Source organism: Anopheles moucheti, chromosome X (assembly GCF_943734755.1).
Source record: "Anopheles moucheti chromosome X, idAnoMoucSN_F20_07, whole genome shotgun sequence".
Taxonomy (NCBI): Eukaryota; Metazoa; Arthropoda; class Insecta; order Diptera; family Culicidae; genus Anopheles; species Anopheles moucheti.
Window position 1 is genome coordinate 11,164,020 of NC_069142.1, and position 144,179 is coordinate 11,308,198.

At 45.0% G+C, this 144,179-nt stretch overlaps 6 protein-coding genes across 6 annotated transcripts; 4 read left to right on the forward strand and 2 right to left on the reverse strand.

Moving 5' to 3' along the window:
- The first annotated feature begins 4,290 nt into the window (after window positions 1-4,290).
- LOC128306632 (protein singed) lies at window positions 4,291-22,937 on the forward strand. Its single transcript, XM_053044198.1, has 6 exons — window positions 4,291-4,422; window positions 18,300-18,639; window positions 19,577-19,833; window positions 19,970-20,133; window positions 20,204-20,910; window positions 20,999-22,937. Exons 2-6 carry the CDS (start codon window positions 18,438-18,440, stop codon window positions 21,202-21,204), a joined length of 1,536 nt encoding a protein of 511 aa, XP_052900158.1. The 5' UTR covers window positions 4,291-4,422; window positions 18,300-18,437; the 3' UTR covers window positions 21,205-22,937.
- Window positions 22,938-25,477: 2,540 nt separating this feature from the next.
- On the reverse strand, window positions 25,478-28,080 carry LOC128307084 (transcriptional regulator ovo-like). The gene is made up of 2 exons (XM_053044805.1): window positions 27,853-28,080; window positions 25,478-27,602 (listed from the first exon to the last, which is right to left on the reverse strand). Exons 1-2 carry the CDS (start codon window positions 27,876-27,878, stop codon window positions 25,895-25,897), a joined length of 1,734 nt encoding a protein of 577 aa, XP_052900765.1. The 5' UTR covers window positions 27,879-28,080; the 3' UTR covers window positions 25,478-25,894.
- A 1,378-nt stretch (window positions 28,081-29,458) lies between these two features.
- Window positions 29,459-30,521, forward strand: LOC128307183 (uncharacterized). The gene is made up of 3 exons (XM_053044920.1): window positions 29,459-29,633; window positions 29,691-30,176; window positions 30,258-30,521. The coding sequence occupies exons 1-3, from the start codon at window positions 29,622-29,624 to the stop codon at window positions 30,519-30,521; spliced, it is 762 nt and encodes a 253-aa protein (XP_052900880.1). The 5' UTR covers window positions 29,459-29,621.
- A 2,539-nt stretch (window positions 30,522-33,060) lies between these two features.
- Window positions 33,061-36,346, forward strand: LOC128307048 (protein tweety). Its single transcript, XM_053044765.1, has 6 exons — window positions 33,061-33,204; window positions 34,009-34,494; window positions 35,022-35,404; window positions 35,478-35,750; window positions 35,859-35,963; window positions 36,034-36,346. Exons 1-6 carry the CDS (start codon window positions 33,061-33,063, stop codon window positions 36,344-36,346), a joined length of 1,704 nt encoding a protein of 567 aa, XP_052900725.1.
- Window positions 36,347-42,207: 5,861 nt separating this feature from the next.
- Window positions 42,208-47,828, reverse strand: LOC128306520 (pyridoxal-dependent decarboxylase domain-containing protein 1). Its single transcript, XM_053044053.1, has 7 exons — window positions 47,659-47,828; window positions 46,711-47,589; window positions 46,357-46,638; window positions 46,209-46,277; window positions 44,998-45,620; window positions 44,614-44,928; window positions 42,208-44,474 (listed from the first exon to the last, which is right to left on the reverse strand). Exons 1-7 carry the CDS (start codon window positions 47,764-47,766, stop codon window positions 44,138-44,140), a joined length of 2,613 nt encoding a protein of 870 aa, XP_052900013.1. The 5' UTR covers window positions 47,767-47,828; the 3' UTR covers window positions 42,208-44,137.
- Window positions 47,829-48,914: 1,086 nt separating this feature from the next.
- Window positions 48,915-52,980, forward strand: LOC128306846 (neutral alpha-glucosidase AB). The gene is made up of 3 exons (XM_053044472.1): window positions 48,915-49,247; window positions 49,325-51,814; window positions 51,880-52,980. The coding sequence occupies exons 1-3, from the start codon at window positions 49,141-49,143 to the stop codon at window positions 52,094-52,096; spliced, it is 2,814 nt and encodes a 937-aa protein (XP_052900432.1). The 5' UTR covers window positions 48,915-49,140; the 3' UTR covers window positions 52,097-52,980.
- Window positions 52,981-144,179: the final 91,199 nt, after the last annotated feature.

Below are 144,179 nucleotides of genomic sequence, written 5' to 3' on the forward strand. Positions count from 1 at the left end.
AGTGGCCGTTTGCCGAGCCGAGAAAATTGCTAATTGATGCGAGAAGCGTGCGCGTCTGCTTGGTTGGGCCCCGGGCATTTGCAAGCTGTTGCTGTTGGGGGAAAGAAAATCGAGCAAAGAATACGAAACGCCCAGCACAAAACGAAAGGGCGACACACGGAGTCTAACGAGTGCGATTTATGTAAGTGACCTCGGTTAAATGGCCATTGCGCGGGGTAGGGACAGCTCGACACCTACGCATGGTAAGGCTCGTTTATGATCGCGTACGAAGAAATATAGCGCGGTTCAGAAATTGATTCGGATCGTTTCCGCCCCGGGAGTTGAATTACGGCTTCAGAATGTGTTTGCTGTGTAAACCTTCGGCAGATGCGTATCTGGAGATGTGAAATTGGAGAAGGACTGAGGCGGTCCTCCGTTCCGACATTGTACTACCCTCAACGGCCACGGTGATAACAATCATCAAAAGAAATAAATGATGAAAATCACCCAGAGCTTGCAAGAGCTGTTAATCAAACGCTTGTCAAAGCACACACGCTGTAAGTAATGGCTATAAAGGACATTTTAGCCAAACACACAGCTCAACTTTATAGCCTCAGCCTATCTTAACGGTTCAGAAGTGCTAATTAAACATTTCAATCTCCTCATTTCCCCACATCCACGTAGGAGGTGGTGTATTAGTATTATAAACATTTTATATGCAATTAAACGCTCATTAGGCGACGTTTCTTGCCTGATGTGTTTTTTAAATCCTTCAGAACTCTGTGCTGATATGATTGATGTGCTATTATTATGATAATTGCACTCGTGTGCATGTGTTCGGCAGTACGTCCCTGAGTGACGTGACCGATAGTAATTGTCATTTTGTCAGTTTTGCTATTTCCGACATAGAGGCAGATAAGAGGTTGAGGTAATATCATTTATGCTGCTTAATGAATCTTTTCATATAATCGTCATTTATATGAAGCTTTAGTGAGGAGTCATTCAAGTCAGGCGTATACTTTCAAAAGATTCATGAATTTTCAAAGATTATTTCTGAGAAATCCTTGGGGATTCAGGAATTTCTGCACTAGAGATTGAGGTTAATTCATTCTGGTGAAAGATTCATTCAGATTCATGAATCTGAATCAGAATTACTAGAAATATTCTCTCTTTTTCTCTCTCTCTCTCTCTCTCTCTTTCTCTTTTCGTTAATCTCTCTTTGTCTTTCTTTTTCAGGCTAAAGAAAAGATAGATAAATAAACACTATAGTGTGTAAAGGAAGTTCCACCATCATCAATGCACGCGCTGTAAACAAATGGAGAGAAAATTGAGTGAAAGATAGCCCCATTGCGGTTGGAAACCCAGAAATAAAGGAAAAATAGCAACAATAAGCTAAAAGATGTATCAACAACAACCATGCAAGTGCAAGTAACCGAGGAACAAAAGCACCACATACAACACCGGCAGACAAATCGTGCAAACAGACTGATTAGAGCCTAAATCAAATCGACACTACGGGCGCGTGCGAAACCGTGGCAATAATAGTGGCAATAAAAAAGAAACGAAGTAAAATTAGCAACTCACCACAAATGGGGACTCCGCGCGTTTGATCGGCTGGGGGGAGTTTTTTTTTTATTGTTCCTAAAGGTGTCTGTCAAACAATCAAAACAATGCACGATAGAGAAAGCAAACAGCTGCAAAAGTTCATAATAACGGCCGTCAGATGCTAATGGTGCGCTGTGCAGTTTTGAATGGGCAAAGCAGCAGATTGACGTTAACGGTAAAAGGATCTCACGCAGGCAAAAAAGGGCATCAGAGGTACGTATGCGTATCCGGGGTTAGGAAACCCCGTACCGGTGAACTTCCACATCTTCCACCCATCTCGCCTTCCCAGACCAGACAGATCCGCTCGCAATGTGTGCTTTTCATATTGCACCTGTTTTCTGTGGTAGTTTAATGGCGATTGATGGGTTTTTGCTGCTTCGCTTCCCTGTTCCGGCCGGATGTTGATCGCCGCCCCTCCTCCTCTTCCTTTTCCTTTTACCCCGCACAGCCAGTTGCAGCGGGCGGAATGATTTATCAAGGCGTTTCGTTGCGCTCCGGAAAACAATGGACCCCGGAATGTGTGGCCACGGACCGACACAAAGCCAATCTTGCCGCCGCAATGCTTGCCGGACGCTCAATGGACGAGTAGGTTTTATCACCCGCACGAGCACAGGTTGGCGTGCGGTTTGGCGGGTGATCGCGATTTGGACGCGTCTTGCTTCGCACCCTTCTGTACCAATCGGCGTGAAAGCGAGTTTTCTTCCCCATTACACCGGGTGCCATCTCATCTTAGCGACGGCCCGGTTCGGTTGATCGATACAGGCAAAACCGCAACCCTAAACTCGTGCCAAACGAAGCTAAACTTGCGTTTCTTCCCTCCCCCCCCCCGTAGGTTATGAATTTTTCTTGGAAAAAACGGCCTAATGATTTATCACCTGCCGAAGGTGTCCAGCAGCAATAGCCGGGTGAGGCTTTCCACAATTTCCACGTGTGGGTAAACTGTATTCGTTTTGCTCGAATACACTGATGGTGGAAGCGGAAAATGGAGACTGTGGAAAATAAAACGCGAGGTGCCATAAAATTTCATGAGCTTTCCAACCTTCCAAAACGTTAACCCTTTCACACCTCTCTTGCTCTGTCTCTCTCTCTCACTCTCTCACTCTTCCTGCAACCCACTGCTCACCAACCCTACCAGGTGGAAAGTATGATGCATGATGCATTTTAAAGCGAATCATACCATCTCCACTGCACGGATGAGAGAAGACAAATCGTGTTTGTTTCACGAATTTCCACCATGCAAAATCAAACGTTTATTGCTCTGTTTTCTGTTTCCGCTCTGAAGGGGATGCGGGAAAATCCTGTACCCGTATCGATCGATCCTGGCCCGGCAAACTTCCGACGGCACGGTTCTTCGGTTGAATATGAGCGGTGTAGGTGATTGTCATTTATATCACACCTTTTACGGGGTGAAGTGACTCGTACGCTCCCGGAAGTTCCGCAACTTCATACGAAAGCGATGAGCTCTATTTACACGATGGGATGAAGGCGAAATTCATATCAAGGGAAATGCGCAAGAGCGGATAATCTGTGCGTGTTATTTTTTTTTAACAGGGGTTTTAATTAGCCACAAACGTATGAACATTTTTAAGTTAACACCAATTAACACCTTAACATTTATCTTTTTAAAATAGTCTTTTAAAAAAAAAAGTTATTTTTTTTTAAATTAAGTTAAAATCAAGGGTCGTTATAATATGCAGTTACGAACCCTGCACTCTGCTTCGAACGGTGAGAGAGCATACGTAGCCATTCTCGCGCTTCGGCTGGAGCTTTGTTGCAGAAAAGCTTCCCCATCCTTCTTGCACCCACGGTGGACCCGCCAGCCTATCGCACTCTCTTGATACAGTTCTTTCTCTCTCCCAGCATTTGTCCAATAATAAACAAAAAAAAAATGTTGCGTTTCCCAATTCCAGCGATCGTTCCCTGGGTCAGATCTCCTTTTTCTTCCGGGGCTTTGGTCCCCCGGACAGCATCACACGCATCTACCGAGTGCCGGGTATTGCGTGAAATTTTCGAGAGAGCTGCACGCTCTCGCTCTCCGGCACGGCTCTCTTTCTTCCGTGCGGGTGGTGTTGTCATGGTGTGTGCGGCGCGATGATGGTGGTGGTTGTTGCGTGTCGGCCGATGCGCTCCGTTACTAATAACTGTGTAAGCGGCTCGCCGACCAACTTCATTTGTGCTCCGTCAGCCAAGTCGAACGCTCCGGTCAGCTCTAACCATTCCGTTTTTCGTAGTCGAACCCAAAACCTTCCCCTTGTGTACTCTGTTGGTCAGCCAGCGCCAGCGTCGAACAGGTCCTGCGGCACAGGATCCGGAATCAATCAAACCAAGATCAAACCACAACAAGCGGTTTTTGTACCCCGGGCCAAAGGTTGCCGTTCCCCTTTCAGACAGGAGCGTCGTCGTAGAACCAAAAGCTGGTGAAGAAACTCTCGAGTCTCGAGTAGCAAACAGTGTTTAACAGCACGCGTACACGCGCTTTCCGTTCCGTTCCGTGGTGGTGTGTCCGGTGTGTCCCTAAATTCAATCAAACCAGTCAAAATCTGTGTGCATCGATACAGCGTTGTGTCCTTATGCCAAAGATCGTGCTCTGTTCCGCGGTAAACATATAGGCAGAAGCAGCAGTAAAACGAAAGAAAACAAGCTAGAAGTGTGCGATTACGTGCGAGTTGTGTGAGAAAAGCGTTGTAATCAACCGACCCAGGAAACCGTCACTGCCACAGCCAGACTACTAGCAACTATCTGTACTACCTCTACCTGCTGATTATACCACTGCTACTCTACGTCCACAAACAACTACCGTATCCTGCCCAACAACACAAACGCATCGCATCCATCGCGGTAGGCATATATTAGATCCTAATTTTCTTTTCCTGTTTCATCTTCATCTCCAAATAACTTCCAACGCGCGCCGTAGAGTTTTTCGAAGTTACCGGCCGGTATCAGACCGGCAGGAGTCCTTTTTCTGTCTGTGCCTCTATCTCATCCTGGATGACTTCATTCTGTGCGCATGTGTGTTTTTTTTTGTAGGGAAATCCCTAAAGTAGGTGTGTTTGTTTGTACGTGTTAGTGTCACAAACCCCTCTGCTGAACTGCAGAGGGCGTCATTGTGTGGGTGTGTTATGCTTATTCCTTTTCAGTTCTCATCCCCTTTCTGACACTCGCGTCCTGTTTTGAGGGAAAATAAATATTTTTCACGTTGCATCTCCCTGCTCGCAAATGTTTAGTTATCACCCATTTTGAACCAATTTTAGTTATGTTTCGTTACCCCCGTTTGTATCTTATCGAAATGCAGACAGATCCTCAGAGGTCTTGCAGCTATAAAGACTCCACCCTGATATATGCTTGCTATAAATCCTTTTTATTGCTGCTACACCTAGAACTGCCACCTCTACAACCTCTCTAGAAAAAAAAGGAGTACGGATAAGGTCTTTGACTGCTTGGATGGTTGTTATGAAAGGTGCTTATGCGTCTCAGGTTCGTTTTTCTTTGTCCGCATCCACATCCACCATTGAGTAGCACCGGTGGTGATTCCGTGCTAGATTGTTATTTGATTAACCGAACAAAAAGGGAATTACCAGGAATAGTTTGCGAAAGGTTGTTTCACCCGATGGGCTAAAGAACACTCGGCAGCATTAGCTCTCCCAGACAGGGGCAAAGGGGTGTGGAGTACAATAGGGTTGCAAGGGAGCAAGGAATCGGAAAAGGCGATAAAAGAAGCAGAATGGAAGTGGGTATGGCACCGTGACTGCGCAAAGGGAAAACGCGTGCAACGAACCTTTTTGTGATACCCTCGTGGTCTCTGCGCATATCCGTGGCACAAAGCGTAACGAACGCTAAAGGAAACGTTCCCCGGTAGGAAGCATTGCACATGAAACACGAAGAATAAAAAAAAACTATCTAAATAGTAAACGCGAAGAAACCGACTGTACAATCAAGTTTGATGTAATAATTTGCACTTTGGATGTAGTTTTTTTTTTGGTTTATTTGTTTGCTATTTATAATAATGTAAAGGAAACACTAATAGGAGAACTCTTAGGTGGATCGTTCTTACCGGTACAATTAAGGAGCCCACGAACGGCACTGTTTTGTTTTCCCGTTGTGCTTCTTCTTGTGCGTATGTGGAGTGGTGGTGTGCATTAAAAAAAAAAACGACACACAAACAAACGCACAAAGAAGAAGAAGAAACCCAGTGTTCCCCTTTCGCTCTGTTTACCTGTGCCGTGTGAGAGAAACAAAGCATGAGTGCACCACGCACCACTTCACCGATCGGAACGGATCGCTCCGAAACTTTACGATCGCGAACGAATCATCATCCCGATGAGCGCTATCGTTTAATTTCTGCTGCGCGATGGAGATGATTTATGCGCCCAGGGCGTAGATTAACGAGACGAGACGAGACGAGAAACCCGATGACGTTTAGCTGTCATTGCACCTGTTTGTTTGTGCTGCTTCTCAACTGCAACTGCGCTCATCTTTCACCGCGGAACACCTTAGCAGATGCTGAAGGTGCCAGAATTGCAGTGTTTCTTGTAATCGTTCTGTTCTGCATTAGATGCTACGTTTCGTTCGCTAATTATTCTTCACCGTGCCTGGTTCTTCGCTTATTCGCAGCGGGTTTTTATCGTAAGCAAGGCCCGCTCACCTTTTTTGGAGAATCAGGTCTGGACGTACTGTTCGCGGGATGCTGGAATGTGGTGCATTCCAGCAACTTGCTATCAAGAGTATATAAAGTTTTACACAAGCAGTGTGTGATTTTCTGTCTACAAAAAATATTACGCAATTATGTGATTTTGACCACGTGCTAGAAGAACACGTGGCAAGTTTTAAGCTCCTATCGTCCTATCTACCGCTTCGGGGGATTTCTCTTGCAGATCCTGTTGATGGAAGTAAAAGGAAAACAACACACACGCTACCAAACATGCTTCTTCTCGTGTTTGTGTATATATATATGTGTGTTTTTTATGTTTCTTCAACTCTTTCCATTTCTCTTTTATGGTCTGCATCCACTCCAATTCCAGATTAAAAAAAGGCTGTTACACCGACTGGCGTACAAACGGGAGCAGAAAGTTGCCGCAGCAGCAAAATAATACGGCCTGGCGGGGGGGTGGAAAAAGGGCAAACAAATGCGCCAGGCCGATAAGCGAAACATGTTTTTCTATGTTTCGCAAAAGCGCGCCTGCGCCCGCTCATTAAGAAGGCGAAGATGTTGGCAGCGGTGGCCGGGGTATAATAAGGCGCTGCCGTAAAAGATTTTCTGCCAATTGTGAGAAGAAGCATTATTTGCATCGTACACAACAACAACAACCACCAACGGATCGAACCGGCGGTGCTGCTCACTAATTGGGTTTTTTGGTTCGAAAAAATGCGATGTGAAGAAGTGCAGAAAAAAAAAAAAAGTAACATAAAAACAAGCACCATAAAAGTGGACCGGACGAAGAACGAAGAACAAAACCAAAGTCGGGACGGCATGCGAAATGCCGGATGGATTTTCGGATGGCGGAAACATTTTCACGAACCATTAGCACATTGATCCGCGCATCACCACTGTCATGGGTGATAGCGTCCGGGCACTGTTGCGCACTTCGTCTGCATAGCCGCAAGATGACGCTAGCAATGGGGGTTAGCTTGGAACGGAGGGACATCCTGAGAAGCGGTGGAAAACGGATAGGTTGATTGATGTCAATTTCCTTCCAATAATGTTTTGCTAGAAAAGCATAATGTTTGATCGGGTTTGATTACCGCGAGTTCCGCTGAAATAATAGTTCCTGTCATCTGAGACGGCCAATCAGCGAGCATTGACAGGTGTGTTTATTGCTTCCTTGTCATGGTGCAACTTAAAAAGCTACAGTTTACAGTAAGAAGAGTTCAAAAGAGCCTCTAATGTCAGTTAGTGCATATTGACACGATCGCAAATGTTACGTTCATTACGTCAAATCTCAATTGTTAGTCAATTCTCAATCTGATTCAAATGCATGAAGTCATATGAAAGACTCTTGATTAAAATTGACAACAAATTCATGGAATTTCCAGAACATGTTTGAGTACGTTAAAAATGAAGATTCTTCAGATCTTGCCAGCGTTTTCTCTACATCTTCCGCCACCCTCAAGGTACCACGAGTCACCTTAATGGAGATACCTTCTGCAACTCTGTCCGAATTGCTAGAAGATGTTCCTCTTCTTCAGGCCATAAAAAAGGATAATTATGCATGGTGCTGGTATTTCCAATCCGCACCGGTATATCGGAAAGGCTTCCAGCCAACATCTCACCAAGCATGCGGCTGATGATGACGATCAGTGCCTTCCTTCGGCTACCCAATTATATAGCGCCGAAAAAAAAACCCAACGTTCTTTTCCACCATCCAATACCTGAGAGCTCGCAAGACACTTCGGAGGTTCGGTGTGCAATCGTGCAAAGAGAATGCGCTTTGGAGGTCTTGTGCTCATGGTCGGGAGTTGGCAGAGCACATGTTTTAGAATTTTCGCGTTATAATAGCCACAATCCGATGCAAGTTTTCAACGTTTCAAACCATTACTGTCATTGGGGTGCCAAAATATTCGGCGAGCGTGTCATAAACCCGAGTATCCTACGAGTTCTGTTGGGGTTTTTATCTGAAAGCACAATAAAAAACAGCATATTGTACCATTTGATATCTACCCCGTCCCAACGTCTGGGTTTTGAATTAGTTGACAGTTGTGGGACCTCACCACGGTGTCCACGATATTCAAGACTTTCGAAAAAAACACCCCATTCCAACCGTAGGGCTCGTTTTCTTATGTTGCTTTCATTTTGTGTGTGGTTTTTTGTTATAGCCTGCGTGTGCTCCGTCTCAATTTTTTTTATTATTTGACAGAGTGTGCCCGATGTCATCGACTTTGAGGTTGTTGTTGTTTTTTTTTTATTGTGTCAATTTGTATTTTCGGTATTCGATGTCTATTTCGCTTGTTTCGCTGTTTGTAACTCCGGTTGTTCCGGTTTTCTTGCGCTTTCTTGCAAGCATTTTCTGTTCAATCCATTCCTTTTTTCTTGTGGTTTCACCCCTTGCGGGGTGCAGATGTATGTGTGTATTTTTGGAGTTTATTTATACGCTGCTCGATCTGTTTCCTCTGTTCCGGGGGGGCATTTGTATCAACGGTTAGTTTTTTTTTGTGTGTGCACCGGCAAAGGTGCCGGTTTGTGGTTTTTGTTTGCCATGGATGCCATAAACATTGTCCATCGGGTTCTCTCCCCGCAATGCGTACCTTCACCACCGTCCGGCTGTCGCTGTGTTGCTCGCTGCCGTGAATTAATATGTATTTTCAATTCGAAGCAACAACCCCGGGATATCCGGTTTAGGTTGCGTACTGCGTGTTAAGCACCATCGCTCGATCGCTGGAAACTCGTCGATCGGTTACGGATCGTTAGGAATTACCGAGAAAAGGGAAAGATCCTTATAACGGCCCGGTTATTTTAAAATCTTGTCGCAAATGTTTCCATACAGTCACACCGGGGGTTTGATATTCGCAGGATGAGGCTGGCGCACAAGTCTCGTCTAATGGCACCCGTTGGCAGCGTGTCGCATGCATCACGCGATCCCACCTTTGACAGCTCGTGATGGATAAGAAATTCCAACCCAGGAATTCCAACGGCATCCAGAGCTGATCTGGTGAGTGCTCAGAATGTGTCGGACGAAACTCCCGGAGAGCCCGATGACACCAGATGGCGCCCTGGTTGGGGAGTTCGGCATTGATCTGCCGCCTGTCCCGTAATTAGCTGCTGCTGGTGTGGCGTAACGTAATCTAACCTCACTTATTTCGCTACTGGTTTCCATAGCCCCAACATCCCAATCGACTGCATCTCCTCTCTATCTCTCCTGGCTTTCTCTTCTTTACCTATGCGTAAACCGGAGCTTAGATGTGTAGAAGATTGGAAAGTTACCTGTTCCCCAGCTCCAGATCAGATGATGGATGGAATGATGATGGATTTTGAATGCGGTTAGATGGCGATGGAAGCGGGAGGGACTTGCTTTTGGATGAGATATTCACCTCGCCCCACCGTACAAGCAGGTGGGAGAGCTGGATGGGTGCTTTATTCATGTTTTTCTTTCAATTTTCTTTCCCCTTGTGCGCCACCACCGGTTTCGCCCACCTGCATCCTTTCCCTCTCATCGGTATATTTAGGGTCTTGATTAAGTAGCTTTGGAGCTGCTTAACTACCTGGTGGGTTGTCTCGCAGTCAGACCAATTTCATACCACCCCGCCCGCAGGGCTCTCTCCATTCATCACCTGGGTGATTATTAAAGGTATACACGCAATGCACATGGACCATGCACCAATGCACCCAGACGGCGGATGCGGTTTTGCTTTGGGATGGAGAAAGCACCTCCGCTCGCAGGTGAAGTATGCGGCGGTGTTGCGTTCGGCACACATGCCATGCTGCCTGCCAGAGGTCTTCCACCATTGTGCGCAAGGGAAGTTGGCTGTCCTATTGTGGAGCAAACACACACACAAACCCACCGAAGAATATCACATTGAGTGGATCTTGTTGTTTAAGGGGAAATGGTGAAGAAGCTAGCAATTTGGTCATGCATATATTGCAATTTTTAATCCTCCAATCTCATCTCGTTAGTGCACTGCGCTGCATTGTGTCAACTACTAGCGGGTGCTCGAGCGGGCACTCGTTAACACGAGGCACGTTTAGACGCTTGGGTTGAGTGCTCTCGCGATGATTCGCTTCGTTTCGGGCTGGTAAAAGTGTGCCTATCTCTCTCTTTCTCTTACCACCCTCTAAATCTTGTGTGCGTGTGATAATAATCAGCGTGTTTGAGCAGCATAACAATGGCTTTCCGAGAGAAACGCACATGCACAACACACGCATCGTGAGACAGACGCGTACTCTCTACCATGGTCATGGTCAATGCGGAAGACCCGCACGTTGAAGCTGAACCCCGTCTGCGGATCCGGGCAATGCACTGTGGCACCGAGCACGGAGAGAAACGGATAACCCCATCCTCCACGATCGTGCCCTGAAGCATAATCGCAGAAGCGTAACACAAACACAGCCTCAAGCAATTGCGCTCCGGAACAGTTATTCCCCCCTTTCCCTTCATTTGTTCTCAAGCAGTATGCGCGATTGCGTGTGCTTTTCCATCTCTTCTTCGCTCCAGCACTCATCACGAATGACGGTGCGAGATCCGTCATCTGCTGTGGGGGCCTCTTCGCTAACGTCACTTCAGAAACGGTACTTGTCTGGATGGTTTCGTCCATTTCCCAGCGCGCAGATCGCCTCATACGCCTCAAAGCACTCGGTATTGCGTTGCTTGAGCTAGATGCAAAATTTCAAACTTATATTTTAAATTGTTTACTAAAAGTATACTAATATGTCTACTACTGACAGTTCCCTCTCCCCGTGAGTATGGAGTACGAGCTCGGTACAATCCAGCGGGGGAAAGCATCGAAACAAACACCAAGGAGGGTTAAACGACCCCGGGGAAAACAAAATGAAGCGTTTAATCGATCGACCACTATCCGTAGGCAACTCCCCACATCTCGCCGTATCGGGAGATGTGTTCTCTGGGAGGATGTGGAGGTTATAACAAAAAGAAAACAAAACAACTCTTGCATCTCCACCGAATGCTGGATGCATCTTGTACGCGTGGGAGCAAGATGTGTAACGCCGTAAAAGGTTGAAAGGCTTCGAGCGCGCACCACCAGTGCGGAATACGGGAAGGTTTGCGGCTATTGAACTTTGCCCATCATTAAATATGCTTATTTTTAGAAACGTTCCCGAAATTCCCCGGCGAACAATCCGCCATCATCTGCGGTACGTATGCTCATCCGCTCCGCTTGCATATCACCGCCGGATGTGTTTTACCTTCGCAGCGCCAGCAATGGAAAGAAAAGGCGAAAAGAGATGTTGAGGTTGTTTCTTGTTGGCGTTCTGACAAACTTCTGGTCTTCTAAAGGCGACAAGGACAACGCCCCGTGTGGCGCTAGGGAAATCCCGCCCTTGGTGTGTCTAATTCGTATTCTAATATCCGCTTTATATTCTGGCCGCACCCTGAACCCTGGAACGCAAGGCAGTACAACATATTCACTTTGTTCTATTGCTGTTCTCTGCTCTAGCGCGTAAATCCGTCCACTGCGCAAACGTGTGTTGAAAACCATCCAGATGATGGTGAAAGAGAGTAAAAAGGAAGAACATGAGAGCAGGATTTCTCTATTGCCATGTCAACGCGTCCTGTACGTTGTCCGGTGTATCCTAGCAACCGGCAAAGGAACCGATCCTGCCAGGTAAACGATTCTGTCGTGTTAGAGACCGGGAACGCGATGTACGAAATCATCCTCCCCCTGGGAACGCAAAGCAGCAAGGGAAATTCCAAATTTTTGCAAGACTAAATAGAATTCTTTCTTTAAATGTGTGAAATCTTGAGTAGGTATAGCATAATTTATCAAAACATGAGAATGTTTCTCTCTGTTTAAATGTGTTTAATTTACATCTGGTTTTAAGGAAGAAAAAAACCCTCAGACTCTGTATTTTCCACTCAGGACTCCAGGACTCAGGAGATTGATACAACACTTGATGGACGGTCGGGAATATCCCTCCGGTGTACGAAAATAGAACAACAATGTGTGGTGCAGATGGTTTAGTGTTGTGCAGTGTGTGCATTCCGTTTTCAGGGTCGTCCCCTTCAGCGACTCTAATGGATGCACTCTGGAGCAGTCGGCGACATTTTGTCGGTTGATGTTTGAGAACGGCGTTGTGCGTGGACGTCCCTTTTGCTTTGATGGTGATTTGTTTTCCCCCTGCCATGTAAGCCATGTAAAATCCCATCGTGCCAGCGGTGAGTCATCAGTGCCCGGGTTTGACGCTTCACATTCATTGCAGTTATGTTTCCGTTTCACAGTACACCACAGTACGATGATTCATTCTATTTTAAGGTTTCGGAGCATGGTTCAGACCCATAAAACTCCAGCCGAATGAGCTGCATGCAATTTATCTTTCATTCATCGTTTCGCTACCGTAACGGGGAGGCAAAAAATAGCATGGATTTATATTTATAACATCCATAAGCGACGAGTGCGCTTTCTCCCTGTTTTGGCGTGGTGCAATTTCGTTTCGGAACGGGGAAATGTACCCTTTAAGTGCTACATTTGCTACGTTGCTGCTGTTTACAGCGAGAGATGACCATAAATATACCAGAAAATCTTAAGCTTAATCTGCAATTTTACAGATTTCGATCGAGAAATCTTTACCGCTTTTCTGGCGAGTACACAAAAAAAAATACCAAGCACGTTTGCTTGCTCCATTTTCCACTCCCGTTACTCGCACAAATTGGCCAATTGGACCCTTTCCACACACACACACACATACAGTCTCACTCGCCCATTCATCCCTCTCTCCCTTCGCAGGGTTAGGCAGAAAGGGTGGAAGATGCAGATGCCCTCCACTGTACCAATCGCGCAGGCAAATGCAGTGGAAAATTATAATAACCATAAAAATGTACCCCCCCCCCCACTTCACCCCACCCCTCCACTAGTCCACCCACCCCTAACCATCCTTGGACAGGAGTTATTTTTTTGTTGGAGTTTCGGAAGCGGAAGTGGTGCAGTTGGGAGGGCTATATTTTATTTATATTTTTTTGTGTAACTAAAAGCAATAGGTGTGTGATTGGGAAGGTGTAATGGTGCATGTGCGCGCGCGCCCCTCTGTGTGTGTGTGTGCTTGTGATTTGGAAGTACACAATTTCGGGGGGGTAGGGGTGTGTGTGGTACCGTTTCGCGAATGAAAAAAAAGAAGCAAAACGAAATATATATCCCGTTTTTTAACCGCGCAACTGTACACACACACACACTCCGGTTGGGGCCTATGGCGGCGAACCGGTGAAAAAGAGCCGAATTGGCAGGGATTTTCCAATGTTTTCTACTTTCGGTTCGGTCTTAGCCCGGACCGGCCGACCGAGGAGCGCACAGGTTATTCCGCGAGAAGTGTGTGTGTGTGCGTGCTTTTTTAACTTCTCTCCTGTCCATTCCTTCTTTATGCGGCTTGCCCCCGAAGCGAAAGCCTCCGTTACAGTTACATCTAATTAGGCAACGGCACCGGTGCCCCAAGCATATTGGTACCAGGCGAGTGGAAAATTAAGTGTAAATAAATAATCACACTGCCCGAAAAAAAAGGAAGAAGAAAGCGCGAGTACCGCGGTGGTGGACCAGGGTGGCGCAAGGTGCGAAGAGGAGGGGATAGAAAAAAAGAGGCCATTTGCGCGCCCGAATGGTCCTTTATAAGCGGCCGCTCTAATGATTGATGGCGAACGAGACACATCCCATTTGGTGGAAGGAAAGGGGGGTGGAGAGGGGGGGGGGAGAAGGAGTGGGAAGAAAAGAAAATGAGGAGGAACAAACACGCGACGGTAAGGTGGAAATCCTCCAACGTGTTTAAGTGTCTCAACGGCTGAGGTTTTGCTTCTTCCGATGCATCTATTCCGATCGGTACTGAAGTTGCTGTGAAGTACAATTGCGGTGGAATCAACCCAACACAATTTGCTTCCTTTCTTTTTTTGTATTATACAAAAAACTATGTCTAATTTTATTGTAAAATCCTATTTTTTGCTGTAAAACACGCAACAATTGCTTTTAAGCTAGTTAAGTTATGTGGTTTGCCTACATCTAGGCGGTTTAAAATAAGTAATCAATAGGAAGATTTGTTAGAACGATTTTTTAGAGACGAAAAAGATTGCTTAAAGGTGTTTTAAATATAAAACCATATAAAAACAAGCTATAAACAAATCTAACGTGTATTTTAAACTAAAACTGTAATATTGCCTACATTTAGGCGATTAATTAGGTTTAAATAATAATTGATAATTTTATTTTGAAGCAACATTAAAACAAATTTGAAACAAATTTTGAGATGTGAAAATTCCTCACCACACAAACACCAAAATGGTAGATTAGTAAGGGAAAAGACATCCCCCCCCCCCCATTTGGACAGTTAAAGAAAAATGAATTCCTTTACATGGTGGCATATCGCTCGTAGTGGTGAAACGGTAGTGGTACATTAACTTTGTAGTTTATTACACACTAAACCCTCTCCACTCTCCTCCCCCACTCCCTCCTTTCCTACCCATCTTCCGCAACCCCATTCGTACTTCTCGCCCGTGATCGTTTCGAGAGGTCGGAGATTAATTGAAACGCCTGTATGTATGCTACACCAGCGAAACCTTTCTACCGCTTGTTTTTCCTTTGTTTGGTCTTCGTGGTCCCCCGAACCCCGGGGCCAGATTTATGATCTATTGTTGCTGCACTGTATGGTTGTTGGTCCACAGTGGTCCCGGGATGTTGCGCTCGGTGTTAAGGCTATCTGTGCGGTGCAAATATTGATCGCAGATTTCGTGTACGCTGCGCGGCATTATTGAGGGCAAAAAACCCGTGCGATGAGGCGAAGAGACAGAGCCGCGCGTTGAGCATGTGTTGCTTCCATTTTGCGGGGTCTGCTTTTCTTGCTTTTCGTGCCAATCGCCTTCCTTACCAATTGTTTATCGCACTCGCGGGCACCGTAATGAGCTGTTCATTAGTTCACCGGCTAGGTGGAGTCAATTAGCTGCAAGTGTGCTGTACTCGATTGGCCGAATTTGTTTATGCATTTTATTTAGCCCTTTTCTTCCCGCCGTTGCAGCGTAATTGCTGAACGTCGCGTTTTCCACCGTGGCGTTGTTCAATTTTCCCTTTTGTGCCACAACGCACACATTTGGCAGAATCGGTTTGTTTTTTTGGGTGGATGTGTTTTTCCTGCTATAATATTTAATTTAATTTGCTGTTTTGTTTCCATCACCATTCGCGGTGGGGTAAAGGGAGAGGAGGTTGTTGGGGTGATGGATGATGAATGCATCAATGTGTGCCCGTGCTGGTTTTGTTTTGCCATAACCATCGCCGCCTGCATCTTGAGAAGCCACCCATAGCCTATCGTTTGAAAACGCAGGGAGAAGGGTGGGAGTTGGTAATGAGGAGGAGAGGGGAAAAGCATAAAAATAAAAATGTGCAACCGTCCGTTAGTATGTGGCAAAGGGGGAGAGGTAAATAAAACCATGGAAGAAAAAAAAACGCCAAGAAAACAAGAGGGTGAAAGGGAAAAAGAAAGTCGTTAAGAAGATCCGTAGATGGAGATGAAACAAAGAAAGCGAGATAGCAAGATGAGAAGGAAACAACAAGGGTTGGTAAAACGAAAACAACAAAAAGCAAACCCCTACCCCCCTCCCTCCGGGCAGCGGAACACATGTGCGTCGAGATCGCGAAAAATGATTCGCAGCGCAAAAGATGGGAATGATTGGGCGAAAGATTGCGATCGGTTTTCTTAACGCACTTGGAGAAGACCCGTGCTGTGCCGTTGGGGGGGTTGGTCGCGACGTTTTTCTTGCGATTTTCCAAGAGCATCAGGCAGAGGCTGCACTCCCGGGTCCGCTTTCACTGTGTGGGTCCGCGTCAGCCAAGACAAAGACCACTCCACCCCCCTTCCCCACTCCCCACCTCTCCACGTGAAGGGAGGGCGAAAGGGGGAGGTTTTGTGAGGTAGCGCGGTTCCGTTAGCTTTTCCACACGCAGCGCTCCACTCGCCCGCCAGACAGTAGAGTGCTCTTCTGCATTCTTTGCATTTCGTTTGTTCCGGTACTGCAGCAAAATAGAAAAAAAAGAAGGTTGCGTTTGTAAATTGGAACACAACACGCGTCTCGCACGAAACCATAGGAGGATTTGAAAAATAACACACAAAAAGCGAGAGAGAAAAACAAAAGGAAAACGCACATGATGTATGCACATGGGGGTGATAAGGGTTTCTTTTTGTATGTGTGTGTGTATAAATAAAAATATTCATCTGCTCTTGACCTTGAGAGTCGCTATGGTCTCTTTTTGTTGTCGGTTTTATTCCACTCCGTCCGCCCAGGGGTTTTTTGTGTCTTCTTCTGTGTGTTTGGTTTTCCTACGTTCGTTTTACTTTCAAAAAGTCATTCTTTATCTTTTTCACCCTCGCTTTGTCGCCATCCCGGTGCGGCGGGGTGCTCAACGGCCCGCATTGTCGCAGAATGACACGAGCCTCGGGAAGTCCTACCGGATGCGCATTCGACCGTTTGGTGAGGTTCGGGAGGTGACTCACGGATTGGGAAGCCGTTGGTAGCTACGACGCTGCATTAACATTCTGAAAACGGACCCCAAGACGACACTGGGAAGACACTCGCCCATGGTTGGCTGACATGCTGTTCGACTGTACGTGACACATCCTGTATCGATGCGGAATGTATCTCTGGCGGGGGTTACTGATTGCTCGGAAGTATGTCAAGAAGTTTTTTACTGGAACTCCGAAATGCAAAAACCATGGAACGTCTATAAATATAAGATTGCGTCTGAAGCGTACGCATCTTCCGTTTTGAGCAGCCCAGACAATCTTGTACCCAGTGCCCAGTATGCCTTATCAGTTCTGTTTCCTTAAGACGAAGCGATACAGCTGCAGGAATCAGGCCCATCGTTATCAGGCTGCGTCAATGTTGGTACAGTTGGTCATGGTTCGTTGGTGTCGACCTTGTCGAGAATCCTGCCAGTACGAAATATGCAAACGATAAGGTCATGTGGGGGACGAGGTGCCTGGAAGATATTCAACTCGCTAATCGCATCACCCCTCAACAGGGGTTAAGAATGAAGTTTGGTGCCTCTTGGGCAGCAAGCACCTTGGAGGTTGTGGATACACCACTCACCCGTGGTCCCGGGGTTCCGTATGACTCAGTGCTCGGTAAACGGTTTCCTCGGCCAGTGCGCGAATCGAAGCGCAACGAGCAGATTCCGGGTAGGTAGAAGTAAAGCAAAAAGAAATAGACGAAGGAAGGTGTGGGGGAGAAAGAGAGAGAGGGGGAGAGAGAAGGGAGGGGGGGGGAATAGTAGAGTGAGATGGACACTGTGAGTCAAGCTGTGTGTCTTGCTTGGAGAGCCTCAGGCATGTCTGACGGTTTGCACCGTCCACAGTCTGCAGGTGAAGTCCGCACGAGGCTGAAGTCGTTCGTACGTTACCTTTGGGTCGTTTGTGTGTAACCCGGTACAGCAGCAGTTTGCAAGAGGTGACTAGAAGGTGTGTTGTGCTGCTATAAGTTATTTCACATTCGGCAACTTCAACTCCAATCCAGCACCAATCAACTCACGGCTCAACTAGCGAAGTGCGGAGAGGCACCTTGTGTTGCATTGATGACATTTATATCCGGTTGATGATGGTTCGCCATCCTGCAATGTCCTGCACCGCCGCAGTCATTCGTGCAGTGGGAAGGCATTATGATGGAATTCATTATTCAAACTACTGCAGCTACTGAACCTGCAATCGCTGTTGTTGGCGTTTGGTTTATCATGTGATAGATTGGTGCTGGGGTGGTGTATCTGCTCAGCCAAGGCCCCCGGGTGAATAGTGTGAACGTGCAGTGAATTACGAATGATAATGCCGGTACACCTCCGGTGAACCCCTGGCCGAAAGAGATATTTCGAAAAAGGGCACGAAAGGCTATTGTTTCTGTACTCCAAGAACAGAGTGACAAGCTTGGACACGTCCCCATCGGAAGGAAGCGCAACCTTCATCCACCCAACGCCCCACACAGCAACAAACGAATAGCTAATGGATGTTTCGCTAATAAAGAACCTATCAATACACCGTGCATATGCGTGTGTTACTGATCCGTTTCCAATTTCTTTTCAATTTCCGACTCCATTTTCAGAACCTCGGACCACCTTAACGGTGACTGTGCGCCCTCTTTCCTGCTCCGTGCTCCTATCTGCGGATTCTTTGCGTGTGACGCAGGCTCTGTTGAGCATCGAAGGCAGCCACCCTGTATCTCCAACCGACCGTCGCCACCATGAATGGTTCCGGCTACGAGATAAATACAAACGGTGACATCCTGCTACAGAACCAGCAGAAGGGCTGGTGGACGATCGGGCTGATCAATGGCCAGTACAAATACATGACGGCCGAAACGTTCGGCTACAAGCTGAACGCGAACGGTGCGAGCCTCAAGAAGAAGCAGCTCTGGACGCTCGAACCGTCCACCACCGGCGATAGTAAGTATCGGGCTAACCGGGAAGGAAGTCTCAGTTTTCGCTTCGTCTGGCTTGCTAACACCCGCACCTTGGGGGAGGGAGTCCATAATTGTATCATAATTAATAACTCCAAACAGATATGTCGGGAGTTTGGCGAACGTTTTGATTGTTTCCCCACCCAGGAGTTGGAGTTTTGAAGCGTGTCAGCAGACGACGTGGTGGAGTAGTCTGCGAGCTTCTCCAAACCCGCTCGTTACCCCCCGTTAGCAGTTGTATACGATGGTCGATTGATTTTGTGTGCGTCCTCTAACCAGGTCTACCACCTTGCCTACCGAAGCCTCCAAATACGCACGAAGATACAGGCAAAAGATACAGATTTCATTTTCCCATAAATTACTGTCATTTCGATTCCGAAAGACCGTTGGCTGAGTACCACCTTTTGGGAGTTTTTTATGCGTGTACGCTCGTATATGTACGTGTGCATGAATTTTCTCCAATTAATGCGAGTGGAAGTGCGTAGTGGGTGAGTGGAGGCTTTAATTTTTATTTCACTGGCGTCTTTCCGCCACTTGTGTGGATGAATTTTTATATCGGTACGTCCTAGATCCGCGCCCCTTCTTGAGCATTTTGGACGAGATCGCGTGCACCGGTGCGTGCCTGGGCAGGGCGTTTTGCTTTCCTTTATTGGCACGCTTCTTTAGCACTGGACGCGCGCATTTTCTGTGTGTGTCTGCGCATCCATCCGCGATTCGGTTGGCTGCACTATCCGTGGCCGGATTGCTGCGTGGTGTCGGTGATCAGCTTCATGCTCCATGTGCCGAGAGCTTTCGCATGTTTTATTGGAGGGTAGAGACCCGGGGGTTGGGTGGTTTGTAAAATGGGAGCTTTCTTTTTCCTTCGTTTTGGGGCATCAGCTCACCTTCATCAAGCGACTCACTTCTCAACGCGTACCTTCCAGGTATCATCTATCTAAAGTCGCACCTGGGCCGCTACCTGTCGGTGGATACGTTCGGCAATGTGCTGTGCGAGTCGGAGGAGCGCGATGCGGGCAGCCGCTTCCAGATCAGCATCACCGATGACAACTCGGGCCGTTGGGCGCTGAAGAACGAGCAGCGCGGTTACTTCCTCGGTGGCACACCGGAAAAGCTAACCTGCACGGCGAAGGCACCGGGCAAGAGCGAGCTGTGGAGTGTCCATCTGGCTGCTAGGCCGCAGGTATGTGAAGGTGTATACTGCATAAAACTCCAGGAGTTCTGAAAATTCCGAGAATCCTGGAGATATTGAGAAATGTGGGAATTCTGAGAATTCTTGAACTCTGAGACGTACTGATTTGATTGTCATCTTCTCACAGGTTAACTTGCGCTCCGTTGGTCGGAAGCGGTTTGCCCATCTGTCCGACACGCAGGACGAAATCCACGTCGACGCGAACATTCCGTGGGGTGAGGATACGCTGTTCACGCTGGAGTTCCGCGCCGACGAGGACGGCCGTTACGCGCTGCACACGTGCAATAACAAGTGAGTTCAACGCGTTCAGAGAACTCTAACAAGCACCACATTAATCGCTGTTCTGTCTTCTTCTTGCTAGATATCTGAACTCCAACGGCAAGCTGGAGAACAAGTGCACCGACGACTGTCTGTTCTCGGCCGAGTACCACAGCGGACATCTGGCGTTGCGTGATCGGCATGGTCTCTACCTGTCGCCGATCGGCTCGAAGGCGGTGCTGAAGTCCCGCTCGCAGACAGTGACGCGCGACGAGCTGTTCTCGCTGGAGGACTCGCTGCCCCAGGCATCGTTCATTGCCGCGCTGAACAGCAAGTACGTGTCGGTGAAGCAGGGCGTGGACGTGACGGCAAACCAGGACGAGATCGGCGAGAACGAAACGTTCCAGCTCGAGTTCGATTGGTCCGCACACCGGTGGGCACTGCGCACCACGCAGGACCGCTACTGGTGTCTGTCGACCGGTGGTGGCATCCAGGCAACCGGCAACCGCCGCTCGGCTGACGCACTGTTCGAGCTCGAATGGCACGGCGATGGTTCCGTGTCGTTCCGCGCAAACAACGGCAAACTGCTGGCGACCAAACGGTCCGGCCATCTGTTTGCGACCGCGGAAGCGATTGAGGAGACGACCAAGTTCTACTTCTATCTGATCAACCGGCCGATTCTGGTGCTTAAGTGCGAGCAGGGTTTCGTGGGTTATCGTGCCCCGGGCAGCAACAAACTCGAATGCAACAAAGCCATCTACGAAACGATCCTGGTCGAGCGTGCTCAGAAGGGTATCGTCCACTTCAAGGGTAAGAAGAAAGTGTGTGCAACTCGAATGCGCAGTTTATTAACGGTTTTTTTCTTTCTCATCTCCACTTCATCTCCACGCTGATGCAGGTCAGAATGGCAAGTACTGGCGCGTGGATGGTGAGGGCATCGCGGCCGATTCCGATGTACCGTGTGATGGCTTTTTCATCGAACTGCGCGAACCAACACGCATCTGTCTGCGTTCGAGCGATGGCCGCTACCTGGGCGCTACCAAGAATGGCACGTTCAAGCTCGTCGACACCGGTTACGACACTGCCACCCAGTGGGAATACTAAGCACGAAAACGCAACTTAATAGTTTATAGCAGCAGGCAGGTGTAGCAGACCTCCCCAATACTGGTGCGAGAGTGGTTAGGGAGAAGCGTTCCGTTTCGTCCAATACCACTCCAGTCCGAGTAGGATATAGGCGAGCTGTCGGATTAACGGGCATCAACGTAACCGGCACGCTCTCGGTTTTTTTTTCTTTTGACGCTTTTTTTTCCATCCCCCATCTTCCCATAAACGACGAAGGATGTGTGTGCGGCTTTGATGACATGCAGGATCCGTTTTAGGACAAGCTGCCATTGGTCGGTCTTTAGTTTTTTTTCGGACAGAAACGCAAAAGCAAAATATTTACGATATTTATTCCGTCATGTGTATGGATGTGGGTATGTGTTTGCGAGTGTGTGTGCATCACGTCAAAATGCAATTCAATCTCTCTCTTAACGTTTCACACATGCAGCATGTACGCATTCCAACACATTTATACGCTATAGTTGGATGGGGAGGAGTATACACGGAGACACGCAGCATGCGAAAAATGATGCATCTTGCGAAATAATACACACTTACACTCATTTAGCCAGGTAGTATATTATACGTGTATGAGTTATGAATTGCAAACAGTCAGGGAAAAGAAGGTCGAATGGCACACATATGCGCAATCTATACAGCAAAAAAACGGGATTGTGAATCTTATTTGAATCCCCCATAGAACGGCTAAGGTAAACAGCTCGAAACCTAGTATTTCAACACGGACGCTTTACGTCCTGCGTTTTGTATCTGTATACAGCGGCAGCGTATGTGTGCATCTCCATTTATGTTTTTTTGTTTTTGAAAAAAGTTGCAATGCGAGAGAAAGTAAGCAAAACATTTGTATTTATTTGAGAAGCAAAACAAACAAACAAAAACACACACTCCCACATATTAGGAGGAAAAGATTATCCTCTGGTGGTAAGGACGAACACTTAGTTTTTTTATACCCCCCCTTTCTATTGCTATATATATATATTATATACTTACACACACACACACTCTATATATATTTAATAATTACCCCAAAACTGCAGCTGTCGTGGAAAGGAGGGTTATGAACGTGAGCGACAAGTAACAAAATATGAAAAGTAAAATGAAAACCCGCAAACGATCCCAAATGCTTCAATCAGGTGAAAATTGTGAAAAGCTAGCAGGCGAGCAAATAAGGGTGCAGTAGAATGAAGGAGGGGTTTAGAGGAACCCCACTAATGAACGGTGGGTTGGAAGTAAAGGGGTGTGATGTGCGAGAGGTGTGAGAAGTGATAAACTTTTTTTTTGCTAAACGTGTTTCTATGTACCAACCGCGATACCATCCGTCAACTTTATCATCTCACACAGATATAAGCGTACACGTACGCACACACATACGCGCGCGCGCACATACCACGTGGGCATATAGCACGTGCTGGAAGACGCAGCGGCAAATAGATAGGGAGCCTGGGCTTTGGAATTCTTTCAGCGATAGAGTGTTGGAAAGAATAAGACATCTTCGCTGCAAGAGAACCCGAGTCAAGGAAAAAGTATCCCTCACACACTGTCCACACACGCGTGCGCCTGCGTTGTTTGTATGTGCGCGTGTATGAGTACATTTTGGTGTGCGTGAGTGTATTTGTCGAGAGGAGAAAGGATTAACTAAAGTACGGTGAGCGATCAGTAACACAGAATAATTAAGACATCATCATTAATCAATAAAACAAGAAGAAAAAACAACAACTCAAGTCAAAACCAATAACCAACGCTCTATGCAGATGTGGATGTGAATAGCCGGTGAGCTTCCCGTTGTGCGATATCCGAAATGGTGGTGTCTTCTTCACTCAGAGTCATTCATATTGCGCTTTAGCGAGGAATCATTCAAATCCATGAATCGAATCTGAAAAGAATCATTCATGTTTTGAGCAGTGGCTGATCATGCTCCTTTGAAGGCCTGAAGAGGATTGGTAGCATAACAAGTTGGATTGGTGGAGACAGCGGCGGATCAAACGGTAGGCGGAGTAGGCGGTCGCCTAGGGCCTCGCCGTGTTGGGGGCCCCAAACAACTTGTGCCGATTGTGCGATTTTTGGAAATTTAGCAGCAGAGTTAATTTATAGCATAAAATCTAATTAAAAAGGTAGAAAATTGGTTATCCTTGGTTAGATATTTTTTTTTATTTGATTAGCTATATCGGCCCGGTTACACGGCTACGCAACAGAAGTATGCAGTGTATTCATACTCCTTCTTCTTCATCGGCACGACATCTTCAGGATGTTTAAGCCTACCATTTCTATTTTTTTTACTTTATTTACCCGTAGGATAGTCAGTGCTGCGTACGGAGGTTTGGTGGTCCAAATGAAATTTTTCCGTGGTCCTGTCTTGTGCAGACCGGCTGCGCTACCAATACACCATCTGGCCGCCCCGTGAACCCTTATATGCCCTTTTACTTCAACCATGTATTCCATTTCATGAACGGGATTTTTTCATCTGCTCGTAAATGATCCTACCGTTAGATGCTAGAATAGAAACCATGCTTGTTTTCACTACCGCAATATTCGCCAGCTATTGCCATTGCGATACTCGTGGTGTGGTATTGTTTTCTCTCCCCGATTGAACCGTGAAAATGTCCAGCCTACGTGTTTCGAAACAGTATTGTGGTGGAGTATTGTGTTTAGTATTTCGATTGTCACAATTTCTGCAAGTTTGCAAGCCGGTAATGATGTTATAATTGACACAATCTGTCATACCTTACGGCGCATTGCATTGCAAGTTGATTGCATACCTTCCGGCGTAGTACCAGGAGTTACCTCTTTCCTGGTACCTTACGTTTCCTGGTATCGAAAATCGGAAAACAGCTGGTTTTGTATGGAATTTCGTACCAACCGACGGAAAGTTTGAGCGAGATGAAGGATGCTTTCCGTTTTATTGATATTACTTATTAGCGATCGTTCTCACGTGTTTGATAGTATGCAATAGCAATTGTGATGGGCAAATTTGTCTCAAGCTGCAGATATCACCTCTGGGAAACCATGCTCTCCTGGTATCGGAAATCTGAAAACAATTGTGTGCGCGGCAACGGTATAGTGGTTTTCACAGTTGACCAGCTGATTTGGTCATTGGACAAATTTGTCAGTATTTTGTCAACTCGCGTGGCCCTGCACCTAATGGATCAAAGAATGCTATAAAATATGATCAATTGATGAAAAAGTTCAGTAAGTAGTAGCTCACCACAGAAGTCAACCGTTAATTTTTGTTCATGGCCTAAAACATCTACATGAGCGGAACAGGTTGCTAAGAAATTTCGCTGATTGTTACCGAAAAAGTAAACCGATTGGAAACTGTACCTTGGGCGAAAAAATCGTAGAAGGCGTTGGACTAATCAGGTATCATAAATGTACGTAAATCGTAGAAAATGTGATCCAAGTAGTGGCGTTATGGTTCTCCTTAGCGCATACAAACAATTATATATAGAATAGCTTACTAGGCTCGTTTACAGGGCTACGCAACAGAACTCTGAGATGTACGCAAGAGAGCTTTCTTTCCGAGACTTTGCTGGTGTTGTTAAATCATGTTTGAAGTACATCTCCCTAACACCGATAATGCCGTAGCAAAATTATGGGCCCCCCTTTAAAAATTCCGCCCTGGGCCTCCAAAAGGATTGATCCTCCACTGCCCGGAAGCACAGCGAGCGAACCAATTCGATGGCAAAGTGCTCCTTGAATGCTGTAGTTGTAAATTCCACCACGTTCAGCTTCTCGAAGTTGGCGCACGTATGATTGTAGCTCCATTTAGAAGAGTACAGATACAGTGGTAACTGGTGTTGGTGGTGATATAGCCGGTTCCGTTGTTGTATTCGAAGATGGTGATGGCCCTGGCGGACCATTTGAAGAAGATGATTAGGGGTGGCCCAGCGGCGAATAAGACGGTAGGCGGAGTAGGCCCTTTCTTACTGCGCTTTTCGCCTTGCCTTATTTCAAGTCCCCTCAATGTTCCCCGTCCCTCCTGCATCGATTTTAAAATTAGAGGCCCCTGACTATAATTCCGCCCTGGGCCTCCCAGGGGATTGATCCTCCACTGGGTGGAGAACATAATTCATGGAGGATAAGTCATGAATCTTTTAAATAGAGAACTCGATCGATTCAGTTTCACCCAACACTCGTACGGAGTGATACAAACTAACTTACATACACACACACACGCTTGTAAAACATTCGCCTAACACGGTCGAAATAGTTTTATTTAAGCTCTAAACTCCAACGCACAATATAATTTCATGGTGGCGCATTGTATGACAGGCAGAAGATATTACTTCTTGTTTTACCCCACCGCGTTCTATAACGTAATGGTTTTACAGGATGACAATGAGCGTGACTAGGGCAAAGAAAATAGATAACAAAAGCCGTTTTGCTGGTAACTTGATGAAAACCCGACACATCAGTACACTGGGTACGCTATACACGTCACTAACTGTCCGAAATGTTTGTCCAGGCTGGTGTCGCTTTCCACGAGGAGCGATGCGTTCGGAGTCGGATTTCCAGCAGACTAGATTAAAAATGGCTGACTAGATTCAAAACACAAAAAAAACACACACACACTGACGGGCTTGGTTACTCTGCCACTCAACGTCACACACGCACACAAGCAATCACCTTCCAACGCTTCCAAAATGTGATGTGCGGATGTGGAGGCGGAGAACTAACGTCAGAACTTGTCATCCGCGTGCAGTGTATCGAGACCGTCCTCCACGTTGATGTGTATGTTGATCGGTCGCTCTAGATCGAGCAGCTCCGATGGGGAGGCCCGTTGCGGGTCGTCCACGCAAGCGTTCGGTCCTGGTTGTCCGGTTGCAGACTCATCATCACCAGCACCGCCGGTATGGTCCGTGAGCGATGGGAACCCGGACAGTTCGTCCACCAGCACGCCAAGATGGTGATCGTGGTGTCCATGATGATGCGCATGGTGATGGTGGTGATGATGGTGATGGTGGTGATGTTGCTGCTGCTGCTGCTGGAGGGAATTCTTTTGAGCCGAATGTGAACCGCACAGCACCTGCTGTTGATGGTGATGATGCTGGTGTGGGTGTGATGGTAGTTGCTGATGGTGCGACTGTTGCTGTAGCAACGTGAGTGGTTGATCGGTGGACGGAGGCCCCGACGCACTGAGGAGGGTTTGATCGAGGTTGAACAGGGACTCGTGCTTAAAGCTTTCCATCGCACCGAAGTGGTCCACGTGCAGGAACTTCATCTCGTCGTCGTACACGGAGGCCGTATGCTGCTGTTGCTGATGGTGATGGTGTTGATGGTGCTGATGTGGATGATGATGTATCGCTTGCTGCTGCTGCTGGTTGGAACCATCGTTTGGATGCAGAGAGCAACAACCACCAGCACCGTCCTGATTGGAAGAACTAACCGTCCCGAGACCGTCGGTGGAGTTATTCACGGAGGTGGTGTAGGACGTACCCGAGGGAGTAAGCTTGGTCGAGGTGGAGGTCGTGCTGGTACCGGTGAAGCTGTTCCACTCAAACGTCAAACTACTGGACCGACTACCGTCCAGCGAGTTGAGATGGTCGAAGTTGAGGTTCAGGAACAGGTTGGGCGATAGACGACCGGGCGATGAGAGTGACCCAATCGTGAGACGTGGCAACTCCGCATCCACCACACTGTACGCGGAGCTGCTTACCGGCCCGGCGCCGGTTGGATCATCCGGCAATCCGAGCGTCATACTATGCAGCGAACCCCCGTCGAAAGAGAGTCCCGCTGTGTTGGAGCTGCCAGGCAGTACGACATCCACCGCATCCAACAGTGACGCCCTAGAACTCGGCCCTACATGTTGATGCTGGTGATGCTGTTGCAGGTGGTGATGTAGGTGGTGGTGATGGTGCCCAGACATCGGCTCACTCGACATCGCATCGTTCAGCCCTGCATTCTTACCCAACCCTCCCAAACCACCCACCGTCTGGGAATGATGCTGAGATTTTAGTGTGCTGCCCATGCCCTGCAGTACCTCGTCGGAAAGTCCCAACCCATCGTCGTCTTCGTCGTCGTCGAGCATTCGGCTGCCACTGGGTCCATCGCCCGCATCCACCAGTATGCTAACATCACCCAGCCCAGCCTCACCCGTACCGTCAGCGCGCGGGCAAAGTGTGACCGTACCGGTGGACGACGATGACGACGTGGAGAGTTGCTGTGGGTCTTGCTGGTCCTGTTGCGAGTCCGGCTCACCGGGACCGCCCACCGTGGTTTTTTCGCTCTTGCGCCACTTGGCGCGGCGGTTCTGGAACCAGACCTGGACGCGTGCTTCGGTGAGATCGATACGGACCGCGAGCTCCTCGCGAAAGAACACGTCCGGATAGTGCGTCCGCTGAAAGGCCCGTTCGAGTTCCTGCAGCTGCAGTGAGTTGAACGTCGTTCTGGAAGTGTGCGCGTTCGGAAATTGTGATTAGTGGTGACATCACTGGGAAGAGAGCACACTGGTTGTATAGCCAGGTGCCATGTGGAAAAAACGGTGACACGAATTCTACTCGGATCGAAAAATTCTGCACCAAACGACACTTTAGCAACATCGAAACACAACGTGCAGCGAATTCGCTGGGGAAGGAGGAGTTCTAGACGTACACCCTGAATGACTTCCTCCGCACCAAACTTCATACACTGGCGTACCTGTAGCGGCGCTGCTTTCGTTTCATCACTGCGGCCAGAAGAACCCCCGTTATCGATGGGATTCCTCATGCGTCCAGCTGGTCCGATGTCTAGTGACCGTTTCTGGCCCGTCCACTTGGTAGCATCCGATCGAACTAACGCTGCAACACTGTTCCACACGTCCTTCGCTTGCGCTGTGTACTGTGTACTCCACCGTAAGGGATTGCACACCGCCATCCGTCGCACTGTCCACTGTGTCTTCGCTCGGAATCGATCGATTCGATCACCGCGCTCGGATGTGTACGGTTCCAGGCGGCGAACGGTGTTGCGTGTGTGTATCCTCGAGATAGTGTCAGTCCGTCAGTTGAGACACTGCTAGGGCTTCCAACATTCTGCCAGGCAGCGATGGGCTTACCTGCGTACCGTCCGCTTCTCGTTTTTTTGTTTGTCCACCACCGGGCCGTCGTGGGTCGCGAGACATAAGCGCCTGGCAGTGTTGTGGGGAGTTGCCTGTGTTCCAGTTCCAACACCGTAAGCCGACGGTTGGAACGCAAATCGTGCCCTACCTCTGCACCAATCCGTCTTCGGTACCTAGGGTAGTTCCCCGACAGTGTTGCGATTATGACCGTACCCATGGCTTACGTGCGGTTGGATGCGGTTCCCCTTACAGCTGCTCTCGCCTCGGACGAACCTACGGCAGGAGTTCGTTTCAAAGGAATGTTTTGTTCGTTTGGTTTGTGACGAACTTCAGCAGTGGCTCGACGTTCCACGTTACGCGGTGAAAGGGAACGGGTATGCGGGGCACACAAGATTTAAGCACCATTTTCCTGTCGATGACTTAGGCCCCAAACCTGAAACACCCAACCCAGCAGGGAAACAAACCTGCATTGTTATTGCTTTTTCTAGGATTTTTTTCGTGTTCACCTTAAAAGTCTGAGTCGGGCATAGGAGTAGGCGAGTAGTATCCATTTCTCTTCCGCTTCTGGGCTTGCATCCACTTGCTTGTGTGGTAGGCGTATCTTTTGCAGGTTTTCCACACACATTGCTCAAGTTTTTCATTTGCGATAGATAGATAGAATATAATTATCCGTCATTTACGCGGGTCTTTAAGATTTTAAAGACATCGATGACCTTGATGATAGCGCCTGGGGGAATAGGAAGATACCGGGCCCTAAATATGGCTGCATCTTCATAGACAGAGAAGTCAACCACGACAAACAATACGTCCAATAGCGCACGTGCCCTTGTGTGGGCGCATCAGATTTCCGACGTCGTCCATTTTGATCACCGAACAGCGCCAAAAAGGCGGAATAGGTGGTCCACTTTCATCACAAGAAAATGTATCTATTGGAAAAACAAGAAACAATGCAGGCTCCTGGGCCTAGGTAATAGTCGGTACAGGAAATGGAAGCAAACCGTGTAGCGGTGAAGATGCATCCCGATGCCATCGACAGCGGTAATCTTATATCATGCGCCATTTTCGGTTGGCGTCCATTAGTAACTACGGGTAACGGTGCGAGCGTCATATTATAAAAGACCAGTCTGCGCTAGTGGACGCTGCTCAGTGTTACGCCAAACGTTGCCCGTACAACGTACATCTCACGCTCTTTTGCGTTTTACCGTTATCGTTTATCAGGCTGGGTCTTTGTGTGTGTGTGCGTAATTGAAAAGAAGTTATCCCAAAACGTGTGATGGTATGGTGAACGGTTGTTACCTGCGCTGTGTCGTGTAGGCTTCACCAGGCAGCCGAGTCGGAGGTGTAGCCATCTTGATTTTCTGCACAACAAAACATGAGACTTACGGTAGGGTACTTGGCACGTTGTGTGCATTGCTTTGACATCAACATTTGTCTTCCGCAGCTAGCTGTGTGTGGTTTTATTTTCGGTTTAATACTGGCACCAATCGATGGTCGGCTGAAATCCGGCAAGGAGTTTCCAAGCGATGCGTTTCAGAATATGCTCCAGTCGTCATCTGGCGATGCGTTGGAGGAGAACGATCCAGACATTCCGCTTGGCATGAAGGGAAGTCCTCTCTCCAGTGTGCGGGACAAAACCACCACGATAGGACATGGCCCGGATGGCAACGAGACGCCAACGCCTAAGTCATCACCGCTAAACTGCTTCCCACTTGCTGACCGACTGCACAAATATGATTGGGCCCGGTACTATCTGAGTCACATGGCGGCGGGCTCTGCAAGGCATAGCCATCCGGACGTAACAGATGGCGGAATGGCAGACGATTCCAGCCAGCCCGGGTACGTGGCACGTAAGCGTTCCGACTTTAACCGTGAGATATCCGCCGACCTGTACGCACAGTACCCATCGTCCTGTGCGTGTCAGACGAAGGTAAGCCATCAATCAGTCTGTCAATGTGAACTGGAATTCCACCAAAACTCGGGTGTATACTCTGCTATCAATGTATTCCAGTACGAGCTGCTCGATCTCGGCTACACGCACTTTCCGCGCTACATTGTGAACGCGATCTGTCAGAACCGGAGCGCCAACAGCCGCAAGTGTTGGCGCGGTTCCAGCTGCAAGGAGATCCCGTACAAGGTGCGCGTTCTGACCAAGCGGGGCGAAAATGAGTCGGGCGAGCAGGATCACCATTCAACGCTGCTGCCGGAACCGTTGCGGGAGTACTGGCGCTTCAAGACGGTTACCATTGCCGCCGCCTGTCAGTGTTCGATCTGACGGCCGCTAATGTACGGGCCGCCAGAACACGACCGGGACGTCCCGTGGCAATAGTGGGAAATAAATCGTATCGGTTACGAAGTTTAAAATACACGCATGCTTTCAGCTTCTGGTGGTTTGCTTTTACTGTGCTAAGAGATGTAGTCGTTGTTTTGTGATCTCTGTGCGGGGGGAACCAAGGGATGGGTTGGTTTGTACGAACTCTCGTTGGAAAGAAGTTGAACAATTGCTCATGAAAATCAAGGGATATAGAAAGAACCTCATCTGTCCTGTAGATCAGCTACGTCGAGGTTGGTTGTATAGTTCGCGGCGCGTCAAGAACCCTTTGCATAGTAAATGTCTACCAAACAGTCATGTTGGGAGTTGAGGTGTGGCTCGCGTAGATCGTATCCGCGTATTCGCTTACGATTCACAGCCGCACGGCCGAATAATCAGAGGCCTTGGTAGAGCAGCGAGGTTGAGAAACTCTGGCGCAGTGTCGAGTTTTCCCAAACAGCGCTCCGATCCAGAGAGCGCGGATGGAAAGTGCATGTGCTTTCCCGAGAATCAAGGTATTGGAGAGTGCTCAACACATCTGGCAGGAGAGATGATATCGTGACAGAGCATAAAAGGTCCTTACCCTACAGTTCCCTTTACCGAGCATACAGCAAACGGCACCCTATCATGTTATCATCGGTTTTATGTGACGCTTTTCTTCTTTGCTCTTTCACTGTTGCTGCCTGTCTCTTTCTCTCTCTCTCTCTCTTATTATTTAATTCTCTCTCGGTTTGTTACTTGGCCCTGTTTGTACGCAACACGCGACTCTCCGGCTCTCGAACAGTTATCCTGGCAAGGCAGGCAGGCAGCACCAACCAAAGACCAGACTTCCAGGCCCTAGCCAGCGTTCACCGACGGAGGATGACGAAAAAAGAAAACAAGGGTGTGACCGGAGCAAGCAAGCGAACCAACACGTTACGGTGAGCCGTTTTTTCGAAACCAGCCACCCGGGTTTTCCTAGCGTGCGGTGCTGGCGAGGATATTTCGATTGCCCTTTTTCGGCAAAGCGCAAGACTCCATAATGTGCTGCGTAGGTCCCATGTGCTAGCGAAGACAACGGTGTCAGTAACGGCAAAAGCAAGATACAAGCGAAAAAAAAACTAGGGCAACGGTGTGTATCGTGCAGTTTTGCGTAGGTGTGTGCCAGTGTTGGACGTTTGTAGGTCCGTTCTGACCATTCCCGGCTACTGAAGACTGTAAACTGCAAGTTAATGGGCAGTAAGGCCTACTGCTATCGTTCGTAAAATAGTACATATTAAAAGAAAACGTGAAAAGGAAAATACAAAACAGTACGAAAAGTGTTCACTCTACCCGTGAAAAAGGGAGTTGAGTTAAGGAACCAAAAAAAAAAGGACGCACTCTCACTTCTGTTCTCACAGACGCGCACGGGTGCGCACAACAAAGAGCCTGGGTGCGTGTGCGCGCGTACACATGTATGTGTGTGATTTTACGTGCGTGTGCAAGCAGAATTTGCCTCAGATTTAGTGTGTTTTTTTTCCTGCCTGTCCGTTGCTATCCCTTCACACGATGGTTGCCGCGGGACTGGGCTGATTCATCCGTCAATTGGTGAAGATGACGGGCAGTGGTTAGTGTATCCGGTGTTGGACCACGGTATTATTACACCGAGTGGCAGAACGATGCAGTCTACGGGTGTTGGTGACGTTGGGTGGCATTACACGGAATGCTAGTACCGAACCGAACGCGCACGCAAAAAACCATTTCCGCCTGCAGTGTCTGCAGTCTGGATGTGGATCGGTGGACTAGCGGACAGTACAGAAGAGCCTAAAGGACCTCCCACCGCGGAGGCAACTGGGGCGACGCGTTGGGTTACGGTTCAGTGCTTGAGAACCGCCCGACGGCAGGGACCATCATCTGTAGCGGTGTAGCCCAAAGAAGTGGAAATTGGTGAAGAATCTTGCACTGCTACGCAGCAGGAGTGCCACTTCTTATCGGCACCGAGTGTGTGTGTGGAAAAGGGACGAGTGGGTCGTAAATTGGTTGCCGAATAAGTGGTACTGCATTGCAAAAACTTCGACGAAACTGGAGGTGACGCATCAGCAGCACGGCAAACATTACTGAGCAGAGTTCTGGAGAGTTACTCGACCAGTGGTACCTACGAGGCCTCACTGTGCATGCTTGGTGATGCACTGAGGAAGTGTCTTTTTTCCCTGTGAGTCATGGTGCAGAACAATTCGTGTCATAGTAGCTGAGTAACTCGTGTAAAACAAAACAAAAAAAAAACATTTCTACAGTGTTCAGCTCTCAAGTGCGTAGAAGCTGTATCGTCCATCAGTAACACCCGCACCATTCAATCTCGTGAGCCAGCCGTGGACACGCTCTGTCCAAACTTCAAACGTCACGTTCAACCGGCACACGGGCGGCCATTGACGGGCGTATCCAAGCGTGACCAAGCGTTACCAAGAAGCAAGCTGCATTGAGCAGCTTCTTCATCTACCTTGCCGCAGCATCCTTATCGTCCGTATCGGGGACGACGGTTGCAACCATGGGCTACCCGGGGACAACCGAGGACGACGATCAATACCGGGTGCCGCTGATAGCGAAGTTGCTGCACGCCCTGCCACACTACAACATCACCTTCCATCGCATCAACAACACATTTCGCCCATCAAATGACGTCTATCTCGAGGTGATTAAACTTTCATTGAACTTATCTTTTCAAAATGGGACCTTAAGAGGAGCAAGAGCGCGAGATAAGGACTAAGAAAGCGAGAGAGAGAGAGAGAGCGAGAGCTAGTGTGTGTTGTTGAATGAGTATGCAACAATGGTTGAATATCTTGATGCTTTCCATGCAGTTTCTTTTTGTGTTCTGCTAGGGTGCCTCTCCTTTGCTTTGCTGATTTCTACAACTACACGAGCACCACAGCATGCCCATTGCCGCGGTATGGAATGGGAAGAAAGACGGAAAATCCGTCGATGGCATCATCGGTGTTTTTCGTTGCGTTTTATTTTTCTCCATTTGCGAACTGTGTAGAAAGGTGGAGTTGAGGGGACAACTATTCATAGCAAAATATATGGGTTACATGCCAGGTTTGCTTGCTGCTAATGATCTCATTTGGCACCGATGGGATAAAAGACCCATCCTTTCTGATCCGCACCCCGGGGGATTTGCATTTTGCAATTGGGCGTTGGTGCGACTCCGACAATGGATAGGCTTTTACGGCGATGACAAAATGCTTTGCCCTGTTCACTCATTGTGATTGATTGGTTTGTGTAGCCTACTGTTGGCCTACTTGACTTTCTGGAACACCTTGGTTCTTTGTGCAGAACATGCAGAAATGTTTTTATCTTTTCTTTTCAGTATATTGTATCTGTCTACAGCTACTGAGGCTCTAATGTATAGAAAAAAGTTGTTTGAGCTTAAATAAATCTCTTTTAGACATAGGGCTCCTAGTGTAAAGCTCTACATTTGTTTGATTGTTTATTCTAACAGAGTCTCGGTATCTTGGGTTCGATACCGGCCGCCCTGCTGATTGTGTCGTTGTTTGGTCTGCTGCTCTATCTACTGACGCGCTGCTGTGATAGAAAGCCACGACCCGCACACTCTATCACTAGCTTAAAGGTGACGCTCTCCATCGTAACCGTACTGTGCTGTGCCGCGATCGGTCTCGGACTGTACGGTAACGACGATCTGCACAATGGGCTGCTCGAGGTGCTGCAGGCCGGCCGGAAGGTGGACGGTGTCGTCACGTCCGTACGGAACCAAACGTTCATCCTGGAGAACACGCTCACGATGAAGATCCAGCAGCAGCTCACCGAGCTGGAGGACATTTTTGACCAGAAGACAAACAATCAGACCGCTCTGGCACAGCTGCAGCAGGCTCTCCTCACGGCCAAGGGTAATATCACGATTGCGAAGAATGCAGCGAACGATATACGGCGCCCTCTTGTCGGTTTGACCATAACCGACTTCCTGACGGTAAGTAGCGGTTTTTCGTTTGTCATATGAGGTAGTGTTGTGTCTAATCTTTTGGCAAGAATCTTCCAGAATTCCAGAAGGATGAGATTCCAGTAAAGAATCATTCATTTGAATTTCCAGCGAAGATTCAACCTAATGAATCGTCGGTGATAAGTCATGCAAATCATGAATCAAATGTGAAAATATTAATGAATCTTCACAGATTCATGGCATCATGTTACTAACTTTACTGTTTTTAGTTTCTGAAGTAAGAATTTCTGTACTGCTGAAATAGCCCAAGTACTAAGAGAGAGGGACTGGTCTCAATTTGTCTACGCAATCTAATGACATCAGCATTTGGGTTATTTCATCATTGCAGAAATTCTTACTTAGGATTTATAAATTTTCTGAGATTTATGCATCATTGAAGAGTCATGAATTATCAGAGTAGAGGTGAAGAATCATTCACTTAGATTCATGAGTGTGAATTAGATTAACCCAATTTGAACTGTAAATTTTACGTTTCGTCTGGTTTTGTTGCGTTGCAGAAAGGAGATCAGTGGGAGCTGATTCGCTGGCCGGGTACGGTCGCCATATTGGCACTGTTGCTCGTACTGTGTGCGGTACTGCTAGTTGGCGTGGCGCGTCACTCTCGGTGCGCTCTTATACTGTTCAGCGTGTGTGGTTTGCTGGCCGTGACCGGGTCGTGGCTGATGTCCGGTCTCTACCTTTCGACCTCAGTTGCCGTCGGCGACCTCTGCAACGATCCTGCAGATTTCCTGGTGCACCAAGCGCCGCATGAGCTGCCAGCCGACATACTGCTCTACTACACCCAATGTGACATCTCTCGCTCGAACCCATTCACACAGCGTCTGCGAGAGTCTCAAAATGCGATCAACAATGCCCGCAACGCGATGAGTATCGTATCGAAGTAAGTAGACAGGCTAGTCTATGTTGTGTGGCCTTGGTCTTTTTTGAAACTTCTTCTCACCATATCTTTCTAGAATTTCGCCGGTGCTCTTCAAGAACGCTGGCCTAGCTCCGAAGCTGGGGTCAGTTAACGCGGACATTAAGCTGTGCGAACGACTGCTGACCGGTTTGACGGCGCTGGTTGACTGTCGAGCGGTGCACTACAGCTATCTTGTAGCGACCCGTGGCCTGTGTGAGTGCGGATTGCTCGGATTGGTGCTGATGCTGGTCGCCAGCTTTATGGCGGCGATCTTGCTCACCATTATGGTTTGGGTCGACTCCCACACGTGGATCTACATTCGCAAGAGGTAGGTAAGGGAAGTGGGAGAGGGTTTTTTTTTGGCGGGAAGGGTAAATCGTTTGAAGTAAGGGATCATTGCAAAAACACACTCGCCGGTTTGTTGGGTTCATTGCAGGAATGATTATGCGCAGGTCGAGGAGCAGTCATACGTATCACACCAATTGCATCCACAGAGTCATCAAAACATGAACACTCGTACACTCCCACATCATCCCAAGGGGTAAGTCGTTGTGCAAACGGGCATCACCTCAATCTTCTACCATCTTTTCTTTTGTCGTTCGCATGTGCAGTCCCCCCGTAATCAGTGGGTCACACACGATTGCGCATCCGGGCCGCAACGCGAAGCACGATATGAGCCAGGTGCAGCAGGCCCAGCAGCAGATGCATCATCAGCAGGCACACGCGCAGGCACAGCAGGCCCAGGCCCAGGCTCAGGCGCACATGATGCATCACCATCAGGCGATGATGCGTGCCGGCGGTACTCATACGCTCGGTCGCCTACCGTCGCACAGCAGCCCGACGCACCTGCACGGTCCGAATAACGGCAAGTACGCCACCCTCAGTAAGCACTGCAAGACGCTCGACGCTAACGACTTCTACTGAAGTTACGCCGCCTGTAACGATAGAAAGTTCCATCCACCCGCCATACATCAGCAGCAACAACAACCGCACTATCACACCCACAGTCACCAGCAGCAGCAACAGCTGCAGATGCAGCAGTTGCAACAACAGCGCGCGATGTTAGATCCCGCAACGGCCGCTGCTGCCGCCGCCCATCATCTGCATCTTCACCAGCAGCAGCACGCCGGTGTAGGGCCCGGTCACGTCCATCCCGCCCAGACGATGACCATCAACCGTAAGCTACACGGTGCGGCCGGTGTACCGGGTGCCCATCCACTACCACCGGTGTACGGTGATGACAATCCACCGCCACTACCACCGTTGCGCAATCCGCAGAAGGCACTGCCACAGCCCGTGTCCACGGTAGCAGGGAGTGATACGGCCACAACCGATACAGCCGCCGCCGGTTCTGACAAGCAGATCTACATCTACTCGACTGCCAAGTATGGCAAGTATGATCCGAACGGTAAAGTGCATTTGCAGCAACAGCAGCAGCAGCAGCAGCAATCACATCCAGCAGCGGCCAAGCATGGTGAGGGAGTTCCGGATAAAGGGAATGCAGCCGGGAAGAATCCTAACACCACCACGTTCAGCTCGACACCCGGCTTCAACAGCAAACCACTGCCGTCGATCATAAACTGTCCACTGCCGGATATACCGAAGAGTGCAAGCAACGGCAGCACCACAAGCAAGGACGACATCTACGTCAAGCGGAAGCTGCTCACGGACCATCCGAATGGTAGCAAGTTTGCGACACTCAAACCGATACCGGTGCCGAAAATTGAACCGAACAATCTGAACGGCAAACAGCATCACCAACACCACCAACACCAGCAGCAGACTTTGAGCAACGGTGCTAATGGCGCTGGTACGGCAACACCGGTTGATCTGGCATCACAGTTGCCGCCACCACCACCTCCACCACCACCGGTAACGGGCAGCTCGTCCGGTTCGTCGGGCGGTTCCTCGTCCGGGTACGGTACGGCCGGACTGACCACCTCCCAGATCCAATCACTACCCCTGCCACCTCCACCGCTAGAGCTGCTACAACAGCAACAGAGCCACCCGGACGACCAGGGACTTCGGTTGCCACCGCCACCGACCAGTGAAGAACTACGCTCGTCAGCGATGGAAAGCAACGGCAATGGTATCGGGCAGCAGAACGGTGGTGGTGTGAGTGATAACGTACCGAACGGTGACACCGCTATGCCAGATAAAGCGGCCAGTGCTGCACACGGCCATGATGATAACAGCTTCTACGCAGTCACCGAACTGTAAAGGATTACGATCGAGCGGGATCGAAAATGAAAAACAAAAAACGTAATGGATGGAACAGTTTGAACACGAGGTTGTTCTATTCTCACTTGTCACGATTGTGCTTAAATGCGGGCAGGTGCAATTGTGGGGAATAAAACAACGAAACAAAACCGACACAACATATTGTTACAGGCAGATACGAAACGAAACGAACACAATAAGACAAGGAAGTAAGAAAGGACGCGGACATTAACGAATCTGACACTGCTAAACGTAAATATACAACTAGCGCTGTAGGAAAATTGTAAGGTTATTAGTGCGATAAGAAGAATGCTATGATTAAACCAATTCTTACAATTAGGTTCTACCTAGTGCAAAAAACGAAACAAAAACAAAAAACAAAATGCATTGAAAAATGTGCCGTTGCGGAACAAAACCAACTTGAGGAGGGCACAGGTTCCGATAAAAGCTTGCCACACACTACGATCCGCTTTTAGATCGTGGTTTCTTTGTACAGAGGAAATAAATGAAGTTAAATGCACAATCAGCCGAAAAATAGGCAGCCATGTTTGCAAACTCCGGAGAAGGAAGTATTTTTTTCAATTATTGTCTAGCTCTCTTCAGGAATAGGAATTAATTCCGTTAATGTTTTATTTGTTGCCAAAAGTTAGGTTAGCATTATGTGTTTTTATAATCATTTTATTTGACCTTAAAACACACGAAACAGCCAAAAAAATCATGGATCTCTGTTTTAAATGACAAAGTCATTAGGAAGTAAGGATTTCTTGCAAAATAGTATCACAGCTTGGTACAAATTACGCGTAGATGTATGCAACCAGCTTTGCAAAAGCAGTCTTTTTCAAGCTTTTTATACCATTTTTTGTTGGTAGTTTGTATATTAGTTGTAACATGGCTGCCGTTAGCGGGAGATAACTGAATATATTCTTCTCCACGTGACATGCAACAGAAACAAAACAACAAGCGAACGAGAGAAAGAGAGAGACAAAAAAAAATAGTCAAAATCATGTAGCAAAGCGCAAATCGTAACACTTATCGTAAATACCGTTAACTACTAGGCTATCTCACGCCCTCATTCAGGATTACAACATTTGGGAGAAGATAATGCACGCAAGCACACAAACATGGGATTTACCTTGTGTACTTGGATGTGGAAAACAGGAATTGTGTACGCAAAACTATGGAATTGTATGCCAAGTATGAATTGACACGGGAAACACTTGAGAAAAAAACAAACGAATGTTGCTGTGTGTGCGTCGAAATTACTGAAATCCATTACAATAGCACGCACAGAAGATGAAACATTCAGCCATATTACAGGTTCCATTTTGTGGGGATGAACTCTCCACCGAAGGTGGAACGTATAAACCGCGCAAGGTGTCACGAAGGTGTGGATAGTTTTATAGAGATATACAAGCATACTAGCAGTATAAAGGAAACAATATGGAAGTAGTGGCTTTTGTTTGGAGTTTTTAATCTCTGCTGTGTTACAAATGTGTTTTATTTTAATAACTAAAGATGTCTTGTGATCTGTGCCATTGTGTTTGTCTCGCTTTGCGCAAAAGTGATCGGGTTTGTTTGTTTAGCGTGCAGTTTGAAGTGAAAACGCGGGGAAGTTACCGGTGGGGCCGAAAGGATAGCGATAGGGCTCTAAGTTAACATACGTGTGCTTGCATTCGCAGACAGCTGAGAGCGTCGTCATGCGGTTGGGGAGGATAAGCGTGTATAGGTTTAGTGGATTTTTCGGTTTTTCCTGCATAACGCAACGGACCGCCTAAATGTAGGGTAAATACACAATTTTACAATCATCGGAACAAGATGGCAGCGAATGTGTCAGCAATGCTGTTACCAAAACAAGTATTTCACTTTTACACAAGCGCATTAGTGCTGGCAAATATGTGCCACTACTAATAGCACTACTACTACCAAACAAACACCTCGAACTCGAATACACGAAACAAAACAATCGTCGCACTTGTATACATGAACAAAACAAAAAAGGAAGAAAAACACTAATCAGGTGATGGTTACCTCGGGTTTTCGATGCAGAAAACAGTACACTAATTCACAGCATTTTTTGCACACTGGGCACGTACGACGAACGTTGTTGCGGCAGGTGTTCCAAGATGGCGAACGCAACACAAAAAAAAATGTTGTGTCTCCGTGTAAAAACCCGTACTTTATACCTCGTTCCGTTTTTTGGGTTTGTGTTGTGTTTACTCACCTACGGTAATATTGTTACTACGTACACTGGGCAAAACAATAACGATACCCCCCAAAACAACAAGGTATATCGGCGTCGATGTATCTCGACTAAAATGGTGGGCGGGATGAAGGAATACGACCAACCAAAAAGCTGGCCGAACAAAGCGAATAAACAATTAAACAAACATGTACTTTTAAACAAAATCGAAAATACCAATAGGCAAAACAAGGCTGATTAACGAACAAGTAATGGAAACTTTAATTGCTCAACATCGACCACTGCGCGTGCATAATTGGGGTAGAAGAAATGACGTTCAACCTGCGTGTGTATTAGCACGCGTGTAAAGCATCACACGTACACTCTAAAAAAACACATCATTACAGCGAAAATAGCATCTCGAAAATAACATCTTCATCACAAAACACAATGCAACTGGTGCATATTTTACAAACCCACACAACACACCGAACGCACGCATATACTTTCATCCACCACTGTAAAGCATGGAACTGACTCCAGAAGCGCCTGAACAGGTGCATGCTATATGGGAAGTGAAGTGGATAAGAGATGGCAGGGAAACACATTCAAACCACGGCGGTATCAGTTGAGACAGTGAACGGAAACAATAAACAATCGCTAATCACATTAAATGCGAACAGGTGACAGGAGTGGGCGGATTTTTAGACTTTCCTTTTGTGTCTTGTTCGTAGTATACTGCGTACTTGAAGGTATATTTGTGATGCTAGGCTACTGTTTCCTTTCCAACTCCGGTACACCTGGAGCAGGGGAAAATGGACGCCACTCTCCACGTGGATGAGAGACTCCATTGCACACCACCATTATCAGCCATGTTCGAAAGCCGATGTCCTGTACGCCAACTTCAGGCGTTTTGCTACTAGAAATTTCTAACCAACAAAAGCAAAACATTAACGTAAAGTAATAAGCAAAATTCAAAACAATGCGTAAGCAACAAACCTTATACACTTCTCTGTGCTGTATTACCATTCGTGTCTCGTTTTGCGGCAATATTTCTATAATGCGTTATCTCTGTTTGTCGTATGTACTGTACTTGTAGTGTGCGGAATGGAAAAGCAGAAACAAAACAAAAGTTTGTAAAATAAGAATTGAAGGCAAAGAAAAAAAGGCGTCGTGCCGGGCCATAGGAAGCGAAGGGATGGGTGTAGGCCCAATGCTATCGGGCGTAAATGGAATCGTTTGATCATTAATCTCATACACACAACAAAACAATAAAGACAAAAAAACATGGCGTATTTGAAGATGCGGTAAACCATTTTCCCATCCTTCTAAATGCTGGGACGAGGTATGTAGGAGAGACAGAGCGAGATAGCGAGAGAACGAGAGAGATAGAATGGGCAAAAAGGATTCGAGCAAAGAAAAAAGAAAATAAAAATCAGCATTTTTCATCCTTTAATATACATAGATATAAAATACCGTATATAAATATATACTATAAATATATAAATAAACACATCAAATGCTAGAAATGCAAGTGTACCCCCAGAACGGGAGAGAAACAAAGTCCTTGAGGCGTGATCGTGCACGTGACCATCGCTGCGGAATAGCATAAATTAACGTCAACACACCGTGAACGTGTGGGCGGGGAAACTATTAATCCTTCAAAACCAAACCACACGCATGTTAAAACGAATGACAGTAAAACCGTAATCTTTGTTTTTTTTTGGTAGGTGTTAAAACGACCAGTTAGTAATGCTGGTGAACATGTACTCTTCGCAAAAACCACAACAAAATAGGGGGAAGGAATAGAAAATGCATCGCCACTATGCGCGCCCCATACACGTAAACTCGAACTGAGAGGAAAGAATGAAAGTCCCTCAAAAAGAAAACAAAAAATCTCCCTTAGCTGCAGATGTAGAAAAACAATAGAACAAATCATTCGGTGGAAGAGCTACGGTGTCCAATTCAGGTGCAAGATGGAGGAGAAAAACGGAAAAAAGAATAAACAAACACAATAACAAAACATAAAATGGTAAATGGAAACCCTACATCGAGAATGGACATCAAATACCACACAAATTCTGCTCGGCAAGTCAATAAACGATGTTAATTATACGAACTACCGAACGTACGGCGCAGAAGGAACAATGCGTGGGCTGTGTGCGCAGCGAACTTTAAAAAAAACCACTCCAGACATCAAACAACAAATGTAAAACACGGTTAAAACAGTGGGATTTGCAACGGGGGGAACCGCGTAATGATTTCAATAAAAAATGGAAACTAAATCACGAAAACAAAACACCAAAGTTCCTGGAAAACGGGAAGGGGTTCGTCGCTTCTCGCCTGTGGGCATACGTTTAAGTCACCGGAACAAATGTGCGTTTGTATGTGTTTTATCACATTTTTGTTTTGTTTTATTCGCTTATTTACAAATACATGATAACAAACAACTGCGTTGCGGAACAAACAAACAAAAAAACACGAATTTGGACATGGGGTAAGGAGATAGAGAGAAAGTGTTTGTGTGTTTAGAGAAAGAGAGAGAGAGAGAGTAATAGTAGCGAATATTTGTCATGCACTAGATTTTCTATTATCTATTGTTTAGCTGAACCTAGTGTATCGTACGGGTGTGTGTGTTTTTTTTTTCTTATGTCAGGAAGGAAGGGAAACCACCCCGTCTAGAAAATAAGCAAGAGAGAAATAGATAGAGAGAACGAGATAACGTAGAAATCCGGCCTCGAAATCGATATCCGTAACAACTATTATCGTTTTGTATTGTTGTGTTCCTTTTAAAAAATGACTCTTCTAAAATGCATGCGTATATCTGTATGTAACTTTCTATATCTCCTTATATTGCTTTGCATGTTTGCTTGCTTTCCTTTAGCAACACATTCAGCTTTCCCGTGTGTCAGTGTGTGTTTTGTTTGTATTATTGCTACAAAATCGTATATTTGTATGTGCGTCGTCGCAGATAATTGTAATGCAATGTGCTAATTTTGATTGCTGCTATCATCGCGGCATAGCTAGCCCGTGCTTAAACATCCGCAAGTATTTAACTCGTTGTACCGTGGGATATAAAGTAGGTGTTTTTTTGATGTTGGAGAGGAATGTGTTAGAGGGGATGTTAAGAAAACAAACAGGGGTTAGGTACATCCTTGCGAATGTTCGGTGCGGTCCCATTAAGTGCCATGTATGTCTTACTTATTTACTTGTCTGGCGTTACAACCGCTTTGCTGGTTTTGACCTGCTGCCAGAGTTCTCTAAAACACTCACGGTCGTGCACCATATTATCGACGATCGACGGGCGCACGCAACAACGCAATCAGACCATCTCAATTTATGCTCTATTGTGGACCTAAAAGGGCTTTAGGAGCTGGGTCTTCCTGTGTCATTCTAATGACATGAACTCGTAGAGCATCCTGAGCATCTTTCTCTCGAATGCGTCTGAGAGGGTTTCGTCAGTACTAGACAAAGTCCATGTCTCAGAGGCGTATGTGAGTACTGGAACTATGTAAGTTCTATATAGCCCTAGTTTTGTTTGTCGCGACAGGTGTATTGTAGTACAGGCTCCGCAGTTTGTAGACCGTATGTCTCTAATAAACAACAAAACATATGAGCAGATCGTAGCGCCAAATGATAATTAAAAGAAACTTGCTTTTTAAAACGTGTTGTAAACGTGTGGCTGTCTCGTTTGTCCTATACACTATCCGGTGCTTGCCATTATTTCACGTGTGTTTTTGGTGTGGCCTATAAGGTGAGGTCTTTTTATGTTTTGTAAATTAAAACTAAGATAAACGAATATAACAACAATACTACGCGAACGCAAAGGTGCGTAACCAAACTTTACACATTTCTCACTATTCCGCAATGATTGCGCCTTCACACAAATGCCATTACTGTGCGGTGCTGGTTTTGAGCACAACAACTATTAATAATACTAGTAAGCACGGTTGAATGGTTTAAATATAACAAAACCCAAACATAAACAAACGGTACGCGTTGCACGGCACAGAGAAAAACACTTCTGTCGTCTGCTGCTTGGTCCGTCAACCAATGCCGTTGCTATCTGTTTTTTAATCTATAACCTATAATTGGAATGGTGTTCCACAAGTGGGACGGGAAAATGGGAAGAGCAGCATCCTTCCGGCAAAAAGAACGAAAAACGGGGAAGGTGTAAAACTTAAAACCTTTAACAAACGAAAAGCTTTGGTAAACGTGAACTCGATAGCTCCCGGGGTAGCGGTAAGATGGGTTTTTTTGTGTAGCTGTAGGACCGTTTCTCATCCGCATATATATTCCGCTGTTGGTGCGGATGTTTACGGTTCGTTTGTAGCACCATCGTTCGGTGTGGATGTGAGCTGTGGCTCAGAGACGGCCATGTTCCCGTTCGGCGGCGTTAATGGTTTCGTTGCTGGTGGAGGAGACGAGTGTGACTGCTGTGTGGGCGAGTGGGGTGTTTTCGCCAGCACAGGAATGGTGGTACGACCGGCCGACCCGGTACCAGACAGTTCGCTGCTCGAGCTGGCATTACGCGAATGTTGCACCGAACGTTCGTCCGGATCAGCATTGATTGCTTTCTGTACGAGCGGGGCCGGTGGGCCCTTATTGCCTGGTAGCTGATGGGACGTTTTCGGTGTCATCTGCATGTGATACCTGCGACAATGGTAGAGAGCATGTTTAATGTTCGAGTAGTATGGGATTTTTGATGTAGGAATAGACCTGATAAGCTGATCACGCCAAACAGATACAAAACATCTATCTACAAATAAAAAACAGCTTACTCGTAACTCACTTGTAAATGTTTTCCGTACTTTCGACGACACCTTGCGTAAGGTTAAGGCTGCGACCCTTCATGCCGGTTTCCTTCGCTGGGGGTGACCACCAATTCACGACCCGCCCAACAAGAGGCACCTGTCGCAGTATACCCTCCTGCCATAGCTTTTCCTCCGCCTCCCGTTGCAGATCGATTGTGGCCGCCTCGATGCCTTTCTTCAGTATTTCCGACATCGTGTCGAGGATTTTGGAATTTTCCTGTACCACGCGTGCCGTATGGACCACCAGCTCCAGCAGTTCCTCCACATCCGTTTCGCTCGTTACCATACCGAATCTGGAAGAAAGCAAAACGGGGTTTAAAACGCGTTTTCGTTGCCGGTTCTATCGATCATGCTACCCATACCTAACACAGATCAACCCATCGCTACTTTCGGCGTGGGAAAATGCACTATCGGTTGCCTGCAGCGCTTCGACCAGTGCCGTGTTGAGCTTGTTCAGCTCGCCCTTTGCCTGGTCGGTGAGCAACGTTTCCCAGCCTTCCGGCACGTAGTACACACCGCCGAGACCGGCCCAATCGTGCAGCTCGATCAGCCGCAGCACACCACTCTCAGCGACCAGCCGCTGGAACCTTGCCCGGTGCCGGATGGTCGAGTGCAGTATTTCGATCTGCGTTTCGATGCATCCGGCAAATGTGGCCAGCATGTCGGACGTTAGCCGGGACACCTGCTCACTGTACCCGGGCACAAACGGACAGTACCGGATGCAGATACCGTGCTGCTCGTGTTCGATCATCTCCAGGCTTAGCTGGCCACAGTCGCGCAACAGAATCTGCCCCAGCCAGCTGTTAAGGCGATCGTAGTACTGGGCGTTGGATGCAGTTTTCTCCACGTTGGGCGTGTCGGGTTTCGGTTCTGCATCTGTTTCTTTTGTTGCCGTCTGTTCCGATTCCGGTTCCGTTCGGTTGCGCCTATCTGTGTGACCATCAAACTGGAACAGTAGCACCGGTATGCTGTGATCAAACAGAATCTAAGAGAAGGTGATGAAAATGGTATGAATACTTGTTGCTGTACTTGTTTTAAAGCGTTAGTGTCCTGTCAATTGCATACTCAACATTGATGTGAATAGAGTTAAAACCAAAATTAGGTTCGTTTAGAGCATGATAGTACTGACACCTAGGAGTCAACCATATAAATGCACGTTGAAACATTTGTTGTCAGAGTCGTCAACACACCCTTACTTTTAAAATATTCAAGGAAATGTAATTAACTCATTGAGTATACTTACCTTAAAATCTCTTTTTAACGATCATATTTTGCATCTTTTCAATTCGACTTAACGGGCGCTTAACCTTATTAAATGCCCCTTTTCGGAGCTGTATAAGCTATTGCGGTCTAATTCGCCCATTAATTTGAGTATGTCAGTGTTGTTTGGCACACTTCCAAGATTCTTTTAACAATCCGAGCTGAGATGGAGGGGGAAATTCTTCACGATCTACTCTGCGTATACTTCCGACAATCCTATGTTTTTTTCTGACTCTTTTGAATTTGTTATCTCACTTGTTGCCTTCCGCTCTCGACTATTAACAAATAATTCTAAATAAATTGGTAGACTTACGTCATAATTAGCAGAACTTTCAAGATCATGACGATATTGTTCACTGGAGTCGTGAACCGCCACCTTGCTCTGTCGGTAAAAGAAAAAAAATAACCATGATGAATGTCCACATTATTGTAAAGAAAGTTCTAACTTTCGGCACACGTACCAGTACGTTGATGCCCTCAAATTGTAGCAATATCTTGCCAAGTGCCTGACAGGATTCGAAAGCGAAGAAGATGCGTTCTATCACAACGTCCGCGCCGAGCGCCTGCAGGACGGACCAAACACTCAAGCAGGACACACGGTTGGATAGGATCGGATCACTGTCGAAGACGGTACTCGGTTTGACGGTGGACGTACGTGCTTTGTGGACCAGCACGGACGGAACACCTGTCAGACCGAGCCAACTGTTTAGGCTGAGCGTCATCGAGTTGGGCAATCGTTTAGACTGAAATGAGACCAACGGAAAGGTGGAGTAGCGAATAGTTACATGCGGATGTCTGCTGTAATAAGGGTTTACCTTGTCTAGCCACGTAGCAGCGACTGCAAGCCCAGCCAACCCGAGACCTTGGCAGTGTAGCCATATGCGCTGTGAGGTACAGATTGAGCTGAGCGATTGCAAATCGTCTGACACGCCGGTGAGCGGATTACCGATAGTAGCGAGCAGCAGCAGTGGTTGCCGTCCTGCCGCCTCATCCATCGTGAGCATATTGTTTAGCTGTTGCAAATCCATACGCCCGCCACATCCATCCTGTGCGTCTTCAGCGCGCTGGCACGGTACGACGCGAATGCAGGATAGGGGCAGTCCGAGGTACCGGCATGCATGCTGCACCGTAAAGAGCTGGCTGAGCTCGGCCAGATAGATAGTGTGGGCGGACGGTGGTGGTCGCGCTTCGGCACGAGCTTCCCCCTGCTGGTGGACGAGCGCAAGCCGGATCGCTTGCAGCGTGCATTCGGCATCGTCCCGACAGTAGTTGGCGTGGCATTCGGTAAATTTGAATAACCCACCAAGCCATCTGACCGTGTCGGTCGCCAGTCGAGACACTACTCGTGCCAGCTGGTGTCGTTCGAGGGCACTTAGATAGGCGGCGGTCGAATGTTGCAGAATCGCAAGATGGGATGCTTCGTCCAACGGGGGCAACACAAACTCTTGCTGCTCCACACTACCATCCTCTTCGGCGAGCAACCCCGTCAATAGCTGTTCCAGCGACGCAAGCACCTCGGTATGTGGTTTCTTCGTTGGGTTTAGCCCGTACGACGCTGTCGGTGATTCGTCGGATGAATCCCTACTTGCTGGTTGCTGTTGCGGTTGCATTTGCTTTTGCCCACTCCGTACGTACTCGAGGTGATTCAACATAGCGGACGCTTGGGTTTCAATCTCCGCCAGGCTGGAACGTACCTACAAGACAGTCGAGAGGGTTACAAATGGGGGTCCATTTCACAGGCTATCACAGTGGATGACGCTTACGATCGAAGCCGCTATCTCCGTCTGCTGCGTTTGCACTTCCCGTGTTGCCATCGACATCTCCTGGGGCCTATCGATGGGGACACTCCCATCCGCATCCGGTTCCTTCATCTTTCACCTCGGTTATGCGTAGTTCTGGCTTCACACAAAGTGCAACTCGTACTTCTGGCAGGTGTTTTGCTGGCGCAAGTTCTTTGCGGTGACGGTGAATACGATGGGTTATTTATGTGGCAAAAACGTCATCCAACAAATACAGTAGAACTTCATTCCGAAAATGCAAAATGCCACGGATAATCGAACGAGTGTTTTTGACATATAAGTTTGTTAGCATGGAATTTGTTTATAAAGAACTGATCGCTGTTTTGCATGTAGATTTCCCCGTAATGAGCTGATAAAAAGACAGAATGACGTTTGTTTTCCATTTCAAAGATTACTTTACCAACAAAATTGCATCTTTGTACGATTGTTATCGATGCAAATATTAGTTGCAGAGAAGGGGTTACTCCATTTCAAATAAATTTTCCAATGTACAGTTATTGACAAACCAATCGTCAGACTAGTTTTTACTTTTACACTTTTAAAGAGTTTTCTATTGTTCCGTTAAATGAGCTTTATTTTTTCGTGTATGAGAGATCTTTTGTCAGTATGCATTACAGTATGCAAGAGGAAAAGAATATAAACACACGATTAACTTCATGATTAACTTCAGCTTGTTCAATTCGTCTTCGTGCGGTCTACCAATAAGGCCAGAATAAGCCGAAAATAAGGCAAAACATTATCAGGAGGGAGATAATAAAAACACATCGTTCATGGTTCATTATATCATGCAAAACATAAATGCAATAGAAAATTATGATTTATTGCAAATAGATTGATATTATGTGTTCGACACCCTTGCGTGTTTGACACTGTAGGCGAAAGCAGAAAACGTCAGCTGTTTAACGTCAAACGAGCAGGATCGGATGACGTGCGAGCGAGAGTGCAACACATCAGGATCCAATGTCGATTTGTGCGTCATGCGCACGTTTTGTGTGATCCTTTTCTTTTAAATCGAGACGATTCCATCATATTGGCATTACTTCATCGTAATATAAAATGTGTTGATAGTTATTGATAGTAAAAATTTAGTGGAAAACGATTCAAATGTTCGAAATATTTCTAAAGATAGGTGATGTAAACGTTGGTATAAAACAAAATCAAACTGTCATTTTGACAGGACCTCGACCAATCTGACGTGTATAGCGTATCGTTGGAATAATTCGAGTCGACATTGGGACAGCGTTTTTCCTCCTGAGAGCTATTGTAGGACCCCGGGTCCTCGGTTTGCGGAAACAAAGAAACACGGGAAGCAAGACAGATTCAGTTCTGCAGTGACGATAAACCAATACTCCATTTACTGGAGAAGCACCACGGTGCGAGGTGTTCGTGTGCGGTTCTTGTGAAGCGAATAGAATATCATAAAGCACACAAAAAGCCAGCGATAGAATGATCCGGATGGGTATGGTTCTGGTCGCGCTTTGCTACCTGATCGCTTTGGTGGCAAGCGTCGATCGGAACAACTTCAAAACCTGCGAACAGAGCAGCTTCTGTCGGTAAGCAAACGCCCCCTTTCACAGGACACCGGGTGTCTCAAAAGCCGAGTTTGAAAATGTTTTTTTTCTTTTTGCAGCCGGTTGCGTTCGCTGGAACCACAGACGAGTGAGTTTGAGGTGTTGCCGCAGACGCTGCAACAATTCAAGCAGTACGTTACATTGACCCTTGTCCACCAATACACCAAGCATGAGTATACGCTGAAGTTGGCATGTGTGAAGGGAGGTGGATCGTTCCACATGCAGGTGGATGAGAAGCAACCGCTGAGTGTCAGGTACCGTGTGCAGGATGCACTCGTACAAGAACCACAATATGGTCCTACCAAGGTGGAAAGTACGTCCGGCACGCTAATTATGGTGGCTTGCGGTGAGGGCAACGGTGTAAAGGCCGCCATCCAGGTCGCTCCGTTCAAGGTGGACTTTTTCCAGCAAGGCAAGCTGGTGGTGACGGCAAACGGTAAAGGTATGATGCGGTTCGAACATTTGCGTCACAAACCGGAACCGAAGGCGGAACAGAACGTGGTAGATGAGGCGGAACCGGCACAAAAGGAGGGTGAGCAGGCGGAGCAAGCGGATGAACCACCGGCAGATGATCCGGGTGCATGGGAGGAAAACTTTAAATCCCACCACGACTCGAAGCCGAAAGGACCGGAAGGGTTGGCGCTGGATTTTACCTTCCCGCAGGCGAAGGTCCTGTTTGGTATTCCGGAACATGCGGATACGTTCGCGCTGCGTCACACGGCCACGAAGGGAACCGATCCGTACCGGTTGTACAATCTGGATGTGTTTGAGTACGAGCTGAACAATGGTATGGCATTGTACGGTTCGGTACCGGTAGTGTACGGTCATGGGGAAACATCGACCAGTGCGGTGTTTTGGCTGAATGCGGCAGAAACGTGGGTCGATGTGTTTAGCACGAACCGTGACTCGGACGTTGTTTCGTCACTGGTCAATCTGGTATCGTGGAACAGCCAGACGGAACCACCGGCCGCCAACTTCATCTCGGAGAGTGGCATTATGGATGTGTTTGTGCTGCTCGGTCCAGGGCCGATCGATGCGTTCCGACAGTACACCGACCTGACCGGAAAGGGACCGTTGCCGCAGCTGTACGCGATCGCTTACCATCAGTGCCGTTGGAACTACAACGACGAACGGGACGTGGAGATGGTTTCGGCCAAGTTCGACGAGCATGACATACCGATGGACACGATGTGGCTGGATATAGAGTACACGGACGGTAAGCGCTACTTTACCTGGGATCACCACAAGTTCCCACATCCGGTCGAGATGATTCGCAACCTGACCGACCTAGGACGTCACCTCACAATCATTATCGATCCGCACATTAAGCGCGATGGAGGATATTTCTTCCACAACGAGTGCACCGACCGTGGACTTTATGTGAAGAACAAGGATGGTGGTGATTACGAAGGATGGTGCTGGCCAGGTGCGGCCAGTTACGTGGATTTCTTCAGCCCGGACGCACGGCGTCATTACGCAGACCAGTATCTGCTGGAAAAGTTCCGCGAACAGTCGGAAACGGTCGGCATCTGGAACGATATGAATGAACCGTCTGTGTTTAATGGACCGGAGGTGACCATGCTGAAGGATAATGTGCACCACGGTGGGTTAGAGCATCGCGACGTGCACAATCTGTACGGTCACATGCAGCTGATTGCCACATTCGATGGTTTGTTGCGGCGTGGCAACGGCCGCTTGCGTCCGTTCATTCTAACCCGGTCACACTTTGCGGGCAGCCAGCGCTATGCGGCTGTTTGGACGGGTGACAACATGGCGGACTGGGGACATTTGCAGGCATCGATCAAAATGTGCCTTTCGCTGTCGGTCGCCGGTATTAGCTTCTGCGGTGCGGATGTCGGTGGTTTCTTTGGCAATCCGGACGGTGAGCTGTTTTCGCGCTGGTATCAAACCGGTGCATTCCAACCGTTCTTCCGTTCGCACGCACACATCGATACGAAGCGGCGCGAACCGTGGTTGTTCCCGGAGGATGTAAAGCTCGTCATACGGGATGCTATCCGGAAGCGTTACCGGCTGTTGCCATTCTGGTACACGATGTTTTACGAGCATGAGCGCAGTGGGCTACCGATTATGCGCCCGCTACTCGCGCACTACCCAACGGATGTAAACGCATTCGCGATCGATCATCAGTATCTGCTCGGGGATCAACTGCTGGTGGCGCCGGTGCTGGACCAGAAGCAGCAGCGAAGTCGCGAGGTGTACTTCCCGGTGCGGGGTGATGGACAAGGAGACTGGTGGTACGATTGCGACACGTACCGCAAGCACACTGGCACCGGTGTAGAAGCGATCCCGGTCGATAACTACAAGGTGCCAGTGTTCCAGCGCGGTGGTACGATTCTGCCGACGAAGGAACGTATTCGCCGTGCATCGACGCTGATGCGACATGATCCGTACACATTGACGGTGGCCCTGGATCGGGATGGACGTGCAAAGGGTACGCTATATATAGACGACGAGCAAAGCTACGAATATCGGCGGGGTCACTACCTTTACTTGGAGTTTGAGTTCCGCGACGGTGTACTGAGCAGCCGGTAAGTGATGAATACGGCATGTGGTTGGGTCGTACTTTCTTAATTCGATTGGTCTATCGTTACAGGAAAATTGACACCACCGCCACCTACCAGACGGATACATGGCTCGAGCGGGTGGTTATCGTCGGGCTGGGAAAGGTCCCAACAGCGGCCACCCTCTATACCGATGCGTCCGGCGCTGCCACTGGTCGGTTGGAGCTGGAGCGTGCTGGAGATGTTGTGACCGTGCGCAAACCGGGCGTGTCCATGCTTGACGCTTGGTCGATTAAACTCGATTTCTAAGCTTTGTGCGGAGAGTGCACTGCAGATGTTTAGTCATAGTAAGATGTTCCCTTTGGCTGCAAGCGTGAGATTTAAGGGTGAACGAAATTGGTAGGAACTAATTTAGGCATGAACGACAATTATGATTGATCACACACTGTGATTTGTGTGTTTGGGTGTGTTGCACTCTTACGCGAACATGCAGTTCCGCTAGTCGTGCGAATTGTTTAAGGGGGAGGATATACATTCAGACACTTGGAAAAGGAGAAGGAAAACTGGCTCATATTTTGGATACAGGGCGTTTTAAAAAGCAGTATACACATTCGACAATACACAAAGAATTAATAAGTATAAAACCTCCCCTCATGAATGAATATATTGTTATGTACGTTTTTCGGTAAACACTCATGTAACGTAAAAAATTCATCTGAAATCTAAATTTCGAAAAACTCATGAAATTTTTCAAGAGCAATTTAAAGATAACAAGCCTTGTCAAGTACAAGCGAGTTGCATAAATGATCACACAATGAAAAGTCAATCGTTTTACAAGTTTTCAAGATATTCCAAGTTCGGTTTTTACACGCGGGGTATCTTCGCCCTTTGGACTACAACTTCGCTGCTTTCAAGAACATTGACTTAACATATTTAGTTCGCTAAACAATTGTTTTTGTATATGTGTTTATGGTTGTATATCTCTTCCCGTTAGGCAAATATCGCCTGTTAATGACAGCGGTACGTAGCTGTCGGTGAGAGTAGTGTGTACCAATGGGAGGACGAGGTAGTATGAAAGATAAACGAATGTAACTCACGTCGTATGGGAATTTAAAAGATAGAATTTTGAATAAAACCAATACTTTCCATAATGTAGCTAAATTTCGTTGTTTGCATTACTTTTGACTATTTTGAAATAATTAAATTTTCGGAAGAAGGCTTCCTCCATAATTATTTTATTGAACCTAATCAACTTGTAACTGTGTGAAAATAGTAAAGGATATTGGCGAAAACGAACGAAGTAGTCTCAGCCTTTCGTACATCCTTGCAGTTGATGCTTTTCGTTAGAATTTTATTCTTGGCATGGTAACTCCATTGATGTCATCTTGACATTAAGAAGAGGCCCTTAACCTTAAACGAAATTCGGTGATTGTTTGCTGGGGGTGGGAAGTTATCAACTGTGTGTGATAACCGTATCGCAACAATTAAGAGAAGACACCTCAGACAATTGTATCGATGGAGCTCTTATCAACTTACAAACAACAATAACGCTACAGTTAAGCAACACTGCTCAACCAACAGCTTATCAATACTTCTTTTGCTGAAGATAACAGATGAGGCTGTAAATAATGAACGACACTGAGTTGATTAGCATGGACATATGGTAACAGAAGTATGAAGATCTAACCAACCACTGATGGGCTTAAAATTAAATCACGTACCAACACCTTTATTGTTTTGGAAACCGGTTATCTTACGTTTGTGGTGACAGGACCGTAATAAATCAAGCGAGATAAAAATAAATTCCCACACACAAACACATAGCATTCGCAAAGCCTTCTTTTGCTGATAACATAGTTCAGCGACATCATCGATTGAACCGCTACCTAACCGCAAGCAATGGCGTTTTAATGTTTCGCTGGTGGCCCATATTTTATTTGGCAACGATTGGCCCATCGTTTGACAGGAAGGTTGGTTGGCTGAACGTTAGCAATTGTTCGCCGGATCGTTCAACAACTCGTCGGTGATTATTTGCGCATAAGTTCACGCTGTTGACAGTTGCACTGGGCAAACCCGAGTGGCACTGGTTCGAAATGGCAAGAGATCGAACCAGGAATGGGGGGAAGTGAGAAAGGGGCTAGAATTATTTAAATCCATCCCTTCCACTCCCCGAAAAAACCTAACCTCATTTCTGTCGCATCACCAAAAAAAAAAAACACCACCCGGCACCAAAGCACGATTGGTTAGTGTTTTGCCACCGGTTTGCATACAGTTAGGCGCGTTCGCGTTCGCCGATTCAGTTTTATCCATCAAAATCCGTCTGTTTTTATTATTAGCTCGTATTCCGTGCTTTGCCCGGTTCGCTTTTGATGGCGCTTTGTGATTGACAATAAATTTACTGCTCCCACCCCGCACTACGTCTCACGGCCATCCGAGTGAGGTTGGCTCCGGTAGGGTGCCTTTTGAGGGGGTTGGTTTGGGGCTTTTTTCTGTGTGTCGTTGCAAAAAAAAAACTTGATATCGCGGGTGCGCGAATGTCTCGTAACACAGTCTAGCCATAAATCAATTTTCCTCATTAATAACTCATTCGGGACCGATAAATCACTTCGTAATGATGCCTTTTTTTATTGCTCTGTGGGTAGCAGGGAATGGAATGGGGGAATGGTGGGTACGAGATGCGCTCGATGGAATATACCGGTACCGCAAGTGTTGACCTGTAGCATCTCGAACAAAAATCAAATGTATGGCACTGAAGTAGCACAGTGTAAGGCTTTTTTTTGTTAGAGTAAGTGGTGGTGATGTGCACAATGATTCCGAATGAATGAATGCTTTAAATCTTTCTAGCGAGTGAGTGAATTAAAATCTCCAACCCATCTTAACCATTCAAAATAATGGCAAATGGAATGGTTAGTGGACGAGAACTTGCAAAAACTCTCTAGGTCGATAGTTGATATAGGGTAAACAATTCGAAAAAAAAGCATACATTTAGGCGTTTAACTCTCAAAATGCTAAATATGATTTAATACTTCTATGTCGTTCTAATTTGCATTGGAAATTAACTTTTCAGTTGATAATCGATTTATTTAAAAAAAACAAAACGCAAACTTATCTTGCTAGAATATAACTCCTGCTGGATCGTTTTACGGCACACAGCGCCCAGTTAACGGCGAACAGTATGTTCAAATAGCAAAATGGTTTCGATCAATATCAAACAAGAAAAAAAACAACAATATCTCACAAAACCAAATCAAAACAGGTTATAGATAATAGTACATAAAACAAATCCACCCATTGCATCTCGTCCAAACCGAGCCCGGTTCGCGTTTTGCAATGGCGAAGTGCGGTAGGTGCTGTAAAATGTTTATTGCTCAAGTTGTTGATGCCCGCTTGTAAAACAATCTTCTGACAGTCGGGCTGGTGAAATCGAGCGTTGAGTAATTTATTGCCAATATGGGTTTAGTGTTTAGGGTGCTGAGCAAGGGAGAAGGACGTAACGGAGCTAGTTTTGATCGTAGCTATTCCGGCGTTGTGGTGTCTTTTTCGGTGGTGTAGTGTTGCTTTTTTTGTTCAACTATAATCAATGTTATTCTTATACGATTCAAATCGCGATAAAACGATCAAGATTATATGGTAGGTGCGTATGTAAATAACAAGTAAATTTTTATTTAATGTATTTTTGAAGAACTGAGTAGCTTTTCGGTAAGTTTATTTGAAATATTGGGCAACTTAGATAATACTCTCCCATCCATCCATTCCATTCCATCTCTGCTATTAACTTTTAGCCATCTTTCTGGCAGCCTGATGGTGTATTAGGCAGCAGTGCCGGTTTCAAACGGCAGAATTGATACAAAATCCAATTCCGATCGTTCCTTCGTAGCAAGGACTGCATATCCGGCTATATTCTATAATAAGTCTGGTAAGGCCAGATATGACAGGTATGATCTGGCAGGTCGTTTATGTAAAGCAGCTATGCTGGAAAAATTCCCAAATTTTTGTTGTTGAAAAATTCTCTTATATTTTAAAGCAATAAAAGAATCAAACCGTTTGTTTATTCATATGATCAACCGGACTATGATATGTTTAAAGAATACAAAAATATTGTTAGATAATAGATAATATTTAACATTTTTATGTTGTTGTTGTCTGTTATTTTTTTATAGAAACTTTTGAGAACTGGGTAATTTTTGTTTGATCCAGTTTTAAATTGTGAGATGCAAAGGAAAAGACGTAATTTTGTTATTATAATTACATTTTCTTGTATTTTTTTTAAATTTCCAAGTGAACTGGTAAATAGATCATTTATTTACCTGGAATCACATTGTGCATACCTTTAGGGGCATTAGAATGAATGATCGTGTGCGATGAATATGATTAGCCTTCCTGGTTGCATACCTTTAGGCGGTTTTTAAACTCTACGCAACGGATAGCATAGTTTGCACAACAGAAAATCATGTGCACAAGATGTCTTAAGCACCTTGCGGTGTGCATCTCGCTGCACACCAGAAAAGTAAAGGTTAAAAGGGTAAACACTTTATAGAGAGTAATGCAAAATAAACAGAGTGTAATGGGATGTTTTTTAAAGTATGATAAATATATATATGTTCAACCATCATCATAAAGGTAATGCATCCGCATTAATATGAAACGTAAAAGGTACTTTCATGATCAGTAAGCTGGTGCTGCTGCTGCTGCTGCTGCTTCTTTGGAAGACCCAGTACATATGTTCGACCCATCCGTATACTTCCTACCATCCGCCACTAGGTGATGCAAAATCTAAGCACTTAAATTTGCGACCAAAAGAAGAAAAAAAATCAACTTCAAAACGAGCTCCGTACACATGTTTGGCTGTTGAATGTTTCCGGTTCCGGCTGAACGGTGGGAGATACTTACCGCAAATAAAAGATCCGTAACCGCCCGACAGAACGCTGCAAGGAAAGCGATGTCATTTCGGTGGTCCAGTGAATGAGGGGGGGGAAAAAATATACAAGTAGCAAAATGAACTCGTTGGTAGCATTGCTATCTCACCCAAAGCTAACGAGCCAGCTAACAACCGACACCGGAAAGTCAAGCCAAAGAATGAAACAAGCGGGAAGGAAATAAAAAGAAGCTCCCCGAAGCTTTTGAAAATGGTGAAAGCTGTGCTTGAATAGTGTTGCAGAGTGAAGCAACCGAGCCGGGGGCATGGGGCGGGAGGGTACAAACAAACCAAAAAAAAAAAAGCTTAACTGCGAGCAGAAAAATAGAAGAACAAAATCGGAAAACCCCAAGCAGGCAAAAACTGTCGTAATTCCATGATCATAAATTATACGCTTTCTGCACTTTACTGAAATCGCAACCATGGCCGAAAACCCGAAACATTCGTTCCCTCCCCCCTCCTCCACTCCCTTCACTCCATTGTGAAAATTTCCCCTTTCAGCCTCCTGGTACCTAGGTCGAGGATGGGAAAGTGAACATTTGCCGGTACATTCGTGTGGATGGTGCCGGATATGTTTTTTTTTGGTTTGTTATACGACAACCATGAAGGACGAGGGTGGCCTCATCCCCGGGACGGCCCGGGTTTGGTGAAAAGTAAAAAAGAAACACGGACGGTCACGGTGGCACTTTCTTCTTTGAAGATAGGTATGTCCCACAGGCGCACTGTTGCGCTGTGCTGCCCGTGTCACACACTATTTCCGGCGAAGATGGATCATTTTCAATTTCTTCTTGCGCTGGGAAATGGTTCACGAAATGGGTGTCTGATATAGCTGGCGCGGATGCTGAAAGGCGAATTTGGTTTTTATTTGTCTCTTCTTTTCTGTCCTGACTGTAAGTAGAAAGCAATCGCACAGCGGACTGAGTGAAGACGGCTATGCAGTCAACTGATAAATTTTGCTTCGACGACTCGGCACATTCCTTCCGGTGACATTTCGAGTGTTTGGCAAAAAAAAGATAGCGATGTAGCATTGTAGAAAGATCACGATCAGAAGTGCGGTGGGGGAAGGGTGTGGTGTAGCGGGTTAAGAGGTTTCAGGAAAGAACCAAAAATCATCGACCTAATTCTTGTACAGCGTGGGAATTGTGGGCCCGAAATGTTTCAACATCTGCAGTGGTAACAAGCGGCTGAAATTTTGTTTCTTGCTCCTTTTTTCGTGACATATCAGAAAGTATTTTTTTTCACTATAAAATGTATTCTATACTCATATTTGGCCAACAAAACAAAATTTCAAGCATCGCGTTATAATACGTATTTGTTTTCTTACAACAAGAAAAGTCGCCTAAATGTATGCTATAAATTATTTATGATGCTTTTAATGCTGTTTTTTATCATGATTAGGCATCAAACTTAATAGAATACAGGTTATAGTCATACCATTAATAAAACTGTAGAAAGCATCCACCTAGTCGACCATCCTTGGTGTTGTTTACAGATTTTTGCATAAATCTAGGCGTTTTATGTGATCGTGATACTTGCATAGATATAGACATGGTTGTACTAACCCTGTACAGGTCGTATTGTTGTTAGAGTTTGGATTGTAAAAAAATGCAAGAAAATCACTTTTCTGAATGTAATTAACTTTATATATGTGAATAGATGCTACTAAATATTAATAAAATGCTACTAAATATTAAATAAATAATTTAATTTAATTATTGTATACTGTGAATAATAAAAACATATTATTAACATTCAATTAATATTCTAATCATCCAATAGTTGTACTATTTTGTTAAATTAATTTAATATAAATTTATTTAATTAAAGACGGTCGGTTAGTGTTGCGGTTCAAACAGTGATTTGATCCTTGCACACTTTGTACGCCTACATATATGCAACCAATTATTTCACCATTTCATCATATAGGCCATGGGTCGAAACATAAAAATATAGCTAACAAATGTGGAAAATATTATGCGAAAAATGCAGTAAACATTAATTAGTCACAAAAACTATGGTATTTAAAAATGCATCACGAGCGGAACAATAAAAAATGTAAACCCATAAACAAACAATAAAAAAGGGAGTAGTAGTCACCAAGATAAAACAATGGTTAAAAATTAAGCTGAATGGCACAGTTTATTCATACAGTAATATCCATACACACGTATCGTTTCCATTCTTTTTTCCTGCACTGCACTGCTGCTCCTTCTGTACACACCATCGCGAAGCAGGGGTTTGCGAGCATGAAATAAAATTTAATTTGAGAGATTTTCATGAAATTCAAATTTTAAAACGTCATATAATCCTCGACAGGGCAGTTGCAGTAATAATCGCGTTTCGGCGATTGGAATGGTTTGGCGGAACCGCAGTAAAAACCCCGGGAAGAAAATGGACAGCAGAGCGTGGTGGCAGTGTTATGTTTCCTCCTCCCTTCTTCCTCCCGTCTGTCCCACTCCCAGCCTTATGTTGGTGGTGAGGTTTATTTTATCTTTTTTTCTCCTCGATGGAGCACAATTCGTTCGTACTGCCGACCGGGATGCAAATATTTAGCCCCATTAGCCGGGTGGCGTACCGTTACAAAAATGGCGTGAGGCATGAAGCGGTTAGTGTTATGGTGTATATTTTTTTATTTTCTGTAAATTTATCCAATGTACGGGAGGGGAGCTGCAACACCCCGACACGGTGCGAAGGTGGCACAAATGGTGGTTTGGGGTAAGAAAAAAAAAAGATACTACGTGCAAAATGCCCATCAACGGGGCTTACTCTCAGGTTCGGTAGCAGAAGGATGCTTAACGATCGTGATGCGTGCGGTGTGAACCAAACGGACGGAAAGAATCAAATATCTAATGATATTAATGTGATCATAATGAGCATTGGCGATGGTGGCATTAATAAATTATCTCCGCGCGTTTCGTTATGGTGTAAGGTGGAAAAAGGGGTTGGGGAGCGAGAAAGTGGAAGGGGCGTGGTGGCTTTCAATTTGCGCTGGGTTAATTGTTTGCAATGGCTATGAAGTTGTTAACACCTAATGAAATGAAAACCAGCCGGTGATTGTCAGGACGCGTTGTGGGGATGGCAGAAATGATCCAAAAACGTCAAACGAGCCTGGGCGCTGAAATTGTGGCGCTTGCGAGACACTCCCGTTTAATGGATAACATACGGTGGATACATTAGATAATCATTAGAAACATATAAATAATTTTATTATTCGTTTTAGAAATATATAAGTATAAATATAAATACACAGAATATTGTACTGATAGTTTATAAATATTTCGCCTCTCCTAACACATTATAGAGTGTGGAAAATAGAAGAAATTGTTGTAAAAATAGGAATTATTTAGTATCCGTTTTATTAAAATCATAAGCATGATTATAATAGGACTAGAGGTCCTGTGTTTCTAAATTTTAGCGCCTAGAGTTATGCAAGTCAGTGTTTAAAATCGAGTCTTCATATATTTACAAATAGCATACCTTCAGGCGTATTGCGTTGCGCTCAGATGGAGACATTTCCTGCAAGGAAATTTGTAAGCAAGGTAAGAGAAGGGTTTTATATAAGGAGTTAAAATTTAATTTACAGGGTTCATCAGTTAAACTTATCATTAAATAAAAATAAAATTACAAAGTATTCAAGTTTTTAAAAAAAATTCCGTTGGTATTGTTTTCGTTCTCGAAGCTCGAAAGTTAAGGCTAAGACATTGAATAAGATATTGAATTACCGTGTTGTTTTACTTGATCTTCAATAGCAATAACAGTGCTGGGGAGTGATACGCGCGAGTCGACATTCAAATCGAGGTACTTAAACTTGACAGCGCTAAGGGTTAAAACAGCACTACTGTTTAAGGATCATAATCCTTCCACCTGGTACCTGGTTTCGAACGAAACAGTCACAACGCTTTAGTGGGAACAATCGCTTTAAAGAAGCGTAGATGGAAGCTCCATTCCGTCGGTTGTACCGGCTTCCTGGTGAGTAGCGTCGAGGGGCATTACTTATCATCTTTGCCGTTTTCGAGTGGGGCCCCTTCGGGCTGCTTGGGAAATGCTGAGAGCGTCATCCTAGTAGCAGGAAATGCTCAAGTGCTCGTTTAGCAGTGAACAGCCACTCACCGGCCTCCGGTACGACAAACGGACTGCCTTATGGCCCGGGCAGGTTGCCATTTGCCCAGGGCTCGGAATAACAATGCGAGCAAGAATTAACGCCACGATCGGAGCATGTGTTGACGCGGGTGATCTGGGAAGGTGTCGTAGAAGTGTTGCAAGACGTTTGAACTCGAGCTCGAGTTCGTTAGTGGCTGGCTGAGTGGCTGTTGAACATCCGGAGTGTGTTTGGTTTTGTGTGTCTTGGCCGGGTGGATTAAGAGATTATTGTTCTGGCAAAAGGATCTGCTGGCGTTGGTTAAACTATGGCAGACATGGGCAGAGTCTGGCATAGAATGCCGAGATATTGCAGCATTGCTTGTTGCAGGCACCCGTTTTTGCCAGTTTGTAGCTTTCGACGATCGGTGTCTTGAAGTGGTGAAGTTCCAATGCGTTGTACATTATCACTTGAAGTTTGTCATCGTTTTGCGTGAGGTTAAAGGGTAAAATACAGCTCAGAGTGAAACATCGATCCTAAAACAGTCCTCCAGCTCATCGCACCACGGGCAGACTTTTTACAACACCACCCAGCCGGCTGTGCTGGGCGACTGTTTCAACACACGATGCGAGAAAGACACAAAAGACCCGACAGCAAAAACAGAAGCACAACGCAACCCGAAAACAAATAAAGCCATCAAAACCGATTGCCGACCCCTTTCCCGTACACATGCACACAGCCTTCTGGCGGCCATGCGTTCCATATCGGCGCTTTACGGCTGAGCGGTAATTAATTTCCATTTATGCTTCCTACCAACCTCACGGGTGTCGATGCGATGAAAGGCGCCTGTCCAGCCTTTCGTGCGGCGCTGGTGTGCCGATTGTTACATAGTATTGTTTTGTGTGTATGTTTTTGCCAGTTTTCCACCGTCCAGCTTCCGGCACACCGTGCGCCTTCGTTCATAAATGTGTATGCATGTGTGTGTGTGTGTTTATTCCATCGGTTCACCGAATTTTCCCCACCGGATGTTGAAAAAAAAAACCGTCATCCACCGAGCCTGTTGGCCTATTTCTTTTAGCACTTTTTGCCCGAACGCACACTAATTTCACTGATGAAATTGAATGGCCCACCAGGTGAGGGAAGGGAGTGGCATCTCCGGCAAAGGTGTGAGGTGATATATTGTTTTCCCCCCTTCCCAAACCCCCCATCGACCATACCCCAACCACCCCAGCCACCCTAACCAACGAAACGAAAGCAGGCCGATGCTGGCCGGTTTTGGGGTGCGTTAGTTTGAATTGGTTTTTATGTTTTCATCTCCACATGCGAATCGCAATGGGGTTGAAAATTGTTTTTCCTCACCTTCTTTATCGTACAGCGAGCGAGCGTGTGTGCCAGGCACTGTCTCTGGCTGCTGTGCCACGATTATGTGACAAAAAAAGGGGTTAAGGGGGTGGGAGGTGGGGGAAACAAGAAGCAACCATTGTTTGTGTGTATGGTCGCGCGTCCAGATGGGAGCAATTTCCGTTTAGTTGTCGGTTTTTTTTTTCCTTCAATTTCTTCATCACTTCATGAAGCGGTTATTACGCCTGAAAGTATGCTACAGCCGTCAGCAGCTGTGAAAGGCAGCGCCATTTTTATCTTGTGTCATTAACTTCTTCGCTTTCAAGTGGTTTTTGTTCGATGGTATTTTATTACGGCAACAAATACGTTTTTCCCTGTAGCCCAGTACTTACGTGTGTGAACCTCTACAGAAAGGAATGTTTTATGCTGCTTTTTTTTTAATTTACGATCCTTCAATACGCATTTCTATATTAGCCTTTAAGTGACACCATTTCCTTACGACCAACAGTATATCGCTAAAACACTACCACTTTAGCAAAAGGTTTCCGGTTACAAGAGATAGAGCGCACGGTTAAGCCCGGAAGCACGGTTACGAGCGATTTGTAGCTGGCGGACACGCAAAAGTGGCTGTGGCCGTGTGAGTTACGCGATAGTTGAAACATTTCCGATGGATTAAGTGCATAAAATCCGGTTTGCTTAAAAATAAAAGCTTTGAAGATCTAATGGCCGAGAGTGGAATCAAACCGACGATACGATTGAGTGAGATTGCGTGCGTAGAATAAGAGATATCTATCGTTTGCTTAAAACTGAATCTTTGGCAAGCGGTTTGCATACATTTAGGAGTTTTTGTTTTTTTAAATATATATTGATATTGTTTAACTAACTAAATGAAATAAAACACGCCTTGAGTAATTCGTGGACCCTCAAACAATTTGGCTATTGTAGTAGAATGCTATGGCTATGTAGTAGTAGAGTGTCTCAGTCGCTTTTCGGTTAAACAATTTTCACGGATTGCAGGTGCAATATTTGAAGATGATGCCAGTGCTACCCAACATTCAAATGTTCTATTTTAGTTTTAAAATCTATTACCATTACGAAAAATTTTCCAGTGAGTATAACTTGCTCTAACCTTTGTAGAAAACTGCCGAGTCCTTTTCAATCCCACAGGTTAAACTATTTTATTAGCTGTCATGCTTGAGTTAACGGTTAATCCGTCCGCCAATTATTAAGGCTCTGGATAATCGACGTTTTACCGTGTTAAAATGTCAGCATGTTTAGATTTTAGACTTTATGTAATGATGTGTTGTAAAACTCATCTTATTTTACAGAACAAACATTCTGAACTTACCCTATAAAATAAGAAAAAAGAAGTCGCAACGAACATCCCAATAAGCGATATTTTCACGTCAACAATTTTAGCAATTTTTCCATCATTAACAATGTGTAATAAAACTTTGCCTTGAATTTTCAAGTAAAAATGCTTTTATAATATCCTTATAACACCTAGATTTATGCAATCTGCATTCCATAATATTATTAATCATTTACAGCGCCTAAAGTTATGCAATTCCGGAGTGAATTAGATTTATAGCTTGTTTTATATTTTCATTCTTTTTTTTCTCATATCTCTCTACGCTTTGATTCTAAAAACATACAATAATTGCAATGTGTAGAAGGTATAAGTGATCATTTAGAATTTAGTTTCAAAATAGTCGCTTCCAGTTGTTCGTGATGCAAATTGAAAGTTATGCATTCCTATCAGCTTAAATACCCATATCACTGTAACATTAATGTGAAAATTCTAATGTTACTGCTTGCTTTCTTACTTGTCTAATACAACCGAAAAATGTGCAGCACTCCGCTGTCGTTGTTTGTATGTTCTTCTCCCAGTGTTTGACGCTCACACCAAACAATCCATTACCCAGGCCTGGTTCATCCTTGACGGACGGTTCATCTTTTCCCTGTTGGTATTGGATGTTATGGTTTTTAGGGACCTATCTTTTTTTTGTTCACCACTTCTCTCAATTCCTTCAGCAGAAAGATCAACGATCCCTAGTTAAAACGCAAACATTCCACCCGTCCTGCTGCGGCACCCTGTTTACTGCATCCCTTCCCCATCGCTTGGGCCCTTGGTTTGCGCGGTGCATGGGACCGCGAAAGACGGACGTTGGGGCCTTTTGGAGCATTTTTAGCAAGAATTTAATAAACTGAATTCTTTTAGTGGGCTTGAAGAAATTTCTTCATCCCGGGCTCCCGCTGTATCTAGGCCGGCCCAAACGCACCAACACCGGAAGCTACCCGGGTAAGGGTGTGTACGTATTGATACAGTACGATGCCATGTGTCCGCTTACGGGCACCTTCCCAGTGGAAGGAAGTGTTTGTGGAGGAGAACAGTCAAACAAAACCAAAAAACAGCAAGCGTTTCCTACAACACGGGCACTCATACGTTGTCCTTGATAGAGTTTGTAAAGGCCGGAACGGTTGCGTCACCAGCCGCGGTGAGGTCAGGGTGAGGAAGACAATTTTTCCCGCTTTTCCGCTAGCGTTTAGCAGGATTGTGCTATTTTTCCTCGGTGTTCAACCATGGCAGTAACTTCAACGGTTGCGTAAGTGAGGCGGTCGTAAATACGCAAAACAAAATAATCGACCCGGATGTGGACGAGTGGGGCGTACAGGAGTGGCAAAAGAATCTCGTATTGATGGAATTAAGTAACGAACGCGAAAGGGCCACAACAGTGTGCGTTATCCAAATGAATCCACAGGGGAGCCAAGAATTTCTTTCCCATTCCCCTTTCTCTGTAACGGCCCGATGAGATGAGATGCGGCCCGAGGACGTAAAATTGGGGAAACTAAACACTGCTGCCGGAATGCACGTTGGGAGGGAGAAAAAAAAAACACAAAAACAAAGAAACTTCCAAGGGAAAGCGTAACAGTCGAGAGGAGCAAACAATACACAAATAAACAAGCAAACCCCGAGAAGAGCGTGCGGATAATTTGCGCAAAAATTTCTGAAACATAAATTCATCACTCAGAAGATACGGCATGGCTGTGGCTGGCCCTTCAGCTGCCATTGAAGTTTACGGAGAGAAACTTTTGGAGCCTCCGCTTTCTTCTTCTAGCCCTCTTCCCTCTTATCCTTTGCGCTCTCTCCTTCAGTCTTTGGCTCAGTGGTTGGCCAAGGAAAGGCAAACACTTCCCGGCTAATAGCGCACACGTTGGCTGCACACCGTCCAGCGTTTTGGAGTCCGCTTTGAAGGGAAATTTAATCTCCGCAAGTTATTTATTACTTCACCATTCGCGCGCACCAAAGTGTCCGATGGCGGGACCGGGTTGCAAGCCTTTGTGTGCACTTCCGGCTAGTGAGTCGGTTGCATTGACGGGAGCGCAAATTTGCCAGCCTCTTCGATACGGTCGCTGCCAACCCACACGAGAGACACTCGGTGGAAGTTTCACTTGCGCGGTGCAATTGACGCACCGAGCGTCGGCACGGTACACAGATTGTCACCGGGTTTTTAGGTGGTTTCGGTTTCGGCACCCTTTCTTGGTAGCGGTTTCGCTTCAATCTTACGAAGTTTGGTGTAGAAGAATAACGATCGATTTAAGGCAAACTTTGCAATCTGGATTAGTGAATAGTTTTGTTGGATGAGAGTGTTTGAGAAACGGCACCACCTGCTGACATGCAGTTGATGTTTCTTTCATTATTCTATTTTGAAATTGTGGAAAATGGAAATTGTCAGAAATTCAATTATATAATCACGTGTCAAAGTGACAGTTGTCGATTGTCCACAGCAATATTTAATTATTAGTAGCGACTACCACTACTACTAAATGAAGTAACGGAAAGCTAGAGCGATAAAATCGCAACCATAAAGAACGCATCGTTCTCTCAGAAACAACAACATTTCGATTAGTGTATTTTCACATTGAACCGGAGCAGTTTGACGTTTCGTTGACAGTTTGTTTACATTGCGTTATGCGCGCACTATATTTACAAGCACTAACAAAATGACAGCTGCGAACTGTCAAATTTGGTACTAACGTAGTGAAAGTACAGAACTTTTTAAACTACTGCAGCATGAAAACAAAGTGTACTTAACGGTGTAAAAATATTCACCAGTAATGATTTAATTTTAAAGAACAACTATTAAAGCACTGCGCCAAGATATCGTTTTAGAGCTTCAGACATGGTTTTCACCATTTTCCACACTCCATTTCTTTGACTTCGGTGCATACTAGCCGGTTGTGCTTTCGTTTCGCTTCACGGTAACGATAAGCCACCAGAAATTCCACAAACTTTTTAATACAGAATGGTTTAGGAAAATTAAAATCCACAAAATCCCGCCCCACTTTGCAACGTCAACGTCCGTTGTGATGCCGGCACGAACGTTTTGGGTAAGGAAATGGGCAGGAAGCAATGGTTTGCCATGTTAAAAGTTGCGCTACTTCTCGCTACGTAGAGTTTAGAAGATTTTAGCAAAACCCATCTCTATCCGTCTCGCCTTACTGTTGGTAGGCATCAATTGAATTTTTATCCGAAGGATCTTTTACGCTCCATTTGACTCATCCGATCGGCTGTAGTGTGCTGAACGGTGGATCCATAATCCCAAACTACGTCACGCTACTGCGTGTTTGTGTGGGTTTGTTTTTTTTTTATTGTTATGATGTACCTTCCGTAGGAAAAAAGGGACACTATGTGTTGTATTTGCTTTCTGCTTTTGCCGTTGTCTTCAGTAGCGAAATGAAATGGAGCAGCACGTGATCGGACTAACATAGCGTACGATGGTATATCATATTGATAGGGAGGGATTATTTTATGGCTCTTTTCCACAAGGACTAAACGAAATAATTTTATCTTTTCTTTTTGACGGAGAGTATTCATTCACTTCATCTTAAATTTTCCCTTTTTTTAGTGAACGATTTCTGGGCTTATGTTTTGGTTGAGTGGGCCCTCATTTGACAGGGGGCCCTCTTGTGTATACTTCCGAAACTATTTGACAGTTAGTAGTGCGCTTGGTGTATGACAGTTTTACCTCGTTAACAATTGAGAGTACGAGTATGCAGCCCAGTTAGTGATGATGTATAGATTATAATGGTCACTCGTTTCCATTGTCATCAAGGTTATCAATTACTATTCTCTCCCACTCAGCAATGCGTAGCTAACGTGTCGTACTGCCGCAAAGAATCAAATGTTTTCTCACGTTTGAACATTTCCTTTACCCTCCAAACGTCTGATCTTTAGATCTCGCCCACTTATCAGCTTCTCGCCGTGTGAAGTGCCTCTTTTCGCCAATCCATAGACAGGGAAGAGGATAGCTTCTTACCAACAACAAAAAAGTGCGCAAATATAGATAAAAAAAACTAAACCAAATCGGACAGGAGAAAAATCGGGTACAATATATGGGTTCTTTTTTTTTCGTTTGTTCGCAGCTCCTTCACGAAGAGTTTTTCTGTATTTGGGAGGGCAGACCATGCACCAGTGCTCGGTTCGAAATAGAAGATTGAGCGGAATCCGTTTAGGGAATCCGATCCGATGCTCGTTATTCGTGTTAAGGAGCGCAACAATCAACCTTGACGGGGGAAAAAGAAGGAAAGCAATGGACCCTTGGCGAATGCCAATCGAACTCCTAACGAGTGTGGTGTGGAAGGTAAAAAGGGTAAGAAGTAGGAGTAGGAGATCAGAGTGCCGAATTGTTTGCAGTGGCAGGTTTGCTTAGAAGGTCGACGTTGCTGGAAGATCTCCAATTGGGTGGGTGTTTGGCTTTTCCGTTCTTACCGGAAGTCTTCATCGAATCGCTTTCTCCCCTACTCATTGACAGACACACACACACACACACACACACACACACACACACACACACACACACTTTTTCTGCTCCGATTTTGAGAAGGAAGTAGCTGATACGTGCGTGGTATCATAAAACCCCTTCCTGCAGACATGGGAAAGATCCGACAAAACAGACAAAAAAAAAACAAACACCAGCGAGAAGCGAGAAGAAAAGTGTTTAAAAAAAAAGTTCAGAAGAAATCACCCTCGCTTTTCTCGTTTGTAACAGGACATTCTCACACATACATAGCGTCAGATGGATTCGAAACGAACGGCGCTGGTGAAGGTGAATTGATACAACAACAATATATTTTATTGGCCCCACTTGGTGTACCGGAAGTGGTACCCGGCCCAGCTTCCAATGCTGGAATCGCTGCGTATGGATGGGTGTGCGAAGTGGCTGAAAGTGAACAGAAAGACACTCCCCGCAGCATGCACACAACTAGACATACGGAGGGAAAAAAGCAATGAACCTAGAAGCATGAAAGTGGTACGACAGAAGTCAAACAGAGAAGTCGATCCTCGTCGTATCATGTCCGTCCGTCGAGGGTTTTTATAAGCGCTGGTGGGAACAGAATTAGGGGAAGGGAGTAGAAAGGTGGAGGTAGGCTATGTTATCCCCAAGCGTTCTCAAAACATACACACACCCGGTGGAATAGGAGCAGGTAGTCGTCTATTGTGAAAAAAAGCGAAGTCCACTGAATCCTGGTCACGTCACCAGGGTGACGAGTTTTTCCGCTTCAGCTGCCGAGATTTCACGTCTTTTTTTTTCGCCGGCTTTTTATTATTCTTTCCTGCTCGTTTATGTGACTGCTGCTCTACGCATTCCATTCTCTCCCTTGCCTCCCGGAACGGTTTTGAGTTCCGCAATCTTACGTGGGGGTGTTATGTGCGGAATGACCAGTGTCGATTTCTCGGGCGCATGGGAAAATAATAATAAAAGGCATGCCTTAGCCGGCATCGTGTGGTTTTTCGGTGCCGGAGCGGAGGGTGCCGGAATGGGTGAGAAAATTGACAAAGCCACTCTAGCAAAACCGCATCATCGTGCTGCGGATCGTGGCGTCATCACGTCATCAGCACCCCTTGTCATCGGCTATTATCTGCTGTTAGGAATGGTTTCTTCTAACAGAAAAAAAATGGAAGCATAAAACCGAAAAAAGACACACCGGACAAAATGGAACAAGGCAAGCGTAGGAAATGGTAAGTGGCAGTGGTTTGGTTTTTTTTTTGTACTTGGTCTTGTTTCCATCTTTATACTTCGTTTTGTACGTGTGCGGCAGTGAAAAAGGTGAATCCTTTCGTTTCCTTTTTGCGCGCTGTGAAATGTCTGATTTTTGTTGCTGTTGTCATAAGGAACAATCAAACCACAAATCAATTCAGTGTTGTTTTCTTGTTTGCTTGGTACTTTCTGTGTCTGATTTCATGCGAGTAATCGAAGCACAGATTTAAGGCGATGGAAAAAAACGACGACTGCTAATTCAGTCTGCAAGTATGCAAATCTCACTACAAAAGACATTTAAAAATTCAATTGCTAACAATTTTGTTTTGATAATATGGAGATTAAGCCAATAATAATCATTAAAACTAGTATGATTTTTCCAAAAACTTAATTTGCAGGAATTTTTTTTCCCAAAATTACATTAAAAAAAGAAAAACAAATTTTCTCTCTTAATGGCTGGAGCATTTGTTCTGATTTATTCATTCATGTATTTATTGTCATGAGTTGTTTCAAGGTTTTTTTTTCGGAAATCAATCCATAACCTTAAATTGTGACCGGTTCAAGTTCCACGAATCGATTCTCGCGGAAGCATTGTTTCTACCTGCCTAATAAATTCATTATTATCCTTCCAATCGATGCGCTATCGGTGCTACCGATACGTACGAAAAAAAAAAACGAGACCCAAACAAGTGTCACAGCACCATGACAGTTCCGGCACAGCACGACGGTACGCGCGTGACAATGGTTAGTTTCCAAATCCGGAGACATTGAAACTGGATGACAACAAACCCCGGGTATTTTTTCCCGCCCGTCCGGTTCGGTCCCGAGTCCTTAATCGAGTGGTGGAAACATTGGAAAATTGCAAACGGGCTTCAGGCCCGAACTCGTTCTAGTTTTTCTCGGATCGTGTTCCCAGCAGTGCCCGTCTTCTGGAGTGACATGACCAATATCTGATATATTCCGTAGTGTAATCGTTGGAAGCCAATCGTACGGCAGTTTTATGGGCGCTGCGTGAGTAGAATCAATTGGGGTAGATTAGAAATCGATGGCGACCGGAATAAACACACGGGCACTGGAATGCCTGGATGGATGTGGTGTGGAAGATCTTACGGATCTTTCCAGTAAGACATTTCTGTTTGTTTATGGTTGGTAGGTTATGAATAGGCGTATGTGCGAATGATCAGTTAAAGAGTTGGCTCGAAGGCATCCTATTTGTTGGACCATTTGTTATTTTTTGAGTAATTAATACGAACTGTAAACAACTACCAACACTAACTTCAGTAAATTACTCAGAAGATTTAAAAGGCTGTAATGCCATGCGAAAACTATAACTATAGGCGGTACACAAATACTAAATGTCATAAAGCATAAGTTTAGGCGCTTATGGCATAAAGTATGCAATCCGAAAGACATGCATAGTAATGTGAAAATAATTATTAGAGGTGGTTTCGGTACGCTGAATAATAATATTTACCTGGAAAATCCACTTCGTATTGTTTACAAAGCTCACGTTTAGCGTGTAATAATAACAATAGACCTCAAGCTGATGCACCATCCGCTTGGTGTACATGATTTGCATACCACCAGGAGCAACGTTTCCAACCGGACCGGTTACGACTCTAACGCATACGAGCGCATCAAGCACCAGCACACCGTCGATACCGTAGCCTTGTATATCATTTCAGCAATCAGTGCAACCGAACTGGTTGCGAGCGTTCCGCAAAGCGATCTTCCGAGTAATGAAACACGGAATGCGGGATGCAGCGATTCAGGCGCACCCGGGCGAACGTACATGGGGAGGCAAAGCGTAAATCCGCTACAAAACGAGGCGGAAAAGTAAAACCTTTTCCTGCTTCCTTTCCCGCACGTTTCCGCGCCAGCCGTGTCTGCCGTGGCCCTTTTCGAAACGTTTGCTTCGATTGATCGGATGTGAAGGCAATCGGAAACAAAATCAAACACGAAACAGGCGTTAAGTGGGTGGCTGCGCGATGAAAAAATAACTACCCCCCCAGACAGGGCGAGCTCGGCCTCCGTTCCGCTTAACGTTGCCATTTCCTTGTTTTGGTGTTCTCTTCCCACCCCGCTGTTCGCTGTTTGTTATTCATGCATTCATTTTCAATCTGCACCGCCACGTACCCGCGCCTACCGCGAACTGCTGACAACACCCATCCCGCTCCCGCTAGATGAGACTGTTTGAAAGTCGATTTTGACGATTGTAACAGCATTTCATCGTCCGCGCCCTTTCCAATGCCAATTATGCCACAAGGCCGGGGTGTCATCGCCGGCAACGGGTTTCGTACGAGTTCACCCATCAAAACATAATCTTCTATTGGTATTCATCCTGTTCGCCTTCCGGGTTAGCAATCATTCTCGCCACAGTGCTGCTGGGGCGGAATGTGTGCGAAGTGCGAAGGATCGCTTTCATCCTTATTCATGCCAACATACGAGGTGATTTTGTTTTCTTGCTCTTCTCGTTTTGTTTTATTTTCTTTCATGGGTAGCATTTTGCGCACAATGACGATGGGACGGAATAAAAACCACTCGAAACAAAAATTATATTATTACAACACTCATCGCTGTCGAAAAAACGCCTAAAGGTATGCAAAGATAGGTACACGATTTAAAGGTTTTCAATGAGCGATGTTAAGCCGTAAAATTGCATACATGTAGGCGTTAAAATGCTAAAAAAGCTTTAACATACCGATTTGGATAAATTTTTGGTTTAAAAATATCCAAACTCGAGGGAAAAAAATATTTAATTTTTATACTTATTTACGTTAAATTCTTATACCAGCTTATCGACAATTTATTTCCAACAGTGCCGTCTGATCGGGACAGTAGCATTGGCGGAACGGTTGCATGTGAGCGGAGCGGAATTGAATATTTTATTGTCTCCATCCATCTATCGATACCGGCGCAGCATGTGTCTCCCCCATACGTTCATCACGGAGACGGTACGGGGTTTAGTTATGCAACTGCCACGGTTGAACTTTGCAATCGTCACCCCCGTCACGCCATTTTATAGTGAAGGTTGGGGTTGCTGGTTATTTTTTTTTTACTTCTTTCGCACGACTTGAAGCAGATGGTTTCGAGCCCCATTCCGGTCCTTCGATCACACCCCAGCTGTCTTGTAGTTTCTACCGCTTTATCCTTTGTTTTCCATCCGCTGTTTCGCTTGCTCTGTAACGCTCACATCTCAGCACAATCAAACGCAATGCCAGTCGCGTTTTGAAACTTCCCTAAAATCACAACATAAGCTACTGGTCCACTGACTCCTCTTTCTTTTTTATGGGAAATTTATCACTCTCCAATGCCACCCTTCTTTTGCCTCCACCCTTCGCCACTTGGCAAACTCTTAGCACCACACGGCTTTGTGTGTCACGCTCTTTGCCACCTCATCATCGGTTTACGATGCTTGACGTGCCTTTCCCACTCTCTGCCCCACTGGATGAATCAGCACTTGACACCGTATTGAGCACTCCCAATGTCTTTTTTGTTGTTGTTTGCGATTCCTTTTAGGTCGAAAAGGCGAAAAAACAATTCGCCTCGTACATCTCGTTTTGTACGGTCCGATCTTACGCTTCGCAGGCCTGGCGGGAAGTGCTTTCACTTTCGCTGTACCATTGTGCGTTGTGATTTAAAGAATTCGTATTACTCGCAGCAGAACCACTTCTTGGCTGTAGCGCTGGAGAAAGGTGGTGCTTTTTCTGTGTGGCAAATAAACACGAAGGAAAGACAATCTTCTCCACTCACATCATCGCTGAAATTGTGTAGCTCCAAGCGTCCGCAAGGGTTAGCTGCAGCTTTTATGATCCTTCCTTTACGATCTGTTTACGCTTTCTGTTTCAGTTGTAGGTACTTTTTTTTCCTTCCGAGCGATGGGTTGATGTGTAGTAGATCTGTCTGTACTCCAATTTCCTCTGTAGGCTCTGTTGTTTTTGGGGCAAATTTTTGGAATTTTGGAGCACTCTCTACATTGCGCCAGAATATACAAAATTGGAGGAAAATGATTGATGGGAGAAGTTTTATCAAACATGTATGAAAAATTTGGCAACGATATGTTCAACAATGATGCTGCCATTGCATACAAGAAAACTCATTGAAATCGGAAATAGGATATACATTATTTTATTATATAAAGCGGATTTCTTTTATTTGCACGAACAATATGTTCCAGCAAAAATTAAATCTTAAATAAAGGATTGGAGTAGTGGTCAACAAATTTTTGACGTCAAAGTGGTTGTAGCTCCTGATGGAGAAGACTCACAAATCTACAAAAAGGTTCAAAATCAGTTATGATTTAAATTTTTGGCAAGTGTTGTACTCGATTTCCGATTTTCAATAAAGAGCCGCATGCTGCTCGCGATTACTGAAGTAAAGTACAGTCTTGAGAAACATATCAAACTTGCCGCAACAAAATATTTGATAAAATAGCGAAAGCTTGTTTAACCATTGCAGCGATTTAGGCGTTGTATTTGCAATATACGTAAATATCGTGGTGCAAGATCAAAGGGAACAGTGTGGAGGGGTGGGGTGGAGGGAAGATTAAGATACTCGAGGTAAAACTTTGTTATGTTGGTTATACACAACTGTTTGGTTAGTTGTGTGTGTCTCTGACTTCTTCCTTACTGCTAATGTAGTAACAGAGGGTGCTTTGCATACCTTTAGGCGCTTTTATTCAAAAATGCTTTTTGTTGCGAATCCCATCATCCAGGTTATATGAAATGTGAATATGATAAATTTAGTTTGCAGCTTAATGAGTGGCAGTTTAAAAAAAAACACTAAGTCATATCTCTTCGTCTACAGTCTAGAATTAAAGAAAAACACTGCATATGGTGGTGATCGTGAATGGCAAATGTTATTGCTAATCCTCTCTGTCCGGCTGGCAGCCGAATTGATGAGAGCCCACTTAAGTACCGCGCGAAGTTCACATGTATCGCATAATTCATACCGTACTGGTCCCCTGCCGGGAACTGTAATGATAAATCATATCCTTCGCCCGAGTCGGGCCACGTCTTTGCCTCCCTTCCGCACCAGCCAAGTGCACTGTTATCTCACTGGTAACCTTTACAGCTTCGTTGGGTTGGGATTATTATTTTTCGCTTCCTCCTCTGTTGTTGCGTACGGTAACGTACGCAAAGAAGACGGTCCATTTTCCGGTTGCTGGGATGCCGCTCGGAAGAGCCGCCCCGGATATTCCCGGGCACACTCACACATTTTACTCGACTCGTTTCTTGCTGTCCTTTATCATCGCCTTCATCCCTTTTTATCGCTCTGTAAATCATTCCCCGTAGTACACAGCGAGAAGCAAGAAAAAAAAAGCGAACCCCAACGCTCACACAGTCACATCGCTTTCCGTGACTCGGCCTCGGCAGGCGGTGGAAAGCGGGAAAAGCGACCGAACCATTCGAGTAATTTTCATCTCCCGAAGCTATTTGCACTCGACTGCGGTTAAGTAATAAAATTTCAATTCTTCTCTCATTACTTATATGCGGTACGACCGCACTTTTGGGTTAGCACTGGCTGCCTAGCCTAGGTGCCGGGGGTGGGTGGCGGTTTTTTTTTGCGGTTTTCCACAACCCATTCGCCTTTTAGGCTGAGCGTGCGTTTTGGGGACGAAACTTTAAAGCGTTACGGTTGTGCATGCGTGTCACAACCGTCCCGGGTGCGGTGCGACTACGAATAGTGGTTTATTTAAGATAAATTGCGGTGCTGATTAAGGGACGCTTTGCAGCAGCACGGGCACGGGAAATTTAACCTCCGCCCGGCTTCATCGTCACTTTATAAATACAAAAATATAGAAAGACAAAACAAAAAAACACATGAAAGCGAGTCAATTTCACTACGAAAGCACACCGAGCGACAAAAGGAAAAAAGGTGCAACGAAATAAATAGAATAACATCTTCACAGTGAAACGTGCCCGCGTTCATTGGGCAATGTCTTCGCAAGCGAATGGCGTGTGCACGAGTGGGTAGAAGTGTCAAAAAAGTTAGTTGCAACGGCCCAAACCCCAATAGCGCGCCGACTGGGTAATAGAATGATGAGGCAAAGTGGAATAAAATCGTCAAACGATATGCTAACGTGCCGTTCCGGCGCAGCAGCGCGACACCGGCAACACCGGCATTGGCAAAAACGGCAAACGGTCGCGTTTCTTTTCCACTCCCGATGAAAAACGAAATAAAATAAACGCACACTGTTCGCACAATGGTTGTTGTTTTGATACGCGAAATTCCCTCCCCCGGTGCTCGTGCACTCGTTCTGCCATCCGCCCTTTGTTCCCATTCGCTTGATTTTGCCTTTGATGAGGAAATAAAAAATTGCGCATACGCCAAAGTTTCTAAATTAAATTTACATTATTTTTCTATTTTCGCGCGCGCGAAACATTGAACCAGCGAGATGAAAGCGGGAAATGGCAGCATGGTATAGTGACGATGGGATGGAGCAAGGGGGAACCGTACCAACTAGTATGTGCCGCTGCGATGGTAAAAATGACAGCCACATTTTAAGCAGAAAATGAATTGAAGAAATGAAGGGAAATAATAATAGTGAACGGCGAGACGGGCAGTTTTCCTTTGCTTCAGCGTACCGTGGCTGTAACGGTGCGTTTTGCGTTTCGTTCATCTCATTAGGTCGCACACGATTCGGTGATGGGTCTACAGCGAATGAAGGTTTGTCTGTGCGTGCGTGTGTTGGATGTGAATTTGCTGTGCCGTTTTTTTGTATTTCTTCCAAGCGCCCGAAGTTGGTTATAAACGGCGAAGAAGTAAAATGGCTAGCGAAAAGGAGCAGTTGAATAACACTTCTAACACTTCATTTTCCCAGGGCCGAGAATTCCAGAACCAACCGGGAGGCATCATTTTCATCCTTATGTTAAATAAAAGAAACGAAAAAAAGTAAGCAAAACGATAATATCTTCACAAGGAGTGATTCGCCTGAGAGGTATGCAAAGTTTATAGCAAATGGCATATCGTTTGATTTGCCTAATTGAAATCATCAAATGCGGAACAAAGTATGGTGACAAGAGTTTGCTCAAGTGAGGAAACTGGTGGACGTTTGAGAAATTTACATGGATAAGGAAAAGTTGTGAAATTGCTTCATAATTCTTTAAAATTGTCTCTTAGCAATTTTATCAAAATGAAAAATAATTTGTACTGTTTTACTGCTTTCTTCACGAAGTAAATTCTGCTAACTTATATCAGATCTTGCTTAGTCGAACAATATTTTTTTATTGAGCTTAGTAAGTGCTAAATGAACTCTTAAATAAATAAATGAAATACAGAATTAAAATAAAAAAAAATACACAAATGCGCACCAAAATTCATCCATTCAAAAATCGCAACATCAAAATAGCTAAAACTCAGCCCCATTTCCTTTGCTGGCCGGGGTTTGCAAAAACGCACGCCTCCCCTCCCCCGGGTGGAAAGGGGCATAATAATCATAATTTTATGAGCCGACTACTTCAAACCATTATCGTGAAAGAGTAATGTTATGGCCCGCGCGTAATGCCGCGCCCGGCACATATGCAACCCGCGGAACATCATCCGGCGAAACTGCGGAAGTGCTTCGTGTGAGTAATTTCTTTGTGCATGTGTGTGTGTGTGTGTGCGTAAGGGTGGGAAGAGAAGAAAAGAGAGGGAGAGAGTGAGAGGGGGGGGGAAAGGGAGTGTGTGTGAGGGAGAGAGATAGAGCATGAGGAAAAAATTATACCATGAATGAACCCAAACGCCATTTCTTTTTCTCCTATTCTCCACCCTTTCCATCCGCACCCGCACCCGTCCCATCAGCTCCTGCTCCAGTGTATCCTCTTCCGGGGCAGCGGTACCTCGGCAGCGGGACATAAGCGCACGTAAAGTGGCGATTTACCGTGGGATCCGTGGGTTTTATGGGCCATTTTCGGTGGAAGATTCATTGCTAATCTTGGTATAATCGAAATCTTGCCCATCCCCTGCGTTACTCTCTCTCTTTTTTCCTTTTTTGAGGGTGCAATTTTAGCACTATGATGGACTGGCGAACGCCTCCATCGTTCCATTTCGGTCGCGCGCGGTCGGCAAAAGATTGTCCATTTGCCCATGAGCGCGAGCATCGTGGATATAATGCCCGGTTTGTTGATTTTATTACGACAATGCGCACGATTACCACCGACCCTCCAGTGCCACTTAAAAGAGCTGCACCAGTTCGTCATTGCCGCATTTTACAGCCATCAAAATTTCGCACCCATTCGTCCACCCGGCGTTGGTGGACAGAGCTGTTTGCACATTACACCGAACGCCGATAGGGGCGTACGGTGGCGAATTATGCAGCGAGTTGCGTCGATGGCCCGCTCCGGGAAACGGTGCCGGGCATGATTTTTACGGTCGCCCCCATTTGCAGTACGAAAGATGACGGTAACGTCAATTGGGTGTGCACATTTATTTACACCAATGAGGACCCATTTTGAGTGCCGCACGCATGAGTAAAATCCAATCGTAAGAGTTAAATATGAGTTGATGATAGCATGGATGTTCGACTGTAACCTCAAACTTTCGGAAACGCAAAGCGAGTTGTGCTAGGGTTCCGTTTGCCTTTTCCGGAATGGATTATATGACGAGGTACTTCACGAGCCAACGAATGTGACGAAATGTATATAAAGTATCCTAAATTTTATTGCCGTTCCAGGGAAATTTCAGGATTCGGCTGACATTTTCCATCCTAGCTCGTGCACGCTTGAGAGGAGTTGAAAGTAAAAGTCTACTGGTTATGCTAATTTTACCATTATCAATTAGCCTTCTTCTTTGGCGTGTGGAATTCTGGTGGAGAGGAGCCCACTGCCACATGTGATCTCCACCCGTTCATCCAAGCAGTTCAAGTGCCACCTCTTGAGTGAATATCCCACCCGGGGATACCTGGCCTTCCTTGGTAGGCAATAACATTGAATAGAACGTCGTCATAAATTTATAGGTAGGACCACTTGAACCGGCCTATTGACCTGCCGCGGCCATTTTGCCTCCGGGGGGTCAACAGCTCGTGGGAGAATAAAAGTTTTACCATGCTGGGAAGGTGAATTCACTACCCAACAGCTGCCAACCGGGGCAGGTTAAGGGTGTATCAATTGTCACCATTGTCGCTTAACTTTACGTTATCGCTGCGCTTATACGCTCCCTGGGCAAACCGATCGGAAAGCGACCTTAATGGTTATTCGGGATGGTTTACCTAAGCTTGCCAACAAAAAAAAAAAGCAAAACGGGATCCGACAGGAAAAATTCCCCATGCACAAAAGATGCCCGGGAAGACGTGTGCGGGAAAATCAATTCGACACCTTTTTACCATGAAGGAGACTTTTCTTTCGTTACCTGGCAAAGCACCAGGGTGGCCTCCACCGTGAATGCTTTGGGATCGTTATTGGCCGTACTTTATTCATGCCAATCACGTGCGTGTAGTTCCGGGACGTGATCGACCCGTCCTCATCCCTGTTGGAAATGATTGCGTATTGTTGGAAGGGATGAGAGTGGTAAAAAAAAACCCCTGAAAGCTAGTTAGCGTAGAAGGCCAGAAAGAATGTTTTTTTTTCGGGTGGAAAATGAATAGAAACACTTGCCACCGTGTGGATTGGCAGGAAGCGTTTCCAAGCGGGAGCGGAAACTGGTGTAACAACTACTAAACGAAACAAAAGTGATACTCATTGAAAATGGCGACAACGGTAAATAAAACGATCATCGACTGGGAGGGTTTAGTGAGTGAAGAGTTTATTTATATTCATATCCTATTACGCCGTCTGTCAAACGTAGATTATTTTATTGAAGGGCTAAATAAATAAATAATTAAATTAATAAAAATAAATAAATAGTTGAATTATTTAGTGAATTGATAATGAATTAGAAAATAAATACAAGAAGAAAATACGCAAAAGGATAATATTGAACTATTTATATGTTAGTTTTGACCGTTTTGTGAGTCGTATTGCATACTTTTAGGCAAATTTTTCATCCACTTATTTTTATCCAATACTGCTGTTTCCATCAAATTTAACTATCTTCTAAATCATTAAATAAGATTCCGATGATGCATAACCGACGGATAGAGGTTTGAAATATTGAATTTTGTTACAAATCGGAAAAGTATTTGCCTAAACTATTTGCCTAAAATATTTATTGCCTTAGTATTTTTAGTTAAACCGTTTAATACAGTAACGTGAAATTGCGATATTGAACGATTTTATCCAACACAGGAACGAAATAACCTTTAATCAGCCTCGTATTGGCAGCTGGCAGCTTCACAGTGTATGTGTTTCATATTTTCTTAGAGGCAATATACTTCCAATATGATTGAACCCGGAGTGCAGTGCAAAAGCATTGCAGCAATCAAGGCGCACACGGTGCACATTGCAGCGAGCATTCGTTACGATACATCCCGCGATATCTGCCGGAGTTTGCAGATTTTAATTTTGTTAGAACGCTTCCCAACAGGCTGGGAGAGGGGGCGCGGTAGGGGAAAGCATAAGGAGGAGAGGGGCTATATCATACTGGGTAACGTGGGTAACGCTTGGCACTTTATTGCCACCGGATTGCCAATCGCGGTCCGCTCGGATGCACCGAATCACTTTGTGGTTTCGTCTTCAAGTAGAGTGGTAGCGCGCTGCTTTCTAGTTCAAAATTTCCCATCATCGCGTAACCAGGCAGGATAGTGGCGTTGTGGTTGGCCTTCCCATGCAGCCCAAACTTTTGAGATGCTTCGAAGCCTTTAATTCCCGTGCAAAAGGTCCTTTTCTGGCGTTCGGTTTAGCGATGATCCCGTTCGTTCCTTTTTCACGTAAAAATAACAAAAAAAAATCTCTACCGAATTTTCTTGCACTTTTCCGATAGAAACGTCTTGGCATCCTTTAGACGGTCCAACCATCAACCCCTACCGCTGTCCCTGCTCATCAGCAACATCGTTCTTCCGCTTCATTCGTTCGCTCGGCGTATAAGGAATTTAATATTAGATTTTCCATCATTCATTTTCCCACGCTGCACGTTCGGTCAGTTTGTACCACCCTTTCTTTGCTCCTTTCCCGCGCTATCCACCTTCATCATGGCTCCGATTAGCTTCCTAACAAGCTAAGGAAAATCAAAAGAGGTGGAAAAAAATTATGGGAGAAATGTTTTTCCAGCAATGTAGCTGTCCGTTTCCTTTGCGCCATCGAATCGGTTCCGAAGCGCATGCTGAACGTCCAAACCTTTCTGTAGGAGAATGTCTTCAAGCTATGGCAAAATGTTTGACTTGATACCACTCTGTTCGATATCGAGGGATATTGCGAGCATTTCTATTTAGTTTAGTTTTTCGTCGCTTTTTTATTTCACATTTTTATAGCGCTTTATGGCAGATGGAACATGAACCATTCAATAAATACATTTTTTTTGTCAATACACTACTTTACTAATACACTGGAAACAGTTTGAACTTGAAGTAAAATAAGGACTTGAAGCGCCTAAATTTAGGCAATATGGTTTTAAATAACTATTACAGCGCCAAAGAGTATGCAATTGGTAGGGGACTATTCGTTTTTAAGTTCAATTCAAGCTTGCTAAAATGGGTGTTACATATACGTGAAGAAAGTTTCAACATCTCGTTACCAATACAAACGCGGTTTGGTTTGCTTTACACACAAAAAAGGTCCGAAAAATCTCACATCGTCTTGTGATGGTTTTCACTTGGACAAACATGTGCAGCAGTACGTCCATTCGGAGGAGTTTTCCTTCCTTCATTCGCGGCTTCGATTACTGTCATGGGAATGTGAGTAACGCCCCCGAGGCGAAAGGACCACCCGGGTGCGGGTTTCAGCCCGTTCTCCATCCGGCGTTTGAAGTGGATTCACATTCTAATAAAATTTTATACACTGTTTGCCGAGGAACTTTTTAAAGATACATCACGTTTCTAATATTGTTCGTTGTTTTGATTTTCATTTTCCACCCAAGCACCCCGGCTTCCCCTTTTTCGCCACCCTCCGGGTTCGGGTTAGGTTATGCTGTTTTTTTTTTTTTGTTTTGGGATTCTCCTCTCCTTATTGTTGTTTCTGGGTGGTTTTTTTTTCTCCCCCGGCTTGCATCAAAAAACTGCAGGGGCCACACAATAATGCCTTACGAACCGGGGAGCATCTTCTGTGTTTGTATTTTTCTTTCCGTTCCAAGCATGGCTGCGCTTATGAAGTTTAGCTTTCCTTATTTATTTGGCTCGTCCTGCCCGTTTCCTATCCCGTACGCCCGCAGGGTGGGAAGATTAATTTTCCCAGGCTGCAGCCCTCTCCTGTCCCCCTTCCCCTATACCGTCACGATGGTCTGCAGTCGGTTGTTTGAGTTGTTTTCCAAGCGATACAGTTCCCGTTCCACCGAAAGAGTTTGACGCGGTCGAAAATACTGGCTTAATAGTAGTGAGATGCGCTCGATTGCATACGTTCCAGGGGTATATTAATATTTTTGGAGAAATTAATTCTTATTAAGGATGGGGTTTGCTGGAACCGGACGATATTGTACGTACTGTTGGAAATGGATGATATTTAGGGTGCTTTATGCAATTGAGTTAAATTTTGCGTTATTTTTCCTATCAATATTATAAAGACCACAATCATACCGTAGCCCCATAGACCCTGAGGAGGACCCTGCAAAGGGACATTCATAAAATGGCATTAATAAATAAACAAGAAATGCTTCCATTTGGCACCGTACGCTTCGCTAACCGTGAACCTAGGCTAATAATTTCTAATGTAAAGCTTTTCAATAATTTAAATTCAAATCCTTACCTCAATAGAAGCACGTCCTTCTTATGCATCCCATGTCGCAGGCAACTTCATTTCTGGCGTACCCTTTCATCTCTTTTAGTGAACCGCTCGTAGCGTTTGAAGCACGGTACGGCCCTTTCGGATACTTTTCAATTACCGTGCTGCAAGGGTACGCCGGTTGGACCACCCGTTTCTGGTCGTCATCGTCGGACGTCACACGGTTATGGGAATGCAGTCATGATGCATCGGTTGGCTCGGGCACTGTACGGTGTAGATTTTACATATTCACCACGGTGGCACTCTTTTTTTGTCGCCATCGTGTTTAGCTACCGGCGGACTATCCGGTGCGACGGGTAGGTTTCACACAATCGAAATTTGACCCTCCCGTATCCTTCATCGTGAAGGACCTTCAGGGTTCAGGAGTGAGCCAGAGTAAGACAACCCAGCCAGGTTGGCTGGTGGACAACCTCTGTGCAAAGATCGAAAAACGAAAGACGACGCTGACGATGGCGGTGACGGAGGCCGTCTTCCGTGATGGCGTGTCGTTCCCTCTTTCACATCACTATCGGCGCCATTCCACGGAAGCGAAATGAAAACGATGTCAAGAAATTGAACGGCCCCCTCTCCCCAAAAAAAAAACGAAATGAGAGGGGGTTAAAAAGTGTATGCGCTGCGAGACCGAAGCCGTGCCGGAAAAGCCCCAAATCAAGACACATCGCCGGATGGGGTGAGAAGGTACGGCGGATTGCTTCCTGGGGTGGATGTGGAATTTTTTAATCTACTTCAGCTCGGTTTTATCATCGCCAGGGGTGCAATAAAAAATAAATTTGCTTTTTCTCAACGCTTCCTGCTACCGTTTGGGGTGGTAAGGACGAGAGAGAGAGAGAGAGAGAGCGAGAACTCTGCGTGTTACTTCGGAAGACCTCACCGATTGTCAGTGATTATAAGCAGGAGTGGATGGTGCTGGGAGCGATGAGAAACGGAAGAAAGTAGAGCGATCTAGAAATGGGATGGCCGTGCTGGGATAGATGTGTGCAGTGACTTTCTCGCCGAAGTCAAAGTCGGCGCCTGAAGGTATGCATGATAAATTTCACACCATGCGCTCATGATTTTCTAGCCTTCCACAAGATGGTGGCGGGGTACGGTACGACGGTATCATGCACCACACGTCGACACATTGTGATGCTATGTTTGAGGCCTACCGGAACTGCCAAACGAAATAATGCGATCCTGCCGGCAATGATGATCCAGTGCTGATGGCTGAAAATCTCGCGTGGAAACGTACGACGGGGTCGCTGGATTTTAATTTCGCTGGTAAGAGAGTGATGTCTTTTTGAAAACAAGCATCTTGAATCATCTATCTGAAGGGAGACTATTTTTGAGTTAAAGTTTAGTTATAGCACCAGCAAACAACCGTTACATTCCATTAGCAAAAACTAATCTTTGAAACGGCTTAAACTAGGCTTAATCTCATACAGATTCAGAAGGAACTACTCTTCTGTTGCTACCGGCATCGGAATGTGCGGAATTGCTGTGTGTGTAAATCTTGGAGTAATTTGCTCAGGTTTGCGAATCTGAGCACCAGATGGGAGTAACCTTAAAATAAGCCATGTCACCCTCACCATCCAGCATCCACCGTTGCAACCGAGACAATGGTTAATCTAGCTGGCTGGTGTTGATTCCGAGCAAATCCACCGTAACCAGTGCGAAAAGCGATGGGCTGGCTCCGGTGTGGTTCTTGCATCACACTTCAGAGGACCTTCCGAAAAAAAAAACAAAACAAAACAAGGGTGAGAACGGCACAAACGGATTGGCAATCAAGCTTCCGGTTTCCGGTGGCACGGTGCTGAAGTGCCGGATGTGCATGGCCACAGGAGGCCAAACCTGTCAGCCAGTGTTGCAATGCTAATCTTGTACCTTACCGGCCCGCTGCACCGAGCTGTCCGTGATCGAACCATGAACCATTTGAATAAATAAAAGGCCCCCGAAAACAGCGCTCCTGATGGGCTCGGGCTTGGGTATTTCCGGTACGGCGGTGTGAAGTGGTGGATGGTTTTGACCAATTTTTTTTTCGCCTTGTGGGTCTGCTGTTGTTGTTGCTCGGTTTCTCTCTTGCCGTAGCGAGAGTCTTTCTGCGGGTTGCGAAGAACGATTTATCACCCGATCCGACGTCCGTTGGTGAGCCTGTTTGGGGCAGAACCGGTGTTTAGTGTGCATGTATCTATCGCCTACGGGGCAGAATGTGGGGAAGCAGTAAGCAAATCTACACCATTCGTCGGAAACGTATTGTTGGGCTAGCACTGCTAAGGGCAGGGTTTTCCACCACAGTATGTCAAGCGGAAGCTAATATTCCGCGTATGATTCATTTATTTATTTCAAAAAATTTTGATTCACCGTGGGGTTATTAAACAAACATTCGAGTGATCTCCCTTTAACATCGACAAACGGTAAAAAATACGAAAACAAAATGAACTAATCATTATGCTGAAAACCCCTATTGCCGAGCCGAGCTTTATATACGAAGTAAGGACCATTTTTAAATATCAGTTTGCATTGGGCCACATCTTGGCATCGATTAGTAAACGTACCTGTTTCCCATTAACCCATGGTGGATCTTATCCTCCCGAACGCTAGCTGGATGAGAGCAGGGTCAGCAAGTTTATCAACCCATCTCATCCATATGCATGGGGAAATTGAATCAGAACGATATTATCATATTCTGTGCCGAGACCAGCACTACGTTCTTACATGCATGGCAAACCATGGCCAACCGATCCCACCTGCTACAGGTAGGTCTGGTAGTAGATGAGGTCAGATTGCATGACGGCGGCAAAGTGTCGGCAGGAGCTTACTACTGGTACGAAAGTTTGTCCGGGGGAAAATAAAAGACGCTCAACGAACGATTTGCTGTGATAAAAACAGTATCTTATTGCTGTTGCTTGTTGTTGATGGGGACAATTGCTCACCCAATATCCAATGTGTACCTTTTGGCAGTTTAAACTAACATTTTCTTACCATTGGTAAATATAGTCGACGGGTTTGTTGAAATACAGTTCTTGATAAAGAAAACTATGCATTTTTTGAGGTGTAAGCCTTTTTAATATTCTCTTAGAATAAATTATAAGAACAAAGATTTCTACACAGACGGATTTGTATAGTAACATATTTTATGTACAATAAGTCTACCATTTGCTGTAAAAGTTATGAAAGATACAAGGTCGTCATAAGCCTTTTACTTCCAACTCCATGACCGAACAAAATTGCGCCTGCTAGGTATGCAATCCTTATAACATTTACTGTTTCTTTTACAGTGGTACCCCGAAATAGGAGATAGGAAGGCTCTGAAATACGAGTGTATTATAGTATTACCCACTGAGTTTGTGGAATGTTTAAATTCCATGAAAATTCTGGCAGAGTCCTCTTATATATGACCTGTATGGCACTGTGATCTGAGGTTGGAAAAAGGACATTCGGAGGATTCGAATCCCAAATAATGAATGATCGAGAAGATTATTTCACTGAGAAATTCCATGGAGCTGAAGGTGAATGAAGGAGATGTGAACAAAGAGGAGGAATTTCATGAACTAACAATCGAGGAATACCAGTTTGCTATACAAGAGATATAATCGAAGACACATTCTTGGGAATGTTGAAGAAAGTCGAAGAGTTCAAAATGATAGAGTTGATCGTGAATCGGACTAGTTACCTAGTTCATGTCCACCATATCTTAAAGAAACAAACCTCGTACAGAACAAAGCAAAGAAGTGCGACAAATGAACACGTATTTGAAGATACTACTGTCTTTATAGTTTTTTCCCGTAAATTGCCTAAATTTAGGCGCTTTTCAAAGTACATTCCCAAAGCACCCTAAATTTCCTAAAAATCACGTCCCCTGGTGCATTATTTTATTCTTTTAAGGTTGTTAAAGCATGAAGTTGCACACCGGGCTGTTAGAGCCTCAGGAAAGAATTTCACCTGTACCAGCTAACTATGAGGACGCTTTAAAAATCGTTTTTATTTTTTTTTAATGCACAACCTGATAGTAGCGATTGTTACCTGTGCGCCTGTTCGTTCAAACCACCCTGAAAAGACAATGTAGCCGCTCAGCGTGCTAGTTGCAGGGCTGCATCACGCCTGTAACTCTCCGACAAAGCCATCACGCTAATTGATGTCTGTCTAGTCATTGCAGCTTCCGCAGGACACTTACATCACAGTGCGCTTCCCGACTGGCCGTGGTCGTTGTCGATGCCTGCCAATGTGCCATAATCTTTGAAGTGCGAGGTACACGCCTTGTTGTAGTGAAAAATCGTTCAAGCTACAATGTGTGCGAGCACTTACGGTATAAGTGGTACCGGGGAGGGAGTTGCTCTTAACGCCACGCTCGGCAAGGTGGGAACAGGAAACCGCCAATAAGGTAGTGCAAGACAGGGCTGGCTTGCGTCTATGATTGATGGTTTTCCGCCTGAATGGCAGCCAAACTTATTGTGTGTAGAGAAGCGACTGAAGTTCTACTGAGAGCTAATGTCGACCGGGATTTTCCCTCATTCCACCTCCCCCCCCCCCCCCCCCCCTCCCCGAAAACGCTTCGCTTTATAGCTGATGAATATGACTCTTTGCCTTGCCCATTTGCCAGCAGCTGAAAATTCACTACCCAATCACTGGGCCCGGTAAAGGTGTCTCGGCGCGTAAAGCTAGTGAGCGAAAATAGAAACAACAAAACAAAAGCACACTGCAATGTGAGGAAGAGGCAAATTTGAGCCACCGACTACACAAGGCACTAGAAAACTCATAAATCTTTTCTCCATTTACACACCGCGCAACCACCCAAAACCATGTCCGCCCGTTGCTATGCGAGGACGCTAGAAGATGTGCTGTAATTCAGAGTGAATGAAGCACACAGCGTAAACGTCAAAAGCCCCACCTCGGTTTTCTGTCACGCTGGTCGGAACCATTTGTACTACTAAGTTTCGTCGGACGTCGGTTCAATTTCATTCTTCAGACATTCTTGGTGTTGCTGTTGTGCAGCTCGATCCCAGGTCTTGTCCCACGGGTATATACGCTACGGAGTGGCAGTGGAACGAGACCGCCGCCAGGCACATGTACACGAAGGTACACTGAGTCACTGAGCCCTGGTCATGGTCAATTGATAGGAAAATTTGCATCCTCCCAATTCGCCTCCCGTGCCGGCGTGCGCCACTCATCTGCAATTATCACCGTTGTAAAGTCGTCCCCAACTCCCACGCTCCAACGGAACACCACCCGTTTCCGGAGTAGCTCAGTGGCCGATTATCGTAGCGGAAATACGGTACGGTTTTCATCGATTGCGCTCAATGGACGCGTGACGGAGGGTTTGGAGGTTGGAGGAGCAACACTGCTCCGGGAGGATAATCCACCTCCAACAATTAGCAGCAACAATGAACAACATCGACAGTTAATACTACTATTACTACTACTACCACTGCAGAGTCACCGCAGCTTAAGTGGATATCCGTCGATATTCGGGCTGGCCGATATTCCAGACTGACCAGACTGTTGTCCAGACTGTGGAGCGATTCGCCTGTGCTCGCAGCCCTCTGCCATCATTTAATCCATCGTATAAGCCACCGTTGCCTGCCCCAACCCACACGCGCTCGGTGTGTCTCGGTGGAGTGGGCTACAAAATCGACACTACACAATCTATAATTGAATCAAATCGGCTGGAGAATTGTTTTCGCCTTCTCGTTTTGTTTTAAATGGCGGACGGGCGTACGTGTGCGGTGTGCAATGGGCCAGTGTAACATGGTGGAGTGGTTTTGTACAAGTAAGCAGGAGTTTATTTTTGCGACGGTCCGGCAGATTTATTGGCATGTGTGCATCGGGTGCGGTACGGTTATTCCGGTTGGAACAAAAACAAAAATGGACGAAGGGTGTAGAACAACAAGCGTTTGATCCGCACGTGTGTGAGTTGTTGTCATTTTGAGGTTAACTGGGGCGTTTAGAAGTGGATGGGAAGTGCGATGAGATCGTGTTTAATGAAAATATTGCCTTCATCAATGATATTTGTTTGCTTTTTTTGTCTTATTTGGTAAGAATACTAATTAAAGAGCTGAAGGATGCATGATGGAGATCAAGTGACTTTCAGATATTCAGGAGATCACTGTGACAAGAGATATCTTCGTGGAACCCAAACGAATAAAATATAACTAATTTTCAGATGTTTTGGGAGAATAGTAAGAATAATTCTCCAACGTTAATGTTACATCCAAGAGACATACAAGTACTTAATCGTAAGGTCCCCCAATGTCCAGGTATCTCCAGAAAAGAGTCCATACGCACCATTGCACCAATTTGGTTTTTAAATGCCTAGAGAAATGCTCTGTTTGCTCCAATTGTAAGCACGCACACCTTCGCTCACCGAAACTGCTATCAATGTAAGCGAGAAACTTTATTTATAGCCCGCAGGAACTGTTGTGTTGACTAGTGGTGGGTGCCCCATGCGGTTCGTAAAGTCATACCGTATCACTTTGCATTTCCGGTGCAGCACGAGTTTGGCCGGTGGTGTAAGGAAGGGGAGGCGATTTTCCGGTCATCATCCGGTGTGTGTACCGTACGATGGAAAATTATCGTCCGTGGAGGGGGAGTGCCTGGAGGGGGTGTTGCACCCGAGCGCAAGCTATCTGGCACGCGAACGAAGGAATTGTTAATTACTAAAGTTGCGCACGAAATGCGAACACCATCGGTGTATCGGTGTACCTGCACACCATGCTCGGTGTAATGGATGTTGGCAAACCGAAAAAAAAGAGAACAATAATAAACGAGCAAAACAAAAAATACTGCAAGAAAACGCGAGATGGAAACGGAAAGCTGAACAGCCCGGAAGTTGTGCCGGCGTGCATCAGGGTGCGGACTGTTGGTGTGGAGTACGCTGATCTGCTAAACTAGATAATAGCACGCGCAAAAGAAAGCGAAAAAACAAATCGTAACAAACAACCTTTAATTCGATTTTTTGTTGTTGCAGTTTGTCGGTGGAAATGAGCTTGTTAACTTGCTCTAGATGTTTCCATTTTTTGTTTTTGCTGATGTGCAAGAGTGTATCTTTTTTTTTGGTTTTGTTCTGCTAGACGTAGTATTGCTTTTAATATCGCCCTGCCACATTATAGTTTTGCCGGACAACTTGACCTGGGTCAAGTTTTGTACGGAGTTTTATGCAGCAGTTGAAGTGAGCGGTCAACATGAGTTCGATATATATCTCATCTCCTCTCATCTGGAGAACGTTCCAGATGCGCATCGAAGTTTGAAGATCCTTCAGGAATCTGATCGTGTGTGTGTCTGTGGTCCATTTAAATTCCGCTCGTAAGTTGAAATTAAAATGATGAATTGTCACAGCAACAATTTTGGTCAACTTGCCCAATGTTAGCACATTTGCCATAAGACCCCCACCCCCGGAAAAACGGGTTTGAAGTAGTGTCCTGCGACCAGCACACCACCAACACGAACACACCAGACAAAAAACGCAATTATAAACAACACTTTAACGCTCACATGAACTTTGGTGCTTTTCTGCTGTTCTGCCACACTTCGGACGCGCACTCGGGATCACCGGACAGTGTGCAGTTCCTGGTCGACAGCCGTACAGCCGCTGTGTCCAGTTGGGCGCAAAGTTTTGTTCGAGCATGCAGGTTTTTGAGTTCGAGTTTCGAGACAACCGGGTTTTCGGTGTTGCAGTCGAAATAAATTGTTTTAAAAAGACCCTTCCCCACACTTTGTGCGCGTATTTCGCTTTAGGGATGATAATGGGGGTGGTGGGGTTGGGGTGTGCTTTTTTTTTGTTAAAAATGTGAAGAAACACTTTAGATGTGCTACGGAACAAGCACTACGGGTGACCACTTTCGGACCGCTGTCACATTGGCATTTAGTATGAAGAGAATTGGACGTTGAGAATTGGAAGCAATCCCACATCACTCTTCTGGTTCAATATGAGTCGTCTAGATACACTACTGGGTACTAGGAGAAGCTCTTTATAGTTACTAACCCTATTGAGGTCTCATTTACACCATAAATCAAGAAAAAAAATTAACCGCCTGAAAGTATGCAATATGACACATTTGGTAGTTAATAGGCGTTTTTAGGCGTATTTGGTTATTCCTGCATAGAAGCTGGATCTTGTGTTACGGTATTCTTAAGTCATCGCTTATTAATGACATATCTATTAAAATAATAATAAAGAAGAAGGAAGCGCAAATAAGCTACGAAAGAATTATTCAAATCCCAAAATTAATGAATGATATATAGTAATCATAACGATTGGTAAGGTACTTCTTGAATTAGAAATTTGACACAAATAAGTACTAGAGCGCCTTGCACAATTGTCCGCAAGCTTGAATATTAAAAAAAACCCAAAACGTTCTACCGATTGCATACTTTTGGGCGTTTTCGACAACAGATGCGTTACTATGGTTGCGTTACAACCCAAGCTGTTTAGAATTGTCAGCATCGTTTGTGTTTAATTGTGTATATATTGAGAGCCAAACTTCCCGTACCAGCGACCCATAATTCAACCTAAGCGTAAACTACCACTAACATCAACTGCTGTGAAAACAGTGAAATGTGCATTCGCGTGTAAATTAAATCGTAAAGAAGTCTACACACCGAGACCAGCCTTTCTTTTCCCAAAGTCTTCACCCAAAAACCAAGTACCGAGCGGCGTCGCAGTGATGCTGCGGAACGAACCAACGTCCTGTTGAACACATGCGCTGGAGTATTGCCCTCCCAAATAGTCTGGCAAGTCGGAAGGCAGTTGAGCGAAACTGGAATGGTGCCTGGGTAATATACTACAATCCGGAGCTTCCCATCGCACCGCCCACCACCCCCCTTTTTCAGGTTCGAAAAAGCGAAAAGACAAAGTGAAACTTATGTTTTTAATAAAATTAATTTTTATTACACTCTCACTACCACTTTCGGTGTTAATTTGCAGAAACCGAAGGAGGGAAAAGGCGTCGTCGTTTTCGCCGACTCGTCTAGCAAGCTGCAGCACTCGTTTCCATACCGCTTTTTCTGCCATGGCTGCCCCCCCCCCCCACTCCTTCCTTCCCCTTCCCCGGCGCCCAGTGTTGGTGCATTGGTTTCGGAGTTTAAAGTGTGAAAATGAGTTCGAATGGGGTGAGTGCCGGCTGGGATGCTTCGCAAGTTCATTTACACGCCCGAGCACGGGGTGGTGTCGACCACAGTGTTACGGAGGTGCCCGGTTGACATCGGGCGGGCCAAGGTGTTAGCGTCTTTGTCTTTGCCGTACGATAATTCGGTAATTAATGAAACTCGCTCGTAGTTTTTCGGGGTGAAAGTGTTCGGGGAACTGAAACAAAACCACCCTTTACAATGGCTGAATGGCGGTTAATTGCTTTGCAGTTGGGGGGGGATGGTGGGACTCGTATGCGGGTGGTGCGAGCAGAAAATCAAGAATCAATATCAAACGATCTGCGCTTTTAGTGAGGTTATGTTACGCTCCGCCACACCGGCACGCTTCAGGCGGATGGTATCGATGACCCCCAAACCCCCCCCCCCCAAAACAAAACAGCGGGAGGGCATGAAACACTTTAAGCTGCATTGCCTGGCAGCAAAACAGCCAGCCCGGGCCCGGTGCTAGCATGCAAGCGCACCATCAGGTACGGCCGCGACTCAATAAAACTCTGCTCAACAATTAGCCTAATTTATCATCCTTCCGGTAACGGACGTTCGCCTGACCGGGTCGCGTTTGTTCCCGAACGTCTTGCAATGCGGCCCCAAACCCACCCCCCCCGAAAAGTGCATCCAACCCCCACCCAGGTTGCACGCGGCGGCGAATTTATTGACCACCAGATAAGCCCGTTCTCGCCGTACGCCGGCTGCAGCAAAAAGGAACAGCAATTGGCTTCACTGTATGGAATGCAGAAATATACACACACGCACACAGCAAACACATAGAGGCACAGAGCGCCAACTAAAAACACATGTACAGGTATGTGAAAATTTACGAGGGCCTTCGGTGGTTCCGGGCCGAGCAGCTGGGAGAGTAGCCGTGAGTGATATCAATTTATGCACCCGCGATGCAGTTGTTGTAGCAACGACCTGAAGTTACCTCGCCTCACATTACAACCCCATTACCCACCTCAACCCACCGTACCCACCCCTCCGGGTTTTGCGGTCCTCGGTAGCCATTGTTGTAGCACGCTGCACCGGTTGCATAATCGGTGCAACTGAATAATGCTAATTTTCCAATTACACGCAAATTGGCAAGCATTCGAGGCTTTACCGGGGCTCATAGTTATGGTCTTCTGGTTGTAATACGTGCGCTGCCCCCAAAAAATATCGACAAATTCGCTGGGATTTTGCGGGCATATATGCATAATCGCAAAAACATGATCGGTGGTTGGATGGGTCGAAGAGCGCCTGGTATGCAGTTGAGCATTTTCCGAGTCATCACAGCAAGTCAGCAAGCCAATAAATCAGTCAAACAAAATAAAATTTACAAAATAAAAAAAAACTGATTCACCCACCCGCCCCCGGGACGGAAGGGAACCGTTGAAACGGTGGGGTAGAGTTGAGATTTTATGTTCCCGTTTTTTCGCTTTGTTTTATTTCACCCCAAAATAAAACCGTAAACAGCAGAAAGTTTTCATATCCCACTGGACATCCAGGAGGGGCTACTCGGTTGACCAGGGTGGAGGGGTGTGGAGACGAGCCGGACTATCTTCTGCCAGGCTGCTGGAATGGGAGCGCTGGGATTTAGCAGCCGAATCGCGTGCGTGCGGTTCAACGGCCGGCGGCAAAAGGTTGAGAAGCCCCCGAATGATGTAAAGGTGCGAAAGTTTTTAATTTTCCCCTTGGGGAATCCAGGTGCACGGCAGGCAATTTAACGATTTTGACGTTTAATGGTTGACTGGTGCGGTAAGATTTGTCTCAAGATTAATACTAACAGCGGTTTAAGCCGAAGAGGCGGTGGGAATGGGCGGTGAGGAGATACTGTTGAGAAGAGAGGGGATGATATTTTGTTTAGAAGTTTTTTTTTCGCAGCCCGCTTTTGCAGAATTGGACGAGGTGATGTGAACTGTTAGCTTTCGCGAGCATGTTTGGTGGAGAGACTTATTGACATATCTGGCACTACATCCGATAAACAACTCGATTGCTGCAGGAAATCTCAGAATCGCTTATGGTCGAGTGCTATCCAATATCCAGACCTTTCTAGCGGACGCACCAACAACATCAACGACAAGATCTCCTCTTTTATCTCTTTTACAATAGTTCGATGACAGTCCAATAATAGTCCGATCGTAGTCCGATTGTAGTCCGATAGTAATCCGATCGTAGTCCGAGCAAAGTCCGATCGTAGTTCGATGATAGTCCGATAGTAGTCCGATCGTAGTTCAACGATAGTCCGATAATAGTCCGTTAATAGTCCGATGATAGTCCGATGGTAGTCCGATGGTGGATGCTGTACGTCTAACAACATCTACAGTCTCTCAGGCTCTAGACCTCCACGGCGTTGATGCAGACTGGGCAGTTCGGTGTCCCGTCCAGGATGGCTTTCTCGACGAGGTAGCTACGGAGATATCCAAGCATTTAGAGGAGGAATTGCTTTCGAACGAATGTGAATTCTAATGCAAATCTCTTCTTCAGAATAAGAGCCGTCTTTTCAGAATAAAAATTGAAAGTAAAGCGAAATTGAAAAGTTATTCCAACTATAAGCGTTAAAGTAGAAAAGAAGTATTACTTATAGATAAATTAATTAAGAAAAATATCCTAGCTCCATCTTGATATCTTAAGGCATTCGAGTCTCATAGAAATTCAAACAAAGGATCTTACGCACTAGGTCCCGCTCCACTACTTTCAAAAGTTTCAATTATATCACATAATAAACAAGCAACGAGAACAAAACGTTAAAACATCTCAATATATCTCACCATCTTAAAGGGGTTTTCCCCGATTGCAGTCACGGCCCCCCTTAGTTGTGTGAGCTGAAATATTAGCGACGCCAAAATCCATGTCCTGTCCAAAAAAACGTAAATTGATAGAAAGTTTCACAGAATTATGAAAATTGTATGCAACCGGTCCGCCATGTTGGGTGCATTTTGGGCAACAGGAGAAGCTCAGGATACTGGACGTCTGTCAAACGTCTCGGTTGATTAGCGTCTGATTGAATCTAGCCTTGAAGGTACCCGTACGGATGGATAGTGAGTAAATAAAGGATGACGGGTTTGGGTATCGTTATCAAACGAAATTCGATTGGGTTTAATAAAAAAATGTGGAAATGGTGGAAGAGACTCGGGAGACAGAGCGAGAGATAGTGGGAAATTGAAAGGAAGGGTTAAGAATCAGCTCCACCAGCGAAGGATGGCACCTGGATGGAGGGAAAAAGATGTCCGTAGCAAGCAATTATCTTCATCTTCGGGCAGTCCGTGACGCTGCTCCACCTGGTTTACGGTGATGGATTCAGTGCAGGAATGTGTCTATTCGAGCGCATCCTTTTGCAATCGCTTACAGATCGGTACAGTGATGGTGAACGAGATAAAATCCCTAAAAAACACACAAAAACAGAAGTAAAAAAAACAAAACAAAAAACTGAAAGAAAATTCGTACACTTTTCCACAAATTCCGATGCCCGCAGTGAATGGAGGCGAAATGTGGTCCGCCGTAGTTCTGCTCGTCTAAGGAGAAAATATTTGTGTACAGCGCACGGAGCCGGGGCAGGCAGGGCATCCGCTGAGGACGATCGAAGGCAAACTTTTCCAAAAAAAAGGAAAAAGGAAAGTAAGGTTTTCCCCCACTCTGTTTTGTTTTCACATTTTTGTTTGTTCCGATTTCGTTCCTGCTACATCGCGCATTTTCCTTCCCCCTTAATCCGCCCTCCTTCCACACACGCGAAATGGGAAATATTTTTTTTGGCCCTGTTCGCCATGTTGATATTTTTGTTTTGTTTTTGCTTTGTTTCACAGTCACACGCGGGTATCGGGCGGTTCGTATAAAGGCCTTCTTGGAAAATTGGGTAATTTTGGCATTCGAATCATTCGTGGAGGAAACGAAAGGGCACCACCATACCGGGTATCCTAATCATTCTGCTCACCTTTGCTGGCTGTACGGTCCGGCAGCAGCAACAAAACAAAAAAACGGTGGCCAAATTGTTTTCGTAAAGAGGGGGGGCACAGCCTCGGGGTGAACATCACCGCAAAACAGCGCCGTCTCACATGGCAGCAATTGGCGTCTTTTAGCTGATCCTTCAAACCATCTGGATGCTTCCGTTCATCGCGCTTCCTCCCCCCAACACTCGCCTCTAATGCTTGCGCTTCGGTAGTAAAAAATTCATATCTATACTTCAAAAACGTTGCGTTTGAACACTTGTCTCTCTATTCCATCTCCAGACCGCCATCACCGCCATCCAGACCGATGCCTTCCGGGCACGTTCCGGTTGAGTGTAGGTAGCTTTGGCAACATTTTGCCAGCTGAATGTGCGATTTCCAATGTTTCTGTTTTTTTTTTTGTTGGCGTTGCTCTCTTGCACCAGTTCTTTCACTTAAAGCACCCGCCCGTTTCAATTTGTTTCGCCCTTTTCGGTGAACCCCACGGCCCGCTGTCTCAATATATCAATTTTTTAAACACATCAAAGATTCTTCCGTGATACGTTTGATTAGGCTTCAGGACGGTGGTGGATGAATGGTGAAACCAGGCCAGCCTTTTCAGTCAGAATCTCGCATCGCACGTTTTTGTGTGCCGTGTTCCTTTCCGACTTTCGGTTTGGCATTCAACATTACGGCTCGAAACGGTCCGCTACTCTACCGTGCTCGGAGGGATCGTCTTTTTTTCTTCTTCTCCATTTGGTTTAGCTCTAGATCTCTGTGTTGCTGTTTGTATTGTGCCTTTTTTTTCTGCGCAGGGTTGAGTTCCACACAGTGCCAGACGATGCATATTGTGGACGTGTCGGCAGGCTGGTCGCTCCCGGGAGTTTGTTCTAATTTTAGCAACTTCCGAAGAATGCGGCCATTTCGGCCAGCTGCATCGGGTACTCTGTTGAAGACTAACCTTTTAGCCGTGATTGGACAGCGTAGCAGAGAGTGGAGCCACTCAGACTCCAACGGAGGTAGTTGCATTGGGTGAGGTTAGGTATTTGATGGCCGATCGGCAAGTGAGGTGCTTCTATATTTGATACAGTCAAAATGCAAAGCGGGAGTTAATAACGTCCTGTTAAGGTGATCAGCGTGGAGTTAAAGTTGCTCTTATGAGTGAGATTTGGTGGAGTGAAAGGATGTCATCCGTAGTATGTTCAATTAATCTCTCAGAATATTAGAATGTGAGGAGAGTTACTATTTTCAAGATATTCCAAGAAGATTTCATCCCTTAGATAGAGATGTCTCTGTAAGAAATCTGATCCAATACAGCTCTCATTGTTCTACGATTAAAATCTTCTACAGAGCAGCAGTTGAATATTGGATGTCAAAATTGGGTATCTTTCATCTTAAAACCTGTGGGAAGTTAAGTGATAAAGAAGAATAATTAAGTTAAAGTCACAAAAAAATGTGGCCGTTGAAGTACCACAGAGATAGTACAACTACTTCAAAGTTCAGTGGAGTCGATTAACTTTTTACCTCCATAGCACTAGCATCATGCAGTAGTTGTTGAACGATTGAAGTCGTTTGTTATCTGCATAGACATCAACCTGAATTTTCAAGTGATCAAGTGATGTTTCACTCCACGGCTGATGTCTTGCAATTCGCTCCGGTGCACATTTCTCAAGAATGTCCCCAGGATATCGTACACCGGAGAGTCATCATTGACTGGTGTGCCAAAGGTACGTCAGGAAAATATTTTTCTCTAGATTATGGCCGGGAAAAGAACTATTAGCAAACGTTCGAAAACCCGTATCCATCTACGTCACCCACGTTGCGCATCACCAGTGTACCGAACCGTTTGTTTGGAGATGAATGAAAACCACTTGTCAAGCAGCTCACGACAACCGACACCAGGCGGAGAATATTTCTGCTTGGCTCTGTGTTTTTTCGCACTTTCGCAATTGCCTTACCGTTCCACGCCGCCCTTGCTCGCGACGGTTGCGAATTCTTTTCCACATCCGGCGTTCGCGAAAGGAAGCTGAAGTGAAGTTCATAAAACGCAAAACGCGTCACGACATCGCAATTCAACACCCGGTGACCCTGGGCAGTCAATTGGTAGGAAGGGGACGTAGTGTCAACGAGGATGCTCGTTTTCGGATTTGCATTTTTATCCAATTATGAAATTTATGTTAAACTTAATTACTCAACACGGTGCCACGGCGATGAACAGGGGCCCAGTTTGTCGTTCACTCGTTTGGGGTGGAGCAGGTTTTTTTTTCTCTTGCTCGGGAGCGGAAGCTTTTTACTGGGCATTTTTTATTCCCTTGCGCTTGAAAGATGAAAAGCAAAAAGGAATAATCCTTTTGGCAGGTAGTAAGATGATAAGCAATTGAGACAAATAATATGATTTGGAGGTTAAATATATTTACAACTATTAACAAGTGTTGCGAATCGTCGAAGTCGGAAAGAGAGTTTAATTTTTAGAGTTTAATAAACTTAAAGGTTCACCCGGTACACAATTTTTCAAACATCACGTTACTAACTGACCCGATTTACTGCGGTTAAACGTGTGACAGATGGTGCCTACTGCTAGCACCAAGCGAAACTAGTAGATAGATCATTTCTCCGACTAAAACAACAACGGCAGGAAAAAACTGCAGTAGCAAAAACGAGCCAAGTCAGCTTTGAAGCGTTGGGCTGTTTGTCATTGCATAGTAGCAGGCGCACTAGGACTGGTTTATTCAATTTTCCCTCGCACCGCACGTACCGGTGACGCACGGTGGTGGTGGTGTAAAGCCGACAAAGACAAAGTTTACAAAACCCGATCCACTGTACCGTGGCGGGGGGTTACGTGTTCGCTAGTTTTGTCATGCTGTCAGCCGCTTGCTACGGTCGTTTGAGGAGTTCGTGCGAAAAGCAGATTCTTTGCCGAAGATCCGACAGAATTGGAGGGAGTAAAAAAAAAACCGCCAGCCCGGACATCCCTAAAAGTGTGACAGTGTCGGGCACTCCTTGCCCGGGTCTTTAATAAGTCCGGAGAAGGTTGACCTTTACCGCCGTCCTTTCCTTCCACGCGATTCAGTCCCGGAACGAAGCTCCTCTCGCTCGCTACTTGACATGGACGTCACGTATCCGACTTGAGTTGTAATTTGTTGCGACTATTTTAACAAGTGCGAAGAAAGGATCGCTTCAACCCATCGAAGGCAGGGCGGCAGGCTGAAAACCCCTAAAGTAAGTAGAGCTAATGTAAAAAGAATGCAGTAGAATGGAAGGAAGCAACGAGCGAAAGAGAACGCAAAGAAAAAGTTTCGCAAACGAGTCTAGGAGGTTTTGGAGGCTTAGGTATAACACGGCAGTGCCCGGCTCCGAGCAGTGCTGGGGGATTGTTTTATTGCAGACTCGCCGTTAAAGTAGGCCACTGCAAAATGCTGGGAAGGTGTTGAAATAATTGATTTTCAAACCATCGAGAGACTCGGTGAGGTGTGTGTGTCTTTCTGTTCTTGGAATATTCATCGTGCTCAGTAGATCGATTTGGAGTGTGGACTAGATCTCCCTAACTATCGCCTTTCTGTAAGCGTTTTGCGTGTGTTGGGCAATCGTTTCACATGCAGAAATTCTTCTGTACATCCACACTCTGCCTTCAGTAATTAATAGAGAGCCCTGGCAACAACAAGAAAAAAACGCATTGTCAAACTTTGGACAACAAGCGGTACCTCGCAGCCGTTGTGAAGTCGGCCAGTACCTGGCCAGTGTTCGATAAGTTTTGAATTATTCAAACATCATCAGTTCTCGTACAATAAAGTAACAACCAACCCCTTTGGCTCTTCCTCATTTTTAACCCCATCCCAATGGTAATGAACTGCTCATTGTCATTCTCACCGGTCGAAGTACCATTTCGTCGACAACTTCAACCACCGTACTGGGCCCTTCTGAACGTACTGGATGAAAGCTAAGCTTCTCGTTTCACTCAACCGTTCACCTCAGACGATGAGCCGACAGATATGCAAATGCTTGGTGCTACTACTCTCGCCGACACGTTCGCCCCTCTAAACCTGCCGCCGGCTACGCTCCGTAAATCTGAGCCGTGTAAAATGGACGGTAAACACCTTTTGCCGGCGAGCTTCATCCAGATAAACGGTAGATCGATTTTTAGTTGCCTACGTACAGGTACAACCATTATTCTTTCGTGTCTCCTGGTGGCATCGTGAGTGCTTCGCAAACTGGGCCGGTCGATGTTGCTTTTCTGGAGCGACAATCACACGCTAGAATGGCTAGAATTAGAAACAAATTACCATATCACGTTATGGGCGATGTCCGTTGGGATATTAGCTGTCTGAAACATGAGGAACACCCCGTGAGAGATATGTGAGTGAGCGTGTTGATGACAGAACATCTTTCCATAGCTAGCGATCTGGTACGCTATTGGCCGTCTATCTATTGCCTGAAACTATGCAATCATTTTATTTTTCTTGAGAATCACTTTACATGATATCGTTTGAAAGATTCTCGTCGAAATGTCCTCTTCTGGCATTAATGCAGGAAGACTTCTAGGAGACATTTCCAGTATATTTATTGAAGATAGTGACAACGAGCCCAACATTATGACTAACAGCTTATGTGATGACTTCCACAAATGTTGTCTGCAGTAGAGTTCCATCAGGTTGGAAAATCTAACATTACCCAAGGGGAAAGACAATCTACTATCAGTGAACATCAGCCGGAAGTAGCTAATTTCCGGAGTCCACCAGCAATACCCTAATGGAGCCTGCACAAAACCCGATCTAATGCAAACCGCTTCTACGTCCGGTTCGTCCACCGACTGGCAGGATCGGTTCGATCGGTGGCCATTCCGGTGGTGTTCGTGTGTCCGGCGGCTGCTGCAGCGAACAAACCGCACCAGACTACACACCGAGGCTCGACCACAATAAAACACCATTTCCGCGGTTCGTCGTCCAGTACGGACCGGCGTGACGTGCGTGCGTACATCCGGGCAGTGTGTGGTGTCTGGTTTTTGCACCGAGTTCACTCTCCCTGCGAGTTCCCCAAACTCCAACGCTTGCTAAAACCGCAAAAGGTCGGAAATGGAAATTCAACCCAAATATCCGCCGTACCACCAGCTGCCGGTGATTGAATATTGACAGGTGGTCCCCCGGTCGCTCCTTTCTGTCTGTGTGTGTGTGTGATTTCGTGGTAGTACGCCGGATGACACGTGGCGTTGACTAGTTTTGGGAAGGGATGGTGCAATACGAAAGCGGCAGCTTTTGTTTGGGACGGTCAGGATGGTGTGTCAGCACCACACTGACGCAGGTTGTGAGCAGTAGTACACGTTTTGGATGGATATTGCAGCGAATGAACACCGCTGTTCACTGCTGTTCGGACAACTGTCGGGTATCCGAAGGCTGGCAAGCTTCATCCAACGCCAAGAATGATTGGATCGTCTGCTGGAGGCGATTGCGCGATAGAGCTAACCGAAGGAGTGGTCCCTTTACGAAGCATATGTCAATTCTTCGTGTCGAAGCTTCGGATACGATGCTGGGGAAATATCCTTCGTCCTACGCCACGAAGATATCAGGCAGCCTTTCTTAGTGTACCGTGGTACCGGGGTTCTGGTAAGGCTTAGGCCACCAGGTCCTTGCTTGTCGAGACGCTACCGAACATCTTCGGCAATCGAGCTTCTCCAGCGTACGGAATGTATGGCTGTCCCTATCTCACCGCCACCATCGCACCATCCGTCGCCGTCGCGCTCACAGCACGGAACCGGCAGAAGTTTTCCAATGCCGCCCCAAAGCACCATCAGCCCACGAGGCAGACAGCTAGTGAGTATGCGCCGGTCATCTCGCTCCGTCCAACGGGCGCTCGCTCGGGTTGGCCTACCGGGTATACCGTGGTGGCCGCCTTTAGGTCCGGATTTTTGTGGGAGGGCTAAAAATGTTCCTTTCCGATATTAGTTCCGTTTCCTTCCGGCAATTTCGGCGTTCGGGTTTTGCGGGAAACAACCCCGTGCCCGAGTGTCCGTCGTGTCGTGCCGAGGCTGGAATTGCGTGGAGTGACTCCACCGCAGCAAGCGGACGTAATTTGAAGCGCACGAAAAAAAGCCCTTTTGGGTGGTTGAAGCAAAACATTTTGGGGGAAGAGATCGTTGCGATCGTTCTTTAATAATCAGACTCCTACCGTAGACTGACTTGTTCTATGAAACCCTAACATTTTTCTTTTTTATCCTCTTAACACCCTCAAGAGGATTAGTCCTGCCATTTTTGGTTTTCTGTGACTTTATTTTCCCACAGCTGAATAGTCAGTCCTGCACACAGGGGATTGGTCAGGATGGGAATTTTGGTCCGGTCCGTTCGTGTGAAGACCGGCGCCGTAATACCTAACCTAATTTTACCTCTAAGTTTTTTGGGACATTCTTCAACCTTATTAATTAATTAATAAGTTTTTTCAGCAATCAAAAATCTGACATGCAGGCTTAGGTGGTAGATTTCAATCTCTCCCTCTGTGAACTTCAACATTCTACGAAAAAAAGCAAAACCCTCGGCAATGTACTCGGGCGCTCATCAACCTATCGACACATTCACGACTACACCTCACCTGGGGGTTTTGTTTGGTTTGATCAACCACCGACACCACACTACCACACCGCAGTCGCTCGATGTACGGACCGTGCGCGTCCACAACCACAACCGCACAACTGTTGCAAAATGCTGTCATCACTCAAGCGATGGTCTGCTTCTCGACCTCCAATCGAAGTATTGCCCCCGGGGCGCGGCCGAGGTAGCCCACAGCCCCCCTGATTATACAGCGGTGTGGTTTAAGGTTTACATTAAAGGGAATGCTCAAATACCAAGGGGTACACGAGCGCAGGTGTACCGAGTGGCAGTGGTTATCTCACGCACCGGATAGGAGGTTGCTCAAAAGTGACAGTTAAATGGATGCGCGTACTCCACGGCCCAACGCCACTGCTAATGGAGGTGTGAGGTTAATGCGGATTATCCATCCGCTCAGCTCATCCTCTTTAACCTTGGTTTTACCCAACATTAGAGTGTAGCTTTCTGCACTACCCAGAATGCCTCGACTTAGAATCTTGTAACCGTGTGCTCAAACATTTCTCGAACATTTGGCATTGAATATTTGGACAGCGTTTAAGCAGCGGCGGATCAAACGGTAGGCGGAGTAGGCGGTCGCCTAGGGCTTGTGCTGATTGTGCGATTTTTGGAAATTTAGAGGCAGAGTTAATTTATAGCTCAAAATCTAATTAAAAAGGTAAAAAAATTGATCGAAAATATCCTTGAATTTTATATATCCTTGGTTATATAAAACATTTGTTTCTATTTGACTAGCTATATCGGCCCGGTTACACGGCTACGCAAGAGAAGTATGCAGTGTACTCAAACTCCTTCTTCTTTATCAGCACGACATCTTCAGGATGTTTGAGTCTACCATTTCTGGCTTTTTTTACTTTATTTACCCGTATTTACCCGTGGTTAGTGACACGTGGGAGGTGGGTGGTGACACGTGGGGTGAGGTGACAGCTAATTGACGTCTAATTGGCATGGAATTGCATAAGAAGTTGCGCGCCATCTACCGCCATCTTGCTCGGCTGGTACCAGGTGTCACCTCTTGAAAAACATGCTCTCCTGGTATCAGAAATTTGAAAACAGCTGGTGTTGTATGGAATTTCGTATGGAATTGCGTACAAAGTTGCGCGCCATCTACCATCATCTTGCCGCCATCTTGCTCGGCTGGTACCAGGTGTCACCCCTTGAAAAACAACAGCTGGTTTTGTATGGAATTTCGTACCAGTCGATGGAAAGTTTGAGCGAGATGAATGATGCTTTCCGTTTCATATATCTTCAGCTACATGTCACCTTTTGAAAAATATGCTCTCTTGGTATCGGAAATGTGAAAACAATTGTGTGCGCGGCTATGGTATAGTGGTTTTTGACAATTGACCAGCTGATTTGGACATTGGACAAATTTGTCAGCATTTTGGCAACTCTCGTGGCTCTGCACGTAATGGATCAAAGAATCCTATAAAACATGATCAATTGTTGAAATAGTTCAGTAAGTAGAAGCTCACCACAGAAATCAACCGTTAATTTTTGTTCATCGCCTAAAACATCGACGTGAACGAATGATCATGGAGGTAATCTTTCAACACAAAAACTTGACCTAGCATTTTAGTTTTCAAATGCTAAAAGCTTTGCAAATTTAACCGACTGTGCATAACACAAATTATTTATTTTTATTTTTTATTTATTATATAAAATAATAAATAATAATAAATAATATAAATATTTTATTATATAAAATTTGCGTAGGAAAATACGGCATTGCCGTCATAATATAAATTAAATAAAAAAATAAAATTTGCATTGTTTGTTTAATGGGATACACAATGTTAAACAATCCACTGAATAATAAATAAACAAAAAAATCGAAATTCACAACTTAGTAACTCGCTCATTCTGTATTGCTGGGTTAAGTTAACTGATAACTGATAACTGAGTGTTGCATGGTGTTGTGTCTACTTTTGAGGTGTCCGAGATGATTTGGTAGTTTACATTAACACACTATTACTATAGACACAAACTTTATGCATAATTTATTTCAGTTTTCAGCCCGTAGCACACCGAACGCTAAGTCCTTTTGATTGTGCGCTAAGCCGATTCTGCGGTCAGCGCCCTTCGGGTACTCAAGCACTCATCACACGCAGTGGAGGATCAATCCCCTTGGAGGCCCAGGGCGGAATTTTTCAAGGGGGGCCCATAATTTTGCTGCGGCATTATCGGTGTTAGGGAGATGTACTTCAAACATGATGTAACAACACCAGCAAAGTCTTGGAAAGAAAGCTCCCTTGCGTACATCTCAGCGTTCTGTTGCGTAGCCCTGTAAACGGGCATAGTAAGCTAGTCTCTATATATAAACGTTTTTATGCGCTAAGGAGAACGATAACGCCACTACTTGGATCGCCATTAGCTGGTACGAAATTCCATTCTAAACCAGCTGTTTTCCGATTTCCGATACCAGGAGAGCATCCACGGAAGAGGTAGCACCTAGTACAGCAATTTTGCTCGAAAACCGCCGAAAGGTATGCAATGTTTAAACACTAACTTTCCCGTTGGTCGAGAAAAATTTCTTCGAAAACTACCTGTTTCCGAATGTATAATACCAAGAGAGCATCCACGGAAGAGGTAGCACCTAGTACAGCAATTTTGCTCGAAAACCGCCGAAAGGTATGCAATGTTTAAACACTAACTTTCCCGTTGGTCGTGAAAAATTTCTTCGAAAACTACCAGTTTCCGAATTTAAAGTACCAGGAGAGCATGCACGGAAGAGGTAGCACCTGGTACTGCGCCGTAAGGTATGCAATGTTTATACACTAACTTTGCAACCAACTTGCAACGCAATGCGCCGTAAGGTATGCAATGTTTATACACTAACCTTGCAACCAACTTGCAATGCAAGTTTGGTGCAAGCAAGAAACTTGCAGCAAGATGGCGCGCAAGATGGCGCCCAACTTCGTACTTGCATGCAACAAACTTGCATGCAAACTTGCATGCAAACTTGCATGCAAGTTCTTGCAAGCAAATTCTTGCATGCAAACTTGCATGCAAGTTTGCATGCAAGTTTGTATGCAAGTTTGCATGCAAGTTTGCATGCAAGAACTTGCATGCAAGCTTGCATGCAAGTTTGCATGCAAGTTTGCATGCAAGTTTGCATGCAAGTTTGCATGCAAGTTTGCATGCAAGTTTGCATGCAAGTTCTTGTATGCAAGTTTGCATGCAAGTTCTTGTATGCAAGTTTGCATGCAAGTTCTTGCATGCAAGTTCTTGCATGCAAACTTGCATGCAAGTTTGCATGCAAGAATTTGCTTGCAAGAACTTGCATGCAAGCTTGCATGCAAGTACGAAGTTGGGCGCCATCTTGCTGCAAGTTTCTTGCATGCACCAAACTTGCATTGCAAGTTGGTTGCAAGGTTAGTGTATAAACATTGCATACCTTACGGCGCATTGCGTTGCAAGTTGGTTGCAAAGTTAGTGTATAAACATTGCATACCTTACGGCGCAGTACCAGGAGCTACCTCTTCCGTGCATGCTCTCCTGGTATTATACATTCGGAAACTGGTAGTTTTCGAAGAAATTTTTCACGACCAACGGGAAAGTTAGTGTTTAAACATTGCATACCTTTCGGCGGTTTTCGAGCAAAATTGCTGTACTAGGTGCTACCTCTTCCGTGGATGCTCCGTGCTTCCGTGGAAGTTGGGCGCCATCTTGCTGCAAGTTTCTTGCATGCACCAAACTTGCATTGCAAGTTGGTTGCAAGGTTAGTGTATAAACATTGCATACCTTACGGCGCATTGCGTTGCAAGTTGGTTGCAAAGTTAGTGTATAAACATTGCATACCTTACGGCGCAGTACCAGGAGCTACCTCTTCCGTGCATGCTCTCCTGGTATTATACATTCGGAAACTGGTTCGAAGAAATTTTTCACGACCAACGGGAAAGTTAGTGTTTAAACATTGCATACCTTTCGGCGGTTTTCGAGCAAAATTGCTGTACTAGGTGCTACCTCTTCCGTGGATGCTCTCCTGGTATTATACATTCGGAAACAGGTAGTTTTCGAAGAAATTTTTCTCGACCAACGGGAAAGTTAGTGTTTAAACATTGCATACCTTTCGGCGGTTTCAAAATTGCTGTACTAGGTGCTACCTCTTCCGTGGATGCTCTCTTGGTATTATACATTCGGAAACAGGTAGTTTTCGATGAAATTTTTCTCGACCAACGGGAAAATTAGTGTCCTGGTCCTGGTGCAATTTCGTTTGTACTTTAAAGTCACAAAGTCGATATTCTTCTCTGCATTTAATTTATCACATAGAAAAAAATGTTTTATATAACCAAGAAAGATATTTTTGATCAATTTTCTACCTTGTAAATAAATTTTTTTTTGCTATAATTTAACTTTGTTTTAAAATTTTCAAAAATCGCACAATAGGCACAAATTGTTTGGGGCCCCCAACACGGCGAGGCCCTAGGCGACCGCCTACTCCGCCTACCGTTTGATCCGCCGCTGATCACACGTGACAACCATAGCCGAGCGGCTGTCAGTGCGTGGCGCTAGCAATCAGGTTGGGCCATAACACATGGCGAATATCCCGGAAGCACAGCGAGCGAACCAATTCGATGGCAAAGTGCTCCTTGGATGCTGTAGTTGTAAATTCCACCACGTGCTGCTTCTCGAAGTTGGCGCACGTATGATTGTAGCTCCATTTAGAAGAGTTCAGATACAGTGGTAACTGGAGTTGGTGGTGATATAGCCGGTTCCGATATTGTATTCGAAGATGGTGATGGCCCTGACGGACCATTGCCCTGGGCCTCCAAGGGGATTGATCCTCCGCTGCGTTTAAGGTTTCATCCCATCTCGATGGCGTTTGTGCGATTGTGCGGCACATATGAGCTGAATGTTGGACGACAAACTCACGACCAACAGTCAAAACCAGTCGAGTGATACCAATCGAAAACCCTCAGCTGACAGTTTCAACCGGCACACGTGTTTGCCTTCCCTGCCAGCCACGACGACTTCTGAATTTCGCTTGCAGCAACTGTCAGCTGCAGTAGCTGCTGTACGCAATCTCCTTCCGGGTGGCTAGCCCTGCACGGTCCAGCTGTCCTCGACACGCCGGAAGAGTATGCGTATGAGCGTTGAAATAAAAAGCTACTCACATCGCCTCACTTAGCTGAAGCTGTATGTTTACGCACGAGAGTTGAACGCTCTCCAAGGATTGTTCACGTACGTTTTTGGGTGTATGTTCAACGCAGGCAACCGATGTGATTCAGATCAATGTATCAGCTGTTGCACAATATATATTTGAAACGAATGAAAGAATGAAAATTTGTTTGCAGTTTGTAGAGTGAAAATTTGAGAAAATTCAGTAAAAATGTCAAAAGTAACAGTAAAATCCCAAACAGGATAAAAACCAGCATGACCACACGTACGAGTGTGGGTGCCGCGGTGTTTGAAAAAGGTAAAAATGTGATCTGATACTGACCTAAACCTAAATCACTTCCCCAACCCATTCATCGCCACTCGTGACTGTTTCGCTTCCGTTTCGCCCCGGTTTCGCCCGGTGGTACTAATGTCCAGTGCAGAATGCTGTTAATTTGCTGTTTTTCTGTGCCATTCTTATCCACACTGGTTGATGCACATTTTTTCCACAGCTTTCTTTTTTTTTGTTGGCCTTCATCACAACGAATGCTGCATTTACCACCACAATAATGCACGAATGCGACCACTAGCACCAGAGCATGCCCTCGGTCGGAGCACACGCAATAGGGGGATGCGGGGATGGGGTGCCAACAATTTTCCATTCACCATCCCTCTTGGAGCATTCTTTTCACATTTGACAAAATTACAACTATGCAGCAGTTGACGCTGGCGTTTCGCGGCTGTCCCATGCTGTGGGCATGACCATGGTTGCGATTTGCATCGGAATGTACCGTCCGGCATGTTGCGGCTGTCCAATTGTGTCACGCGCGTGTGTATGTGTGCTGCTATATTGTTGGCAGTTTTAGAACACACACCCACACACATACACGCACGCGGTTTGTGACAGTTTTTATTGACTACGGGCAAATCTACTCCTCAATCACTTCCCTTCCTTACAAACCCCACACAACCCACCGAAAGGGAATGGTGAATGACCACGATGGTCCATTGTCCCATTCCTTCGACGGTCGCTAAATTCGTGCGGAATGTACGAATGCGAAAATATGCAGCAATTCACCTGTTTCCATTTTATTTCCACCCGCCCATGAACCACGGTGGGTTTGCTCACGTGTGCCGTTAATATCTTTTCGCCTGCGGTTAATCTCCCACCGGCTCGGGCCCGATGCCAACCCGAGGTAAATACCAGGCGCGTACAGAATGCAAAGATAGCCGTCAGTAGGTCATGCAAAAATGAACGGAACGATTTTTTTTGGGTCAAGATACACATACTTAAGATGAATGGGTTTTTGTTTTGCTTTTGTTTTGTAAATTTGGTTTGTATCAAAGAGTATAAAAGAAGCAGAACGACCTGACCATTCTTCAGAAATAAAAAAGGTGTAGAAAGGGAAGCAAATGGTGTGTAGAATCTGATTCGGATTCGTATATGAATGAATCTATGAACCTTATGAATTAATCTGAATATTCATTCCAAAGATTCTCCACCCATTAATTAATCCTCCTAAATTCATCAATCCTCACAGATTCATTAATACTGATATATATATAAAAAATCGTCGAAAACTCAAGGATATATGACGATTCATGAAACTTTTGAGAGTCGACTCTTGAGTAGAATGACTTCTCAAACAAAGATTGATGTAGACGACCCTTCTGAGACCATTATGCACAACGCATTATTTTTAAGGCTTTATTTTTAATCTTGCATACATTTAGGCGTTGTGAGATATTTAAATCTGAACATTACTGTCTCTAACACGTTTCTTTGCTACTATTTACCTAATAAACAACTAATTGATCTTACCTATTTTTATTGGTATTAGTGACAGTTTTAAAATGCATGTGTTTCATTTGATTTAATATCATATTTAATTCTAAATTATTTGTCGTAAATATTTATAATTCTTACCATCTGCAGATTGTGATAAAAATTCATTTTATTCCCTTATTTTGAGGGATGGAGTGCTTAGCTTTTAAGCTTGGCTTAGTGTGAAAATCAAATTGCATACCTTTAGGCGCTGCGGAAAATTTAGCTCATGAAAAGATTAATTGATCCTACCCAGTGTTGTTCGTGCAGTACGCTGTAGAAAACTTTCGTTTCGTACCAGGGTGTAATCGATTAGAATTTTAACTACTAAAAATGACTTCGTCTCAAAAGGTATTTATCGATGAGTAGGACAAGTATTTCCTGTACACTAAACTGTTTCCCACATTCGATTCATTCAAGCGAGTTGTTATGAAGATTACCTTCCTTCCTATACAATGAAGACTTGGGAAGATAATTTATTGTATGCTCTTATTTTCATCGCGAAACGATCGCCTGCCTGGATGGAAAGATCGATCGGTTGTAGCCGTCCCCCTTACAAACCAAAAACATTCTTCAGTGAACAGTAGCAACACTTCAAACAAAAGGTAAGCTCAAACGAGACCAAACGGTGTGTACCGGTGACACACCGGTGGGGTGACGGTGATTGTCAAAATAAAATTTATTGTCACTGTCGAAAAACGGGGAAAAGTTTTTCAATTCGCTCATCTTTACGGTGGGGAATAAATTATCCGAAGCGAACCGCTTTCGTGTGTCAATCCGTTCCGATCGAGAAGGTTCCTGGTGGAAAACAGGAAGCAACCCCGAATGGAGCGGGAGAGGTCTGGAGGGTGAAGATACGGCAGAGCTGGTTGAAGGATGGGTACCGCTTTGGAAATGTTCGGCGTGTCAGTTGCACTTAGGCATAAAAGACAGCTACTTCCGGGTAGGTTTCCTGCGTTACGTTAAAACTTTCGACTCCGGCTCGCGACCTGCTGGGAGAGGGATTGAGGGACGAGCGATCGAGAAAGAATGCGAAAATGGTGGTTGTAGAACCACCACAAACAGATGGTGGTTGTTGAGCATGGTGTCTTTTTGCTGTGTGTGAAAATGTGAGTCAACTTTATCAACTATTAAAGTAGATGAGAGAAATGAAGTTACCTAAACTAGATAAAAGTTGAATTGAAAGGATGTCTAAATTGTGAAAAAAATGTGCTATAAGTTGGTTGATTACTATTTCGCTAAAGAAAGAAACTTTAAAAGCTTCATCTCAAACGTAAAACAGATAAGATTATGATGCCTGTTGTAACAGCGGCGGATCAAACGGTAGGCGGAGTAGGCCCGTTCTTACTGCGCTTTTCGCCTTATCTCATTTCAAGTCCCCTCAATGTTCCCCTTCCCTCCTGTATCGTTTTTAAAATTAGAGGCCCCAACTATAATTCCGCCCTGGGCCTGCAAGGAGACTGATCCTCCACTGTGTTGTAAATATATATTAAATGAAACTTGCCCCTAAATGTAGGCACCAATATGACAAAGGACTACCAATAGCATTGCAACATTTATAACCAACAAATAAATTGAAATTAAACAAAGAATCATACATTATCCATCTACAAAACCGATAAAAGAACAACTACAACATGAAACAACTCAAAAAAAGGGGTCAGGAATCTCCACGCACTGCGAATGAGCTGCTTCTGCACTGGAACACTGTGTGCCATCTATCGCTCTTAGATTTGTGTCCAACTTCCACCGGAACGGACCGTCCGGAAGTGGAAAAGATTATTCAATTTGTAATCGAGCATTACGGTGGCAATCACACTGAATGCTCTCAAGCAGCCGGCCCCTGCTGCTCAATTGCGACGAGTAACTTTTTACGACTGTCGATAGTTTCCGGCCAACTTTGGCTCCAGTTTTTTTGTACTTCAAACGGAAGAAAGGGTGTTGGTATGTGCGGGAAAGAGAAAAAGGACAGTTTCCGGGGTGAGTTACAAAAAAAAGTTGATGCCAAATAAAGGAATAAAAGAATAGAAATGTAGACCATTCAAATATCGCTGTTGCTTGGTTTTGCGAATAGAGGGTGAGAAGGACGCAGAGGACGACACGTTCCATTCAAACTCACACACCCCCAAACGTATGGAGTTTGTAGTGGTGTTTGACGAAGTTTTGCTGCTAGTTTCCAGTGACTTTGCTTCACGACCTCGATATGCTCTCGTTAGGGTTCATCGTTTTTCTTTCTTTTCCACCAATCCACTCCTTCCCAACTCCACATCATCGCCTCGGTGCAGAAGGTGAAGTTAGCCGGCGAGGACGGTTCGTTCCTTCCGACCGGCCAGATATCAAAAACCATAACGCTACAAATGTTAGAGCCTTTTTCGCAAAGTAGTTTTTTCCAATTTGATTTATTTGCCTTTACCCTGATGGCTGCCGCTTTTGAAGACATCTTCGGTGCGCAATTGATGAAGAAGCAAGGTAAATCATCGTTAGCACACTCCGGTCTCCGGTAATATTTGCTACCGTACCGGGTAAGTGTTTGTGCAGTTGGCTGGTTGGCTGTCCAGTTTGAGTTTGTTAGCTTCTCTGTGTGTGTGTGTGTGTTTTACTGTTAATACCACATGGGTGTCTTCTACGATGCTTTTTGCAGGACGACCGTCGGTGTCGTTTCGGTGTCTTGCCCTTTCCCTTGGTTTGAGTTCTTTGCACCGCAAAACAAATTGTATGCGGAAGCACTTGAACGATAAATCGTTGTTTGCTGTGTGCAAAGTGAAAAATATGTCAAAAACGGTGCAATCGGTAGCGTTGATTAAATTTACTGCTTACAAATAGCTACCGCAAATTTTTCAAAACGAATTAAACAAAAATTTGTTTACTAGAGACAGCAGGAGCGAGAATAGAAGATAAATCTAGTACAGACAAAAATATAAATAGCTTTTATTATGTATATCTCGCCTAAAACGCATTCTCTTTACTATGCAACGCCTAAACTATGCAAGATATTATTTTTATACTCATTCGAAGCTGTCGGAGAGTCTAAAATGTTGAAATTTGGCAGTTCAAGTAAGTGAATTATGTGAAGTATCAGCGGTATTAGCTTTAAAAGTAAATTGCATAACTTTAGGCGTTAGCAGTATCGATTGAAAGAGCAGTCTAATTATGCAAAAAGTAACTTTGTATCCACGTTTATGTTTTTTTTTTTCAAAAAAAGGAAACGCTTTAAACGGGCAGCCCATTATTTAATCACCCTCCACTCACGCATATCAGTTGACAGCAACAAAAAAAAAACATTTAAAACGAACACCACACGCATCAAACCCGACTTGTCTCACTTCCGTGGCAGGATGTAACGTTTCCTTGTTGGTGGATCATTTGTCAAAACTTTGTCGCACTCGCCCCGTGTGCAGTTAATGGTGGTGAGAGGTTAGGATAGCAAACCCTTCAAAACCAGCACTGCTCCCATCCATCGTCACCCTGGCGGCCCATCAATCAATGATCAGCGCCGCTTTCCGCGTACCGGCGAACGAATTTTGGGGCTGGGGACGGAACGCAACCCATAACTCATTTCGGCCTGAGGTACGGTCTGAAATGCGTCCCTCCCTCGTGGGTGCGAGAACAATTAATCGTCTACCGAATGCCGCCCTTTTCTTGGGCCGCTTTTTCAGCCGCATTTGGGAGGTGGGTTGAAAAAATTGTTTGCAGTTGCTTTTTAACGTTTTTTGTCAGAATCAGGGGTAGTGCCTGTGCAAGCGACACATGCGAAATGTAGTTTCTTCCCTGCTGCACACGATTCTCAACAGGTTGGTAGCAGAAACGGTAGCTCTTAAAGTGGTTGAAGCATTTTTTTTAAATAATTTGTAAACCAATTGCACAAACACTTTTAAAGCCATTACGTACGTCACGCAGCGTGTGAAGACGCTCCCTGGTGTAAATTTCACCACAAGCGTATAAGCTAGACAGGGCCATTTACCAGGACCCAAAAAACGGTTCGATAACATTCCGGGCACTGCGTCGCGGCCAGCGAAACCGGCTCCGTACGGTGTGAGCGTCTTGCGGTTACGGACGGGACGGGTGCGCTTGGGAGTCCGCAAAGATCTGGCACCTCGCATCGAGAAGATGCCCTATCGCACCATCTCGAGCTCAGGCTTCTGTCGTCTGCACACACATAAACACAGACACACACACACACACACCCGACATTTTTTTTCTTCTTGCACCCCCAACTCCAGAAGTCAAAGTGGAACCTAATCTCGAATCACTTGCGAGGTCGCGCTTGCTACTTGGGTGGCTGTAGTGGTTCGGGGAGTTTGGAAGCGAGCAAAGCGAGGAGGTGGCAAAGGAATAGGAGACGCTATTTATGCCACCCAACGATTCGATGGTGAACCGTTTTTATCAACCATCAACGCCCACCCCTTGGCGATGATTTTGCTCGGGGTGGCAGTGGGTGAGAGAAATTGTTGTTCGCGGGGGACGCAGAAAGACGCAGCAGTCGCTCGATCCTCAAGCCGTTTTGCTCGGGTATCGGGTACGCAAAGCGGATGCGGAAGCTCAGTTGCCAGTTTCCGGCCATATCCTTCATCCCTTTCACCAACACCAACAACAACCCCCGGATGCTTCCGTCCTTCCGTCCCTGCAAAACACCCTCCCTGCGAGGGTAACTAAAATCTTCGCTGGTAAACAAATGTAAACAACACTCTCCCCCATTCAGGGCTTCTTCACTTGACATCGCTCCACAATGACCCTCTCCTGCCCCTCGCCCGGTTTTGTGTGCACCCATTCCCATCATGGCGACGAAAGCAAACTTCCTATCCTAACCTCACATAGCGAAGGTCTATCGAAGGTTCACCGTTCTCGGTACACTACCCGGCTCTGTTGCGTACTGGCTGTTCTCGCTTCACGCATCGGCACAACATTCCCATTCCCTTCCCACCCTACCCCCAAATACCTCTTGCCCACCCCCAGCGGAGCCCATCAGCGTTTGGGTACTCCGGCTACATCCCGGATGGAAACGGAATAAATTTGAATAATTTTTAAGTTTATAAATCACTTGTATTTGACATATTCATGTACAGCGTCCCTTTCTAGTTGCATCCCAATGAACTCACCCCCTCCCCGGTGCCCAGACTCCGCCCCTCCATGACCCCTCCGTGTCTACCACCCCACCGGGTGAGGGTGGATAAGAAGTTAAGTGGTTTTGTGGTGACGATACGCCGAATGCTCGATTATAAGCCAACATTTGCAGCCCGAAACTCATCCCCGCGGTGAATCGGTGAATCGGGTTTCTTGGAATCGGTTTTCGGAAAACCCCACGGGCGCCTAGATGCTGGCAATGTTGGACGACTGTATTTTATGAAAGCAGTCAGCAAAGGGGAAGCAGATGAAAAGGTCAAAAAAAAGTGTTTGGTAGTGGAGAATTTGTTTTTTGTCCTTATTGTTGGTGTTGTTCTCACTGTAGTCCCTTTCCTTTTTTGATGCTAGTATTATTGACATTGAGCTGGAATAAAAATGCCAACAAACACAAAAAAAACCCAAAACAAAACTAAATGTCGAAAGGATACACGCTGGGGGGGGGGGGTTATTTTCACCCTCTCCCCCCCCCCCCCCTCCCCCTTAGTTTTGTTTGTCTGTATGCGTATGATACGCTTTCCAATCCCTGCTGGAGGGTATACTAATTGCTTGGATTAATGTAGGGACCCCTTTTTTTCAACCCCTTTTTAAACACCTTAAAACCACCCTTCACGCAGTTCATCAATAATGCAATGGAACAATTAAATGTTGGACATCGTAAATGATGCTGTAAAGCTCAAAAAAAAAAGGATCGAACCCCGTGTGCCGTGCTGTTCCTTTCAGCGCGACCCGTAACCTTGTGGTTCCATTTTAAGTGGTAGTGACAGGATAAAGGAGACGAAAAAAACACCCGAAAACAAACCCGCGTGATTAAATCGTTACACCCTAAAAATCCCACTGTAATGAGATTATTGATTTTATTAACATCCCCTGCTGCCATTGTTGCTGAATGAATTTAAGGGTTATTTATTTCCGTTTCAGATTTGTGACATCTTGTAGCTGGGTCATGTGGCCATTAAAGCTTCATTGGGTGGTATTTCGGTTCCGTATATTTTTTCTACCAATGTCCAATCAGTGGAATATCGAACCGGCAGGATGTTTGGACAGTACCCATTCATTGACCGTTCCGGTTGCAAAGTGCAAAAGAAAGTAAGGCTAACTTGAGATTAAATTATTTTCGACATTTTCCCTTCCAGCGCACACACACACACGCACACACAGAGCAGAAGGGCCCGCGGTAGTGGGCCACAAACTCACCCGCCGGAAGTAGAGTTGCGATTTAATTTGAGACACACACACACACACACAAAAAAGGCGTGCAAATTAATTACTACCCTTGCCGTCCGGACGCGAAACGGTTCCATTTCTTTTGCCACTCAAACACACGTACTGGGAGGATTCACTCGACTACTGCCATGCTCGGGCGGGTTCCTACGAGCAGGCGAAATTGGTTTAAAGTTTTTGCCTTTCCGAACGGTTTGCCGGCTTTGATTTTGCCGTTCAATTTTTGGGGCGGATTCTTAAGGGTGTTGCACATTTTGGCGTCCTGAATGAGCGGTGGTTAGTGGGAAATATTTCGAAAAAATTTGTAAATGTTTAACGGAATTCAGATTCGGCTGTCTTTCACCGGAATAAAAACAATTTTTGGTCCTTCATTGGGAAAACTCCTTCGGCCTGTACTGTATCTCTGTACTCTGTTATATGAGAGACATTATAGGGGCTGCCCCGTTATAGCTAAAATTAAGTAAATATTTTGTTCTTAAAATTTAACACATTTTCTGTTATCGAACGTAAAGTATTTTTTTTTTTAATTTAAAAGCAATATTTGAAACGGTTTAAAGAAAAAGGTCTAAAACTCCTCTGAAATGAATCATTAACAAAATTTGCAAAGTATACTACCCCCTTAAGGAACGTCTGCAGCGAGGTGGGTGGGCGAAGAAAGAGAAAAAAAAACACACGAAGGGTGCTTGAAATAGAATCCGGTTCCGGTTCGGTAAGAAAAACGATCCGTACCATCGCGAGCCGCTTTTATTGACCGACACTGGCAGGAAAACAGATTCCAACAGCTTGGAAGAGACAGCGTACTACCCAGAGGGAACTCATTTCGGTGAGTTCCGTTCCGCACGGTACCGATTTTCCACCCTGCCATCCCCGCCCTTCACCCAACCCGTTCCTAATCAAATGGGTGTCTGTTTCTTGGCGCTGGCCTTTCATTTCGAATATCTTCAACCCGCCCAATGCATTTTATTGCTTCATGACGCGGATATAAAGCGGCTAAGTCTACACGCCCCATAACACGGCGTTCGCTTTCCCTTGCCCCGGTGCCACACGGTGCCACGGGCGTGCGATGGTGTAAATGTGTAATGAAACTCTTTTAATTTTTCCACCCTTTGCTCCGCACTACGGTACGCGTAATAGACGCATTGTGTTTTCTTTCGGGTCAGGGTTTTCCATTTCCCCGTGCCTGACTTTTTAAGCATTCTGGTCATTTCAAGGCAACGGACCGGGTAGACCGGTTCGATGGTATTCGAAGAAGATGCGAGGAGGGAAAAAAGAGCAGTCGGAAGGGAGTGCAGCCGGAAGTCAATTTTGTAATGAGCTCTGAAAAGACTAACTTTTTGCTAAACAGACGGTTGTTTTTTGGGGATTTTTTTATCTCTCTCTTTCTCTTCCTCTCTTGAATCATGTTTTCGCCTTTGTTTCTCTTCCCATTATTCCTCGTTCTTCACACTGGTTACTGGTAAAAGGGATTTTCTCAAAAGGGCGAGCTTCACCGTAGCAATGGTAACAGTCCGGTCATAATGATTGATTTTAATCCATGGGATTCTTCATTGGCGGCAGGTATTCGCCGGGCTTAAAGTAAAGGCGACCCAAATCCGGCACGACCGAAGCACTTTAATAATTGATTTTCAATTAATTAAATGATTAATTAATTTACATCATTCCGAGCGATGCATTTATTTTCTTTACGCGAGGAAACGACAAAAAACGGGAAAGTATCTTTTCTGACAATTTATGTCCGATTTGTTTGATTGCAACCGTGATTTCGAGAAGTGCGTGATGAATTAGTATCAATTTGGAATTTATTTGATTTTTAGTTGATATGTTGTGATTACCGTGTATGCTTTAATTAAAATAATGTAAAAAATGTAGTAGCAAATTCATTTTTAAAAGGGCTGAAAAGAAAAGCAATGTTTTGCCATTGCATATCTTTAGGCGCATTACGCATCCTTTGCGATTATCGCTGTAAATATAAATTAATTACACTCCATAATAATTCTATAATTTTATATAATTGTAATTCTATAAAAAGATTGATTAAATTACTTGCTATAATGATCACAAATACGTTTGCTACCTATTGCCCACAAAATGTTATTCTTCTAGCGTGATTGCATAACTTTAGGCGGAATATAGTCATTTTCACCTTAAAGTGCAGTAAACGCAAATTGGTGTCCTGTGTGATATTCAAAAACAAAATTATTAATTTTAATTGAACAAAAACTCAAGAAACTTAGCTTTATTAACCCATACAATTAATTAATAATAATAAAACTGAAAAAACCCATTAAAGTCAATATTCATGTCCCTACTAAACAGTTCTGTGAAACGACAGCATTTCGCTCAAGATGAAACATTCCATCAAAAGTAAGTAAGTGCAAAACGGTATCTGCTGAGATACGTTTACCCCCATTAAGGGGGTAACACATGCTCACCGTAACTGTGTAAAGTGGTCACTAATAGTAAAATCCCAAGCACAGCGCCGCGTTCTTCAAGGTTTCCGTACGCTGAAATTGACTAGCGAAACCAACTTCATCCTCCAACCAGCTTGTCCAGCTCGAAGGAAGGTACGGTGGATGGTGGGAACAAAATGACACGATTAGGTTTTGCGTTAATTAAATCCTAAATGAATATAAATCGACTCGAAAATTGTTCTCGCATTACAACAGTTCATTGAACCGATGGTATGGGCACCGAGCACACGCGGCTGCTCTGACAAATACGAGAACATGTGTGTGTGTGGGTGTGTGCTAAGTGAGTACATATATGTGTGTGTGTGTGTGTCTGTATCATGTCGATGTATGCAGAAGCACGCGTCTCTGTCAGGCGGTGGATGAATCATTGGAACCCGCATATAATGCTAGCAGCCGAAACGGTGCGAGCTGAAAATCTAGCACCAAAAGTTCAATTATGTGTTCCAACCACTTCCACCCTACAACCCCACCACCTTTTACTTCCCTTACGGTTGTTTGCAGCCCGAAAAAAAAGAAACTAATATCCACTAGTGTTGTATGGGAGCAGCGTACCACGGAGCAACTTATCTTCGCTTCGCACACTACAGCCAGCGCTATTGCAGCCATTCAGGCGCTTTCCATCCTGTTTCGGTTGGGAAGCGTTTTCCGGGGGAAAAACCCCTTTTTTCACGGTGCCAGGGCACGGCGAGGGCAGCCGGAGGTAGCCGAGTTTAAGCTGCCCTGCGCTTCGGGACCGGGTGACGATGGTTATTAAATACTTCTCGCTGCGATACGCTGCCACCCGAGCGCGCTTTGCGTACGACGCGAACCGGAGCACAGTTTGTTGCCGCCGGGCATGGAATAAATATTTATTTACATAAGCTCGCGTGAAATTTCATTTTTCGCACACATTTCTTCACTCCCTGTTTCCGGTGGCTGTTGCGACTCCTGGCGGCTGCATTTGTCTTCCGGTGGTGGAATGCGATCGCAATATCGAACACAATATCGTCCGCCTGTCGCTTGTTCCGGTGAGGTTTGAGGGGGTCCCGTGGGTCACGTGGATAGATGGCGTTAGATAGCGTACCGGCGCACACTAATCAGCAAACGGGGCAGTATGTACGCAAACCATTGTGAACCTGATCCGCACGGAACTCGGGTGCGATATTCTACTTAGGGTTTTCCACACTTGCCAAGTACGGGCGCACGTCAACTGAACCTGTTAGTAGATCGCAGCGTCAAGACTTACTCTGTCCGCCGAAGGAAAGTGCGCTGTTGAGTCATGTTACTTGCGAGACGTGTCTGCAAGGCGGTGCGCTCTAGTTGATCTGCGGAAGCAAATCACTCTCCGGCAGGGTTGGTTGTGTACTCACATCCATCAAAGCACCGGCAGCCACTACAGTGGCGCTTTATTAGCGTTACACGTCAACACTTGGTACGCTACCTTCCGAACGCACCGGAATACTAAAAGCTCCCCACCACGTCCACTAATATATAGGAAGCCGAGAGGTTGTTAATGGTACCCAGCTGCACCGTACTGCTGCACTCGAACAACCTACCTTAGTGTGGGTGTGCGTTTCTACCGAACAGCAATTATTCGACCTTCACTACCCTTACCCAAAAAATCACTCCTCCCCCCCCCCCAACGACACCAGTGGATGATGACAGCTAGGGCCAGCCAGGGCAAACTGGTGTAGGGCGAGGGCACACATTTCACTGTTTGCGCACTTTGCCAGTGAAGGTAATTGCTTTCGGCGGCGTAATTGATGAGGATTGGTTAGCATGATATTTAATTTGTAAAATTCAATGTTTTACTAACCTTTCAGCCCGCACGGGCCCTTCCACCGGTTGCCCAGGTCCAGGCCGGGTGATGATGCTTCTGTGTGCCTCTTTGCATTCTCTCGCCGCTCATCCCAGCAGTGTTACCCATTGCCGGCAACAGTTCGTGAGCGGAATGGAATAAAGTGGGCCATGTTTCATATGCGCTGCTGCTGCTCATTCATGAATTTTCGGCCCTTTCGGAACGTACGTCCAGCATCACGTGGGTGGGAAGTTGCGTGCGGCGTAGGGTGTATTATTTGAGGCATTAACACACGCCACGTGCGGTGACTTTTGATGAGTCTGTCGGGCTAGGAGTTTGTATGGGAATGGCAAATATTTTTACAGTGTTTGATGTGCTACCACTAAATTATTGCAACTCATTAGCAATTGTATTCCATTTTTTTTTATATTCCGAGCACCACTCTTATAAGAAATATGATTCAGTGAATTTAGTATTTATTTGCTTTTTTATGTAAAATCTATTGTATTGATGGAATTTTAAGCGAACTGCGTGTAATTTTGCGCCAAACAGTAGACAATGAATTATTTTGGCTCAATAGGTGATCCAGTAGAAAAAATATCTGAATGCGATATTGCATACATTTAGGCGTATTACACCAACATTTACAGTGTCATGTCTGATAGTCATGTATTATTGTATTAAAATTTTCTTTTTCGCAAAAAACTGTACCAATTAAAAGGTTTTGTAGTAAATAAAACGTATCTTGAATAGCTTTAGAAATGTTATTAAGATAGAATAGATAAAATATAAGAAAGTGTGTAAAAAATACAAAAATCCGTCAAAAAACTGTACTCAAATGTTGATATTTTTCAGTTTTCATCAGAACTACGGATTTTACTTTCAGCCTTTCTAATGATAAGAATAAAATTCGTGTGGTCGGTATTTAAAAATGGAATTTTTTATCATAACTATTAAACCAATTGTGGTATGTCGACAAACACGATTGCTACGTTACGCCAAAAAGTAGGCAACTCATGAAATGCACTGAATTTACGACACTTAGATCGTTTTCCACCACACTGAATAGATAATTTCCAGAAAACTACATTCGACTAACATATTGCATGCGTTTATTTACATCATATTGAATGCCACGATTACTCATTTGATTGGTATATTGCATACATTTAGGATCATCACAGCTTTAAAAAACTTTAAAATGTATAAAACAATTGCAACGCAGACATAAGACAATAATGTGCTTAAAGCGTTACTTGCCTAATTTTTTACTTATTATTGTCGAAAAAAACATTAACAAATTGTAACAAAAAGTTGGGAAAAATGTTGGAAATAGCTAATATAAGTTCAAAATATAAACGACATGCTTGGGCAAAAATTGTCTAAATATAGAAATTGTTTATAAGCATTATTTTAAGAATTTTAAAATAAAATTTACCGATAAACTAATTATTGTAGCCCATTTAAAGTCCCATAAATACAACTGCAGCGACTCATTATGGTATTTTTTGTCCATCCGGCATGCAAAATATGCAACCTGTTCTTCACTCAAAATGCAAACAAACCGAACAGCATCAAATCGGGCACAAGATGGGAAAAGTTTCCCTTGCTGGGTAATCATTTTTTTGTTGTTGCGAAGTTGTTGGATAATGGAACTTATTGAGGTAGCTCATGGTTTTTCACCCGTTCGCCCACCCCCAAAACTGTTCTCCATCAAATTAATTGTTGTGCGCCATGCAACGGAAGCACTAGCAGCGGATTGCGTGCCCGTTGTCACAATGGCTCATCATCGGATAGCGTTTTGTTCGGGCGGTGCACTGTGAGTGTGGCTTACGGTTGGTGAGCATTTTCCAACCATCTGCACACGGGCGCGGGTGGACATCATCTACCGGCACAAGGCTGCCCCGAAAAACTGCAACCACTGCTGCGCGGCTCCAAGCAGCAACGTTTCTGGGCGAAGTGGAAATAAATAAAATAATCAGAAAACTTTTTCTCATAAATATTTAAAATTTAAACAAACAGCAAACATAAAGAAAAGTTATATTATTATGCCATCGGTTTGCGTTTGAGAGGATGATGATACGGGCGGGGTAGCAGAACAGGTGAAGAGTAAGCGAGAGGACAACCTCGGCGGTACGGTAGACGCAGGTGGAAGAGGGAAAGAAGAATGGACCGGAAAAAAGAAAGGGCTAGGAGCCAATCTTTGCAGCAGATCCTTTGCGCACGGTATCGGCTGGATGGATGGATTGTTGCCAAGGCCGCCTGAAATGTAGCGCTGGGGGTTGTGGGTGTGTAACAAGTTGAGTGAAACATGATTATGTTTACCTTTGCCGGCGAATCGCTCTAAAGATCGCGATGGATGGTGGTTCCGGTACCGGAACTCTCAGCCGTAAAATGTGCCAGAGGTTTGCGCCCAGATGAAGTTTCCCGGTGCGGATGGCAGGGGGGCTATTGGAAAATGGGTTGGCGTGCTTGTTTTCTCATTCTACCGCGCATTGACTTGGATGGTGTATAGCATCACGAAAAGGTTGGTCAGCGAGAAGCAAAAAAAGAAGATATATATGACGCAGACCATCACCAAGCAGATGTAAAACAATCTGCCATCGGGGATCTTAGGGCTGAGGGCTGACAGGTGCACTTCGGAGGAAATCTCTAGTTAACAGGTTCTCTGGCATTATAAGCCACAGCGTCGTGTGGGATGAGTTAATGTCCTTTACATTGCAGAACTTCCTTCAAATTGGAAAAGGAAACCATCGGGTGTAGTGCACCCGATCGCTTTATATTTTCCGCGAGCGCCTGAATGTAGACTCACCGCAGCGCAAAGGAAGCGTATCATATAAAAATCGCGCACCGTTGCTGGGAGCAATATTAATCCACCACCCCCTCCTGGAACGCACACAATGTTTCCGAATCGTTCCCTGCTTTAACCGCTGAATGGTACTTAAGGGTGCATAAGCTTGGTTGGAAGTTTAAAATTCACACCTCTGCAATCTGGCCCGGCCCCGGTGGAAAGCATATCCTTTCGCTCGAGAGCCACCCGTGCAGAAAGGGGGCAAACCAATCGAACTTGTTCGAAATTCGATACCGGAGTTGTATCATGTGTCTGGGGGAGTTTCCAAACCACCCTGTGCGGTGTTGCTGACCAGAATTCACGATCCAATCGCGATACGTCCCTTGGGTGAGGTTACCGTGCGGGCCCGGTGCCGGTGGTCGATAGCCGTTCAGGATGTGGGGCCAGTTCAAAGCGGAAAGCAACGCTACGTCCCGGACACGCTTCGTTACACCTGCGCTTCGCACCGGTGTGGAGTGTGAAGCCGTACTCGAAAAACCACTGAAAACTAAATCAAAAATCTCCTCCACCGCCCCACGGCTGGCGGCAGCGAAGGGACATCTCGATGGATGGAAAACTTTCGTCGGAAAAGCTGAAAAAGTTTGCACCAAAGTGCCCAAGGCATAAGAAGGTACGTTTTTATATGGCTGTGTGTGTGTGTGTGTTTTATCCCGTCAGGCTACCCGATGCCGCGACACCCGACTGCGTCCGGTTGACGAAGACGAACCTGTTAAGTGTTTTCGAATGCTTCCACCAATCCCATCCATCCCATCCTTGCGGGTGGGCACGAAGAGTTGGGCAAAAAACTTTTTTAATATTTTCCATGATCCAATATTATGAAAAGCGGTAACACGATTCTTAGCAGCGCAGAGGTACACACACCATCACCCGTCGCGCTGCGATGGCTGTATACATGTATGTGCATACATCTAGGCGCTTTCTTCACAAGCTGGTGCATCATCGCTGCAGCAATTTGGGCGTTGCTGGAACGAATGTGCACTTTGCATTTTCTCGTCGCCCACAGATGGCCCATTTCTGGTGTGCGACCGTTGTCCGGTGCCACTTTCACCGAGTGTTTGCTTTCTTTAGAATTCCATCACGTGCTTTCAACAAGCAATTTGGCATTTTTTGATGTTTTTTTTTGCTGTTGTTGCGCATCCCCTTTTATGACCCTTTTCCACTTCGGTATGAAAACGAATGTTTTATGTGGTTTCAATATTGTGACTAACGGCGGCACATAACGATGGTTTTGCTGTTGGCGTTTTTTTTTTTTGGTTTTTGTTGTGCCACTTCTGTGCCGCGAGTTAACGTTGTACCTCGCTCGCTGTGTTTGCTGGTAAGCTGCTCTCTGTTCCGGCTGGTAAGAAGGGGAGATTTTTTTTTTTCGTCTGTTTCTACAAATTTCGCACAATTTCTTTCCTGCTTTGGAGGAGAAAGTTTGCTAGTACTCACACTCGCAGGGTTCTTCAAAAGTGTGCGGTAAGCCAATGCCGAGTAGCGCCTACAGGTCGACAACCCGCACGACATCGGGTCGCTGTTAACAGGTGCGTTTGTTCGGGAGGTTCATGTTTGGAGTAGGATTGTTTCCTTTTTTGACAACATCTCATCACAACCTGCTCGTCTTGAGTGTTTAACAATATTCCAATAATTGTTCAATTGTATGAAGGTTTTTTTTTATTGACCTGAGGTAGGCAATATTAGAGCTCGAATGGCAGATGGTGATTTGCGATATCAGAGGGATAATCCGTGAAGTGATGTGGAAAATATTTCTCAAAGATTTTATTCTGCTTATTTTTCTTGTACTTTTCATTTCCACATTGCATCCCATTATACGAGATTGTACATTGGCGGCAATTCAGTTCAACCAACGAGCGATAAGAAGCAAATGATTATTCAAAATAATTTAGATGGATTGAAATAGCCACAAAGCAATAGGGCCTGGGTGTTCTTTAAGGATGAAATAAATAGCCCCAACCAAAAAAAATTGATGCTTTCTGATCAGAAGCCTCTTAAAAAGGTTTATAAAAACCGTTTTTTTGGGTGCTCGCCCTCAACTACAAATTCATGCAAAAAGAGCCAGCAATGTGTTTTTATTTTCCCCGTCGTGCCCCGGCAGAATCGCAACGGGAAAACCACTCCACAAACAAACAAAAAGAAAGAAAATACATATCGGGCAGGTTATGTGGGTTTAACCTGTAAATAACAAATTAATTTAATCACAATCCATGCAACGGTGATTTTATGGCCCTCGCTTTTGGGTCCCACCTGCACGACGCCTCCGATTGCATCGGAGGCTGCTGGTACGCCGGTTCAAAACCGTTGACCACCAGGATGGCACGTGATTCGGTGGAGAACATTTAGATTTTTAAGCGAAGCATGAGAAAACACGAACTTTCGAGATGTTTTGTATTTGGTGCCTGGTGAAGCAAAGGGATGGGAAAAGGTCGACGCGGTGGAGATCAAACCAGTCATTTCATTTGGATGGAGCACGGTACAGACTACGGCACGAAATAGGCTTGGGAAGGTAATAACCATTTTCATTCTAGAGCAGGGCACCGTGCGCGAACAAGCGACGATGGCGAATGGGTCGGAAAGGAGCAAAGCGGGGCGCAATCTTTCTAATGGTTCGCAGTGTTCTGAAAGGATCACCGCAAAGACGTCCTTTTTGCCGGGCGCGGCAACATCGAGACGGGCGTGCAAAAGTGAACGAAAATGGTACGGCGAAGAGAGGGGGAGAGGGGCGGGGGGGGGGGTGGGTGGGATGGGGGAAACAGTGTAAGGCGGGAACGGTGTGGTTGCCGGTGGAGAACGAAAATCCTTTCACACGCCTCGCTGAGCCGGAAAACTTTAGAAAATCATACTGACATGGAATGTTAGGACGGTGCGCGTTACGTAGCATGGGTATGTGGGGGTGTGTGAGAGGGGAGGGTTTGGTAGTGGATGCATGAGGCGGGGAGAAAGAACATAGAATAAAACGATCATAACACAGTGGAAACAAGAAATCAAAACCTCCACTCTTACACGCTGATCTCTGGGTTGATTGTCCTTGTGAAATGCCAGAAGGCAAAGGGACGTACTAGGGAGTGGATTAGAAGGGCGGGAAGGGTGACCTGGCTCGGTTTCTCCCCCGTTTTTTCCCATTGAGCATCAAGCATCGACCTAAAGCTGCATTATTGATGAGATTACCTGTGTAAAACGCGGGAAAATTAAACTGCGGCTAGCTGCGGTACCACCATTACGCCGGTTCGTCTCTCTGCTTCCTTTGCATGTGTTGCCTTTCTTAGCGTCACTTTTCGCTTTCCCATTTTCTCCACGTGCCGGAGCGAACGGATCAGCGGATGCCACGCGTCACGTGGTGAAACGATACGCTAAAAGCCGAAAATTGAATGCCAACCAATGTCCTTTGCATGCGGTGAAAGTCTTTTTACTAAGGTGGATGCCGTTAAAGGTGTGGATGAGATGGGGTAAGGGGTAGTGAAAAAGAGTGGAATAGGGGAAGGGGGGGGGGGCTTTCCATGAAGGCAAAGGGGAAATAGGATTAGTTAAACACGCGCCACGCTGCACGGGCGACAAATACGAACCCATTCAACCCGGGCTGGACTATTTCCTTTGCTGGTACGAGAAAATTCTCCTCCCACAAGATCCGTCCGATAGGGCAAGCGTGCAGAGGTATGGTCGAGAGCTGATATGGCATGCAAACAGTGGGAAAATAAACCGTTACGGATGTGCACACCGTACCGCATACAAGCGTCAGAACGTCGTGTTTGGGTGTGAAATAAAATCATACCTTACGTAAAGCTTCGAGCGCTTTAATCCTTCCACTGATATCTTTCTACCACCGGAAGGTGGCAGCATGACATTTGCGTTGACGGGGTTCTTCGGTACACACCACAAATGACTTAAACAGGATGCAAACAACAACAAGCAATTGATAAAATTATTTTCAAATACGTTTGGTAAGTGAGCTGCTTAAATTGGTGCGTTTCGTCGTGTGGTTTGCATACCTTCAGGCGGCATTCAGCTAATGCGGTGAAGTACGCAGAGATTTTTTTTTTGTTTGCAGCTAGCCTCACATTTATAACAAGGCTAGACATACTGGGAACTCCATTCCCCCGAAATCATCCCTCCTCGTTTTCCCCCTATACCATAACCGCGACAATAAAAGCGAAAAACCCTCGTTTTTAATACCTCACTAAAAACAATCCAGGGATTTGCTTTGGTTGAAACTTGTCCAAGAGTATCCAAAAGGAACAGTAAGAAGCGGTGAACAAAAAAAAGCGAAACGAATTCGCAATCGGGAAGGTTGTATGGCGACATGGTTGGAATTGGCAAATTGACATTCTCGAAAATCGGACCCGAACTTCGGTTCTGGTTCTGGGATTAGAATTGTGAACGCTTCGCACGGCACCGAGATGGCTACGGGAGGGGAAAATAAGGATTTGGGAGGGAAAAACACGATTGTCGCTTTCTAACTTTGAAAGTATTTTTTCCATTATCTGTCTTTGTCTCGTTTATCGCTCATCATGGTGCTGGCACGAGGAAGAAGAAAAAAAAAACGCCACCCGCTTTGAATAAAATTAATTTAAAGACAAATTGCTTGCAGTCGGCTAAGCTGGTTGGGCTAAGCCGGACGCTTACAGCGTAAGCCGATATGATCCAAAACGGTGGATTAAGAAGTTCATTTAACGGCAGGTAAATGATGTTCCTCTTCGTTCGTAACAAATAAGTTGACGTCACGTGTTTTTTTTAAAGAGTTTCTTGTCAGAATTCACGTAAATTGTCGCTTTAAAAGCACCAAAAGAAAAAACATTGCATACTTTCAGGCGTATGTGTAGTATAGTTGTTTATCTGACATCTGATTTTTTAGATGATATAATCTGGTAACTGAATTATTTGACAGACGCCGTCTTAAGGCTTAAACCTATCAACTCAAAGTGTGATCTGCCGGAATGGTAGTCTTTTAGAATAGTATTGCCGTGAACCCTTAAACAATATGAGCCCTATAACAATGTTTAGTTAAAAAAATACTTTTCTCAACTCTTAATTTTTATTCTATTTCTTCATCAACATTTTCATTTTGTTTACCATTTTGCACTAGTCTATCTATTTGATATCAATCAAACCGAACGGACACGGTAATTTATGTTGAAATAAAGATAAAAAATAAGGTACAAATTAAGCATAAACCTTGTACCGAGCGGCATTAATATTCTGCTCACACGACGCTTACTGTAACCTGTGAGAATCGAAATGTGGTAGACAGGTTTGGCACCAACAGGACATCTTTAATACCTGACACGTTGAAAGAGGTACTTTAATTATTCGTTTCACTGGCATAATAAGGCAAGGCAGTGGTATGAACGTCTCCTCCTTGTGTAGGTGCCAGCTACACAAAAAACAAAGTCGCGTTAATGTATGTATTTCACTTTACTCGTTAGCCCTTACGGAGAGAAAAGCAAAAAAAACACACCCACACAAGGTACCCGGCCAAGATTTCATCCCTTTTTGGGAATGTTTGTTTTTGCACCACTTGCAGCACTTTATGCGAGTTGTTGTCTAGTGTGTCGCAACAACATCAGCAAAAAGTAAAACAAACAAAAAAAAACACACAACAACCTTCTAACCGGCCAGGAAATGCACGATCTGAATACGAATGAATAAAATCAGATAAATAAGCCACCGACAGGCAGGTGCAGGTCGAGGTCAGGCACCGTTTCCGTCTCGTCCTGCTTCCCTGTGTGCAGCCGAATAAAGTTCCTTTCAGGATTTTTTTTCCCGCCCCTTTCTTCTGTCCGTACAGAGCGGCTCGAGGGCAGCGGGAATTGGCAGAAACCAAACGCGAGCAGCACAAACCAACGCCGGTAACGAGATGTCACGTGTCTCGCGCACTGTCAGCACACGGTGTCCTTCGGTTCGCTGCCGGCAGGAATTGTCGCGCGCGTCGCCACGTAGAATTAAATAAACAAACTTGAACTTGCCCGGATCGATGCGCGATGCCGGGGATACCGAGGCGTACGAATTAGCCGGAAGTGGTAGCGGCAAAAGCGATACATCTACACGTGCAAAACATCAATTTCGGGCCGGGGAAGGACCAGGCCAAACGGTGGAATCCATGCGGCGTACAGAAGCGTACCAAAAAAAAAACCAACAAGCAAAACCCGAAGCAGCTTCGTTTGCATCCTTTCGGTGCGGTAAAAAGGGCTTGTTGGGGGGGAGGGGGGGGGGGGTGTTCCGGCCATCCATGGCACCGTACCTAAAACACGTCGGATAAAAATCTCACATTCCAGCGTAAAAAGAATGCCAAGTGCTTTTAGACGTGTGGGACGCTGACTGGGCAGGGAAGGGTGCCGGAGGCGCACGGTGGGTGGGTTTGGTGAAAATTAATTTTTTGTCCCAATTTTTCCGGCCTTTCCTGTGTGTGTGTGTGTGTATGTGTGTGTGCCGGCATCAATTCTCCATCCAGTTGCAGTTTTATCACACCGCACCCCACGGCCCGGGACAAGCGGGAAAGCGGCTGCACGCAGGGTGACGGAAATGTGTTGAAGATTGCAGGGATTTCCTGCAAAGAGATGGGGAATCACTTTAAAACAATATAAAATAACCCAAATTACGTGACAGGGGTGCACGAATCCACCCGGGAGGGACGTATACGCTGCCTCGGTGTATTAAAGTCATAAAAAAGCAATGGCGAACAGTGTTGCCTTACGCTTAACATTCTCATCAAGCCGTAGTAAACTTGTAAGCTGCATTACAAGTGCTCGGTAAAATGCTGCTCGGTGGAAAAACTCTTCCGCTTTTGTTTACAATGGTTAAGTAACTGTTAAATTTTACCTCAAAGTGTCACATTGGTGAATTTCCTGCTTGCAAGTGTGGGGTAAAAATTGTCGCATGTAATATCGAGATCGCTCATCGCAATGCATACGCTTGACACATTGAACAAGCGATTCAACAAAATTATCTTTCGAGCACCACAATTGTTCATTTAAAGCAGGGCAAAGGAATTTTTCATTCCCGCAGCAATGCTTCGCTCACGCCCACTATCAGTATCAGCGGTTCCGTCAGCAGGGTCGTGATCACTACCACGGTTTCGTGACGTTCCCGGGGAGAACCCCATAGTTACAGTGAATACAAATCCACAAAAGACTTTAAGGCGTTAAAAGCGCACGAAACTGAAAAGAATTTCAACAGCGTGACATTCGACCCCTGGACACTAAAGATGACGATCGTTTACGGTTCATTTTTCATCGTTCCGGCGTAAAGGAAGATAGCAGAAAGGTACCCGACAAAAAGGACACAGTCTCTTCATCCCCCTCCCTTCACCGAGTGCGCAAGAACAACAAACCGAACGCCCACTGGAAGCGTTTCATGAATGAGATGTAGCGTGAACTTGCGTTCATGCCGGGAGTGATGAAGTCGCTGGAGACACTATGGTAGATGGAATTGTTTCGAAATGGTCATATTGCGTTACGGTTTCCCAGAAAACGTTATTGAAAATGATACCGTAGATAAATTTATCAACAAGCAATACGGCCTGTTCTTGAGTAAATAAAAAAAATTATCAAGAAAATTACTACATTTTTCATAAAAATTTATAGCCTCGAATAAGTTGTATCATACTTTCGACGCAGTGGAGGCTGAATTATTGTTTCAATAGCGAAAATGGCTTGTTAAAATTCTGCCTAATAGCTATATAGTTTAAATTTTCTTATAAACAAAATTATTCAAAATGAACACAAAATAGCACAAAGTTAATTGTCAACAATTCTTTTTTCTCGATACTACTTCATGCAGGTATAAATTTGGTCTAAAACCGATGTCGCGATTAAAAGCGACATTCGTTAGGTTCATGCGCCGAACTTATCAAAGCATCCTTCATCTCGCTCAAACTTTCCATACAAACCAGCTCTTTTCAAATTTCCGATACCAGGAGAGCATTTATGGAAGAGGTAACACCTAGTACAGCAATTTTGCTCGAAAACCGCCGAAAGATATGCAATGTTGAAACACTAACTTTCCATACAAACCAGCTGTTTTCAGATTTCCGATACCAGGAGAGCATGTTTTTCAAGAGGTGACACCTGGTACCAGCCGAACAAGCACAAATTACTTGCTTCCCGGTAGTTGCAATCCCAAGTTGTTGCATGCCTGCATGCTTCCCGGTAGTTGCGTAAGATGTTGCATGCCAGATGTTGCGCAACATATGTTGCGCGACATATGTTGCATGCCAGATGCTGTGCAACATGGAAAGTTAGTGTTAAAACATTGCATACCTTACGGCGCAGTACCAGGAGCTACCTCTTCCGTGCATGCTCTCCTGGTACCATACATTCGGAAACTGATAGTTTTCGAAGAAATTTTTCACGATCAACGGGAAAGTTAATGTTTAAACATTGCATACCTTTCGGCGGTTTTTGGAGCAAAATTGCTGTACAAGGTGCTACTTCTTCCGTGGATGTTCTCCTGGTATCGGAAATTTAAAAACAATTGTGTGCGCGGCACGGTATAGTGGTTTTTCGCAGTTGACAAGCTGATTTTATCACATGACAAATTTGTCAGCATTTTGTCAACTCTCGTGGCCCTGCACCAATTTATGCGAATTTCTATCGTTCCAGAATTCTTCCAAGATCCAGGAATCGTCGAGAATTCCAGGAATTTCTGGACCGATTTCTTGGCTGAATTTCTTGTAAATTATGAACCTCTTCGGTGATTGTGAAGACGCAAGTTATTTTAATCATTCTTCACACACATTTAATTAATCGATTGTTCAAAATAGATATTTCGCTCGAATATTCCATAGTGATACGCAGGGAGCAATGTTTTCGCATACGAAGCATTCACTCGTCGTTTGGTTCATCGCGTGGTTCATCCATTCGGTGTTTACTGTTGTACGTCGCGGCGGGGAAGTAAAGTATACGAAGCTACGAGCAGAATCGTTTAACGTGACCGCCCTCAAGCTTACAAGCGTACCCACAAACATACATCGACACTAGCAGGAACCGAATGACTGTGGAGCCTGTGCTGGCAGATGTCAGTACGTGCGCGCTCCAGTATCGCATCAGCTGTACTGTCAAACGGTCGTGCGGAGGTTGGTTGTCGCGCAATCGTCCACACTGGATTGTATATTATCGTACCGTTCGCGTGTGTTTGCTTGGTGCTAAATTGTGCTGCATAACTGTGTGTTTGTGTGCGCCCGTTGACGATGCACGATCGAATGCGATCAGAGTCGTGTGGAAACCGGTCCCGGAAAACGATTTCTTGTACGATATTTGAAGATGTTTGAGTGGACTGCACTAGATCATCTGATCAGTAGCTAAAGTCAACAAAATTAAAACCAGAAAGAAATACAATAACATTTGTAATAACAATTTAATTGGGCGTTATCAAAAGTCGAAATATCAATATTAAAATCAAACCATCGCACGCATTTCCAACTAGAGGAAGATTGTGATAAAACTATATTACACGAGTTTATTCCACTGCCGGAACAATCGTTCAATGTGAACTCTACAGCTTTGATAATACTGATCGTTCATCGCTACTATCAAGATGGCGGAAAGACATCATTCCTAGTCTTCCTATTTGCGAGCTGTCAGAGCAAGGACACTGCTGACGTATCTTCCGAAAAGTGTTGAGCATCCAGTTGAAAGTGTGATAAAATTATCAGAAAAAGTTTAATAGTGCATGTGTTCATGTGTTAATAAGTGGAACATCTAACCCACAGTTAAAGCTTACCCCAGCAGTGCGCAGATCGTGTTGTGGTCGTGCCGTGTTGTTAGAGATAGTCCAATCCAGTTCCAGCACCATCCACAAAGGATAACGTACCGACCGGTTCAACGATACACCGTCGATCCCTTTTACCAGTGTTTCGCTGTAAAAGTGTTTGAAACCATTCAAGTGAGTTTAGCTACGCGTGAAAAGAGCACGTTCTAGTGTTATGCACCCGAAAGCGCTGTACGTTACGGCGCGTGCAGGGTGGTTTCTTTTCATTCTTCGATTGAAGTCTCTTGAACGCGCGCGCCCGTTCATATTCATCTTGCGCTCGGTATACGGTTGGTTCCGGTTTGGTTTTCATAGTTGTGAAATGGAAAGGGCTGTTTTAGGGGTTTTTACAAACGGTTTTTGGTTCACTTGAACTACCAAAAGCGTGAACATTTTTCTTCTTTAGTTTGTTTAAATAAAAATGTATTACACATTTTTTAATATTAATAAATACTTCGACAATTCCTATTTTTCGCCTGAAACTTGCAGTAAACAAAGAACCTTACTTTACGTTGGTACATTTTACATGGAAATGAACGAAAAGCTCATAAAAAGATGAGCAGTGAATATGTGGTATCGCAACTGTACAGGACGGTAACTTGTTAAGCAGGTGCGTCATTAAGCGCCCGACCAACGCAGGACACGATCAACCACTAGTCTTCAATCAATCAATCGCTTTACTTTTTGCCAAAAACCGCCATGTGCATGTCCACAACCTGATGGCAGACTGCTGCGTGAGATGATCGTGTCTCTGCTTTTGAGACGTCCAGTAAGTTTTGTTCACACAAAATCTCTGATGTTATTCGGGCGATTCGACTAAAACGCGAAGTTTGATACGAGAAAAAAGGTAGACTGGATGTAACTAAATGTTACCCTCAAGCTGTTTACAGACTTGTATATTTTATATGGGTATTTACATCATTAGAAAGGTATTTCCAGAGCTTCTTTCACATCATTTTTTAAAATGTGTTCGCTTGTGGAAATGAAATTTTAAACTTTACTTCATTTACGTGTTGGTAATTTATTTTCAGACATTTGCTTCTAAGAAATCCAATTATATTCTTTGGATCTCTTGAAAATGCAATATTACTAAACACATCGATACGACGTTAGTATATGCATTTTTAATCTTAAACTCCAAAAATGTAAACTCCAAATTTTATGTGACTCACAAAAAGAAAAAAGCAAATAAAAGGCTTTAAATCATTTATCATCAGAAATACGAATTTGTGATAATTGGTGAAATTTATGTTTGTGAATACAAATGAAACTATAGAACTTTCGTGTTATAACTATCTTAAATAACAAAACATTTTTAATCATCAAGTGCCTATTTTTAATGCGCTTATGCCTATAATAATATTGTGCCTATTTTGAACCATATGTTACACCTTTTCGAAAACTGATAAGGTACAAAATCTCGTAATAATGATTTCCTTTCTTGCCAACACTTCAATATATACGTAAAAAAATACATAAGTAGATAAAATGGGAAATAAAGCTAAACTGAGCTACTTGCTTATATTTTTATTCTGATAGCTAATCATAATAATTGTAAAAATAACATTATTAAATTCAAAATTATTATACTTGTGAAGTATTCATTAGAGTATTCACGCATATGTAGCAAACTCCAAAAGGTTTTATTCCTTACGCAGTACGTAACAAATCAATAAGTCAAATAATTTTTTAAGTACGTAAAAAGAAACATGAATAGAGTACTATTATTTTGCAAATAATGGCATGATTGCACTGCTTTTAAAGAAACACTTTGAAAGTTATAATAAATGCAATTCTTTGGATTTTTTACATTTTTGCATGATTTTTTCTCTTTGTTATGATTAATTATCAAATTTTTGTTAAATATTATTCCACAAAACAATGTTTAAGGCAATCCCTGTAGTTCCTAAAAATGAAAATAAATATTTAAAATAACCAAACACTATTTTGAAATTAATTGAGTACGTGATCATCCCCAAGTTGAGGAATTAACGGTGTAAAACCGGTTCACTGGCTTATATAACAATTTCTTAAAACATCGAAACAGTTTTAGACTGTTACAGGCTTAGATGCGTACAAGCGGAATCAGGTGCAATAAGCCGATACGATCTATGCGTTAAATTTTGTTATTTGTATTTAATAATCTTTTTAATCTATTTTTGCTGATAGTAGTAATAAAGTTGGTTTTGCTTGATTGATGGCAATTAATAACTATGGATTATTGCATCTATGATATAAATTACACTGTTTGGGAGTCATTTTGTATTCCGCACCATGACCGGGCACCATATTGCTAAGAAATTTTTAAATTTTTCTATTTTTAACATATTAACATAAATTGTACTTTCTCCCAAAAAATCTGTAATAACAAACTTTAACAAAGTAACTACCAAAACTAGTGAATATTTATTCCAAATGGATCGAAAGTGATGGAATCCCACGTATCGCATAACCGACTAATATCAAATACAATATAAATTAACAAAAAAGAAAGTCTATTATCGAAGCAATCTTACTTCACTGACGCTCGAGTAGCATTGAAAGTGCACCGTTCGTACCATGGAAAGCGAGAAACACTTCACAAATCACCCACGGAACGCAGCGCTGCGAACCACTCGATTTCAATTGCTTTCAATCAGTTGGCGTCTTAGAACCACCCCCCCCAACCCAGACAAATCCGAGGCAAAAGTCTTAATGAACAAACAGTACGAACAAACCGTACCGGCTGGAGTTCAAGTTCAACCGTTTCAAAACCGTGCGCCCAACCTTTAAGCAAATCGAACGCATCCGGCGGCGGTGGTTAGCGATGGTGAATGTGCATTCGGACGCCGTCCACTTTCGGTGCCGCGTGTGTGCGTTCAGCTAATTGAATCCGAAAGCCACCGCAGGGTGGACTAGTGCAATGGGTGGTGAAGGTACAGATCGATCCGTTCCAAACGGGTGCGAAGGGATCAAACGATTTGCAGCAGTGCTTGTCGACCACAAAATTATTTGATACAGCTCGATAAACAACAACCGGGTACTCGGTGGGGGTAGTGTGTTGGGAGGGTATGGAAGGGAACCGACCGGTAAGGTGGAAACTGTATGTGTGTATGTGTATGTGTGTGTGTGTGTGCAGCTAGTTAAATGCGCCGTGTGTCCGAAACACGCTACCAACACAAAACGTTCGCTCACCGCTAAAATCCCTCTGCAGGAACCTTTACACCCTGCAGGCAGCCCGATGTTACCTGTGTATCATCTCGCCCGCCACCCTACCACTCCCTTTCAGCCTACGTGAGGAGGGTGAAGGGTGGTTTTTCGAGTGGAGGGTGGAACGCCATGCAACAACCATGGCGCACGCACGCACCGTGCCCGAATCGGTTTTGTGTTCCCAAACACAGACAGCACCGAAGGGGTAGCGATCGGATTGAATATAAATCCCCCACCCCACAAAACCCCTCCTCCCCTCCTCTCATCTTCCTCTACGCACGTGGGATGCATTCCACTCAGCAGGTGGAATAGCGCTGCACCGGTAGACTGTTGTGTTCGTGCAAAATGGCGCTACGGGTTGCTGAATGTCGAACCACCGGAAACCGCTAGACATGGCGATAATCAAAGCGCTATAAATCAGTGCAAATCAAACATCAAAATACACCTGTGCCACCCCCCCCCCCCCCCCTCCCCCCTCCCTCTCATTCCAGGATGCAAACATACCCGGTACGGCGGCACACGGACGATCAAATCGATCCCTTGCAAATAAAGTAGGCGCCCTGGGGGTGAGTTGTCGTGTTCGTGAAAGAAAACAAACAACAGTGGAAAGTGTTGAGCACTTCTACCCCTGGCGAGGGGATGGAAACAGGGGGTTAGTTTTAGGAATTCTCACGTTGCTGGAACGCGTGGTGGAAAACACGAAGCGGGTGGGAAAACATGAAGATCGGTGCAGGGGCAATGAAATCTCTTGTCGCCATGATAATCGGTTTAACTCCGGTGCGCTGATGAGAGTGAGAGTACGGAAGATGGGGAGGATACATGGAAATATACTTCCTTCCTGGACCTACCGTAATTTTCCCAACCCTTCGCAACCACCTCGCGCGCTTGATTTGGTGTTAATTGAAAACGGTCACCATCAATGGTCACTCACCGTAGTTTATTTTTTTGTTTTGCTTTTTTGTTTTGGTCCCACGCGTTGACGAACCCTGCCGAGGACCGGAAATCGCTCCAGTCGATCATTTTCCCCAACAACCCCCTGCACGCACACATGCACATAATCCGTCGCTTGTTGAGCGATGGCTTTGCCACTCGTGAATGAATTTGTTGATGATTTCTCCACCGGCGGCACCAACTCCCACTGGTTTTTCCCACGGCACGTGTCTGCCAAGCTGGGAAATGCGGGGTGGGTAGTGGGGAATGCGGTACGGAAATGCTCGTTAAATGCTTCATAATTAGTTTATCGAGTTCCGGACCTTCCGGTCGTCGTCATCGTCGTCGGTGTTGCGGTTTAATGCCCGGTTCCGGGGTTGGGACGATACCGGGAGAAGAAATGGCCCGAGGTTTGTCACTTATGAATAATTTCTCACTTCTCGATCTCGTGCGCGCTTTCGAGTCGTTCGTTCGAGTTAAGGGCGTTTGATGGAAATTCGTTTTCCTTTTGCTAGGGAATGCTTATAAAACGCCATCTGTTGCCGGATGGGTATGTGTGTGTGAAGGTGCGTTTTCATTTGGATGAAGAAGGATTAAACCAGTTTCCGGTGCTGTTGTAATGAGCTGTCAAAGTTCAAGAATAAGAGTAGAACAAGCCAAGATCAAGCTAAGTAGAATGTATGGTGGATTTGTTTACTTTGAAAACAGGGATTTAAAAATTAGTTTTTAAATTTTAAATCATTAATGCATAATGAACTTCAAATAGTTTTATTAACATTAGTCCACCATAGAAGTAAGAACAAAAAAAATATTAATTTATTTTCATGAAAAATAGGTTACCTCCATATTGAAAACACTCGGTTTTTTTTCTTTGAAAACAAGAATTTAAAATTAGTTTTTAAATGTTAAATCGTTAATGCACAATGAACTCCAAATAGTTTAATAAAAAAAGTCACCATAGAAATGAGAATAAAAAAAAATATTTAATTTCCAGGAAAAATAAGTTACCACCATATTGACGACTCTCGGTTTTTTCTTTGAAAACAGGGATCTAAAATTAGTTTTTAAAATTCAAATCATTAATGCATAATGAACTCCAAAAAGCTTTAATAACAAAAATGCTATAAAAGTGAGAATAAAAAAAAAATAATTTCAAGAAAATTAGGTTACCTCTATATTGAAGACTCTTGGAGCACAGTAAATATAACATTTATTTCAATAGTCAAAGTAATGCAGGTTAAATGATATTTGTTCCCTACCAAATTGCAATGCGCTTCGATGACTCGCTGCTAACGTCTGACGTCTCAATCTCTCAGCGTCTCCTCAGCACTTCAGCAAATGTACCGTAGAATCGATAAACAATGCCGTACCGGGGGGTCATAGGCGTGCTCGTTGTCAATGCCAGCTAACCAAACTAATCGATCGAAACCCGACCGTCGAAACCCCGGTGGCATTGTACCGCCTTTGTCGCATGTCGACAGCGGACAGCATCGAACATCAAACCGAGAAACAAGCTTATTTACGAACCTTTCACCCGGTACGCTATTTACCCCGTCTGCCGGCTGGCCGGTAAGTTCGGTGCGTCCGGCTGTGGTACACGGGGCACATTGGGCACATTGGTATTCAACGACGAACGGTTACCGCATGGCATGTCTGCGAGCCGACAATAAAACCGACCGAAGAAAATAAAACCAATCGGTCGTACTATAAATTACAAATACAAATTATTTCATGCACGCAAATTGATTGCCTTCTCCGCTCGCGTAAGAAGGTATGGATCACATGCGCTCAAAGGGCATGATTTTGTTGTTCGGTACTACGGTTACGCCTAGCCGCGAGCCGCATAAGGGGTTTCTGTGTGTTCCGTGCAGCGTCACCCCCACGAAGACACCAGTCACGGTTGTTCGGCGAACATTCCTGCAGTTCGGTTTATTTTAGTCTCCCAACAACGTATACGCACGTTGGTGCATGAAACGAAAGGCTTACCAGTACCGTAGCTAATTACAGCATTATCAGCTGTTTCCGCTCATTCGCACCGGTTACAAACATAGACTCATTCGCGCACACACAAACACAGGTGAAAAAGCACAGTGGAAATCATTTCCATTCTGTACTCGCGTGATGCAGGAATACGGTGGCAGCAGGTCCGTTTCCATGTATCCCTATGAAGAGACCACTCGAGACGTGTAATTAAACATCATTGTGATCGAATGCCTCGCACAAAGTGATCAGCGAACAAAGAAGAGCACATGAGGCAAGAAGGTGCATGTTACCACTTGCGAAGGTGAGCAAATCGAACACGCGATATGAACTATTGTAGTGAATGTGTTGTGTATTTAACGAACTGAATGTTTATTCTAGTAACAGGATATTAAATAATTAAATAATTCGCATAAAATGCCAATGCCATAATAAAATAATTATGGAGACGCATGGTTGTTTACCACTACAGCATAATGGAGGCGCATGGTAGTTTATGCCAACTTGAAAAAAAAGATGATCATATGACATATGAAAGTTGATTAAATTTAATCTAGAGCATGGCATGTAATGGGGTATTATATAGTCAGTATGTATGGTACGATCGAAAATTCTTTTTATAACATTTCCCCACGACTAAAACAACATTTACATTAAACAAACATAATGTTATTGTAAACTTACTCTAGTGTCCGTTTACGCCGAAAGAAAGGAAATTATATTTACTGTTAGAAAATTACAGGTTTACTAACGAATTAACTGGAAAAAGATTGCTTTTACCGGACACGGTTATTACGTGTGCCAAAAAATTAGTCTTTATTCCCCACGCGTCGTTTTTGAAAGAGGTCACAGACGCATCCTGCGATCCGTTTTATTCTTTTTTTCTCTTCCTCTTGTATGTCGCTTTACATTTTCCCTAGCTCTATCGTGGAGATCGTTGGAAACGTTTCACTCACTGTTGTAGTGTTCCCAACATTTACGAAAATTACTTTTAACGACCTGGCGGATTAAGGAACATCTCGTTAAAGAAAGATATACAGTCAGCATTTACGAAACGATTTTTATTGTTCTTTGATCTTCTCAAAGCTCAAGCGTTCTAAAAACTTTCAATGTAAAGTTATGATCATGTTAGGATCAGCCTTCCTACTCAATACGTTTTCATTTTGGAAACCAGATAATTCTTGAAACCCCAATTAACATATGAACTTCAAACCAAATATATCTACCAAGCAATTATTTTACTGACATTAGAATAATGACAGTACCAGATTATAAGAATGTTCTTGCTATTACCTAAATAAATTATATTTTTTCCTAAATAAATCATTATTATTATTACTACTTTTATTATTATTATTATTATTATTTTTATTATTGTTATTATTATTATTATTATTATTATTATTATTATTATTATTATTATTATTATTATCATTCTTTTATACTACAGTCTTTTTTTGAGCTTCTTATTTTATATCTAATATTAAGCATGAATGGAGACGCATGGTACTTTACTTAGATTATGGAGACGCATGGTGCTTTATTTAGTCTATTTTTATGGTACTTTCTACAATTTTTTTAAATGTGTTTTTACATTTCTTGTAAATTGATGTTGAAGAAAAGTCTTTTTCTTCGTATTCGTGTGCATTAAAAATAAAATCTGTACACAATTTCTCAATAAATACTTTTAAAAGTTGAGGAAATGAAAAGGTGGATGTTTCCCATTAATTTACATGCCTAAATCATGAACATTGTTGTAATGCATCGTCTCCAACAAATCGCACAACAACAAAACGTCTCTATATGCGAGCAAGGGTTAACGTAACGCGTGCCGAATCTATATGGTTAAGTTAATTGAACCCATCAATCACGCGCCACCGAACGTACCGAAAAACCAATCATCTGACCAGGCGTTTCGAAAGATTTTCACCACCAAGAGTGGGCGAATTAATTCGATTGCTGATTGAAAATGATTGTGAGAAAAGTTCGATATCATCGGTACAGTGCGCGGCGCGAGAAACTGTTTGCCTTTCGAGCGGCGAAGGCAAACAGACGAGGGTACAAACACAAAAAACCACAGCAACAACGACAGACACGAAGAGCGAACAACCAAACCAAACCAAAAAAAATATCAAACGATCCATGCAGCCGGTTGCTTAATCTCTGATCTGCCGATACGATCCAACAATACGTACCGGCCGGTCCACTTGAGCGATAATTAATAATTTTTGCACACCAACCCATTCGGGCCCGGTGGCTCCACCCCATTAAGAACCGGACGTGCCATCCTGCCAACACTTGCAAAACCCGCAGCTTTACCGCTGTTGCAGCTTCATGGCCACGCGCAACGGTGCCGGTGCAATTGTTTCGCGCTAGCTTTTGCTAATTCACCCACCCGGATGCGCTTGGTGCCGAGGTTCGGGCGTGAATCGGCGTGAATCGATCCATCAAACCGGTTATTGAACGGTGGGTACCGGACCGTTGTCACCTCGCCGGTGACAATCGGTGCCCTTTCGCCTCGTGGATACACTTAATTAAATTCGGTTCTGCTCATTTCACTCACTTTCCGGGTCAGTGGGGGGGGGTGTTTTTTTTTGTGCACGCGTTTTGCATCTGTCCCGGGGCACATATCTGTCGGTGGAGGATCGTTTTTTGACAAGCGCTTGATTATTGATTTACTTCCACCCCTTGCTCGGATAATTCATCGTATATTATTTCGACACATTCAGCTACCGCGTGGGTTTTGTATTACGAGCAAACAGCTGACGTATGCATCTGAAGGACAACGTAGATGAATTTCCAATTACAGAAGTGCAATAATTTATTTTACAATAGTTTAAAGCACGAGCCAACAATAGTAAGAACAATCATAACAACTGTTCAGAATTCATGTGATTGAAATTATTCCGCATTCGTTTAAAAATGGTCCATTCAGACCGGGCTATCTTGCAGCAGTGAGTCGTTGAGTTGATAAATGATAAAATACATCTCACCATGCAAAACCACAACTACCTTTGCTCGCTTATACATTCTCCAACCCCGACTGCCTGCTGGTGATGTGAATGACTTGTACTGGAAACTAGAAACCCCCGTACCCCGGAAGAATCCCGGTAGTTCCGGTGGCGGCATGGTTGGAAATGGTTGGCACTGTCATTGTCATCCCGATCGAGGGCAAATACAACGAGCCAGCGCGGGACAGAGCGTGCTCGCAAAACACCGGCATTCCCTTGCCGTGACATCTCAAGTGAAGTGAGAATAATTTAAATTGGAAAATAAAAATAGAATAGGAAAATTTTTCAAACTCGTCCCGTCGACGAGTTGCGTACGGTTTTTCGTACAGCATCTTCCCGGGCGCTTTGCTGCACCGAGATTCACCATTTCCTTGCCATCGGCTCACGGACACGATGGAACGGTATCGCGATTGGCTGATTTGCTTTTGGTCTGATCGGTTTTCGTGGGGAGGCAGCCATTGAGCGGCCATTGTGCAGGACGCTCGGTGTGCATTTCACTTTGTGCCGCTAGTCTCCATGGATCGGAGGGCAGGTTTTGCCGTATTCTTCACCGAGGGAATCACTCGTACCGTCAGTTTCAGCGCGCTTAGGAAGAAGGCTTTTTAATTATGCTTCAAGAATGTGTTGCTGCCGTACCGTGGCAGTGCCGTGTCCATCTCGAGGAGGGTGGGCAATCACGTTCCGTACAGTTCGGATAGTTCGTAATTGATCGGAACCGTTCTACCAGGGCTTATACCGAGTTCAGATAACTAGTCTGTTTTAGTTGATTGATGTTTCCTTCGGTGTGATGTTCGATGTGTTGCGCGTGGTGCGGAAGCAAATTGATCCGGCCGCGTACAACATGAAGGTCACAAATTGAACTAACATCCCGACTTCTGTCCAACAGCTTCCGGCTAGTGTCAAACTTCATCCGGACACTTTAAAGGTAGCAAAAAATCTCTCCATCTAACAAAGATCAGCACCCGACGTTTGGTTCTGATTGGGAAAGTGCGACCGGAAGCAAAAACTACACTCGACCGATTCCCTTGAAACAAACACAACTCCGGCGGAGGACAGAGAAAAAAAAACCCAGCACACTCACACACAAAATAAACAATGACATGTGCCAAACAGGGCTGTGCTTACACATACGAAACGATGAAATGGTAGATAAAAAACTTAGAAATAATTGAAATCTATTGCCGCCCAGTTAAACCTAGGATTGAGGCAACGTGTTAGCCTTACTACAAGGCCAGTTTTGGAAGGCCATTACTACCAGTCACGCTTTTTTGAGAAGCATACAAACTGTCAAAAACAAAGAATAGCAAAAAAAAAACACACAAAATGCATGACTATTTTCGACAAGAAAAATATTGATTTTTTGACGTATTTGTTTGAAAGTTTGTAAAACTATCGTAGAAGTCTTTCTTATCCAATCGATGATTATAAAACCAATCGATATTTCAAATTTGGTTCCAAAACTGGCCTCACTGTTATCAAACCAAAAAGCTACAAAGACATTGCTTGATGAATTGCATACTTTTAGGCGTTTTTTATTTATTTTCTGCCATTTTCGCTTTTCTGCTTTAATTTTCTGCAATTTTCTGCATTTTATGTTTTTCAATGTTGTGACAGTACATATTCACTGTTTTTCCGTTGGTTATTATGGTAAAATTAAAAATAATTAAAAAGAAGAAATTTCTATAATCCATTAAACGTTTAATTTACAATATGAGTGACCTACGAAAATATGATAAGTATTTTTAGCTAACGCATTATTTTTAAGGAACGTAATTGATTTACAATTACAATTAATTGAATTAGTAACAGACCGTTTAAGCTGTGGTTCGTGCTGCGTATTCACTCTGCCACAATTTTTACGCCCAAATCTATGCAACAGACATCACCAGCACGTAATAAGCGCTTTCTAATCTTTCTGCCGAAAGATGTCTATTGACACACGAAGAGCAGATGGGTGAATACTGTCAAGCACTGCTTGGCTTTGCTTTACGCCGACCTCGATGACAGCTCTCTACATTCCACTCACTAAACCACAGCTCACTTCATTGCTCACCTTTTGCACCCACTTCACCGCCCGCTAACACTTCACCATCGGAAGTAATCACGCGGAATCGTTAAAGCAAACAGAACAAATTGTCAACCCACCCCAAAAGTCATCCACCAGCAATGGAAACCTGTCGCAATTCGTGGCCCACCTCATCACCACTTCCTCAGCATTGCTAAAGCACTCACGCTGGGGAGTGAGTGCATAAAATGTGCCCATAAATCTTCATGAAACTCGACACCACTGACCGCTTCTCGGCTGTTCTCTGGCAAACGCCTGTGAAGAACGCGCTAGTGAGGGTAAAAGGCGCATTTTGGATGCGGTTTTGGCGACGCGCAATATGCCGTCTGTGTACAGTGAGACAAACACACACACACACACATATATATAAACACTGGGTTACTTGATGTGGTTCCCATTTTCCAGCTGGTGTGCGATGTGTACATACACATGCATAATTTTTTTTTAATACAGTAAATCGGAATAGTGGTTGTAAAACGGTTCAACACACAGTGCGAGATCGTGCAGCGTTTAGGGAAGTGATGACGTGAACAGGGAAAGCAGGTTTTTTGTTGGCAACACAAGAGAAGAAGGGGATAATGTTGAGGAAGGGGGGGGGGGGGAAGGAACTCAACAGCATTTTATTGCTGACACTTTACAGCACTTAAAATATTTTTAATCAAAATAAAACGATCCTATAAATTATCAATGTACGCAAAGTGTGTGGCTAGCCATGGCAGGATGGATGGAAAAATGGTAAAGTCCTGTACCGCGTGAAGAACGGGCTGGTAAGCGTTACGAGGACGGCATTGAAGCGAGATATATATAAAAAACAGCAAAAACAAACAAAAAGTTTGTAAAAAAAATCGAAAAATCCCAACAAAAGCCTCCCGTAAACAAATGGCAACATCCGTTTTGCGCTAGAATTTGCAAAATTTGCCCGATACAACTGCGCTGCTGTTGGCGTGCTGATAGCTGAAAGTCAGATCACTATTCCATTTTGTTTTTGTTTTTTTTGTGTAATATTGCACCGTTTTCTAACTCTTCTTCTCTTATTTCGGCCAACCCGGACAGGGCCGAACGGCAAAACTGCTATCGTCACCAAAAAAAAAGGCGACTCGTCCATAAACCCGAACTGGACCAACAGCTGCCCCCTCGGACGTCTGCCGGGAGGTGCGGGAGCAGGGGCGTTAGAACCGCTGAACATTGTCCGTCGGAACATTCCGGTACTCTGGGCCGTGGGGAGCAAGACACCAAAAAAAAAAAACAGGTCACGGCATACCGATGGGGCTTGCATTTGTCACTTCCTTCCCGGTGGGAGACGGCAGGACGTTCGTTACGCCCGGAATGTTTGTACGGGTTACGGGCC

Bases quoted from the DNA above. Each gene is read 5' to 3' on its own strand.
- LOC128306632 (XM_053044198.1), top strand. From the start codon at position 18,438: ATGAATGGTTCCGGCTACGAGATAAATACAAACGGTGACATCCTGCTA. The intron at 19,834-19,969 runs GTATGTGAAGGT...ATCTTCTCACAG, and splicing joins ATCTGGCTGCTAGGCCGCAG to GTTAACTTGCGCTCCGTTGG. The intron at 20,134-20,203 runs GTGAGTTCAACG...TCTTCTTGCTAG, and splicing joins CTGCACACGTGCAATAACAA to ATATCTGAACTCCAACGGCA.
- LOC128307084 (XM_053044805.1), bottom strand. From the start codon at position 27,878: ATGAAACGAAAGCAGCGCCGCTACAG. The intron at 27,603-27,852 runs GTACGCCAGTGT...GCACACTTCCAG, and splicing joins CGAAAGCAGCGCCGCTACAG to AACGACGTTCAACTCACTGC.
- LOC128307183 (XM_053044920.1), top strand. The intron at 30,177-30,257 runs GTAAGCCATCAA...AATGTATTCCAG, and splicing joins CCTGTGCGTGTCAGACGAAG to TACGAGCTGCTCGATCTCGG.
- LOC128307048 (XM_053044765.1), top strand. From the start codon at position 33,061: ATGGGCTACCCGGGGACAACCGAGGACGACGATCAATACCGGGTGCCG. The intron at 33,205-34,008 runs GTGATTAAACTT...TTATTCTAACAG, and splicing joins CAAATGACGTCTATCTCGAG to AGTCTCGGTATCTTGGGTTC. The intron at 34,495-35,021 runs GTAAGTAGCGGT...GTTGCGTTGCAG, and splicing joins CCATAACCGACTTCCTGACG to AAAGGAGATCAGTGGGAGCT.
- LOC128306520 (XM_053044053.1), bottom strand. From the start codon at position 47,766: ATGAAGGAACCGGATGCGGATGGGAGTGTCCCCATCGATAGGCCCCAG. The intron at 47,590-47,658 runs GTAAGCGTCATC...ACTGTCTTGTAG, and splicing joins CGGAGATAGCGGCTTCGATC to GTACGTTCCAGCCTGGCGGA. The intron at 44,929-44,997 runs GTATGGGTAGCA...GCTTTCTTCCAG, and splicing joins GATGGGTTGATCTGTGTTAG to ATTCGGTATGGTAACGAGCG.
- LOC128306846 (XM_053044472.1), top strand. From the start codon at position 49,141: ATGATCCGGATGGGTATGGTTCTGGTCGCGCTTTGCTACCTGATCGCT. The intron at 49,248-49,324 runs GTAAGCAAACGC...TTCTTTTTGCAG, and splicing joins GAACAGAGCAGCTTCTGTCG to CCGGTTGCGTTCGCTGGAAC. The intron at 51,815-51,879 runs GTAAGTGATGAA...CTATCGTTACAG, and splicing joins GACGGTGTACTGAGCAGCCG to GAAAATTGACACCACCGCCA.